Source organism: Microcebus murinus, chromosome 22, assembly GCF_040939455.1.
Source record: "Microcebus murinus isolate Inina chromosome 22, M.murinus_Inina_mat1.0, whole genome shotgun sequence".
Classification (NCBI taxonomy): Eukaryota; Metazoa; Chordata; class Mammalia; order Primates; family Cheirogaleidae; genus Microcebus; species Microcebus murinus.
This window is the reverse complement of record NC_134125.1, coordinates 16050387-16193001: the sequence shown is the minus strand read 5'-3', so window position 1 is coordinate 16193001 and position 142615 is coordinate 16050387. Positions and strand designations below refer to the sequence as shown.

The 142615-nt window shown below is 48.4% G+C and overlaps 4 protein-coding genes and 1 long non-coding RNA gene across 13 annotated transcripts; 2 read left to right on the top strand and 3 right to left on the bottom strand.

Annotated features, from left to right (window-relative positions):
- Positions 1-67556: 67556 nt before the first annotated feature.
- On the top strand, positions 67557-73184 carry FICD (FIC domain protein adenylyltransferase). Of its 8 annotated transcripts, XM_012756565.3 has the most exons (4): positions 67557-67670; positions 67825-68131; positions 69242-69596; positions 70590-73184. In XM_012756565.3, the coding sequence occupies exons 3-4, from the start codon at positions 69296-69298 to the stop codon at positions 71663-71665; spliced, it is 1377 nt and encodes a 458-aa protein (XP_012612019.2). In that variant the 5' UTR covers positions 67557-67670; positions 67825-68131; positions 69242-69295; the 3' UTR covers positions 71666-73184. The 8 variants fall into 8 exon arrangements, with proteins under 8 accessions (XP_012612019.2, XP_012612026.2, XP_012612024.2 ...); XM_012756572.2 differs by lacking the exon at positions 67825-68131 and having other exon boundaries at positions 67568-67670; XM_012756570.2 differs by lacking the exon at positions 67557-67670 and having other exon boundaries at positions 67677-67981.
- A 1591-nt stretch (positions 73185-74775) lies between these two features.
- On the bottom strand, positions 74776-107702 carry SART3 (spliceosome associated factor 3, U4/U6 recycling protein). Of its 2 annotated transcripts, none has more exons than XM_012756561.2 (19): positions 107366-107702; positions 101305-101431; positions 100008-100112; positions 96224-96408; positions 94992-95097; positions 93592-93716; positions 89455-89610; positions 88208-88346; positions 87640-87747; positions 86826-86903; positions 86641-86699; positions 85571-85680; positions 82632-82744; positions 81572-81648; positions 80849-81014; positions 78182-78627; positions 77509-77661; positions 76487-76677; positions 74776-75833 (listed from the first exon to the last, which is right to left on the bottom strand). In XM_012756561.2, exons 1-19 carry the CDS (start codon positions 107681-107683, stop codon positions 75659-75661), a joined length of 2937 nt encoding a protein of 978 aa, XP_012612015.1. In that variant the 5' UTR covers positions 107684-107702; the 3' UTR covers positions 74776-75658. The 2 variants fall into 2 exon arrangements, with proteins under 2 accessions (XP_012612015.1, XP_012612016.1); XM_012756562.3 differs by having other exon boundaries at positions 94992-95043.
- Positions 107703-109003: 1301 nt separating this feature from the next.
- LOC105866920 (iron-sulfur cluster assembly enzyme ISCU) lies at positions 109004-116507 on the top strand. The gene is made up of 5 exons (XM_012756575.2): positions 109004-109182; positions 111245-111358; positions 112260-112370; positions 114033-114111; positions 115970-116507. Exons 1-5 carry the CDS (start codon positions 109069-109071, stop codon positions 116053-116055), a joined length of 504 nt encoding a protein of 167 aa, XP_012612029.1. The 5' UTR covers positions 109004-109068; the 3' UTR covers positions 116056-116507.
- On the bottom strand, positions 112366-121007 carry LOC142863479 (uncharacterized). The gene is made up of 3 exons (XR_012914264.1): positions 120785-121007; positions 120003-120182; positions 112366-112789 (listed from the first exon to the last, which is right to left on the bottom strand). It is a non-coding gene; the product is annotated as an uncharacterized LOC142863479 (long non-coding RNA).
- A 10335-nt stretch (positions 121008-131342) lies between these two features.
- On the bottom strand, positions 131343-137177 carry TMEM119 (transmembrane protein 119). The gene is made up of 2 exons (XM_012756696.3): positions 137021-137177; positions 131343-133513 (listed from the first exon to the last, which is right to left on the bottom strand). Exon 2 carries the CDS (start codon positions 133496-133498, stop codon positions 132671-132673), a length of 828 nt encoding a protein of 275 aa, XP_012612150.1. The 5' UTR covers positions 133499-133513; positions 137021-137177; the 3' UTR covers positions 131343-132670.
- Between the last annotated feature and the right edge of the window lie 5438 nt (positions 137178-142615).

Below are 142615 nucleotides of genomic sequence, written 5' to 3'. Positions count from 1 at the left end.
CTACCCATTCACTTGTGCTCGGATTAGCCAGGAGTTTGATAATACAGTGACTGATGTTTCATGAGCTGGAAACAAGGCAGTGGGGGAGCTGAAAACGCTCTGCTTCCATCATCACAGAACTTTGAACTGATAGACTGTTACAATGACAGGGGACTTCACTGGCCAGCTCCCTGCCAAGTCACCATCCAGCCCCCCAGCAGGAAGTCCTCTGCCTCCCAGCAAATCTGCTTCAATGGGTTTTGACCAGCTCTGCCACTGACTAGTTGTGTAATATTGTACAGTTACTTAGCTCCTCTGTGTGTGTCTCTCTGAGCCTCAGTTTGTGTGTGTTATATCAGTGTGTGTTCTAAATGAGATGATACCCGTAAACTACTTTGCATATATACAGTCTACAATAAGTACCGAACTAAAGGCAATTACCATATCTTGCACAGAAACAAAATCTACCTAGTTCCAGAAACCCCGACGCAGACACATGCTTACTTTGTAGAACCAAAGGTCTTTGACAAGGAAAACACTTCTAGGTCTTTATGTTATGGAGATAACAAGGCCCAGAGAGCCTCAAGAATTAACCCAGAGCTGCACAGCAAACAGCAGCAGTGCACGGCTTGAGTTTCAGAGTCTCTTGCCTGCTGGCTGGTCTTTGAGCCACACCCCCAATGCTGTCTCCAGGGCCCAAAAGAAGAGTTGAAACCACCAAGATAGTCAACAGAGAAGAAAATTGCTTCTTGTGGCAGGAGAAAGCAAAAGGAGATTATTTGGTCTACTGCTCCCAGATCCCATCTTGAATGTGTCCATCACCCATCAGCTCGTTGGGTAATTGCCTACACAGTCACTGACTTACAGCTCAAATTAGACGCCATGGCCTACATTTGGGAAACGAAATAATTCGCTCTTCTGAATTTGGTGCTGGGATTCTGCATTTGTACGTCCAGCCCAGCATGGGATCCAGGACAAATAAAACTCTATTCCCTAGACAGGCTCAGATGAGGCATCCATTGTTATTAGCAACCCAATTAAAGCTGCCTAGAATCACAAGACATATAAAGGGGTGATGAGACACACCACAAATCTCCAGTTCGGAGAGAGGCACAAGCCAGGAAAGTAATATCAGTGAATGAGGACAGGCGGACACTGTGGTGAGCTGCAGGGGACATGCCCTGTCTAGAGGAGGAAGCCACCACTCGGCACCAGCCAGTGATTGTCACGTGGGAGTGTCGGCCCGGGTCTGCCAAGCCCAGGTCCATCACTTCCCACCTGCGTGACCTTGGTCAAGTCACTTAACCCCTCTGTCACTCACTTTTCTCATCCACAAAATGAAGATAATAATGATGGCTACCTCTTAGGGTTGTGAGAATTAAAAGAGTCGTACATGGAAGTGCTTGAGGCATCACCTATCCCATAGCAAGAACACAATAATTGTTAGCTATGACTAAGTCGATGGTTTTGAAACAAGGGATTCTTGGAGACAGTAATAGAGAGGCTGACTGCATGGGGCGGGACCAGGTAGACTAAAGAGTCTTTCTTTTCGGCTGAAAGGCTGGCATTCCAGAAGACTCTAGAAGAATCACACTGGGACCTTTCTGCTCATCTTATCTGACTCTTATGTTGTTGTTGTTGAACAATAAATACTTATTTAGGCCAATGGATAGTTACATTCATTGACTTACATAAAATATCACTTATTGAGGCCAGGCGCGGTGGCTCACGCCTGTAATCCTAGCACTCTGGGAGGCCGAGGCGGGAGGATCACTTGAGCTCAGGAGTTCAAGACAAGCCTGAGCAAGAGCGAGACACCGTCTCTACTAAAAAAATAGAAAGACTGGGAGGCCGAGGCGGGCGGATTGCTTAAGGTCGGGAGTTCAAAACCAGCCTGAGCGAGACCCCATCTCTACTAAAAACAGAAAGAAATTAATTAACCAACTAAAAATATATATACAAAAAACTAGCCGGGCATGGTGGCGCATGCCTGTAGTCCCAGCTACTGGGGAGGCTGAGGCAGGAGGATCGCTTGAGCCCAGGAGTTTGAGGTTGCTGTGAGCTAGGCTGACGCCACGGCACTCACTCTAGCTGGGGCAACAGAGTGAGACTCTGTCTCAAAAAAAAAAAATATATATATATATATTATATATATATTACTTATTGGAGTCCACTCTAATGATACTGATTGAGGATTTCCCCTCACTGGTCTTTTAGAGTCAAGCCTGAGCGTGTTCACTTTTGGCTGTGAACCGAGCTTATTGTTCCTCTTCCATCAGTTGGAAGCCCCTCTGCAGGTGAGAGCCAGGGAGAGGCCCTGGGCGCTCGTGTTCCCTGCACCTGCTTGAGCTCAGTCCCACACGTGCTACCTCCACTTCCCAACAAATCACCGCTGGGCACACCTGACCTTACGCTCTTAAGGGTCTGAGAGTGCCCAGCTCACAAAGAGGCCAGCAGCTTCTGATTTCATGGTCACTTACTAGCTGTCACGTGACCAGAGATGCCCAGCGGTGTCACCGGGTCCCAGCCGCAAGCCAGGAGCTGCTTTTCAAATGACGGGCAGTTGTGTGCTTTAGATGGTGTGCTAGTTTCCCTGAGCTGCTAGAACAAATGACCACAACCTGGGTGGCTTAAAGCAACAGAAATATATTCTTCACAGTCCTGGAGGCTAGAAGTCCAAAAATCAAGGTGTTAACAGGGTTAGTTACTTCTGTAGGCTTTAGGGGAGCCCTTCCTCTCTCCCTGCCTCTGCTGTTGCCGGCCACCCTTGGTGCTCCTTGGTTTGTAGATGCCTCACTCCAATCTCTGCCTCTGTCTTCACACGGTAGTCTCTCCCTGGGAGTGTGTAGGTGTGCCTCCAAATCTCCCTCTCCTTATAAAGACCCCAGTTGTTGCATTTAGGGGCCCACCCTAATTTAGTGTGACCTCATTTTAACTTGATTACATCTGCGAAGACACTATTTCCAAATAAGGTCATATTTATTGGTACCAGGAGTTAGGAGTTCAATATATCTCTTTGAGAGACACAGTTCAACCAACCAGAGATAGCATGGCTGTACTCCAAAATCCCAGCATCCTTCTCTACCCAAAACCCCTCCAGTTCCATGATCTCTGCCAAGTCATACGGCTGAAGCAGCAGGGCTGCTCGTATAGCAGCCTGGCCTGGCTCCAGCACCCTTTCCTGCTCCTGGCCCAGGTCAAAAACTAGCAGCCTTTCCCGTCATCCAATACATGTGTTGGAGAAAAGCCTTTTCAAGTGCAAAATATTCTGTCGTCAAAGCCCAAAAAGGCCGACCAAACGACATGCTCCGGGGTGGAAGAATTGGGATGAACTCGGAAGTTCTGATTAATAACCCCCGGGGAAAGTGGGGCGTTGGGCAAGGCCAGACGTGCAATGTCGGTGCTCTGCTCCCAGCATCCCTGAAGACTGGTCCTCCCCCGCTGCTACGGCCTCGAAGGTTCCGCAGGTGGGGTCGGAGGGAGCTACCGTGTTTCCCCGAAAATAAGACAGGGTCTTATATTCATTTTTCCTCAAGAAGACACCCTAGGGCTTATTTTCAAGGGACGTGTTGTTTTATCCTCAAAGCCTCAGCTTGCAGCACGCACAGGATGGCCGGGACCTGACAGGGGGAGCCAGCCTTGTTGGTGGGGCCACCTGCACCTTTCTGGTCACCTCTGGGGTAGCAGCTGTCACGATGGGGCAGATGAGAAGGGCTGCTCGTCTTCCTTACCGCTTTGTGATGAAATGCATGGGTTGTGCAGACGTGCCGCGTAGCCACGCCCGTCTCTAGGTCTTATTTTCGGGGTACGGCTTCTATTGCACAAATGCTTAGGAATCCCGCTAGGGCTTATCTTATGGGTAGGTCTTATTTTCGGGGAAACACGGTAGTCACCTGCCCCGCTGCAGGTGGCGCAGGGAGGAGAGCTGTGGGCTGGCCGTGCGCTCAAGGCACATCGCTGGAGCCTGGGGGGAAAGTCACCTTGGAGCCTCCCAACTTCCAGTGGGATCGTCACCCCCAGTTCAGGGCAGGAGGTGCAATCGAGTCGGGAGGAGGTGAGCATGAATCCTGGCGCTGGCTCATGCCAGCTGTGTGGCTGAGGCACGCCAGCACCTGGTTCAGTGGGAAATGATGCACATGTATGTATGTGTGTGTCGACACATATACACACAGGTCAATCAGCGGAAACTTGAATCTTGACGATTCTTAGAGGCAGGTTCTAGTAGTCCCTTTTGACTCTTCCATGATTCCAGGGGCCACAAGCCCACAAGGACATTAAAGACACCCTGTTTTTTTTTTTTTTCTTTCCTTTTGCCGCCTGCGATGTCTGAGATGGAAAAGCACACCAGCCCCTGCTTGGAGAACGCCCGCCTCCTTCCACCCAGCCGTCTGGCCCAGACCCCCGGTGCCAGCGTGGACACCGTCCCCCTGAGCTGGCGTGTTCTGACAATGTGCTGGTCATGGGACGCCACCGGCCGATCGGCAGGCAGATTGTTAGCCTCCTGCGTCCCCCGGCTTGGCTGGTCTCTGCCCAACACCTGACACGTGTCGGCTCCGGCTGGAAATTGGATCCAATCTGGAAAGTCACTCCATCACAGCGGGGGTCTGTGGGGAACAGCCGAACCACCCGCCCAGACTCCTGCTGGCTGTCCTTCCCTGGGGCTTCGAAGGGGTTCCGGCCACAGTGACGTGGGCTTCAGTCTCGAGGGGCTCGACCCGGGAGGGCAGACTCCAGGGCAGGGAAGGCAGAGCTGGAGGAAGGTGGCTGGGGTCCCAGTGCAACGGGTGTAGACCAGGTGCTCAGCCTGGTGTCGGACAAACCCAGGTGGGAATCCCAGCTCTGACACCACCCAAGGGATGACCTTGGACAAGCTCTTTCACCTTTGTAAGGCTCAGTTTATTCATCTATGAAATGGAAATAAATACCAGCACTCATTCAGAGGGTGGCTTTGAGTGTCCCACGAGAATGCGCGTTAACATGTTTGGCATGGTGCACGGCACGCGTGTAGACATTGTGCCATCGACACAGTCACTCTTACCCACATCACCACCACTTCGTGGACCGGCATATTTGTGATCCACCTGTCAGGGAATCAATCATTCCCAGGGGGCAGGCAGAGTGGAGTCAGGATCCACTCAAGCATGGCTGCAATCATGTTCTGCTATGATTCCATTCATTCATTCATTCAAGCCCACTCATGAGTGAATGCAATCAATGATCACACATCTATAATAGGCATATGTAATATGTGACACCACCACCTGTTGAAGACGTAATAGGTAGTGGACAAAGATAACTCTGACCCAGCGTGAGAAGTTCTCTGAACGTCAGTTTTGCTGTCTGTGAACAGGGCACGGAGATCTTGCATTGTCTTGTAGGCTCATTGTGCACATCTTACAGGATAACTAGCATTACACATGCATTGTCCCGTTTGTAGGTACAATTTTCATCCCCATTTCACAGGCAAGGAAACTGAGGCTCAGAGAGGTAGAATGGTTTTCCCGAGGTTGAATAGCTGGCGAGGGGAGGCGGGGAGAGTCAAACCCAGGCACTCTGGCTCCAGAGCCCATGCTGGCGACCACTCCAAGCTGAAACCAACCCTAAACAGGGGCCAATGCTCCCTTTTCCCCAATTTCCCCAGAATCCTTCCAGCCTGGCCTGCCTGTTTTGGTCGAGCCGGCAGCCAAGGAGACTCCGGTGGGTACCTGCTCCCAGAACTCTCTGAATGCAGCTCGTGTTTCCTGGTCTGAAAAGTCTGGAATCTCAGAAGTGCAGGTCTGGGTTTATTTTGCCCACTGAATTGGATGCATTAAACAGCTCTGGGAGTCCCAGAAGGCTCGGCCCCAAAGAGCTTCTGCCCCTTGCAGCCGAGATAGCGGGACCTCAACATCCCTTTGCATTTGGTGGTTCTCGCTTCTTCCTGATACAATTATCATCTCTGCTCATTTGGGCGCCCCAATCCCTGCTTCCTTCCCAGCCTGTGGTCTCAGAGGGTGCCGAAGGGGGGGCTCTGTTTAAAGGGCCAGGCACACAGGTGTGTACCACCCAGGTAAAGCTGAATGCCACAGCCCCCAGCGGGGACAGTACATCCCTGTGCTGTCCAGATCGCTGCTGGATCCCCAGAACCGCATGCAGGGCTTGGCTCCTGGGAGGCACCAGGGAGATGCATAACTGTTAAATGCATAAATAAACATCCCACTAGAAGAAGTAAGCAGTACCATTAATTATATTGCACGTGTTTTCCAGGTACCTGTGACACGCCAGGTGTTTCACATACAATGTCTGATTCAGTTATTTTTCCTCTTTACTGATAAGGACATTGAGGAGCACGGCTGTTCTTAATCCTGCCCCCATACAGAGAATTGGGGGCAAGGAGAGGAACCAGCCACTGAGAAAATCCTATCATGACACCAGCAACAGCTACCATTTGGGGGAGCAGGGGCCCTACGAATCATTCTACACACATGATCACCAACCCGCACCATCACCTGAAGAATAGATATTAGTATCCCCATTGTACGAATGAGGAAACGGAGAGCTGTGAGGTTTAAGTATTCGTAACTTGCTTGTGTGTGGCAGAGTCAGGATCCAAGCCAAGGTCAGCCCAAGTCCAAGGTCTGTGTGCTTAACCGTGATGCCACACCGCTTCTGCCCACCCTTCCTGGGGCCAGCGGGAACAGGAAGCGTGAAGGAACATCGCTCTGACCAGCTCGTGCAGGGCACCTAGGCCACTTTGAGGCAGAGGGTTGCAATCTGGGGTACCCAGCGTCACCAGAGAGAGGCTCAGCCTCTGCCCTGAAGCTCTGCAGCATTCGTCCTCTGTTCGCCCCGGACTCTGCAGGCCAAAGAGGGGGCACTGGCGGCCCATTCTGCAGGGACCTCACGAGGGGGCAGGTGGGGACCATGTGCGGAGGGGGAGCTGATAATCATCTCTGGAAACCTAAGTCTTACCTGAGGGAGAAAAATAAATAGTCTCCAACAAAGAAGTGGGAAAGGAAGACGAAGACACAATTGTTGTCCTTAACAACCGGGTCCGGGAAGTGCATCGTTGCCAGGGCAACAGCCAAGGAGGCAGGGGTACCAAACAGCGGCAATCACTGGCTGTACCACCTGTGTCGAGAATCACTTCTATAGCAGTGGGTGGAATCACGCACTCGGTTCATTTAATGGAAAGATGCTCGCAATATTCTAAGTGAGAATCATAGAAAGAAAAATGCTATGGACAGCTTATTAGTTAGGATTCATGGGGTAGTTTATTGGTTACCCTCCCAATACCATCCTGCCCCCTTCCTCCTTACTCATAGTGCTCCGATTTTGCTCTATTAAAAACATTCACGTCCTGTCTCATCGTATATTCAAAAAAAAAAAAAAAAACATTCACGGAGGATGAATTAATGTTTGTTTGAACTAATCATGGGTCGCCCATTCCCCTCCTCCAGTGACCAGTGGAGGAGTGGGCATGTAACGCATATCTGACCAGTGAGACACAGGTAAATCTGCTGAGAGCTTTTCAGAATAGAATCTTCCCACTGCCTCCAATTAAGAGAGTGGTACATGCAGAGAAAGTGCCTGTCCTGCTCTAGCTGTCTTCCCTTCCTGGCTTCAGACACTATCTTGTGAGGATGTGATTCTTGGAGCTGCCGCAGCCACCTTGTCACCATGAGGGGAGTCCTAGCCCACACACCAGGGAAGGCAGGCCAAAAAAAAAAAATAAGTATTAATAAATATTTATGCCTTTGGTGACATCGAACCATCCTAGAACTACCTTCCAGAACTACTTTCCACCAGGTGTCTTGGTAAATAAATAACTGTCTTTATGACTTAAAATCCTGTTGGTGTTTTTGTTTTTCTGCCACTAGCCACAGGACTGTTGGTTGCAAGTAACAGAAACCCTTCCAATCAGGTTGGTTCGGAAAAGGGAGGTTTGTCACAAGGACACTTGGAGAACCCAAGGGTGAGATGTGACTGAGTTGCAGGGTTCATCTCTGAAATGCTCTCTCCGCTGGTGTCCTGCTACTTCCTCACTGCAGACGCCCCCCTCGGCTCCCAAGGCTGCACCGTGGCTCGTGCCACCCCTTCCAGATTCTCACTGCTCCACTTCACACCTCAGCAAGATCGAGGCTGGGACCTCTTGGGCACCATTCCACGTCCCCAGTAGTAGGACCGATGGACTCAGTGTGGGTTGGGTGCTCATGCCGAACTTAATCAACTGCAACCAGGAGCGGGTTGTGGTGCCCAAGCATGGCCTCTAGGAGCACGCCAGGGCGAGGCACGGATGGGAGATGGCCAGTTCCTAACATGGGGAAGGGCTGCTCGCAGACAGAAAGTATCTGCTGCAAATTCTGGAAGGATGTATGCATCAAAATGTAACAGTGTTCACCTATGTATGGCTGGACTATAATATTTTTTCTGTGTGCTTATCTGTGCTCCTAGCTTCCCTTCAATAAGCATGTCTAAGGAATCAGCAAGACCTGGCCATGCCACTTCCTAGCCATGTGACTTCACCTTTGTGAACCTCTGTTTCCGCATCTCCCAAAATGATCATCCGCCTCTATATTTCATCAAATCGCAGGAAGGACTCAAGAGGATAAAACAGGTCCACAGCTTGACACGCGGTCAACTGACAGGTCCTCGGGGGATAAACTGTGCTTTTCTTATCTCTCTCCCGTTGAACTGCTAGCCTGTGGGGGGCGGGAGGGGGCAGGCTCCCATCTGTGCACCCCTATAATGTTTGCATCGGGTTGAACAGCGGCCCCTCACCAACATCCATGTCCACCCAGAACCGGTGACGATGACCTTATTTGGAAATAAGGTCTTTGCAGGTGTTACCAAGGTAAGATGAGGTCACACTGGATTAGAGTAAGGCTTAAACCCAGTGACTGGTGTCCTTGTAAAGAGAGGACATTTAGAGACACAGATGCACAGGGAAAATGGCCATGTGAAGGCAGAGACAGAAATCAGTTATGCTGCCACAAGACAAGGAACGCCCGGGGGCCACCAGGAGCCGCAAGATGCAAGGTAGGACTCGTCCTTGAGGGCTGTGGTCTGTCAACACCTTGAGTTTGTTCCTCCAGCCTCCAGAACTATGAGAAAATAAATCTCTGTTGTTTTAAGCCACGTAGCTTTGTGGTAATTTGTTAGAACAGCCCCAGGAATCTACTGCAGTGCTTAACACAGTACCTCGTACATGGTCCATTCTCAATAATTGTTTGGTGGGTGAGTGAGTGAGTGAGTGAATGTATGAATAAAATTGGAAATAGAGTCTGAGCGGGCTTAGCTAAATAGCTGTGCCAACCTCTTTTAGTTGGCACAATGTTCAATCATCTCTCCTAATTATTCGTTACTGTAATTCACTCATTCATCATTTCTCATTTATATTTACTGAGCTCCTGCTTTGGGCCAGATCCTAAACACTGGGTGGTAATCCCATTTTAACTACAGCAAGCATGTGGGGACTGATCTCTTTTGCCTGTCCCCACCGCCCCCCGCACCTGTGTTTTGATCGATGTCTCCCCAGAAGCCACCCGACCGTGCTCACGCAATGAAAGGAGAGAAGAAAATTTAATAAGATTCCAAATTGCCTTCCCTTGCATTCAAATTGCTTCATATATTATGTTCATGATAACTACTGTAGTTCCTATTTTTTTTCTCAAGCCCCTTCCCTTCCTTTCTAATACAAGTTCCTGCGTTAATGAATTCTAGATTTTCATTTAATAAATGTTGCGTGGGAAGCTTCATTATTTGCAACTTCATCAATCTAGAGCAGACACACAAATGCCCCTTTCCTAAGTACCTGGGATCAATAGAGCATGATTCTCACGTACGGGGACCCTACACGCTGCCACTAAGAAGAATTCAGTAATTGAAAAGACCTTATAAATCAATACAGCCAAATTGAAAACTCCAAGAGAACTCCACATCATTCACCGAGGTGCTTGTTAAGATTTCTCTTTACTTTTAGAGGGGAAAACAAAACAACACCAGGAGAAAGGTTGAAGAAGGGGGAGAAAGGAAACAGATATTTCTATTTAATCCTAATCACTCAGCAGAGACGGCGGAACTCCTACTTAGCATGTGGATTCAATTTAGCGTTGATTACTTGGCCTGATTAATATTTTTTTTTCTGTGTTTTTGCCTCTGTTCAAACATAAGGTCGCTCCACCCCAGACCACCCAGCCACAGTTTCTGAGTCTTTTTCCAGGAAGACATCTCGAGAAAGACGGGATTCCAATGTTTGCCATGAAGCCTGCCATACAGCAAGTGCTCAATAAATGTGGTGGATTTCAACTGAATTGCGTTGAACTGAGTGGCCACCATTCTAGAACCTTTGAAGAATGAGAATACAATACAGAACCCCTTCCCCCCTGTTCCCCTCTGCTGATTCTCCTTGCCCGACAATTAATTCTCTGCCATGGCTACAAAAGTTGAATACAATTTTTGTTGGGTTTCCAGAATGTAGTTGGAGTTGGTTGCACAACCACCATCCTCTTATTTGCTTCCCGGCTCGTAGTAATCAAATCAGGCTTAGAAACAGCCCACCCAACAGAGAGAAGAATAATCTGCCAGTTGATGGCAGCACATAGATGTTCAGATGTTTCAAAAATGCCTCAAACTCAACCAGTGCAAAACTGGACGGAGCGCATGCAACCCTGCTCCCAACCCCCTCATTCCACGTGCTTCCCTCCCTGCATGCTTCGCTCGGGGTCGGCACCCTGTCCCTCCATCAGGCTGACGCCACCTCTGCCTCCTTCTTCCTGCCTCCCCCTCTGCCCCTTTGCACAAATCCAGTCCCTAGCCGAGTCCCTGTCTCCACTCTTCTTAAACATCTCTGGATTCTACCTGCTCCTCTCCAGATCCATGGCCACCTCTCTACTGCGTGCCGTCTTTCTTGTATCACCACAATGACTTCCCGATTGATCTCCCCGCCTTGCTCTCGCCCCCCCCCCAGCCCAAGGGACCTTCCTAAGCTGCATATCTGACTGTGTCCTGTGCCTGTCTTAAGATCCTTCAATGGGCTTTCCATTGCTTTTGGATTAAGGACCAATTCTTTATAAAGCAGAAAGAGGTCTGGCCCCTGCCCATCTCTCCTTCCTCATGTTGTAGTCTACAGACAGCTCCTTCCTCCCTCTGAGCCTTTGCATGGGCTGTTCCCCCTGCCTGGAATGCTCTTCCTTCTGCCCTTCTACTTACTAGGTCCAGAAACCATCCTGGGGTGTCTGCCTCATGGTCCACTCTTTGGAGAGCCCTCCACTGACTCCACAGAGCTACGTCCAGTGAGTTTATTATATATTCTCAAAGATCCATGTGTCGTGGTTTTTTGTTTCCTTTTTTGTTGTTTGTTTTTTTGTTTTGTTTTGTTTTGTAACACTTATCACAAGTATAATTAAGGAATTTTTATGTAATTGCTTGCTTAAATAGGTTTTATCTGACTAGACTGTAAGCACAATCAGGCAGGGGCCCCTTTCGCTCCTGTTCGCCACCTTAAGAATTTAAGACTCGTAATAAATACTACATAAACACATAAATGAACTTGTTCCTGACAAGCTGGAAAGAGTGGTAGTTGTTTAAACGTATCTGTTATATATTGCTAAATGAACAAGCAGTGTGTGTATAGATGCATAGAAAAAGGCTGAATACTATACCGCAAAAGGCTGAAAAAAAATGAGCTTATCTCTCTGAAAAGTAGGATTGTGTGTTGTATGAATCAGGGTTCTCTAGAGAAACAGAACCAATGGGGGGACAGAGAGAGAGAGGTTTATTATAAGAAATTAGTTTGCATGATTAGGAATGTCCCAAGATCAGCAGTAAGCAAGCCAGAGACCCGGGAAAGAAGACGGTATGTCCCAGTCCAAGAACAGGAAAGAAAGATTTCCCTGCTCAAGTAGAAAGGCAGGAGCAGTTCCCTCTTACTGCTCAGCCCCCAAACTGACTGCGCGAGGCCCACGCACGTCAGGGAGGGAAATCTGTTGACCCAGCCTACGGGTTCAACGGTAAGGCTCGCCCGGAAACACCGCACAGACACGCCCAGGATAATGTCTGACCAAATATCTGGGCGCCCTGTGGCCCAGTCAAGCGGACACACAAAATCAACCATCACAAGGATCGTCTGAATATCCTTTGTGGCCGTTTCTCTTTCCTGGTTTTCCAACAATGGACATGTATTCCTTGTTTGGTAATAAAAATAATAGTCATTTTATTTCCTTAAAAAGTCTTCCTCTTCATCTGTCTAGTGATGTGTGACAATGTTGGCTGGTAAGCAGTCTGCCCTCGTCTACAAGACGAGGATAAACATTCCACAGGAAAAGCACTGACCTTCGGGGCCTTCAGTTTATTCAGATGCGAGGGGTCAAAATAACCGAGCTGCATATCAACATCCCACGTTCAGGTCCCAACTCCACCACTTACTCTTCCCTGAGCCTCGGTTTCCTCTTCTATACAATGGGATGATAGACTACCTCACCGGCGGTCTGTGTGAAATGAAGTAACACATGTCCAAATGCATCATTAGGCAGGACAGGGCTAGTCCCATGTCACCTTGAGGTGGGAGGCGGTATTTGTGATGTTTAGGAGGGAGCCAGACAACAGGAGTTGGGGTCCTAGCCCACGGCAGTCCCCAAGCCCCAGGCCGGGGCCTGGTACCAGTCTGTGGCCTGTTAGGAACCAGCACACATCACCACCTGAGCTCCACCTCCCACCCCACCAACTCCTTAAACCCCCACCCCACCACTTACCCCCCATTTGTGGAACGTTGTCTTCCATGAAACAGGTCCCTGGTGCCAAAAAGTTTGGGAACCGCTGCTAGCCCGGACACCTCCCAGCTATGTGGTCTTAATCAAAGCAGTTAAACTCTCTGAGCCTTGGTTTCCACATTTATAAAGAGGGATGACACTAGTCTGAACGAAAATAAAATCTTAAGCTCCCCAAGCTGATGAATGGGCCCCCTCTTGGCCAAAGGAACCAGAGAAAGACCCTAAAGCTGAGTTGCCAGCCCTGAGAAGGGAGGTCAGACATCCTTGTCATGCCCCTCTCCCTTCTTAGGGAGACCCTTTGTGAGTCACGAACAAGCCTAAGGCCACACAGGGCATGGCTTGCACCACACCTGCAGGTCCTCAGTTTACTTCACACATCGCTTGGGTCTGGGTATATCTCCAGTGGTTTGTCTCTGATTAGCAGACTTCCTTATCTTAAAACACTCCACGCCTTTAGACAAAACGTCATGTCTTTAACCAATTATCAATCAAACTCTTTAAACCTACCTATAACCTGCAGGAGGTAAGCTCCCTCCACCCCCCATCCCGCTTCCAGATGTCCCACCTTTTCAGGCCAAACCAATGTTCACCTTCCACGTATTGATGTATGACTACACATGTAATTCCCGTCTCCCTTAAAATGTATAAAACTGTAAGGCTGGTGGCCCCCTCCCTTCCTTAGATCAAAAAAGAGAAGGCTCATGAGACCAGACCCACCAAGGACAACTGCCCCGCTGAAAACTACTTCACCCTGATAAGAACGTTTTTGGCTCCTGGATTCCGCAAATACTGCCAGCCCCTCCTATTTCTCAACGACCACCAAAGGTCGCCCCAGCTCTTCCCGCCAAAAGTCCCTAGTCCACACCAAACAGTATAAAAGGCCTCCCCCCCTTCAAACAGGGCGATTTCTGGCCCCCCCCTCTCTTGGGGCCACAGAACATCGTCCGGGAGCACTAAATAAAGCCACATGGTTTGGCCCCACTCTTTCTCTCTCTCTTTTCTTTTCGCCACCACCGAAAAACCTTACCAAAACCACACTGTAACCCAAGCACAGCTAGTCCATTTGCTCAAGGCTTCCTGGGCGTGGCTCCAGGCCATGGTCCTCATACTTGGCTCAGAAGAAACCTCTTTAAACTATGTTACAGAGTTTGGGTTCTTTTCTGTCGATGCTAGTACCAACTTCACATCCTTAAATGAGTTGTGGGGGATTAAATGAGCTCATACATTCCAGGTCCTCAGTGCTGTGCCTGGCACGTCTGTATTTTGTATTATAATTATTATTTATCCCACTATGTCTCCACCCCCACTCCACCCTAACCCCCATCCCAAGACAGCTACACGCACAGCCCTAATGGTGACTTATACATCTTCCTTTGGCTTCTAATTGCAAAATCAGCATCAATTCAAGATGTCCTTGGGGTCCAGAGAAGCCCTTCCTGGCCCTCAACACTCTTTCCCCATTCTTTCTGCCAAGCCCACAGGCAGCCAGTCCCCCAGAGAAATCTCAAAAGTGAAAGGGCCAGAACACCACCACCTCCTAAGAGTGCTCAAAGGTATCCACCTAATTTCCTTTAATACAGAGCTGAAAGAAACACAGCTACTGGCTTGGAGCCATGGATTAGGTTATGCTAATGACGCCCTTGGAGAGCCCGCCCTGAGGCCTCATAGCAAGAAAGGAATTCAGGCAACCCTGGGCTCACTGGGAGAAGTAAGGAAGTGTGGTAGCTCAGAGTGGGAGGAAGCGGGATGGTGGGTGGATTCAAGAAAAAGGAAGTTGTTTGGGAGTTGAAAAAAATAAAGGAAATTCAAATGAAAGCAACAAAAGGATACCTTTTTGCCAATCAGATTAGCAAAACCAAACTGCTGGGAAATGCCCTTCCAAGACAAGGCCAATGACAAGGCACCCCCTGTTCCAAGGGGAATGCAAGACTCCCTCAAACGTCAAAGCTCGTGTAAACTTCTACCCTCCTGATGCCACTTCTAGGATCCACCTTTTCTACAGAGATGCGTGTGCACAAATATATATATATAGAAACGAGTGTGCACGAAACAAACACACAAAAAAAGGTAGAAACAATTAAATATCCATCAACAGGGGAGTGGATAATCTTCTGTTGGAATATTAAATCTCTTCTTTTAAAAATGAAGTTCTTATCTAAGTGGTTACAAAATGCCTTTAAGGTATCAAAAAAAAAAATGAAGTTCAGCTTGTATGCTTAAGATCTATTTCTAATATAAGTATTATTAAAAGGAAAAGAAGGCCAGGCACGGTGGCTCACGCCTGTAATCCTAACACCCTGGGAAGCCCAGGCGGGAGGATCGCTCAAGGTCAGGAGTTCGAAACCAGCCTGAGCAAGAGCGAGACCCCCGTCTCTACTAAAAATAGAAAGAAATTAATTGGCCAACTAAAAATATATAGAAAAAAATTAGCCGGGCATGGTGGCGCATGCCTGTAGTCCCAGCTACTTGGGAGGCTGAGGCAGAAGGATCGCTTGAGCCCAGGAGTTTGAGGTTGCTGTGAGCCAAGCGGACGCCACGTCACTCTAGCTGGGGGCAACAGAGTGAGACGCTGTCTCAAAAAAAAAAGGAAAAGAAATGCAAAACGACATATTGGTGCATATATGTCTATATGTGCAATTGCATAGAAAAACCTGCAAACATGCACTGTTAAAAAGCAGACACCTCTAGAGAGAGGAGAAGTAGGATTTGTACTTTGTATTCTATATCAATAAAAAAGAAATCTAAAAGAAGAAAATAAATTACTAAGCAATATGGTTTATCAATTTAAAAACCTCCCTTTTCCAATACCATCTTCCATCCCTGCCATACTTTTTGTTGTTGTCCCTGTTTTAGGCTACAGCAACCTAGTGCTCCCAGGAAGTCTCCATCCAAGTAATTAACCAGGCCTGACCCTGCTTAGCTTGTAGGGATCAGATGAGATCAGGTACATTTAGGATGCTATGGCCATAGATCCTGTCATTCTTAATAAGAAGGTAGATGTTGGTCCTGATTTTAACTACTCAGAAGGCTTTCAGACATGTGCCTTGCTTGGTCTTCTCTGACCATCCCCAAGCCTACATCAGCCCCTACATCAGCATCCAATCCATGGCTGTGCTCCCTGCCACAGGTTACCCCAGATACAGAGGAGGTCCAGGCAAAATTTGCACATTTTGCAGTCATAGTCTTGCATGATCTTTCACTTTTGTCTTTTTCTAAATCTTGATCTAAATTTCATTTCTTTCACTTTTGTCTTTTTCTAAATCTTGATTTAAGTTTTGTTTGCCTTGGCACATTTTCTCCTTTTCCAGATAATTTGCCATGGATATTGTACACTTTAAGACTTCCTTGGTTGCAAGTGAGAGAAACCAAATTAGCAAAAGATGGAATTCATTAAAAGCATTCAATAAATTTTGCTGTCACTGCTGCCCCTGTAGTTGCTAGTAAAGGCAGGACTTGGCTGGGTTTCAGGAACAGCTGGATCCAGGAATTTATACATCATCAGAAATTTCTTAATCTCCCTCTGTTGCTCATCTCTGCTTTTGTTTCAGTGGCGGCTCTTTGTAAGTTTCACTTGTAAGTGAAACCCAAGTCAAACCAGCTTTCGTGAAAAAAGTAGGGTAGGGGATATTTACTGGCTCACATAACTGAAAACTCCAGGGCTGACTTCAGGAACTTGCTCTATATAGGTGCTAAAACTATGTAAATTACATACTCACCCTGGAAGCTAGGATATGCAGTCAGTTCTATTCAACCCACATAAACTCAGAGTGGGAAAAAGGTCATTCCCGCAAAGATAAATCAGGGTGTTATCACCAAAAAAAGTAGAAAAGCAGGAAGAAACAACACCAGAGACCCTCCCTCTCTTTCTCTCTCTTTTTCTCTGAAAAATGGCTTCTTCAGGGTCTCTTATCTTTATGGTGGGAAATAGAGCTGCCAACACATTCCAAATCCACTTAGCCTTACTCTCTCAATTCCAAGCCCAAAACTCTCAGTGAGGGTCTTGTGCCCGTTATCTACTGCTCCGTGACAAATTATCCCAAAACCAAATGGCTTAAAACAACAACATGCATTCTCTCACATACTTTCTGTGGCTTGGGAATCCAGGGGCTGCTTAGCTGGGTGGTTACAGCTCAGTGTCTCTCGTGCCAGAAATCACCTGAAGGTTTGGCTGGGGCTGGGGAATCCATTTCCAAAATAAATCGCACGTGTGGCTGGCAAGTTGGTGCTGGGGACCGCGGATCCTCACCATGGGGGTCTCTCCGTAGGCTACCGGGGTGTCCTCACAACATGGCAGCTGGCTTCCCCTAAAGTGAGTGATCCGAGATAGAGAACATCTGGCAGACACTATCCTTTTTGTGACCAGCCTCAGAAATCACATTCTATCCATTGAAAGCAAGTCCCTAAGTCCCACCCACACTCAATGGGAGGGAGAGTTTCACTTTCTGAAGGGAGGGAGTATCAAAGAACTTGTAGATATATTATTAGACCACTACAAAACCGATTCGTCTTTCTTGGGTCAAGTTTTCACCCTTTAACCAATCAACTGTGAACAGAGGCAGGGCTACATTGTGACACGGCTGCTACCACTACAATCTGTGGATATGAGTAGAAAGAAATTTCCAGAAAGGAGGATGCACAACCAGGGAAGAAATGACTCTTTTCCTCCAGCTCCAGAAAGAAAAATCCCAGGGAAGAATTCTGATTGGCTCAGCTTGTGTCACGTGCCCCTCTCAAGAGGGGCTGTGGTCAGGGGCAGGATTTGTTGCTGAAATACGGAAGTAAAGAAGGAGTCTCAGGTGATCGCACAAGATAGTCCCTACTACGTGACTTTAGACATAACACTTAATCTTTTCATGTCTTAGTTTCAACATCTGCTAAATAGAGATTAGAGGCATAGAGTTTTCATAACTATTAAATTAGATAATATCTATAATATACCATGTTTAGCTACATAAATGACTGTTAAGATCCTGGCTGGGCACAGTGGCTCAGGCCTGTAATTCTAGCACTTTGGGAGGCCAAGGCAAGAAGATTGCTTGAGGCCAGGAGTTTGAGACCAGCCTGAGCAAAAGCAAGACCCCATCTCTACAAAAATAGAAAAATTAGCTGGGCATGGTAGTACCCACCTGTAGTTCCACCTATTCACAAGTCTGAGGCAGGAGGATTACTCAATCCCAGAAGTTTGAGTTTGCAGAGAGAGCTATAATGATGCCACTGCACTCTAGCTCAGCTGACAGAGTGAGAACCTATCTCAAAAAAAAAAAAAAAAAAAGATCCTTACTGTAATGACTCCATAGAACTCATGTAAAACTGGCATTTTAAAAAAGCAATTTACAATTGGAAAGTCTCATAGCCTACTCTTCATTTCTAATTCTCTTAATCCTTACTTCCTCATTGCTGTTGACTTCATACGCATGCAGGCTTTCCTCATGAGCACAAAACAGCTGCAGCAGTTCCAGCCTCATGTTTGAAACCCACATGATCTACAAACAAGAATGCCCTCTTCCCAGCTTCACAAAGAAGAGCCCTGACATTCACTTGGATTGGCTAACTTAGGTCACATGCTCGGCCCTGAACCAATCATTGTGTCCAGGGAAATGGCATATACTGGATTAGCTTGAGCCAGTCAAAATTGGCTAAGGGTAGAGTCAGTCTCCCAGGAACACAGAGACTATATGGGAAGGACAGAAAGAAAATCAGGTACTATAAGAAAAGAGGGTAAGACAGAAGGGGCACTATAGGCCAGGGTCGGAGGCAGACATTCTATTGGAACACGGTCACATTTATTGCCCATGGCTGCTTTTGTGCTACAACAGCAGGGCTGAACAATAACAAAAGAGACTATATGGCTTGCAAAGCTGAAAATATTTCCTATAGGGACCTTTCCAGAAAAAGTTTGCAGACCCCTATGTTTGCATGTAGGCAAACACAGAATTTCCACCGCATTCAAAAGATATTTTTCCCTCTCCTCTAGTCCTTTGCTGTTGAGAGACACTGTGACAAACCAGCAGAGCAGGCATCTGCGGGCAGAAGAATCCTCCCAGGGTCCATCAACTCCTGCACCATCACCAAGGAGTAAACACGAAGTCTGAGTTCACATCGGGCAGAGGATTGGTTTGCAAAGAGCCTTCACAGCTGCTGGAGTGTGCAGGCTCGGACTCCATTACCCATGGCGGACCCTCACCGCTCAAAGATCAATGCCGTGCAGCCAGGATGATGCTGGCAGGCCCAGGACCGTGGATCCCGACTTTTTCCTCTGTGATAAATGGGGAGCAATCTCCAGGAGCTCCAGCCTGGAAGACAGCCCTAGTTAAATTACTTTATCGCCCAGCGGAGAGCCACCGGCGTGGAGGAGGTGTACTCAGGCAGCATGCTAACTAGACTCGGCACGGCCACACAGGCCCCTCCCCAGAGCAAAGCATGCTCCCTCTCTCTTCCCACCAAAGAGCCGGAGAATTCCACCCTGGCATTGGCCTCGGGAAGCTGCCCTCCCTGCCACTCCCATGGCAAAGATCACTGGTCAGGTGCACATGTCCAATGTGGTCACTGTTTTCAAGCTTGTCCAGTGACAGAGAACTCATACATCATGGTGTCCTTGTGGTCACTTGAAATGCTCACATATCAAACTTAAAAGTGCAGCGGCTAAGGAGGCAGGCATTAGAGGTAAGCAGAACGGGTTCAAATCCCAGCTCTGCAACTTACCACTCACCATGGGCAAGTGTCTTAGTTCAGGACCCCTCAGAAACTTACTCTGAGATGGGGTTCAAGCGCACACAGTTGATTTAGAAGGTGACCTCAGGAAGCACCAACAGTGGAGCTGGGAAGAAAAGGAGCCAATAAAGGATGTGCATCAAGGAAGCCATCGCTGTGGGCAACCTGAGCTGAAGTCTGCTGGTCGGCGTCCAGGGTCACTCACCCAATCAGCAAGGAAACTGGGGCGTTAATGTCCCAACTTGCCTATGTCATTATTTGAGTGTTGATGCTGATGACACTGACTCCCCAGCACTTTTAGCCTGCTACGCATGGGGGCTCTGGTGGCCAGAGAGAGTCCTTAGGCCAAGAGCTACTGACGCTGGCAGGTGGAAGTCCAGCCCATGGATTCTGAAATGCTAAAACCCAAGCGGGTAAGGGTGGGTGCTTGGAGTGCCACCAACAACATATGCTACCACAAGCAACCTAATCCCTCTGAAACTCAGTCTCCTCATCCATAAAATGGAATAATAGCCAATATCATGGGGTTGCTTCGAGGGGTAAAGTCAACATTTTCAATTAAAATATTCAGCACAATGCCTAACACTAGTAAACATTTAATAAATAAACAGCTATATTTAAAGATGCAGTCTGCAAAATGAGATATGAAATACATGCCATGCTCATTTTTTAATCAACTCTGAGCCCTCTACTTATGGAGCTAGCAAGAAATTCTTTTTTTTTTTTTTTTTTTGAGACACAGTCTCACTTTGTTGCCCAGGCTAGAGTGAGTGCCATGGCATCAGCCTAGCTCACAGCAACCTCAAACTCCTGGGCTCAAGCGATCCTCCTGCCTCAGCCTCCCGAGTGGCTGGGACTACAGGCATGTGCCATCATGGCCGGCTAATTTTTTTCTGTATATATTATTTGGCCAATTAATTTCTTTCTATTTATAGTAGAGACGGGGTCTCACTCTTGCTCAGGCTGGTTTCGAACTCCTCGAGCAATCCGCCCGCCTCGGCCTCCCAGAGTGCTAGGATTACAGGTGTGAGCCACCGCGCCAGGCCACAAGAAATTCAGTGTCCCTATTTTGGGGTGGTTCCTTTCACCTCCCTAAGTTCACATGAGAATCCAGGAGGCTTAACACAGGGCTAGGAAAAAGAAGCTGGGCTCTGGGCTTTGGTGCCCCATGACCTTACCGGTGGGCTCATGGTCCAACTCTGCAGAGCCCCTCAGGCACGGCCACAGGATCTTTGTGGAGGCTAGGAACCCCAAATCCAGGCTCCAACTTCTTTCAGTGTACCCCAGCCATCCGGCATCACCCCATGCCCGATCATCAGCGGGAGTCCGGCCATCCCCCCAAGACCTCATGATGGAATGGATCGAGGCACCCGCAGAGCTCCCATCCCTCTGGCGCTGAGGAATCTTTCTCGCTGTTTCTGCCTCTTCCCAGAGTCTCAAAGTCACTCATCTCCCATCTTCTCTGTCGAGCCATAAGCCAGGGGTTGCAAACTAAAGGGAAAACAGAGTGGTCCAAGTTCCCCGAGACAGCAGAGTGCCCTGTTAGGACGGGGCTCTGCAGCCCCTGGCCTTCCAGCATCATCTAAGCTGCGGGTCGTGGATCTTTGAATGATGGCGTTCTGTGATCGTCAGTGATGGGCAGTGGAATCAGAGCCTGAGAGCTCCTCGGCAGCCCTGAGTGCTCTCATCAATTGTCACGATGTCCTAACATGACACAAAAGGAAAGAGTGAAGGAAACAAACATTTATTGAGCACCAATTGTAGCAGACACTGCATGTCCGCCTACCCAGCTCCCTTCTCTTTCCCTATCCTAACAGAGTGTAGTACAGAGGATTTGCAAATAACTCTCATCTATTCTGATTCTCTTCCTATAGCAAAACAAAACACAAATTAATTGTGTTGCAATGAATTATCCTGTCACATACAATTATGTGCTAAATCAACTATCATCTCATACCAAATTCTAATATAAGCTAGTAGCAAAAGCCAATGATCTAATGGGAAAAGGATGGAAGAAAAAGCCAAAACTGTAAGTTCTATTCATTCAGGGTTTAGTTGGGTTGTTTCTATGAATTAGAAGCAAGTTGGTTTCTGTAGAGAAGAGTGTTTGCTATACAGTAAGTGCTCAATATATGTGCAGCCCAGCAGAGCGGATATGCTATTCTAAAAACACATTCATGCTTTGAGAAACAGAGTTTGTGTTATTAAATATGAAATATCTGATTTCCTTAAGTACTAAGTTTGACAGTTGATGTCTCTGACATTTCACTTTGACACTTCTTGTTTTATTTTTATTGTGAAGGTGCATCCTCAGTCTTTCAAATGCATGTTGTGGCTTGTGGGTATCTTTCAGTTTGTTGGGGAACAATTTTTGTGAAACCATGCATAAGTCAAAAATCCGTGTTATTTTCGAATATGAGTTCTGTCATGGAACCAGTGCAGCGCAGACAGCTCGAAATATCAACAAAGTGTTTGGGAAGGATGTGGCTGATGAATGCACAGTACGTTAATGGTTTGAGAAGTTCTGTTCTGGTGATTTTAATCTTGAAAATGAGCCACGTGGGTGACCTGAGACCATCGTGGATAATGATGAGCTGAAAGCTGCCATAGAAGTGAATCCGTCTCAACCTATGTGTGAATTAGCAGCAAGCTTTGATATTATTTTCCAACAATATTGGACTCTTTGAAACAAATCAGCAAGGTAAAGAAGGTGGATAAATAGGTTCCGTGTGAATTAAATGAGCATCAGAAGAGAAATCACCTCAAAAGCTTGCCTTTCTTTCCTGTCATGTAAAGGTGAGCCACTTCTATACCATGTTGTTACATGGGATGAAAAATGGATTCTTTTTGACAATTGCAATTTGGATTGCAAAATGCAAAAATGGATTGCAAAATGGATTCTTTTTGACAATTGTGTTCGGCACAATGGGTGGATAAAGCTAATGGTGTCTGTTGGGTGGTCCGGCGCTGGGATTATCTACTACAGCTTCATGAAACCTGGTCAATCTATTCCAGCAGATGTCTACTGCAACCAACTGGACAAAATGGTGAGGATGCTTGCAATTAAGCAGCCAAGACTGGTCAGTAGAGACAGGCCAATCCTTTGCAAGACAACGCTCAACCACACGTCGCACAAACAACGCTGCTCCAACTACAGAGGCTGGGCTTGGAAACTCTCTGTCATCCACTGTATTCACCAGACCTTGCACCAAATGACTACCACTTCTTCCAGGCTTTGGGCCACTTCTTGCAAGGAAAAATATTCAATTCTCAACAAGCTGTGGAAAATGCCTTTCACTATTTCATTGCCACTCACTCTCCAGGCTTCTTCGCTGCTGGCCTAAACAAGCTACCACTAAGATGGCAAAACTGTGTTGACAGTTTAGGCACATACTTTGATTCATCGTATTGCTTCTCGTTTGTGATAAAATAAACTACACTTTTGACTCGAAATCGGACATTTCATATTTAATGACCTAATATGTCCCTGAGAATGGAGAGATGGCTGTCTTTTTTTTTTTTTTTTTTTTTTTTTTTTTTTGCAGAGAGCTGTTTGTGTGGAGAGATGTCTGCCTCCTTATCACAAAAAATAACTCCTTTTCTCAAGGGGATAGGAGGGTAACCTAGAAAATATAACCTTGCCTCGTGTCCATCAAAAGTATCGAATGCATAAATATTTGGCGCAGATTGTTTGCAGCTATTTGGGGCTTTCACGTTTCAAAGTGATTTTACCTCCGTTGTGATAGACTATGCAGGACTTGGCCGGTGTCAGAAACCCAACTCAAACTGACTTAAGCGCCTAGGACAGAATTCACTGGCTCGTATAACTTGAAAGTTCAGGCGTGGCTTGATCCAGATGCTCAAAAGACAGAACATCACCATTCAAAGATTTTTCTGTGATGGGTAATGGAGCCAGAGCCTGTGCTTCCAGGTGAGTCCTGCCTCCTGCTGTATCCCCAATGTCCACACCCACCTTGTATGGTCCCCTGTCACCTCGAACAGGCTGACCCTCGTAACCAACACAACGGCTATTGCACAAGTGACAGAGTGACTTCTGAGCCTGGGTCACAAAAGATATTGCAGCTTCCGTCTCTTGCCCTCTCTCGGATCACTCATTCTGAGGGAGCTTGGCCACCAGGGCGTCATAATGACACTCAAGCAACCTTATGGAGCTCTCCATCTGCCCAGAAACTGGATTCTGCCCCCACCTGCACAAACCTGACAGGTGTGTGAGAAAGTCACTTTGGAAAGGGACCCACCAGCCCCAGCCATGTCTGACCCACGTCTTGACCTCAGCCTCATAAGAGACCCCAAGCCAAAACCAACCAGCTTAGGACACTCCCTAATTCCTTACTCTCAAAAACCAAAGATCATCATTGCTGTTTTAAGCTGCTAGGCTCTGGAGTCATTTGTTCTTGGGCAGTAGTTATTCCACAGGGTGAGCCCAGGATCTACCTATTTGCAACCTCCCTGGGAAAGTTAGACACATACTCAAGTCTGAAAACCACTCCAGCCAAGGCTGTGCCTGCAGCTTCGTGTAGACAGTGACATTGATGCCCCCTAGGGATTGCAGATGCAAATTATAGTCCATGCCCAGGGTGGCCCACAATGCAGAGAGCAGACAGCTGGCAGCCACCTCACCTTTTCCCAAAGACAGCCAAGCATTTCATGCCATATTGAATGAAAAATCAGTTACCAGATGCAATCCATAATATAATTCTATTTTTGTTTTATACACAGTATTATTATATAATATAATCCCCTATGCCCCAGGCCTTAGCCTAGGATGTGTGTGAATATAGTCTTTATTTTTTAAATAAGTTCTTTTTACTCCCAAACTATTAAGGCACAAGCTCACAGCAGCCTAATTGCTTGGAATCGGCTTCAGTTGCTTCTTAGAGTTCCGCCAGGATGGCTCCCAAGTCCACCCCACACAGGGACGTACGTGGGCCCTCGCGAACAATTCCAGGGCCACCATGGCTATTGCATTATTTGGAGATAGCGCCCCCTGGAGTTGTGCCTTTTTGCTTTCTCATCTGCAAAATGAGGGTTATAATCATAACTCATGGGGTCACTGTTGGGATTGAGCAAGAGCGAATTCGAGCACAGCCCTTCCCCAGTGCCAGGTGCAGAATGAGGACTCAACAAATGTCACATATTATTTTAATTGCCATCGTCATTATTCCCATATACTCCACACACATAACCCGATCCACTGCCTTCCGTAGAAGCGGGCACAGTTACAGCGTTTTTCGGTGCATTTACATACAGATAGAGACATATTTTTGCACTGACTTTTTTTCTTGCATGAATAAGATCATTCTCTATGCATTGCTGCATCAGAGAAGTTTCCAGGTCAGCGTGTGTAGATCCGCCTCTATCTAGTGCAGACATGCCACAGTTTATCTAACAGTCCCCACTTGCTGGACACTCAGCTTATTTTCAGTTTCACACTGTTGCAAACAATGCTGAAAAGAACATCACTACAGCCCTCTTTGTTCATCACACTAGTGTTTCTTTAGATGAGATACCTAGAAATGGTATTTCTGAGCCAAAGGGTACTTGCATTTTTTTTTTTTTTTGCAAAAGAGAGCTTTATTTCTCATGAAGCGTTGCAGCCTGGAGGTGGCTATTCTGACAAGCTGGGAAGCAGAGCCTCTGGCCAGAAGCTGGAAACACATACTTTCTGGATTTGCATTTAAAATGTTGACAGCCCCTAAGCCCATGAGGTGCTGCTACAGATAACGGGATAAGATGAGACATATTTGATACCATGGATATTAATGTAGTAATAAAATGGTTGCTAAGACCCATCCTCCTCCAAGCTCTTTACTCAGAACCTCCTACCTAAGTAGCCCAGTTATGATACTACTTCCTGCATAAACACCCACCCTGCACTGAGGATGCTCGGGCCCGGGGGCGGGGGCGGGGGGGGGGTGTCTCCACTCCTCCAAGTTCCGCCGAGGCCCCTCTGGACCAAGAGAGACAGGGAATAAGACCTCCTGGAGAACCATGGAAACATCTACTCTCCAGGGGAAATTTCATCACCACCTACCATGAGCCTGTGGCCCAAACAAGACCTTTCCAAGCCTGCAGATTGGGTCTAGCCCATCACCATGGGCGGGAGGCAGTGCTGGAGACCAGGGTACTCCTTACCGAATGTGCCATTCTCCTCCAGCCTCAGGTCAAGGTCAAGCCTGCATATGCCTCCTCCACCATCTGGTCCTCAGCCTGCAACTCCAGCGAGCAAACTCGAGGATGAGAGCGCACACTCCACCTCCAAGAGCAAACAAGCACGGTTAGCTAAGCCTGGGGCGCCCTAACCCCAAGTCTGGAAACAGATTTTCCACCAGCCCTGCTGGGGCACGTTCTGCTAACACACACAGTTTGCTTTAGGTTCTCTTTAAAATACTCAGCAGCTCCATCTGTAGCTTCAGCATTTGAGGGTTCAGGGCCGCCCCAAGAACCGTGGGGAGATACTCTGCTTATTTCCTGCTCACCAAGCGCTCACGCCCAGAGTCAAGGCATGGCCCTGCTCAAAAGGAAAGAAAGCAGCAAACACATGTCATGTATGAAATGAGTTTTCCAAAGCTGTGGGGGGAAAAACTGGAAAGTGGACTGTACTCTAAGAATCCTATTAAATATGCATTTATATTTTTTCATTCATTCAGCAATATTTACTGAGCATCTTATAGATGCCAGACAGTCTGGGTGCTAAGGTGACAGGGGTGGATAAATCGAGCCGGGACACTACAGACAGTTCCCGACTTATGATAGCTCAACTCACTATTGTTTGACTTCACCTACCCAACAATATTGTCGACTTACAATGGGTTTGTCATGACCTCATCATAAATCAAGGAGCATCTGCGTAGAAAGAACATTCTAGAATGCATACCCGTAGAAAAAAAAGCCTAGAAAATATTTTTTTAAAGTGATAATGGTTACCCTTGAGGATTGGAATAATATAGGCCTTTATTGTTTTTTATGTTTTGTGTTGTTTGAGATTTTTTTCCACTTGGAAAACGATTACTGCACAGATGATTCCTTATAGTTATGGGAGTACCTTCACAGTATATTTCTGTATGAAAAGAATGAGCTCCAGAAGAATACGCAAAGCTTACTATTTCTTGTAACTATGTATTTACACTGTGTGTGCGTGTGTTGCTAGTGATAATTTTGACTAGAGGAGTGATAGCGGAATTCGTTATTCAATTTTCTTTGTGCCTTTCTGTGTTTTCCAAACGTGAGCACATGCCGCTTTTATAAAAAGAGGAAGAAATGTTTTAGCAACGGGCACTGCGAGCTAGCTCTAAATCACTGCATCCTTTGGTCTATCGGAATACCTGAAAATTCCCCATTAGAGTCACTCGTTTGGTGAAACTCCGTTGCATTCAGGGAGGCTCCTGCTGTCATACGGAAGTGGAATAGCTCACTGGTCTCTCGTCACCTGTGAAATAGAAATGCAAACAAGGGAATCTGAAAATGAACTGCCACTTGGCGAGCAGGGAGTCTGCCTGGCTCAGCAAGACACAGACAGGCAGGGAGGAGGACTGGGGGAGCCGAGAGTGGCGTGGAGTCCAGGGAGGGACTCTCACTCTGAAAGTGGGAAGGAGGGATCGATCCGGAGAGACTAGGCAAGAGGAGGGAGGAGGGAGACCCCATCCAAGCCCCCACCCACCCACCCACCTCTTCCCAAAACCCAGCACCCACTCTGGAGGTGAGGAGACCAAGAACAACCTGTTCACTAACCAGAGAGGGACAGCTATTGCCAAGAGGGTTTATCAGTAGTGATCTGCTCTGCGCAAGTCCTCAGAAGCTCCATCGAGGGTGACATCACCCTCCCCTGTCACAGCCATCAAGGCCGAACATCACGCGGCACCCAAAGGACTCTCGCGCCTGTCCCTCCCTGGTTGCAGCCAAGCGGGCAGGGGACGGCCACATGAGCAAACGCGACAACCACTCATCTCCAAGCTGTGAGCGAGGACACGCACCCCACCGAGACGGGCCGGGGCCGTGTTTAATGAGGGCACGGCTGGGTGGGGGGAGTGTTTTATCTCCGACCTCTGATGCTGAGTTATTCGTTAATGACCAACTGCCTCAAGGCTCCAACTGCTTTATTAAGGTTTTACAAACCGTCCAAGAAACAAGACATTGACCTAAACATTTCCCTCTTCCTCTTTCAATCATTCATCCAACCTTTTTAAAAAATCCTAACCAGGGGCCAGGGACCGGGGTTAGATACAAGATTCTCTTAGGCTTGAACATATCCGAGGCATTGGATTGCCTTAATTAGGGAAGTAACACATGCATTATAATATGTCAAACAAAAAGCTATAAAGAAAAAGTCGATAATCTCCCCACTCCATTCCCTAACTCCATCCCCCTGCACTTACTAGTGTGAACAGATTATGGCAGAATTCCTTTCTCTGTGTCTTTTTGTCCTTAAAAACAGGGAAGGGGGATTGTCCTATGATTCTATAGTTCGTCTCTTCCACTCCATTGTGTATTGAGGGTCCCTCATCAGGGTGACACGGAGATTGAGCTTGTTTTTTTCACAGCTGCATGCCGCTCCATGGTGTGGGTGTGCTATAACTTAGTCATCAAGCGACAGACGGATGGGCAGCTGGGATGTCTCCACATGTGAGCAGACTCATTAAACATCCTTGGACACACTCTTACTTTCAAGGATATCTAAAGAAAAGACTCCCCGGGTGGGACCACGGGGTCCCAAGCTGTAGACATCCGACAGTGACAGAGGGTCCAAGCCCCCTGCCCTCTCTTCATGAGGACGGAGTGTTGCCGGGGTGGTTGGGTGGTGTCACCCTTATTCACAAACGACAGGGCAGAAGGCAAGAGCCTCCAGGCCAGCTCTACTCAGAATGTATCTGCGTGTGTCACCCAAGGCTCTGTTTTGGTACCACGGGATGGAGGAGAAAAGGATGCTCAGAGCCACAGTGAGGGGACCGAGGGGAGGGAAGGGGAGGGAAATGCCCGCAGAGAGATGCACACTTTCTGCTACACCCCTAGCACGCACACCCTCTGTGCCTACTCCCCACGCTCCGAAACTTTACGACGCCTTAACTCCAGCGACACCCAGAACCTCCCTCTGCCACGACGCTATGATCACGTGCATTTCCCAGCGAAGCCGCCGGCGCCCGGTTGGGGGGACGTGACTTAGCTGGCATCACTTAACAAGTGGGTAGCAGGGAAAGGGCCCAGGTCCCCGACGTCGCTTCACTGCCATCAGGGAAGGCGTGAGTCTCCGCTGCGGCTCGTTCCACCTGCCCTCCCGGGAACCTGAGGAACAACCCATTCATCATCTCAGGAAGGTCACTATTAAAATAAACTTGGACCCCAATTGAGACAGACAAGTTCAGATCTGTCACCCTTACCCAAATCCAATGCAAGCTGTCAGCAAGTCCCGTTGGCTCTTCCTGCAGGGTACATGGGGAATCCGGCTCTCCTGGCCATGCTGGCACCCCCTGCCAAGGTGCCAGGACTTCTGCAGCCACCTCCTCCCTGCATTCCCAAGTCTCACCCCTGCACCCCACCCCCACAGGCTTTTGCACGTAGCAGCTGGAGTCCTCTTCATAAAATACAAAATGGACCCTGCAGCGGATGACTTCCGGCCCCATCTGACATAAAACCTCCCTTTCTTAGCCTCTCTCTCTTTCTGTCCCTGTAAAACTGAAAACTCCCAGTCCCCCCTGCCTTCCTCCCTGGCCTGAGGCCTTGCTGTCCCTTTTTCCCTGGAATTCTCAGCCTCCAGTCTCAACTCAGATGTCACCTGCTCAGAGAGGCCTTCCCTGAACCCAGCTAAAATACAGCCCGCCACACCCTGTCACTCCCTCTCTTTGAGAGAACTTAACATCATCGGAAATTACCTTGTTCACCTGTTTGTTTACTGACTGTCTTCCTAGACAATGCTACAAATACCACCAGGGCAGGGACCAGGCGTACTTCGTTAAAGCACCCAGAACATAATAGGTGCTCAATAAACGTCTGAAAAGAAGGTGGGGCAGGGAAGGGAGGAAGAGAGTGAGCGGGGAGCCCGGAGTGGGCTCCTCAAGGTAACCTCCATGGCCAAGGACCCAGACACCCCAGGAAGAGGTGACCACGAAGGCCAGCAGCCCAGCAGCCAGTGCCACCCTCCATGGACGCCACCTTAGTCAGTGATGTTTGTAGCTCAGCAAGAGCATGGGCCCCCAGTGAGTCCGGTCACGGCACATCCAAGGACTCCAATAAGGTGGGTAGGGGACCCGGCACCCATTTCTCTTTGAAGCTGCTCTGAACGCTTCTCCTTGAATTGGTCTGTGTCTCCTACCTGACTCTCATGGCATCGTGAGTCTGAGCAAAATAGCCAAGATGTATGGATCCCCGTCTGCCAGCGTGTGGCCCTGTACTAAAATGCTTTGCATGTCATATATCTATGACAGCCCCATGAAGAAAGTCCCATTCTCATCCCCATTTTACAGATGGGGAAACTGAGGCTCAGAGAGCTTCTATAACCTCACAGAGCCTCTCCGCGGCTAAGTTGAGATTCAGACCCAGGCAGGCTCAGTGCAGAGTAGATGCTGTTAATTAACCACAGCCCAGGAGACCTCCTGGCACCAGCAACTCCATAGGATGAGTGAAGGCACCAAGAAGTCTCTCATCTGGCTTCTGCCTTTATTTTCTGGACCCCAGGGCCTTAGGTGCTGGGTTTCACGGGTAGACACAGCTCAGGCTTAGCTGTCCACACAGAACTAGGGGGTGGGTCAGCCCCACTCTGCACCAGAAACCCCTTCCGCCTGCTCTACAAGGTACACAAGCCCAGGTCAAACCAACCATGGCCAAGTCCCCTCACACCCAGCTTTCTCTCTCCGTCAAGGAAGAAGCAATATTGACTCTGCGGGCTTCCTGCATGGTAAATGCACACCTGTCAGACAGGTTCTGCTGGTCTGGGAAGAAAAGAAACCACTCCAGCACCTAAATCTAACCAACCTGGGAGAGATGGCAGTGAGGATTGCTGCCGAGAGGTGGGGGCAGGGGCCAGGAGATATTTATGGGGCTCCAGATGGAAGGAAATGCAGGTGGTGGAGCCCATTCTGCTGCCGATCAGATTTGTGCACAACAGGCCTAGTTCATTGTCCCCTTGCACCTTCAGTGCTTCCTCCTAGCCTTGGGGAGATTAATCACACACACAGAGTATTGGTGTATCTTTGTGGGTGAGCCTGTGTGTGCTTGGATGTGTGTGCGCGTGAATTTGTGTGTCTTCGTGTGCCTCAGTGTGTTTGTGTTTCTGTCTTTGGCTACATCTTTCACATGGATGCTATCAGGACCCTTTTCAAACAGGCTTTGGGGAATTTACTTCAAGGTCCATTTCCTTCCCTGAGCATCACGATGCCTCAGTTTCCCTACCTGAATGTTGAGGCAACTTCTCCCCTGTTGATCACATGGCAAATCTTGGAGGTGGTCTTGGGCTATATTCAGGCATAAATAAAACTCTGTAATTGTGATATTCTAACAAAATGAGGTGGGTAGTCCCAAGCCGCTAAATGGTGAACACCCTCCTCCTTCCTTCTTACGAGTCAGTTCTTATTTAGAGCAAAGATATTTTTTTTACCGATGCAAAATATTTACACCAAGTTAGTTATTTTATACAATACTTATCCCCTCCACAGACTTGTAATAGCCACACTGTTTAAGTCTGTGAATAATGTTATCAAAATAATCTTAATCTTCGAAATCTTAAACATTGCAAATATTTATGTTTTACAATCCATCCCATAACAAAAGTTAACAAGCCAATCATAGAGCAAAGATTTTAAAATTCTGTGTCTGTGGTTATTTTTTTGCAAACTGCGCAGCCCTTCAACTCTCTCTTCTTCTGCTTTCCTGACCTGGAAGCTACACAAGAGATGGCAGCGTCACAAAAATCAAGCCAGCCTGAGTCCTTGAGTCATTGCATGGAAGACCACCACCCTGCAGGGTCAACGGACCCTCATGAGAATTTTTGTAGGAGAAATAAAACTTGGTCGTGTAAAGCCACAAAGATTTCTGGGTTTGCTTGTTACTGCAGCATTAGTGAGCTTATCCTGACTAATGCAAGATCTAAATCATCTTATACATCCCCAGTGGTGTTCACAACGACACTTTGGGATGCATCAGACTTGACTATTTCTAAGATCCTATTCAGCTCTGAAAATCGACAATCCTAGCCTCTTACGATCTCATGACCCTAATTTTTTGCCCAGATCACACTTCTGGAGTCTCTGCAAAGATAAAATCTGAACCTGACATTGCCACCCAACCCTCGGGGTAAAGATGCTATAGGTCCTCCCAGAATAGCAAAGCATGAAACTGAGGGGTTTTTGCTGTGACTGTGAAGTTTCTAGATTTATCACCCAGCCAATTGCATTTCATCCTGTGCTGGGCAACTGTTCCAAAATGAACCCAACCCAAACCCCTTTCTTCCATGAGCCTTTTTATAACCCGAATTCTCCCAATTAAGGAAACAACTTTGAAATTAACCAGAGCAGGGTCCCAGAAGTGCTCTTGGGCTTCAAGGAAGCCGGGTACCTTGAGGGGTTTATCCTGGCTCTTGCCCAGCTGGATTTGACACTCAAGTCCACTGGAGTGTCTGGCAACCTGGGTTCCAAGCCCAGCTCTGGAATTTTCTTGCAGCGAATACTGACAAATCACTTAGCCTCTCTGAGATTCATATTATTCATCTGTAAAACGTGGTTAAAAATAATATCCACCTCCTAGGGTTGTCCTGAGGATATACAGAGCATGAAACTAGTTCCCCAAGGTTATGTGAATAAGAGCAGCTCTTCATGTATGCAGAATGGGGGAAAGTACCTCCATTCAAACATTCTTTCCCTCCCTAACCTGGAAGTGTCAGCCCTTTTGCCACTGGGATCACCAGTTTGGGTTAGGCTACTGCCTCTAGAAGTGAACTTGACCTGAGAGAATGGCCCTTTGATTCACTGTTGCTCTCTAGCCAAGACTGGCTTCTCAGGGGTGCCGTTGTTACTAGGTATATGAGGTAAGGGGACAGAGGACCAGTTAGTTTTGATGAGGAGGCAGGGAACCATTGCTTAGCACTGCTAGAGAGGTCCCAGTCAAGCAATGAGGAGCCCCAGGCACTCTGGGATGAAAGTAAGGGATGAATCACTTCTCCCCTTGAGGGCTCAGTTTCTTCCTGTGCAAAATTCACAGGTTATATCAGGGGTCTAACACAGCTGCCTCAGATGTTAAAGTTTGGCAGCCCTGTGAGGTGCTGTCATTATTATTTCCAACATCATTATTATGTGCCTTTCTCCCCCATGAAAAGCCATTATAGAACCTTCCCCATCACCCCCATGCCTTCCCTTCCTGGAGCCTCGTGCTATGTGGATGGATAAATCAAAAACCAAGGCTCTCCAACTCCCAGAACCCTCCTGAAAGCATTATTTGTTTTCCAAGAGGGTGGCTTTTAATTCTGCTGTAGATGAGAGCCTGGCCTTTATTCTCCCTCTGCTGTCATGGAAACCAGCGTGCTGGCAACTTGGCGTGGAAACAAGAACATGGTTTTCTTATTCCACCAAGCAGAGGAAAGGCTGGAAGAACTTCAGGGCAGGAGGAGGAGACTTCACAGTCTATTTAATCTCCTTTGTGAAGGAGTAGCCAACCACCCTGAAGATGCCAGTAAGGAAACTTTTTGGAGAACCCTAGAACTCATTTCAGGACCATGGAAGGCTCACTGAAAAGTTACAGGTTGAGCCAAGAGGGGAAGGAAACCTCCAGTTAGTGGCTATACCATATCCTTGACGTCTATAGAAGGCAGAACATAAAAGGTGGAGACTAGGCTGTGTTTAAGAATCCCAGCAGCAAAAAGTGGAAATTTTCATTGTTCTTTAGTTTCCAGTTCCTCAAAGTATGTTCCAAGGGCCAGCATTAGAATCACCCAGAGCATCATTCCACATCATTCCGATGCGTGTTAAGGCTTGAGGCCAACTGATCTAGTGCCACACCCACATTTTTCAGGTGGGAAAATAGGCTAATAGAAGTGAAGTATATTCCTCAAATTCAAACAACACCTCTTCAATATTTCTCTGGGTCTCACCTCAAAACCCTATCCTGAGGACCTGTACTGGTGGCCACAAAGAGTCCATGAGATCATCTTTCTGAGAGTTATTTTCTATAAGGCAAATTCTCCAGGGAATGGAAAATTGTCTTACCACCAAATTCACACACAACGAACAAAAGTTCGCTGGAGAGTTAAGCCATTTTGTTGTGTCTGTGAGACCTAAAACACACAAATTCTCAATACACATTGGCTGAATTAACAAATCAATTCATGGACAAATGAATGAATGAACCAATGCTGCTTAACCACAGGCGGCGATCTCTCTTAATAGAGCTATTAATATAATAAAAACTTACATTCATTGAGCAAGTACCATATGCCTGATTATAGGGCTAAGAAATTGACGTTCATTGGCTTATTGAGTTTGCACAACAACTCAAAGTGATATTAATAGAAACTATTATCGTCCTCGATGCAAAGAAGAAGAAATGCAGTATGGAGAGGTTTAGCAATTTACCTAAAGGGCACGCAGCTAGTGTAGCACAGCTGAGATTCAAACTCAGGGGTATTAAATCCAAAAACTAAATTCTAAGCCACATTCTCCAGATACACCCAGGAAAGGAAAGGCAAGTGTCCAGGTGAATGGCCTCTGGGCACCAAGAAGAGGGTTAAACAAAAGGACACTCAGACCCTTGTGAGAACCCCCAGACTCTCTCCTTGGGGCCTAATGAAGAATGGTTAAATTCATTCATTCATTCATTCATTCACACATTCTACAAATTTTTGTTGGCCACCTAGTGTGTGCTTGGTCTTGTTCTAGATACCGAGGTGCTTGCTCTAGTTGAAGGAGGCAATCAATCAATAAACAATAAACTAATAAATACATATTATAATATTAGGTAGCAATGAATGCTTTGAAGAAGAACACAACAGGGCAAGAAGACAGAGAGTAAGAGGGGCGTGTTAGAAAGCAACAAAGAGGGCCACTGCCACACAGCAGCTGTGTCTGCAGGAACCCCAAACCACCAGCCAAAAAATAACGTGTCAGGCAGCCCACGGCTTGCCATCAAAACTTCCAAAACTTCTGAGAGATTTTCTCCATCTTATATTGTCTTACTTTGTCTTTTTGTGATGGACTTGGTGGTGGACAGGTAGGAATAGGACCTGGGGGGTTGGAGGCTATGACTGATGGTTCATTCCACGGCCCAGTCTGGAACTTTCTCCCGGGAAGACAGTGCTTCTGCCAACAAAGAGGACAGACAGAAATACCCCCTCAGGTCCCAGGAATAAAATCAGAGGCCTGTCCTAAGATACCTGTGCTACTTAGGACTCTCTGAATGCAGGTAACAGAAACCTTCCACAACGAACATTAGAAATGGAAGGGTACTTTATTATAAGGAAAGAGGTGTGTCCAGGAACCCCGGGTGGGTTTCATGCCAAGGCCTGGGACAGACCTGAGCAAGCAGACAGAAGGCCCCCAGGACTCCTGCTCCCTCTGTATGTCTGTCCCCTCAGCCTGTTCTCTCTGCACATGGGCTGCCCAGTTGATGTGACAGAAGATAGTGTAGCTACCCACAGCTCCTGAGTCTTGAGTTTTTGTTTAAAAGCATCCCTCTGACATTGGTCCTTCTTAGTCCCAGTCCCAAATTCCTGGGGAAGAGGCTCAAATCGGAGAGGTGTTTCCTGGTTAGCCAATTCACTATGGATAGGGAAAGTGGAACCTCATTGAACAAATGTGTCAACTGGGTACACATCCCAAGGACTCTGTGGACTCAGAGGGCCAGGGGAGCAGTCTTCAGGAACCAGGGAATTGATGTGAGCCATGCAAAATCCCATAAACCCGCCATGACAATGATATATCTTGGGCCCTAAAGATAGAAAAAGTGCATACTCCAAGTGCTGAGAAATTTGGCCAGGGAAGGACTTGGGGTCCCTCCTCCACAGAAGCCAGTGGTGGGAGTGGGAGAATCAAGCCAAACCCATGAACTTTAAAAGGTGTCTGGTGCCACTCAGTAGTCATTGAAATGGCCTCCATAGAGCTCTGAGGCAAAATTATAGATCATCATTTTAATTGAGTGAAATTGGCTATACATTAATATTCATGATTATTAGAGCAGCTAATTTTCCTCTTTATAGAAAGCGAGTGGGGGGATCGTTTCAGCTGCTACTTACTCTGCCTCCCATCAGTGTCTGCGGGGGAGGTGACAGAGAATAAAAGACATAGCACTTGGAATCAGCCATCAAGTTCTGAACGTTTGGATAATTATCAAGGATATTTTAATTGCTTTGACCTCTTAGAGGGTCTGGGGAGAAGCATCCTATGAATATTAAAAAACACATGCACCCACGAGCCTCTAGGACTGACTGGCCCCTTTGGCGAGATAAGGGCAGGTGACCTAAATGAGAGAAGTTCCCTGCTACCCACTCCGCTGGCCCATCCCCCACCAAGCATGACAATGACAACAACAACATAGTGGCCAGCAGAGCCCAGGCTGGAGGAGCCCAGGCTGCACCCACGTGAGGGTACAGCCAAGATGGGATTTGGGTGCGCAGGCAGGGTGGCCTACCAAGGCAGGGGTGGCAACTGGAGCAGGAGAATTGTTAAGTTGATAAAACAATTCAACGTATTGAGTATAAATGGATTTCTCACCATCAGAGAAAGGAATCACAAGCACTGAAATGGAAAAAGCCAAAATGAACTCTACAGTGACCAACTGGAATCAGAGCTGTGAGTGTGACTTTATGGTTTTCAATACAGATTAAAAATATAGACATAAATATGGACATAAACATGTATATGAGTACACACACACACACACACACACACACAGACCTTCCTTGGATTTGTTCCGGGGGGAGCCTAAAAGCAGTGATATCCCAATAGCAATAAATATACCTAACACCATGATCTTTGTTTCTAGATATTCTCCACTAAATTAAGTCAGGGCACTGTTGAGAAACTGTAGGTTCCAGGGCTGGCTTGGGGAAAGTACAAGAGGAGCCCAGAATATTGTGTGCCACAGAGCAAAGAAATGCTCAAAGTTAGGCTCATATCGAGGGACACAGAAGCCAGCTTGAAGGGGCTCTCGTTGGCCAAAAATGAGGCAATTTCAGCATTAAGATAAATGACAATAGTAGTAGATTATCACCCACTGAATAAAATAGCAAAGCATAAATTCCCACTGATATTAATCAATGAATGAATAAAGTGAATGTTTGATGATGAATGGGATATTTACATAGTTTGAAAGAAACTGTCCACAAAAATACTAACTACAAAGATGAAAAGAGCAATTTCACAGTGGAGAGAAGAAGCCCCACGTGAGCAGGCTCCTGCCACAATCAAGTGACCAAAGTGAGCCTTTCCAGTCATGGGACAAACCAAAATCACATGCCACCTGCCCGGATTCAACGAGAAGGACACAGCATCACTCAGGCGCTGTTCTTGCCAAGGATATGTGCCCTGAATCTAGCCACGGGGAGACATCAGACTCCCCCACACTGAGGGATATTCTACAAAATGATGGCCTGTCCCCTTCAAAAGTGCCCAGATCATGAAAGTCAAAGAAAAGACTGAGGAATATTCCAGACTCAAGGAGATTCAAGAGACAGGACAAATGAACACAACTTTGGGTCCTGAGCTGATTCCTTTTTACTACGAAGGACACTATTGGAACAAATGGTGAACCTTGAATGGGGCATGATGATTAGATGGGAGTGATGTTTCAGGGTTAATGTTCTGACCCTAATAGTTTTATTGTGATTGCCAAGAGTATGTCCTTGTTTTAAAGAAATAGACTCTGCTCCACTCAGGGGTGATCGGGCATCACTGTATCTCTTCAATAACAATGACAATAATAACACCCGCCAATTTCAGTGTCTACCCTGTGCTATGCGCTTTCCATAACTCCATTTCTACCTTACAAAATCATCCTAATTTATTCCAATTTTATAGATGAGAAAACTGAGGTTCCAAGAGGTTAAGCAGCATGTACAAGGTCATTACTTCTTCTTTTATTCTGCAAGTATTTATTTCATGTCTGGGGACTGTGCTAGGCACTGGGTATATAGATAGCAAGGAATAGAATAAGTACGCCCTTTCTTCATGAAGTTTATGGCCCAGGAGGGCTGATAGGCAAAACCCAGGAAAACAAACAAGGAAGTAGATCGTTCCAGGTGGTGGTGAGAGCCAGAAAGCTACAAACAAGAGGTTGTTCAGGAAGATGATGAGGATGAGCCAAGTCACATGAACCCTTACAGGCCTTAGTAGAATTTGCATTTTATTCTAATTCAATAGGAAATCATGGGCATGATATATATGCAGGGGAGTGGCATGATCTCATTTATATTTTAAAGGAACTCCCTTACTGCAGACAGGGGTTTGAGGGGCAATAAGAGAAAATGTGGGGTCCACCAAGCTAGTAAGTGGCAGAGTGAGTGTCCCCCTCCCCTGGGTCTGTCTGGCCTCACTCTCTGGCCACTTGCAGCAGGTTCCCTGGGCGCTTTCCCCATGCCCCCGCACTTACCCTGTCTGCTTGCCCAGGCAGGGCATCACTGCCTGGAATCAATGCTGCCTAGGCCACTAGGAGGGCATGGCTCAGTCCATGATTTTAAGGAGTTAGCATTATTAGAGTTATTTCTTCATTCAAGAAATATTTATGCCGGGCGCAGTGGCTCACGCCTGTAGTCCTAGCTCTCTGGGAGGCCGAGGCGTGCGGATTGCTCAAGTTCAGGAGTTCGAAACCAGCTTGAGCAAGAGTGAGACCCCGCCTCTACTATAAATAGAAAGAAATTAATTGGCCAACTAACATATATAGAAAAAATTAGCCGGGCATGGTGGCGCATGCCTGCAGTCCCAGCTACTCGGGAGGCTGAGGCAGGAGGATTGCTTGAGCCCAGGAGTTTGAGGTTGCTGTGAGCTAGGCTGACGCCACGGCACTCACTCTAGCCTGGGCAACAAAGCGAGACTCTGTCTCAAAAAAAAAAAAAAAAAAAAGAAAGAAATATTTAGCAAAATGAGCCCTTTCATAGTAGCCTCAGGGATTCCATGTTACAGAGAGATTAAGGGAGGTGGGGGGGTAGCTCTAAGATTAAATGAGATTTGGGTTTTAAACCCAGTTCTGCTGCTTAGTAGGAGACAGAAGTGAGAAGTATAGAGGCTCCTTAAACTAGAGCCAATAAAGATTCCCCCCTTTTCTCGGAATATCTTTTAAGTCACCCGAATAGTCTACACCAGCCTGTCCAACAGAACTCATTGTGATGATGGAGGTATTCCATACCTGTGCTGTCCAATATGGTACCCACTAGCCACATAGCCACATGGGGCTATTGAGGACTTAAAATGTGGCTGGTGCAACTGAGAGTGAATGTTTCATTTAATTTTAATATTTTTTTTTTTTTAGAGACAGGGTCTCACTCTGTTGCCAGGCTGCAGTGCAGTGGCATGATTATAGCTCACTACAGTCTTGAACTGCTAGACTCAAGCCATCCTCCAGTCTCAGCCTCCCAAAGTGCTGGGAATTCAGGCATGAGCCACCGTGCCTGGCCTTCATTTTTATTAATTTGAATGTGAATAGGTCCACGTAGCTAGTGGCTCCCACATCGGACAGCGCCAGTCTACAAAATGGGAAGAAAATGCTAGAGCTCCCGAATGGGCCCTTCATCCAGCTTCTGAGTTCTCCAGAGAAAGGCAGCCGGCAGAGTAGCAAACCACACCCCCCAAGCTGACCCAACCTTTGCCATGCAAGCTTTGTCACCTGGTCCCCAGGATCATTCTCGGGGCGTATCTCCTCTTCGTCCTGTCTAAACGGTGCTGTTTCTTTGCAAAGAAGCACAATCATTTTAATGAGAACATACACTGCTAAGGTGCATTCCTCTGTTTTTTCCCTCCTGACACAATTCTCTCTCTCTCTCTCTGTCCTAAGATTTTTCCCGGCTAACCCATTTTCTCAGCAGCTGTTCTAAAAAGCCATCTTCTGACTGAGCCGTGACTTACGCAAGGCAAGAGAGAGAGCTTGAAGCACAAAGCCAGAGGGATTCAGGTCTATTTTCTCACCTCCTTGGGGAGAGCCAGGTAACATAATCAAGCCAAAGCCTATTTCCCTAACGCCCGCTGTGAGGCCGGGGACAGCAGTTGCCGCATTGGGTTAGGACGGATGATATAGAAAGCGCCCTGGCAATGGCGGAAGCAGGCCTACGCCCCTCACTTCTCTCGTAGGAACTTTCTTTTGCCTTTAAAAGTGAAAGCAGAGGCCCAATTTCTTGAGCAAAGACCAGGGGAATTTATATTCTAATATGAGATTGTACGAGAAACTTTCAGCCCACTTTGTGGCCTGAAAGGTCTTTAAGTGGCGAGCGACAGGCACCTTTAGCATTGGTTTTTCTTACCCTTTTCCCTATGCCCAAGTCATGGCCTCTTAAGCTCCAAAATGTCACCGAATCCATTCCTTTCTTGTCACCTCCAATTCCACTACCCTGGCCCAAGCACCATACGCTCTCACTTGGAGTCACATGGCCTTCTCGAAGGTCTCCTGGCTCCCATTCCTGTCCCCAGCACCTCCCCCTCACACACCACCCAGAGCAAGGAACCGCGTCAGGCCGGACAGGCTAAATACGCTGCAGTAACAATCCATAAGGTAGTGACTTATGACAACCAGGTTTTATTTCTTTCTTGGGCTCTATTCAGCTGGGACATCTGCTCCACGCCCTCACTTGCAGGATTCAGCCACCACCTCCACCATTGGCGGCTGCCGTGGCCCAGCAGCAGAAGGAGAGAGTTCTGGAGCATCCTGCATGGGCATCGCAACTCCAGCCCGGAAGTGCCGGCCGCCATGTCTACTAGCAGCTCATTGGTCATGGCCAGTCACGTGACCCCGCCCAACACCAGGAAGACCGGAAGTGAAACTCTCTCGGGTGCCCTGAATGCAGAGACTATTGCCCTGGAAGGGATCTTAGGCATAACTTAGACATCATCACATTCAACCTGTTTGTTCCATAAGCAGGGAAACTGAGGCCCAGAGAGGAGAGGTGATTTATCCACAGTCACACAGCAGGTAAAGCAAACACAGAGCTTCTGCTCCAAACCCAGGGCTTCTTTCATCCGTCCATCGAATATTTATAAAGAGCCTACTGTGTGCAGAGCATGGCTGAGAAAGCAGAAATGCACAAGATCCACCTTGTCCTTGCTCACCAAGCTCACAGCCTGGCCAGGGAGACAGATAACTAAACAGGAGGTTCCAGCGCCATGACAAATGTGGGGTATACATGGCGCCGTGACCCTGCGCAGAACCTTCTCTGAGTGGTTCTCCAGTGAATTTGGTTTATCATAATCATGTCATCATCTTTGTCAACAAGGTGCCACATGGCCAAGTTATGGACATTCCCCAAAAGACACACAGGTTAAGGCAATGAGAAAGTCCACAGTCCAAAAGGTTTATTTTGAGGACACTCGAGCTCTCTGGTCTCTTAATAACCTAAGGAAGGAGATGGCCCCTAGAAACACCTCACCAGCCAGGCTTGGCAGGGCTGAGCCAGGTTTCCCTTGATTTATAAAAATGAAGAAATGAGATGTCTTGCATACCCTAATGTCATGGGGCAGATTCCAATTCACTTCCCAAGTTTAGGTGAGTCACTCTCTCTTCTGGGGCAGTGTCGGGATGGAGAGTCACATTGCATCCATCAGCATCCTCTGGCTGCTGGAATGGATTGGCAGGGGACATAGTAGGTGCTCATTAAGTACTTGTTGAATGAATAAGAACAGAACTAAAGGAAAAGCTGAAACTCATCTTACTCTGATGTGCTAGGACTCTAAGAATGAAAGTCATCAATACCCTTTGAGCTACTTTATAAGATCCCAGCCTGGCCCTGGAGGTAGACATCCATTGTCAGCATCTGTGTAGCACCCATTCTCCATTCCCCTGGTGCCAGGGCCTGATTCTCCTTGGGGAATCTCTACCTCCCTCTGATATTGTTTGGGTGGGGCTGGCCCTGTCCCCAGCTCCAAAGCAAGCACATGACCCAGGCCTGGCCAATCAGAGTGGTTCAGTGGTGAGCATGCGACTCAAGCTAAATCAATACAATTCAGCCACAGGACTTCTGCTGGACAACTGCAAAGAAGGCTCTGTATTTCTTCCAATGCTGCTAAGCTGGTAGGACAAAGGTGTGGCACTATGGTGGTCATCTTCACCACTGTGTGGGGAGAGGCTGCCTGAAAGCACAGGTCAACCTTGAGGGAAACAGAGATGAGAGACAAAGAAACTGAGTCACAATGCTATCTGATGGACACCTGGATTCAGCCATGCCTGAAGCCAGTGTCCTGGATTTTTCAGTCCCTTGAGCCAGAAAATTACCTTACTGCAGCCAGCTTGAACTGAGTTTCTAGGGTTGTCAACCAAAAGAATTCTGATTCACACGTTCTGGACTCTATCCCCAAAATAATGTTTGAAATTGGAGGAAAATCCCCTCTTGGACTCACACATATGGACAAGGACATCATTGGCTTCAATAAATTCTGGAATGTCAAAGCTGGAAGAGCCACCTCATTGTACAGAGGAAGAAACGGAGGCCATGAGAGTACCTGTCCCATGACTACACAATACAGTGGCCAAACCAGGATTTATAACCCATGCCACAGCTCCTTCCCTTACACACAGACAACAGAGACATCCTCATGTGTAACCTCACTTAAACATCCAACAGCATTCCCCAAACATGCCAGACCAAAATGACCATGCCACTCCCCATCACACCGCCTGGAATGCCATCATTAGAGACCCATTCCTTGCTGTCTTCTGTCTTCAAAATGTATCTAACAAATGCATAAACCCAGGGAAAGAATTGACAGTCTAAGCTTATTTGTAGAATTATATGGTGAGAGTGGTTATGAGTTATCATTGGGCAACTTTACAGATGGGGAAACTGAGGCTAGAAAAAGGAACATTACTGGTCTTTTCACTCTCACAGTGAGATTTGTCTCCAGGGGCCTCAAAGCAAAGCTCACATGCTGCTGTGGTCTGCATGGTCATGTCCCACCAAATTCATACCTTGAAATCCTCACCCTTAAGGCGATGGTATTAGGAGGTAGATGGTTGGTGGTGATTAGGTCATGCAGGAGGAGCCCTCAGGAATGTGACGAGTGCCCTTATATGCAAGGACTGAGAGAGACCCATCGCTCCTTCCACCATGTGAGGACATAGCTAGAAGGAGCCAGAAAACAGGCCCTCACCAAACACCAAACCTGCCAGCGCCTTGATCTTGGACTTCCCAGACTCCAGAACTGGGAGAAATAACTTTCTGCTGTTTATAAGCCACCCAGTTGATGGTATTTTGTTATAGCAGCCTGACTAAGACATGTGCCTTTGGGAAGAGGGAAGTGGGAAGAGCCCAGGGTCAAATGGTGTTCACTTCCCTAATTCCCCTGAACTCCAGTGGGTCAGCTGGGAGCACGAGAACCACAAATCTGACCAGAACAAAGGCGCTAGACCAAGCCCAGCTTCCTTTAAGAGTCAGAGGCTGGGTGCAATGGCTCATGCCTATTAATATAGCACTTTGGAAGGCCAAGAAGCGAGAATCGCGTGAGGCCATGAGTTCAAGACCAGCCTGGGCAACATAGTGAGAACTTGTCTATTAAAAAAATGAAAAAAAAAAAAAAAATTAGCTAGATGTAGTGGTCCATGCCTACAGTCCCAGCTACTCAAGAGGGTGAAGCAGGAGGATCGCTTGAGCCTAAGAGTTTGAAGCTGCAGTGAGCTGTGATCACGCTACTGCACTCTAGCCTTAGAAGAGAGAGAGAGAGAGAGAGAGAGAGAGAGAGAGAATAGTATAGAAAACCCAGAGAGCTCTGTCCACTTCTTCCCTGTGGTGAGCACGGAAGAGAACCTCATATTTTGCCCTTAAGATATGGGTGTTGACATCTCTTTACATTATTAGAGAAAATGCCCAGCCAAGAAATAAACCACCAGTTTTATTTACAGTATATTTCCCAGAACTCAGAGAAACATTGTGCTTTCTTGCGTAGGCCTGAGCCCAAAGCATAATTTATAATAATATATCAAACTTTATAGTACATAAAACTCTCCCTACCTTATAAAAACATACAAAGAATTGCTCACTCTTTACATAAATTACTTAAGAACATCCTGAGTTTACACATCATTCTGAAAGGTTTCCATTCTTGGGAAGAGCTGTTTCTACCAGTGGCAATCTTTGCAGTGGCTTAGGGAACATTTAAAATGGGAAACAGGAAAATTGCAACCAAGCAGTCTGTGGGAAAGAAAACCCACCCCAGATCTGCCTAGAGCGGAGGGTGCTTTTCTAACCATGAACCTAGTCATGTCCTTATTGAACTTCGGTCTTTCAAGGTGCATGATGGAACCAAGAGCAATATTGTGAACAGCCTAAGGGCAAGAATCATACCTCATTTCACTTGACATTGTGTCCCTGGCAAATTGAATGTTTTGCAGGTGTTCAGCAAGTATGGGTTGAAGGAGGAGGGAGAAGGGGAGAGAAAGAGTGAGGAGGGGAAAGGGAGAGAGTTTGCACAGAGTACAAATGTATCAGTTAGCTACTGCCATAATGATGCTGTGTAACAGATTACCCCCAAACTCACTTCCAGCTACTCTTTTTATTACCACTCACAAGACTACAGTCTGCCTGACGTCCTTCCAACCCCAGCTGTGTTCACCTCCATGTGTGGTGGTCAGCTGGGCTGTTGGCCTCCATTGGGTTATCTTGGCTCTCCCCAACCTACCTCTTTCTCATGCATGTGTCTTTCCTACTCCCCCAGCAGCCTGGTCTGGACAGGTTTTCTGGCATGTTCTCATGCTGACTACAGAGATCCAAGAAAACAAGTGGAAATATACAAACACTTTCTCCAGCCTCTGCTTGCATTATGTTTGCTAAATACCATTGGCCAGAGCAAGTCACATGGCCAAACCCAAAGCTACAATTGGTGGGGGGAGGGAAGGGAGTTGGGGACTAAGTTATAAGATAAAGGGTGTAGATATAAGGAGGAATTAACTGGGACTATTTATGCAACCAGCCACAGTAATAATTCCTGATTCCCACCAGCCCCATCATCCCAAACCCCATTCCACACTCAGTTATGTGAAGCTCATGGAAAAAGACTAGAAAACAAGAGTCTACTGACCCTGTTCTCCATATGGGAGAAGTGAGAGCCCAAAGTCAGACTCTTCAATTAGAGTCATGTTTATTTAAACCGGCAACCGCAAATCTTAATACCTACGGGGGATAGGTAGGTAATATTAATAAATTACCGAATCGGAGCAGGTGAGGAATGAAGGGCACGGGAAAGCACTTCCCCCCTCGCTCAGGGGCGGTAGCTGTGCAGCTCAGGGCAACAGGTGGCTCATAGGAACGCAGACCCAGGGCTGCCGGCTCGTCTAATTATTTCAAGAGAAGCTGGAAATAGGCATTTTTAAGTGAAATCCTATTTGAAAGTCAGCCACTAATTATTTTTTTAAAATGATAATTAAGCACAGTCCTGGTCTAAAAAAAAAAGAAAGAAAGAAGCACAGCCATGAGGTAGACCCAGTTTTTAGGGCCGAGTATGCCAGCTCTGATTTTAATCACTGCACTTGGAGAACCTGGGCTCTATTTTGAGTTTATTGATGTTGCTTCACCATGGGTGAGAGGAAATAAAGGCAGGAACTGTGAGTCTGTCTTGTCTGCTATACTGTTCCCAGCCCAGAACAGCGCCTGACATATAATATTGGTTGGAAGGAAAGAAAAGAAAGGAGGGAGGGGCAGGGAGAGAAACTAACATTTACGGAGCATTTATTTATGCATTGCTCTAGCATTTTTACATAGATGTTCTGGACTAAGTTGTGTCCCCATAAAATTTGTATGTTGAAACCCTAACCCCCAATGTGACTGCATTTGAAGTCGGGGCCTTCAAGGGGACAGTTAAGGCTAAACGTGGTCATTCAAAGTGAAGCCCTAATCTGAGAGGACCTCACAGAATCTCCATTTCTCCTACAACAAATTGATGTAAAAGCCCAGATCTTTCCCCTAAAGGGCAAGAAGGTCATTGTGAGGGTTGAATAAAATAAAGTCTAGTTGAAATGGAAAAAAAAAAAAAAGTTAAGCCATAAATCATCCAGAAGAAAATTCCAAAAAATATTTTTTAAATCATGAGGTGAGAATTTTGAAGCATAATATGAAGTCCAGAATTACAAAGGACAAATTTAAACTTCCATATAACAAAAATAAATGAAACATAATGCAAAATTAAAAGCCTAGAAGAAAATCTGCAACATATACGTCAGAGATTATTTTTTTAAAGAACCCTTCTAATCTATAAGGAAAATTACAAAAACCTAACAGAAAAAAAAATAATTGAGGAAAAGACGTAAACAGGTGATTTCAGAAGTCTAAAAATAATCTAATAATCAAAGATCTATAAATTAAAACTGTGAAGTGTTATTTTTCCCTCATTCACTTGTCAAAAAAAATTTTTTTAGGATTAATAACATTCAACATCAGGGAAGCCACGGAATGCAAATTCCTGCAGCAGCTTCCTTCGGAGGGGGATTTGGAAACAGCCATCAAACCAGCAAATGGGCACACCCTTCAATCCAGCAATGACACTTCAGGGAATTTATTCCCCAGAGTTATTTGCACAGCCTAAAACGTTTTAGGTACAAAAATGTTCATTGCAGCCCTGCTCACGACAGTGAAAATTAGTCCTTTTAATAGCTCACCTGGTAGAACAGAGAACTATAGCATAATAGTTCAAATTGGAAACTATTCTACTGAAAACAGTGGCTTTCCTGTGTGTTGTGGATTTAGGAACATAGTCTCGGGGAGGGGGGATGAGGGGACGAAGGGGGAGGAAGGAAGAGTCGATATCCAGTTGGCTACTGTCACCTGTAAGGGACTGTCCAATCTATGGGATCGTTAAAGGAGCTTGTGCAATGCATCTCAGAACCGTCCACCTGGAGGGAGAAGGGGAGATGTACGACCCCTCAGGTCCTGTCTCCCGGTGGTCAAGACCACCCTAGAGGCACTGGCTGCCTCAAACTTCAAGGTTGCAAGTGCAGAGGTTTCGAGCAGGTTCCTAGTGAAGTCCCGCATTGCAGCGTCAGCCACGCCCCACACAGGGGACACCTGTGCAGGGATTGACTGAAGCCTGCTGAGAACCGATGAGCACCACCAAGGCTAGAATGAGAATGCTGACCCAGTCACAGGCTGGAGCCACCTGGCCTTCTGTGCAGATTGGCTTTGAGGTAGGGACTGGCTATGCAATTCGTGGTTGGCCTTACCTCTCTCTGATGGCTTGTCAGCGAAGAAGCCACCTCCTATGGGCAAGGCCACCATCATGGAGGGCTGTAGATCATGCCTGCTGGTGGCTTCTCTCTGTAAAGTGCCAAGACCTCTCTCTCCTGTGCTGAGGTCCAGGGGGTCCCACTGGTGTGAGTGACTAGGATTACAGTTGTGCAAGTGTGTCACTCCTCTTTTTCCTCTCTCGTGAGTGGGCTTCCTGAATACCATCACCTCTTCCACCCAGTATTTTCTCATTTCCTTGGAGTACTGCAGAAGGCGATGTAGTCTTAGGTTTTTCCCCTTGGGATCCCCCTAAAACAAACATAAAAGCCTCCCGAGCTCTCTTAAGGCCTTTGTTCCCTGGGAGGGGACACTGTGGCCTTGGTCTTCCCAGTAAGCTCTTTCTTTGGGAACTACCATCCTCTATGCTATGTGCTTCCAGTGAAGCTGTCAATCACAGCTTCCATAGCAACAGTCATGGTCTATTAGAAAACCCCACCCCCAGGCCAGGCTGGTTCAGGGATAGTCATGTGACTCAAGCAGGACCAATCAGAATCCTTCCCTGGTAATCTTCTTCTGCTGGAGCTGGGGGGAGGGGGGACTGCATATTGTCTCTGGGGCCACACTGCTTGAACTTGAGTCTGCCAGCCACGTTTCTGCCACTCAAGAGAAACGTGAAAGAATAAAATCAAGACGCAAAGAGAGGGAGAGCCAAGAAGTGGAGAAAGAGTCCCAAGTACATTGCTTGACCTGTGGCTTCAGTTGTACCTGTCAACACCCTCATTCCGTTCCTTCTCGCATACACCAACCAATGAAACACTTCAGAAGCCTTAGCTCCTGAAAAATCTGAAACCAAAAGAGTTAAGCAGAATTAACAGATCAGGGGTGTGTGTAGGCAATGGAAAGGAGAGAAACAAGATTTCAGTGCCTCTTTAAAGACCCAGACAATATCTTTCTCTGATCTTCACAGACACATACATGGAGCTGGGTATGAAATCCTGCCTCCTTCGGCTCAGCCCTTTGATTCAGTCTTGAGGAGAAGCTCCCTCTGTGAAAATGAAATTTATGGTCTGATTTTTTTGGTACTCCCTTATAAGAGGGAGAAACAAATACGAATACGATATCACAGTGGATTCCCTAAGTATGCAAGTGAAACTGACATCTCAGATGAAACTCCTTTTCTTCTGGCTTCATGCTCTAATGCCATCTTAAGTGTTTCCCTGGCAGTGTATCTGCTGATTGTATGAATATTGTACTAGCTTGAAGGGTGGCTTTGATCAGATTTCAACAAAACTGGTAATTATGATAGCAGCTAATATTTACTGAATGTCTACTGTGTATCAAGAACTGTGCTAAGCGTCATCACATTTGTCACAGCCACACTCATGACAAGTACCATTATTATCCCAGCAGTGGCATTCTATGGGATTGTCTGCCCAGTGACGCCTTTTCCTAGGAATTACCCCTCCCCATGATCCTCATGTACAACAGGAGCAGACATGTTGCAGTGTGATCCCGCCCCTTGGCCACAGTTGATTGGTTCAGGGCTGATCACCTGATCCCAAACAGACCAATGATACCCTTCCCTGAGAATTTTGAATATGACACCATGTCAAACCAGACTCTCTCTGGATGGCTGATGTTACTTTTACATAAAAACCCAAAGCCACAACAGCTGGAGAGCAGAGGAAGCTCAGACTGCAGGGAAAAGGAAGCAAGAAATCAATGCCCAGAAGAAAGCAGTGGTGAGCAATGAAGAGACATTCCACAGGGCTCCTGTCTTGTCTCCAGTTGGTGGGATCTGGCTGTGTTCCTGCCCTTCCCCTAGATTGACTTTTCAATTCTTCTTTGGAGTCATAAGCTTTGTAATAAATTACCTCTGGTGGTGGTATTGTTTACTCCCATAAACTTGAGTTTCTGTCATTTAGGATAAAAAGAAAAAAAAAGTCCTAACAAATACAATTCCATTTTCCAAAAGAAGAAACTGAAGCTCATAGAAATTATATAAATTTCCCAAGGCTGCACAGTCAGAATTGGATTTTTAAATCTGGAATTTTTTTGGCTCTAGGGAACCTGCTCGCCACAATTTACTATCAGGAAAGTGGGGAAGTGGCTTGAATTATGCGTGTTCATTCGAAATCGATGCTCTGAATCCCAGAATCTACTCTTGAGCATTATAAACTTAAGAATTCTTCATCCTGAAGAGCTGATCATGACCCTAGAGGATGTTAAGAGTGGGAACCGTGTCAATAAGGATTTAGCCTCTACAGTGAGACTCATCAAAGAAGAGGCTCTGAAGCCCTTAGTATTTCACTAGATGGGTTACAGAGCAGGGACAGTTTTTGAGAGAAGCCTGGTGGGCTGACACTCAAGCCCTGCACGTGGATTTCACCCGAAAACCATCCCGTCTAACACGTGCTCAAGGCATAAAGATTCCAGAATCACCTATGATGCCACCCCTCCCAAGCCCTGTTGGTTCTAGCTCCAAAGTGGACCTCACTCTTTCAGTATTTCTCCATCTTTACTGCTGTGACTCGGGCCACCGTGATCTCTCAACCAGATTCTTCCAGAAGTTGTCACGGGCCCCTGTGCTGGCCATTTGCTTGTTGGTGCTCACATCCGCCTCCTACCCATCCCGGTCTTCTCCACATTGCAGATGACTGCATTTCCCAGGCTCCTTTGCCCTCTGACTTCTGAGCAAATTCAACCAGCGGGGGGCGCCAGCTGGAGGCTGGAGGGAGGGATGAAGGGAGAAACCCGGGCATTTCTGCCCCTCCACCTGCTTCAGGTGGAATCCCCGGGCAGCTTCCATGCTTCCTTGATGGTTCCACCTCCAAGATCCCAGCTCCAGCAGGGCGGCCCCAACCCCAGTTCTCCCTCCTGCCAGATGGCTCTAGCTCCTGGGTTCCGATAATACCCCTCCTCCCTTTGTCCATCCGGCCATAAATAAAAAGAAGTTTCTTGTTAATAATCATTTCTAGGTCACCTCATTGTCCCCTGTTTCAGCAGTCCCCAACCTTTTTTGGTACCAGGGACCAGTTTCATGGAAGACAATTTTTCCATGGACGAGGGAGTTGGGGGGTGATGATCTTGGATGATTCAAATGCATTTCATTTATCGTGCAGTCAAACCTCTCTGCTAATGACAATCTGTGTTTGCAGCTGCTCCCCAGTGCTAGCTCCACCACCTCAGCTCCACCTCACACCATTAGGCACTAGACGCTCGTAAGGAGGGTGCAGTAGATTCCTCGAATGCGCAGTTTACAGTAGGGTTTGCGCTCCCGTGCTGCCACTGCCACTGTTTGGACAGGAGGGGGGGTTTATGCGGTGATGTGAGCCGTGGGAAGCAGCTGTAAATACAGATGAAGCTTCGCTGGCATCTCTCACCTCCTGCTGTGTGCATCCCAGTTCCTACCAGGCCACAGACTGGTACCGGTCCGTGGCCCGGGATTGGGGACCACAGCCCTATCTGATTTCTCAGCTGTTCCAACATTTGCGTAGCCAATTCCCTGTATTAAGTACCCTCTGTTTGCAACACCTAGACCAGACCCTGATTGATATAATTCCCCCTCTGATCCGTTTTCTGCCTGACAACCAGAGTAACCTTTTAAAAACAGAAATTGAATCATGCTGCTCCTACTTAAAACCCTCCAATGGTTGCCCATCGACTTTATTTATTTATTTATTTATATGGTTTTTTTAAGACAGAGTCTCACTTTGTTGTCTGGGCTAGAGTGCCATGGCATCAGCCTAGTTCACAGCAACCTCAAACTCCTAGGCTCAAGCAATCCTCCTGCCTCAGCCTCCCAAGTAGCTGGGACTACAGGCACGCGCCACCATGCCCAGCTAATTATTTCTATATATTTTTAGTTGGCCAATTAATTTCTTTCTATTTTTAGTAGAGACGGGGGTCTCCCTCTTGCTCAGGCTGGTTTCGAACTCCTGACCTTGAGCGATCCTCCCGCCTCGGCCTCCCAGAGTGCTAGGATTACAGGCGTGAGCCACCACGTCTGGTCCCCATTGACTTTAGAATAAAATCTAAATTCCTCACCACAGTCTACAAAGTCCCACAAGACCTACCCCCAGCTGGCTCCCACTTCATCTCATGCCTCTCTCTCCATCACTGTGCCTGCTCTCCAGCACCTCTGGCCTTCAACCATCCCTCCAACGTGCCAAGTCCTTTTCCGCCCCAGGGCCTTTGCACATGCCATTCCATCTGCCTGGCAAGCTCTTTTTTCCCTGATCTCAACCTGGCTCCCTCACTCTTTTTCCTTCTTTAAGTGCCAGCGTAAATGTCCCTTCTTTGTAGAAGCCCTCCACTACCTCCACCTCCCACCAAGTCATCCAACATAAAGCCCATCCCCACTTTTTGTTCTCTCTCAGAGCACCCTGCTTCATTTCTACCATAGGACATCCCCCGAGTCTACTTATTAGGGTCTGCCAGCATCACTAGATTATAAACTCCTCAGGGCAGATGCATGTCACATTTGCAGTTGTATATCCGGTGTATTACCCAGAGAAACAGAGCCAATAGGATATATATGGATACAGAGAAGGAGATTGATTATGGGAACGGGCTCACATGACTTGGAGGCTGAGAAGTCCCAAGATCTGCCACCTGCAAGCTAGAGAACCAGGAAAACCAGTGGAGTAGTTCAGTACAAGTTCAAAGGCTTAAGAGCCGGAAGGGCTGCTGTAATTCCCAGCCCAAGTTGAAAGGCCTGAGAAACAAAGAGCCAGCCAGAGAGAGAGAGAGAGAGAGAGAGAGAGAGAGTGGGGTACAGTTGGTGAAAGTCCTAGAGTCCAAAGACCCAAGAGCCAGGAGCTCCAATGCCTGAGTGCGGGAGAAGACGATGTCCCAGCTCAAGAAGAGAGACAGAGAATTTGCCCTTCTTCCCTTTTGTTCTATCCGGGCCCTCAGGGATGGAAGGATGCCCACCCAGGGTGATGAGGGAGATGCCTGTATTCAGTCTACTGATTCAAATGCTAATCTTTCCCAGAAACACCCTCACAGACACACCCAGAAATAATGTCTTGTCAGCTATCTGGGCATCCTTTAGCCCAGTCAAGGTAATGCAGAAAATTGACCATCACAGCCAGCCCTGGGCCTGGCACGTACTGAATGAACAAATAAATCAGTAAGATCATCCAGTTCCCTGGTCATCAACAAGGACTCTTGCAGCCTGTGGGGATTGTCTTGGGCCGGGTCCTCCAGAAGCAGGCTCTACGACAAAAATGTGTGCAAAAGCGACTTATCAGGGCGTATTCCCATGACAAAGCAGTAGGCAACATCCCACAGGGAGCAGCAACCTTGGCTCCATCCCTCACCTTGCAGTTGACAAGGTCAAAGATGAGGGAGCTGGAGAGTTGACCCCTCTCGGTCATTGGCTGGGAGCTGCCCAATAAATTCCCAGCAAAGTGGGTCCTGGCAGTGTGAGGGCAGTGGGCCAGCAAGGGGACGCAGGGTGCTGTGGCTGAGGCAGGAGTACACACTGGGAGATGTGCATATAGACACAGCAAAGGGATATAGAAATACGAGGGGGGGGGCCTGGGGGTGTCTGCTGCAGAAGCATCTGGAAGTGAGCAGCGGTGTTTTCTGGTAGTCAGTAATCTGTGGTTGGGTTTGACAGATGATGCCCAAGGACCAAGGATGCTAAACATTGTACAACCCCCTTGCCTGGCCCCCACACACAATAAAAAATCTGTCCCACCTCAAATGTCAAAAGCGCCTCCATAGAGGAACACGTATCTGCTTCCTTTGTTAGACAGAGGAGGAAATGGAAGCCCAGAGAGGGAAAGTGACTTGCCTGGGGCAACACAGCGTGAAACTCCCAAAGCTGGGGCTAGAAGCCCGTCTCTTCTGGGCAGCCCTTGAGTCTTAATTCCTCTTGAGAGCTAACAGAGAGGATTCTAAGCCCCCAGGGCAAAGTCCCTTGTGGAATTCTAGGGGCTGGTGCCAACCCCCTCCCTTCCCTGGGCGAAGCGGGGAGAAATCAAACACTCTGAAACACGGGGGAGCCAGCCGCTCGTGCGGAAAGCAGATGTGCAAACAAAGATAAGGGAGACAAGAGTTTCCACCAGACAAATTCGCGCCCTGCTCAGTTTAGACATTAAAATGAACTAACTTAATTTCGTGCCATATGCAAATCCTCGCCAGCTGTCGGCTCTGTAATCACAGGAGACTTAATGTAATAACTAAGCAAGAACGCAAACGCAGCGAACGCAGGCTGGGGCAGGTCCGCCGGCGGCGGGTTTCACGTTCCTGGGAGCAGAGCAAGCGCGCAGCATTGACGGCGGACATCTGGAAGAAGCCACGTGCCCAGCCGCCTGCCATCTCCTTCGCAAAAAATGCCTGCGGTGACAATAAATAATGGCTAAGGACCGATCGGGCCGTTGCGTGTCCTGATCCTTCATGTACCCTGAATGTCGCCTCTAGGCTCTATGTCGGGAGTCAGCCCCGTCCAGCCTTCCGGATTGAGAGCTCAGAAGTGGCCAAAAGATGCCCCAGGTTCTCTGGGTTCAGGTCCCCTACCTGGCACCGAAGGGGCAGGAGATGGCTGCTGCCAGGGCGGTCGGGGCCTCTTCCCGCCAGAAGACCCCACGTTCCTCTGATCGCCCCAGCTAATAATTATAATAGCAAACATTTATCAATTGCTCACCGCGGGCCAGAAGCCAAGCACTGGCTTTCTGTGCATGATGCCAGTGTTTCCCCAAGCGTGCAGGATGATTTAAGGTCATGCATTCATTCATTCATTCCTTTAACAAGCATTTATTAATCACCCAGTGTGTACCAGGTACTCTTCCAGGCATACAGCAGCAAACAAAAATCTCTGACCTCACAAAGCTTCATTTCTGGTGGGACAAACATTTCTATGTATGTTAGGTTTAAAAAAAAAAAAATCTTTGTACCTAGGTTGCCACAAACATTATCGTGTTGGGATAACGTTTAAAAGTTGAAGTCTGGCCGGCGCGGTGGCTCACGCCTGTAATCCTGGCACTCTGGGAGGCCGAGGCGGGCGGATTGCTCAAGGTCAGGAGTTTGAAACCAGCCTGAGCAAGAGTGAGACCCCGTCTCTACTATAAGTAGAAAGAAAATAATTGGCCAACTAATATATATATATAGAAAAAATTAGCCGGGCATGGTGGCGCATGCCTATAATCCTAGCACTCTGGGAGGCCGAGGTGGGTGGATTGCTCAAGGTCAGGAGTTTGAAACCAGCCTGAGCAAGGTCTCTACTATAAGTAGAAAGAAATTAATTGGACAACTAATATATATATAGAAAAAATTAGCCGGGCATGGTGGCGCATGCCTGTAGTCCCAGCTACTCGGGAGGCTGAGGCAGGAGGATCGCTTGAGCCCAGGAGTTTGAGGTTGCTGTGAGCTAGGCTGATGCCACGGCACTCACTCTAGCCTGGGCAACAAAGCAAGACCCTTTGTCTCAAAAAAAAAAAAAAAAAAAAAAGCTGAAGCCTAACTCGGGTGGGGCAAAGGCAATATACATTACCTAAACATTTGTACCCCCGTAATATGCTCAAATAAAAAAAATTTCTTTTAAGTTGATTTAGAGAAAAATGTTAAGTAAATGATAACACAGGTGATTCACAGGTGGGCTACAAGGATGATGGGGTTTCTTCTCCCACACAACCCTGATATAGGCACTATCGTTAGTCCCATTTCACAGCTAGGGAAACTGAGGCTCAGAGAAGTGAAGTCAGTTCCCTGAAGTCACACAGTTTGGACATGGTAGAGTGCAGATTCGAACCCAGATCAGTCTTGAGAACCAGTGTTTAGCCATTAGGCTGAGCCCTGGCGACACATCAGGTGGCCCATTTCATTCTGACACTTGACTCCCTGCCACCAGCTACCCAAAATCACTGTGCACGTAGCATACGAGGAATGGCACTTTCCCCTTGCTCATGTTTCAGGGTTGAGGAAGATTTAGGGCAGCCTACTTTATTTATATCCTCCCTTAAGTTTGGGGGACAAGACCCCCCTCCCAGGGGACCCACTGGCACACCTGACTCGGGGGCCTGTGGAAATGACCAAGTTCCCACCGCAGGAAACACTCCCTGATAAATCTCCTGCTGCTCCCCCAGCCCCAGCGAGCCCCATCTCCAGTGCGACGTTTGTCACTGTCCCTGTGACCAGCATGCCAGCCTGCCAGGACCCCGGCCAGCAGTGCAACTCAGAACATTTTCACTCCCAACCCCAGGCCAGCCCGCTGCCCAGAACAGCAGTGATGTCCCCCATGTACTGCACGCCAAAAGCTCACTCACTCCTCCCATGACCCACGTGGTAACCACCACGATCGTTCCCACAGCTGAGGAAACGGAAGCAGGGAGCGCTAAGTAACTTGCCAAAGGCTACGCAACTGCTCAGCGGCAGAGCTAGGATTCCAATCCCAGCTAATCTGGCTCCAGAACCCAAGCTCTAAACCAGGGGCTGGCAAATTTGCTCTGTAGACAGCCTGATAATAAATATTTTAGGTTTTGTGCAACCACTCAATTCTGCCATTGCAAGCAAAAGCCGCTATAGGCAATATGTAAACAAATGAGCATGGCTGTGTGCCAATAAAACTTTATTTATAAAAAGAAAACAGGCGGTCAGCTGGGTTTAGCCCACAAGCCATAGTTTACCAACCCCTTCTTTAAACCATTGCACAGGGCTGCCTCTTATAATTTTCAAAGCACATACCTTCTACAGTCTTCCTGAGTCAAACCTGGGATTTGCACCATAGGAAAAAATGAACAATAAATATGAATACATTGGGCTTGAAGTCAGGAGGCAAAGCTTGTGGGACCCTAAAGAGATCATGAAACTTTTCATTCTCAGTTTTCCTTACTGTGAAATGTGAGCAATCCCCGCATGGTTCACATAGACAGGAAATACGGCCTGTGCCCACGGACCGTTAGGACAGTCACAAAGGCCAACACTCCAGACTCAACACTCTCTCACCTGCGTAACTAAATGCAGCCACATAGAGGGAAATTCTGAGCAACGAACTTTTCTGCAGTACCTTGAGGTGCAACGTGAGCAAAGCCAGCCGCAAACCAGCAGCTCCTCCTCGCCTGGGGCTTTCTCTCTAATGGCTCTCCAAGCTCACTTGGAGGAGTTCTGGGGTAAGGGGTGGACACCCCAAGAAGCACGCTAAGAACAGCGAGGGGTACCCACAGGGCGTGCTTTTATAAACGGAAGCTGTAAGGCGGCTCAATTAGACTATAATCAGCCCCGAAACAAGGTGAGCTCTTCAGACTGTTCCAGAATGTTCCATTGATGCTGGAAATTTCTGAGAGGTCCGTGCTGAGTGCAGGCTCCGTACTGAGGGCTGCGGACAGGAGCTGCCCTCATGCGCCCACGGGGTGCTGGGGAAGGAGACATTAGGTGTGGAGTTGGACACAAGAAGGATTGGGGCTGAGGCTAAGGGCGGGAAGTACTGACCACGCAGGGGACATCCTCGGCTGGGGTCTGGTGAGCTGAGAGTCAGTTCTGTTTCCTGCCATTTCCGGGGGGCCGGGGGCAGCGCCTGGCACATGGTGGAGTCTCAGTGGCCGTTGGTTAAAGGAGAGGACCCCATTGCAGGGCCTGTCACCATCCCCAAATGCTCTCTAAAGGCGCAACAGGAGCAGGCAGTTGGGTCAAGTTTCGGGAGGGTTTCTGGCCGCTTGGGCAGGAAGCCCAAACTGGAGGGACAGGGGACATGGAGTGAGAGGTGAGTCAGGGAGGGGCAGGCGGGAGGCTGGGCTGCCAGGGGGGCTGGTACATGCATTTAGGGGGACCCAGCCCTGGGGGAAGAGGGTGCTTGCTTTTCTTCTGGCCAGAGGGGAGACCGCTGAACTACCCTAGCATTAGAATACCGAACGGACGCCTCCCATTTTCTGAACCTCTCACCCCGGAAGCAGCCCACATCTTTTTTTTTTTTTATTTTTTTTATTTTTTCAAAGTGAGGTGACACAAGATCAAGAAAACGGGCTCCACATCTACTCGCCATCAAATTGGTGCTGGCTGATTAAAACTATGATGCTCAAATGGGGATAGTGCCCACTAGGGTTTGGGGGAGGGGGAGACACACATCTTAGGGTTGTGGTGAGCATAGTGGGGGAGAAGAGGGAATACATGCAGCCCACATCTTAATCCCAGATCCAGAAGTGCCAGGAACGATCTTAGAATTCCCAAGTCTCAGAGCTCTCTCCAAAGTCACGCTTGTCACCTCCCAACCCTTCCCCAAAGATGGTTGTCTGGCCCGGAACTGGAGACCCAGAGAAAGTTTGCAGGTCCTGGCTTCCTCCTCCTGCAGGGGTGAGCTGCGGGGGGCAGGGTGGGGTGGGGCAGTGGGATCCAAGGTCTTCGCTCTGGGCTCTGCAGACCCTTGCGGAGGCATGGGCTGGCTGCATGTCCCCCCAAATACAGCCCAGGTGCTCCCTGAAGCCTCTCTGAATCAGCACGTCTTGAACTCAGCACCTCTCGGGGACCTTCCAAACAGATTCCTCCGGGCAGAAGGGGGGGGGGCACGCATTGAGGACACCTTTTTGTACACCTCTGACTCCTGGAGAGCTATGGGGATGTGTCACATGCCCAGAATCCCAGATCCTGCCCCAGGGCCATGGAATCCCAGTGTCTGGGGGTCAAGGTCCAGGAGCCTGTGTCCTAAAAAACTTTTTATTTTGAAATAATTTAGACTTAAAAATTGAATATGCAAAGTTACCCTTGTCTCTTTCACCCCACGTCCCCTAATGTTAGTGGGGACATGCAGAACCATAGCACAGTTATTCAAACCAGTAAATTCACATTGATGAAATGTGACTAACCTACAGACATTCAGATTGCACTGGTCTTCCCACTACTTTTTTTGTTTTTTTTTTGTTTTGGTTTGGTTTGGTTTGGTTTGGTTTTTTTGGTCCATGATCCCACACTGCATGTAATTCTCCTACAGAACCATCAAAATTGGGAAATAAACAAATAAACATTGACACCCTTAGACCCCATTTAAGTTTCACCAATTTTCCCAATAAAGTCCTTTCTAGTAAAAGGATACAATTCAGAATCAACCATACATCTAGTTGTCATATTTCCTTAGTTTTCTCCAATATGTAATCCTCCCTCCCTCCCTCCCTCCCTCCCTCCCTCCCTTCCTTCCTTCCTTCCTTCCTTCCTTCCTTCCTTTCCTTTCCTTTCCTTTCCTTTCTTCCTTTCTCTCTTTTTCTTTCTTTCTTTTCTTTCTTTGACAGATCCTACTCTGTTGCCCAGGCTGGAGTGCAGTGATACAATCATAGCTCACTGCAGCCTCCAACTCCTGGGTTGGAAGGGGTCCTCCTGCCTCAGCCTCCCTTGTAGCTGAAGCTACGGGTGTGAACCACCATACCTGGCCAATTTTTAAATTTATTTTTTGTAGAGACGGGGTCTCGCTATGTTACTGAGCCTGGTCTTGAACTCCTAGCCTCAAGTGATCCTCCCACCTTGGCCTCCCAAAGTGCTGGTATTACAGGTGTGAGCTACCACATCCGGCTTCGTTGTCTTTTATGATCTTAATACTTTCGAAAAGTATTGGCCAGGCCGGGCACTACCAGTAGCTCATGCCTGTAATCCTAGCACTCTGGGAGGCCGAGGCGGGCAGATTGCTCAAGGTCAGGAGTTCAAAACCAGCCTGAGCAAGAGCGAGACCCCATCTCTACTGAAAATAGAAAGAAATTAATTGGCCAACTAATATATATATATATAGAAAAAAATTACCTGGGCATGGTGGCGCATGCCTGTAGTCCCAGCTACTCGGGAGGCTGAGGCAGGAGGATTGCTTGAGGCCAGGAGTTTGAGGTTGCTGTGAGCTAGGCTGGTGCCATGGTACTCACTCTAGCCTGGGCAACAAAGCAAGAGTCTGTCTCAAATAAAAAAAAGAAAAGTATTGGCTGATTAGCTTTTAGAATTCAATTCTACTCGAATTTGTCTGATGACTTTTTCTATTTAGGTTGAGTCGCCGCACACCCGACACCAGAGGCCAGGAGGCCACCAGCTGCCTTCCGTTGAGCTGTGTGCTCACCAAAATGAGTTGTTTCCTGCCAGACCTGTTTATGCCAGTTGCACTTGCTACTGTAATTACATTTAGTTAAGTAGTACGTAGTAGGATAAAATAGGAGGGAAAAAGAAAGTTGTTTCCATGAACACTAAGTGTTTTGGGGAAGCCCTACGAAAAACAAGCTTCAAAATAGAGATTGATAAAGAATTAGCTGTAGAGGTAAAAAAACAGGGAGGGGAGGAGGATTATAACAATCTAGAAAGGTTCTGTATTCTGCTTAGCAAGTGTCTTTAAATTCTCATCTCATTTAACATAAAATAAACCAAAAGAGGAAATTATCTGATGAGTACAGGAAAGACAATGTGAGACTGTAATCAATTAACCTGTTATTAATAAATAACTGAATCATAATATTGGAAAATTAATATACAGAATACAAATTAATATATAGAATAATAGTATGTATAAGTTAAAAGATAAAACATTCTAAGATATAGTAAATCTTCTGTTTCTGTATTTTTTTTTTTTTGGATACACGGTCTTGCTCTGTTGCCCAGGCTAGAGTGTTGTGGCATCAGCCTAGCTCACAGCAACCTCAAACTCCTGAGCTCAAGCAATCCTCCTGCCTCAGCTTCCCGTGCCCAGCTAATTTTTTCTATTTTTAGTTGTCCAGCTAATTTTTATATTTTTAGTAGAGATGGGGTCTCACTCTTGCTCAGGCTGGTCTCGAACTCCTGAGCTCAAGCAATCCTCCTGCCTCAGCCTCCCAGAGTGCTAAGATTACAGGAATTTTTTTTTTTTTTTTTGGAGACAGAGTCTCACTAAGTGGCTCCAGGTAGAGTGCAGTGGTGTCAGCCTAGCTCACTGCAACCTCAAACTCCTGGGCTCAAGTGATCCTCCCACCTCGGCCTCCCGGAGTGCTAGGATTACAGGTGCGAGCCACCTGCTTCTCCAACCTTTTCAGCTAACCCCTCAGTCAATGACACCAGTCCATGGGCAAATGACATCAGGCCAGTTTCTCAGTTACACACAAGAACACATGAAAAATGAGCACGAGGACTATTTTTCAGCCTTAAAAAGGAAGGAAATTCTCACAGATGCTGCGACATGGATGAAACTTGCAGACATTGTGCTAAGTGAAATATCCAGTCACAAAAGGGCAAACTCTTCCTGGTCCCACACGTCTCGAATGGTACTCAGAGCAGTTAAAATCATAGAAGCAGGAGAGTGGCGGTTGCCAGGGCCTGGGGGGGGGGGGGACGGGAAGTGGGTGTTTAATAGGGACAGAGTTTTAGTTTTACAAGATGAAAAGAGTTCTGGAGACGGATGGTTATGATGGTTGCACGACAATATGAATGCAATCGTATTTACCATCACTCAGTTGTACTATTCAAAATGGTTAAGATGGTAACTTTTATGTTATGTGTATTTTACCACAATAAAAGAAATTCAGGGGATAAAGGGTGCAGAGTGTTCAGCAGAATTTAAAATAACCCACAAAGCTCACCACCTTTCCTATGCCCCCATAGGAGGTAAAAGAGAAAGTCTTCCAAAGGTGAGGTTTTTGGTTTGGTTTGGTTTAACAACCGCATTTTTTGTTAAGACATCTCTCCCCTTTTCCTTCAAATCTTTTGTCGGGGATTGGATGAGTAACTTTAAAAATATAGAAAAGAGGCCAGGTACAGTGGCTCACACCTGTAATCCCAGCACTCTGGGAGGCCGAGGCAGGAGGATCTCTTGAGGCCAGGAGTTTGAGACCAGCCTGAGCAAGAGCAAGACCCTGTCTCTACTAAAAATAGAAAACTTAGCAGGACGTGGTGGCGCGTGCCTGTAGTCCCAGCTACTCAGGAGGCTGAGGCAGGAGGATCGCTTGAGCCCAGGAGTTTGAGGCTGTTGTGAGCTATGATGATGCCACTGTACTCTACCTGGGGCAACAGAGTGAGACTCTGTCTCAAAAAAAAAAAAAAAAAAGTGAGATTATTTCCATAGCCCATTGTTTATGGCTAAAAATTAGAAAAATGACCCAAGTGATAGCCTCAGCAAAGCATTCGCATAAAGTAAAAGAGAAGGGCGGCTTCTAAGTGAATCCCACAAAAAGAGCTGGGGGGTGGAAGGGTCTGGAGCGATGAGATGATCTTAACTCATGGGATGGCCCCTAGCGTGCTGCCTGACCCCAGGTAAGCATCTGCTGGTTGTGATTGTAAGTTTCCAAAAAAAGGAAGTCGCTGGAAGCATGTCCGCTCAACACCAGCATGACACTGAGTGGCCACGCTCCAAAGGGCCATTTTCCCAACCCGATCCCAGGGCAGCCAGGAAGACTCAAGAAGGACCAAGGAAGGGCAGGCCGGTGGCCTTGGAGGAATCTGCTCCCGTCCATCCACCTTGAGCCCGTGGGTCTTGCAGCTGCACCCCCAGCCCATGCATCATTTTCCAAAAGAGCAGAGGCACCTTTGTCAGAGAAACCATGAAGAATCTTAAGAGGGCAAGGGATAAAAATGCTACAGGAAGCCAGGCACAGAAGACCACCATATGGTTAATATATCATTCCACGTGTAGGAAACATCCCCAATAGAGAAATCTGCACCTACAGAAAGTAGATTGCAAGAGACTGAGAGAGGGTGTTGGAAGAGAAACAGGAAATGGCCACTAAAGGGTTTTTGGTTCTGAAATTGTGGTGATGGTTACACAACCCTGAGAACATACTAAAAAACCCCTAAATTGTATGCTTTAAGTGGGTGGGTTGTATGGCTTAAGAATTATATCTCAATAAAGCTGTCATTTAAAAAAAAAAAAAAAGTTGCTTTAGTTCTAAATGTATTTTTCCTGTTCCTCTAAGAATTCCAAAGCGCCACCATCTCTCTGATCAGGGCTGCTCTCATTTCTCAATAATTTTTAAAAGAGCATTTTCTCAACACCTGAAATAGACCCTTTGATGTCTGTCCAAAGCCCTCCTAGGAATTCTTATCTATTTAAAAGAGGGAATGAGCATTAAAAGCTTGGCTTTCTTGGCATGCAGAAGCACCCACATGTTAATTTCCACATCTCCACGTTACTATGGCAACAGAGAGCTTCCACCAAAAGCTTTTGGGGGTGCATGAAAATGGACTGCAATCTGGACCCCAGGAGGTCCACGGCTCCGCTCCGCCCAGCAGCCCCCGGGCCCCAGCTGCCTCGAGTCTGGTGAAGCAGAGAAATCGGAGAAGGGGGAGGATATGGGGACCTCTGGGTCCCCACCCCATCCCGGCCCAGTGGGCAACCCCAGTCACCGTCCCCCTGCAGAAGGAGGAGAGGGTTAGTCACATCTCTCAGAAGCTGTGATCTAAAACCGGATATTGAGCACCTGAATCGGTCTCCATGTCAACATGACCATATTTTTAAGCAGGAGTAGGCGGCCGGGTTCCCGGGTTTGTTAGAGCAGCAGGGCTAGAAAGCAGTCAGCGAATAGCTGGGGGAAAGGCTGGCGGCCACTGGGAGTCCACCGTCCTCACCGATGAGTCTCGCGCCTGCAGAAGCTCCTTGCTTGGAGGCCTCGGGAGAGTCAACCACAGGGGCCCCAGGAGGCCCGAGGTCCACGCCACCAGGCTGTCAGGTAGAATTCTTGGGACTGAGGAGGGAATGGGCCGTGGGTGTGGGACAGGCAGGCTCTAAAGTGGTCACTGATGATCCTCATGTCCCGGCGAGCCTTGTGTGGCCCCTCGCACACTGTACCAGGGTGGGTCTGTATCGTGGCCAACAGAATACAGCAGAGATGGTGACAGTGTGCCTTCCGAAGCTAGAGCATAGAAGACATCGCACTCTTGGATCATTCACACTGGGCGAAGCCAGCTGCCACGTGGCAAGGACACACAGAGAGGAACTGAAGCCCATGGCCATCAGCCATGGGAGCGTGCCACCTCGGGAATGCATCCTCCAGCCCCAGCCGAGCCTTCAGATGAACGCAGCCCCCCAAAACACCTGGACCCTGGACTGCAATGGCAAGCGAGACCACCAGCTGGAACCATCCAGATAAGCCGCTCCCGGATTCCTGACCCACTCAAAATATGTAAAGTAAAAAATGTTTATTGTCATTTGAGCCACTGGCTTATTTGTTACACAGCAATGGATAACAGACACAGGGTAGATATAGATATTCCTAGAACAGCCAGAAAATTTGTCTTGAGAAGAAAAGATGACTTTATTAAGGTTTTCTCTCTTTGCTCCTTCCCTTCCCCCAAAAGGTATTTTACATAAAAAGGGATGTGTTACCCTTAGATTTGTATCCTGGCTCTTCCTTATCTCCTATCAATCTTAGTTTCCCCTTCTCTAAAATTGAGGAGTTAAAATGCAATCTGCCACCTTTGAAATCCTAGGGTCTCACAGAGGTTAAAACCATAGTTTTGAGTCGGGGGGCTAGTTGTGAACCCTGGCTCTGCCACTTGCTTACGATATGATCTCAGGCTAATTACCTAATTTCTCTGAGCCTCAGTTTCACCTTCCATAAACTGTGTTTAATAATATCTACTTCACATTGTCACAAAAATTTACTAAAATAATACCTATAAATCACTTAGCACATAGTAAATGCTCAATAAATGCTAGTTAACACTACCAATAATGAGATAGCATGGTGGGCATGATTATTTTCACTTATGACTAAGATACTGGTGGATCAGAAAGGTTGGAAGACTTCATTAGTCTGGAGCAAGGCCCAGGTTTGGGCGATTTTTTTAAAAGCTCCCCAAGCAATTCTAAAAGAAACTCTGTCCTAGAGGAACTTCCCCACATGTGACCAAAAATCATACAAGAATCTCGAAGCAGTGCTGTTTGTATGAGGAAAGACTGGAAATAATCCAAATGCCCATCAGTGGGTAAGTGAAAGACAAACTGGAAATGGAATACTATACAGCAATGTAAAATTAATGAACCAGAACTATGGGTATCAACATGAATATAAATCTCTAAAATCTAATTCTGAGCCAGACAAAATGCAGAAGGACACATAGAGTATATACTATGTGTAAAAACATGCAGAACATCATTTAATGTTATTTAGGGATATATACATATGGATAAAAGCAAAAAAACATGCATGGGGACCAAAGCATCGAATTCAAGATGGCGGTGACCTCCAGGGAGGGAACGACATGTGACAGGGGGAGGTGGTCCATGGGCATTTTTCAGTGCTTTGGTAAAATGGTATTTCTTAAAGTGAGTGGCAGGCACACAAGTGCCCATTGTATTAATATCATCTATGCTTTTTGGATGTCCACAATATTGCATCATTTGAAAATAAATGTGCATAGGAAAATATCTAGTAGAATTGTGGATGGGTATTTTTTTCTTCTTGGTTTGTGTATGTATGTGTGTGTGTGTGTGCACCTTCTGTTAGATCTATAATGATCTAATCTTGCTTTTAAAAAATAAAGTAATTGGTTATTTAACAAGAAAAAGGCAGTTACACTTAATTTCCTGAAAGCAAGAAGTATCACTTCCTCAAATGATTTGCTCTGAAAACAACACTTATTTGTGTGTCTGAGTTCTCAAATATTGGTGAAAATCAATTTGATGCCCTTTGACATAAGAAATATCCAGAAGCCAGAGCATGAGCCTTCAGCCCAGGGACACTCACACGGGGTCCCCAAAACCCTGTCTCCTGAGGCTGCCTTGGAAACTCGGCCCCCCCCTACTGGGCATGTCTAATAAGCAGGATTAATCAGTATCAGGGAGGTGTGATGCTCTGAGCTTCCTGGTGCAGCAGCATAAAGTTAGAAGGAGAAAAAAAAAACCAAAACCAGACAGGTGGGGGCGGGGCGAAAGCAAGCTGAGAGTGAGGGAAGCGAGAAGAACAGTTATGGTGTGTTTTTAATGAAGTCGAGTCGTTCTGGAGGCAACCCAATGCAATATAACCTCAAGTTGGGGAGTTTTGTTTTTCCGTAAGCAATAGAATCCGACTCTGCCAGCAAGAAGCACTTGACTGCTGTTCCTTAAAGATGCAAAAGATTTGTTTTGTTTCGTTTTGTTTTGCATAATGGACACATTTCCCATGCAGCCACTATCCAAGTTCTTTGTCATGTGTCAAGGTAAGCTTTTAGAAAACTCCTCCATGGGCCACGGGGAGGCAATTTCCACCTAATGCAGAATGCTTACAGTGGAGAACGCCAACTTTTCAATATCGCTTCAGGGACCATATTTTGTGCATTCAACACAGCTGAATGCAGACAAAGTCAAGACAGAAAATTGAGTGTAATCTCCTGACAACGAGATCGAATGAGGGAAGCGATGCCTGGTGAATTACTGCCCCCTGGTGGCCACAAACAGTAGTGGGCGCATTTGCTGAGAGAGTCAATGCCTTAAAAATCTAGGCCCCACATTTCGTCTGAAAAATTGGAAAATGCGTCAATTTGGGGACTGCATCTCAGCGTAATGAATGTGGGTTAGAGCTGAGAAGCTGCTGCCCACCTTGGACGTGTGGTTTCAAAGCATGTGCTTTCAAATTTGCTACACTCCTCACCACTCCCTACTGTCTCATTCATGCCTAGGCAGTTTTACTCATTAGCAATTCCTGCATAGCTTCTGGATTTGCTACCCATGGCCTACGCGCATTAAAGGAGTTACACTTGTGTCCCAAAAAGGAGTGGAGAGAGGAAGGTGCCTTCAAAAGCAGGTGATTACATCACTTTATGCCTGGGTTAGACAGAAGTCCATAAGCCCCATGGCATCCAACTCAGTGGGAATAATTGACTTGCTCAAGGTCGTTCAGCTAGTAAGTGGGGGGCCTTGTATTTCAATGCATCTTTAGACCTTAGTGTTTAGACCAAAGCCTTAGCATCTTAGACCAAAGCCTGTTTCCTACAACACCAGCTGTCTCCCATAAGCATCCTCTCCTCTGGGGGAGGTTTTTATAATCACATTACTACTTGGGCCATCAGAAGCACGATTCAGAAGATTGAAAACAAGAAGCCACCAAAACAACCACCATCTTGATTTTGTTTCTTAAAAATGTCATGGCTCATCCTGGTTCAGGTGTTTCCTATTCAATTCAATAAATTCTTTCTTTCCTTTAAAGACAGGGTCTCCCTTGTTGCCCAGAGTGGAGTGCAGTGGTGCGATCATTGTTCACTGCAGCTTCCAACTCCTGGGCTCAAGTGATCCTCCTGCTGTAGCCCCTCAAGTAGCTGGGACTACTGGCACATGCCAACACACCCAGCTAAATTTTAATTTTTTTTGTAGAGATGGGGTCTCGCTATGTTGCCCAGGCTGGTCTCGAACTCTTGGCCTCAGAGGATCCTCCCACCTCAGTCTCCCAAAGTGCTGGGATGACAATCATGGGCCACCAAATCTGACCCAACAAAATTTCTTGAGCATCTATTCAGTGCCATACTTCATGCTGAGGGCTGGGAGCTGTACATGGGCGGCCAGTTACAACATATAAACACAGAGCCTAGCAGACTAGGGCCAAAGCTGCTTGCTCTCCCACCTTGCAATGTCCCCCACAGGGTCCTTCATGACAGCATGCCTCTGGTCATCAGCCCCAGCTCTGTCCTAGGCCTGGACAATTTGTTTTGTGCAATAGGTCAGAGGCTTCCCTAAATTGGAATCAGAATGAGACCTACATAAGGTGCCATGGGCTTTCTCCCCAGTGGTTGGAACAACCTGCATCTCTGACATTTTCTTCTATGGATAACAAATAAAGCAGCAATGACTTGGTGTCTTCTAGAAATAATTGCAACAGCTGATATTGAACAAGCGTGTGCTCTGTGCCAGACAGGAAGGATCTCACCTCACCCTAGGAAGAGGCACTGTCATCACATTATCCCCAGTTTACAGAAAAGCAAATAGGGGACCAGTGACATCAGTTCATTTGCTGAACGTAATTCAGTTTGCAGGAGGCAGAGCTGGGATTCGAACCCAGGGCTGCATGGCTCCAACCGTGACACCCACAACCACTGCCTGGTACTGCCTCTGAGGGGAGTAGGTGTCATGGAGAAGGTCAGATCTTGAAGCATCAAGCCTTCTGAAAATCCCCGACTTGAGGGCAAAAGCAAAGTAGGCTGTCCTCATTTCACTGGTGGGGAAACTGAGGCTCAGAGGAACTTGCCCAACGTCACCCCGAGAGTAAATGGCAAAGTCTGACTTGGAGCCTGGGGTCTCTCAGGGTCCAGAATCTGAGCTGCTAACACCCTCATGCCTAGCCTTTCTGGGGCACGCGTCTAAATGTTTGATTTCAGTATCTGTGGATTAAGAGGGAGGTTTCCGAGCTCTGCTTCAAGGACAAGAGCTGTATCTCTCTGGGGAGCCAAAGGAGCCAGCCAGGCCCTTCTCCGGGGGATGCAAATCAGAAAGGGAGGAAAGGAGGCAGAAAGGGGAGAAGGCTGCAAGCTCCATGGCACGGGGCGGAGGCTAAGACGGGCAGTGAAGACGAGAGTAACAGGCTGAAAGCCATCAACATCCTCATTTCACAAGGAACGAAACTGAAGCACACGAGAGTAGCCCGGAAACGAGGGGACCACGGGGAAGGACAGCACCTTCCGGCGGGCAGAACTTCGAGCTTCCGGCCAGCACCCAGCGCGCCTCAAGTCCGCACCGGCTCCTCCCGCCTGCGTCCAAGGCCCCGCCCCCTTCGTTGCTCATTGGTTGCTGCAGGCGAGACAACACAAGAGACGACCAATGGGAGTGGCCCACGGCGCGTCTTTCCCGGGGAAGCAGGCGCAGAGGCGGGAACCCGGAAATCCGAGAGGCGGAGAAGTGACGAAAGCCAATCCGCTGCGACGAGGGAGGCGGGACGTCCAATGGCGAGTCGCCAGGGGCGGGGCCAGGAGGCCGGCGGTGGTGGAGGTCCCGGGAGCCGGCGGCCTTGGAGTCGTGAGAGCGCGGGGAAGGCGGCGGGAGGTCCCGGCGGCCTCGCGCGGTGAGGAGGGGGCAAGCCGGAGGCGCTCGGAAGGAGCGAGCCGGGGAGGGTGCTGCGGAGCCGCGATCCCTGGGCGGGGCTCGGAAGGGGGCGGCTCCGCGAAGTGGCCTTAGGCAAGTCCCCGCGCCTCTCGGGCCTCCGTTTCCCCCTTTAGAGAATCGCGAGGTGACAGATTTGAGCCTCCCGGAACGCACTCCTTCCCCGCACACACCCCTGGCACCCACGAACTCCTCCTTGCCGCGACAGCCTCGTCCAGGAGCCCGCGCCCCGCGGAGCCCGCCCAGAACACCTGGACCCGCACAGCACGCCAGGTGCACCCCCATTCGAGCGCACGCCGGGCCGTTTCAGATGTTCTGCGGCAGCGAGCCGGGCTCCCCAATAAGACTGAACCCTGTGATCAGTCAGTCACTTCTGGGTCAGGAGCAGCCAGAGCAGGTGCACAGGCCCTGCTCAGGAACAAGGTAGTGGTTCAGACCTGGGGACTCCGGGCTCAGATGCACTGGGGTTTCATTCGTAATGGCGTCTGTTTAGCCTCCTGTGGGCCTTCTGGAATTTAACTTACCCTCTCTTTGCCTCGATTTCCCCTCTATAAAATAGAGCTAGGAGTAGCTCTTCCTTCATAGGGTGGCATGAGGGTTACATGAGATAATGTGTGGCTGGCACTCAGCTCAGCTCCCAGCACACCATAGTTGCCCAATAAATGCTTATTGTCAGCATAATGGTGCTTGCATACCTGGCCCCTCCACTCCCACTGCCACCCCAAGCGCATGCCTGTTGTCACTAAGGCCAAGTGGCCACCAGTCTGGCCCACAGCCTGTTCCTTTAAGGATGCTTGGACTGTTCAACCTCTTGGGGTCCCTTCTGGACAGGCCAGGAAAGGAAGGCCAGAGAGGGTAATAGCATTGGGGGCGTGTGGCTGAGTATCAGGGGGAGAGTAAGAAGTGGCCACCCACATGCCGGTAAGGCCACCCAACAGATGTGCTTACCCAAAAATGGGTTTCAGAACTGCTGTGGCTAATCTGGGTGTATGTTTGTTAGTCATTTGTGCCTTAAATACCTAGTGTTTGGGGTCAGGCCACAGAGATGCGTGGTGAAGGGGGGACGCTTCAGAGCTGTGCGGTTCCTGAGTTCAAGTCCTAAGGCTGTCACTTGCTCACTGGGGTACTTTGGGCAAAGGATGTCACCTTTCCAAGCCTCAGTTTCCTCTTCTGGAGAGTGAGGTGATGATAATCAGCTCCTCAAGTTGTGGTTGGAGACTGTAGGAGATAATATGTGTGAGGTGCTTAGTGCTTAGCATAGGACCTGGCATGTAGTAAGTGCTCAATAAATGCAGCGGTTGCGTGACTTTTCACAGTCACACTGCACTGTAGGTGGCACCAATCCTTCCAGGCTGGCCCCACCTCCAGTTAGATCCACTTCTTGCCCTGCCCCCACCTCATGCCACTCCCACCCCCATCTCTCTAGGGAATTGAAGGTGTGGGTCACTAGCCCCACCTCCCCAGCTGAAGTCACACTGTGTCCTGAATGTGTTCATTTCGCTGCCTCATCTCTGTGAACTCGGTTCCTCGCAGATCCTGCTCTCAGCAGACTGTGGACATGCCCAAGGGGCCCACCTCTGAGTCCAGATGACGCTCATGCCGATGGCTTCAGTGATGGCGGTGACTGAACCGAAATGGGTCTCGGTGGGGGGCCGCTTCCTGTGGGTGATGCTGCTGAGCATGGTGCTGGGGTCCCTGCTGGCCCTGCTGCTGCCGCTGGGTGCCGTGGAGGAGCAGTGTTTGGCTGTGCTCAAAGGCTTCTACCTGCTCAGGAGCAAACTGGACAGGGCACAGCACGCCGTCACCAAGTGCGCCAGCCCATCCACGGAGGTCAGCGTTACCTCTAGGGATGCTGCGCTGCTGCTGGTCAAGACCAAGGCCTCCCCAGGTGAGACACTCTCCTCCACACTCATTTGACAGGTATTTATAGAGGGTCTGCTGTGTCCTGTGTACAAGGCACGGGGGGATAGTGGTGAACCAGTGAGCCCTGAGCTCCCGGCCTAGACAAGCTGGCAGGTGACTGAGACAAGTGTGAGTCTGGTAACTGGGAAGTATAAAAGGCCATAGGAGCACACCAGGAGGGCTCCCTGGAGGAGGTGATGGCTAAGCTGAGACTTGATTGTAAGTAGGAGTGATCCAAGGAGAAGGGCTTGAGGGGAAGAGAGAGCCCAGGAGCATTCAAGGAACTCAAAGAAATTGAGTGTGGCTGACCCTCGGCTGGCCGAGATGGGACAGGGACAGGAGGGCTAGGGCAGGATGTCCTCCTTCACGGGAGAGTTCTCTGTGGTGGGGCTGACGGATGGTGAGCAGCAGCCCTGGCCTGTCCCCAGGAGCTGCCAGGAGCACCCATACTCCCAGTTACGACACCTATATGTGTTTCCAGACATCGCCAGATTTCCTGAGAGGCACAGTCAAACCACTGGGTTAAAAAAATGAAAAAACAGTCCTGGGATGGTAACACCCCCAGGGACTGGCAAGGGTGGGGGGCCGTTAACACCCCTAGGCATGCAGGGGCAGGGACCTGCATCCTGGAGATGTAGGGGGCTCACCCGTTGGGAGCTGGGCTAGAGGGGGGCAAATGCCTGGACTTCTCCACGTCCAGGCAGAAGGCAGGGGGCAGGGGAGCCGAGGTGGTGCCCCCCAGGGTGCGGAGAATGCCTTTGGGGACACTCAGACAGTGACCAGCATACCACCCACAATGCCTTAGGGAATGGAGAAGTACCAGGCACATTGAGCAAGTACAGCACGGCTGGAACAAGCCCCCCAAAGGCCAGGGACTCGGGCTGGTCATCACGGTTTCCCCTGGGAGGCTAGCATGGGTGACGGCTCCCCTGAGGCCACCCCCTGCCTCCCTGACAGTGCCTCTGTGGCTCTCTTCTAGCAGGTAAGTTGGAAGCCAGAGCAGCTCTGAACCAAGCCCTGGAGATGAAGCGCCAGGGCAAGCGGGAGAAAGCCCAGAAGCTCTTCCTGCACGCCCTCAAGATGGACCCGGACTTCGTCGACGCGCTCACCGAGTTCGGCATCTTCTCGGAAGAGGACAAGGACATCATCCAGGCGGATTACTTGTACACCAGAGCGCTGACCATCTCGCCCTACCACGAGAAGGCGCTGGTCAGCCGGGACCGGACGCTGCCGCTCGTGGAGGAGATCGACCAGAGGTATTTCAGCATCATCGACAGCAAAGTGAAGAAAGTCATGTCCATCCCCAAGGGGAACTCGGCGCTGCGCAGGGTCATGGAGGAGACCTACTACCATCACATCTACCACACGGTCGCCATCGAGGGCAACACCCTCACCCTGTCGGAAATCAGGCACATCCTGGAGACCCGCTACGCCGTGCCAGGGAAGAGCCTGGAGGAGCAGAACGAGGTGATCGGCATGCACGCGGCCATGAAGTACATCAACACCACCCTGGTGTCCCGCATCGGCTCGGTCACCATCAGCGACGTGCTGGAGATCCACAGGCGGGTGCTGGGCTACGTGGACCCGGTGGAAGCCGGCAGGTTCCGGACGACGCAGGTCCTGGTCGGGCACCACGTCCCTCCCCACCCGCAGGACGTGGAAAAACAGATGCAGGAGTTCGTGCAGTGGCTCAACTCCGAGGACGCCATGAACCTGCACCCGGTGGAGTTTGCAGCCTTGGCGCATTACAAACTCGTCTACATCCACCCTTTCATCGACGGCAACGGGAGGACGTCCCGCCTGCTCATGAACCTGATCTTGATGCAGGCCGGCTACCCGCCCATCACCATCCGCAAGGAGCAGAGATCCGAGTACTACCACGTGCTGGAAGCTGCCAACGAGGGCGACGTGCGGCCCTTCATTCGCTTCATTGCCAAGTGCACTGAGACCACCCTGGACACCCTGCTTTTTGCCACGACTGAGTACCCAGTGGCACTGCCAGAAGCCAAACCCAACCACTCTGGGTTCAAGGAGACGCTTCCCGTGAAGCCCTAACCCTGGGAATCCTCCCACTTGGTGACGAGGGCTGTCCTTGGGGGCGGGGCAGGAGGAGAGTCAAAGAAACTTAGCATTTCTAGAAACCTTTCCCAAAGCAAAAAGGAAACCTTAAACATTCTTTACCTCCCAATGTTTTTTGTTTTATTTAAAAGAGAAAAAAATACTAAATTATTAAGCCTTATCTCTAAGATAATTTATAAGTCAGGCAAGTTATTTATTTTCTTCTTTTCGCAGGCTAGTAAATGTCATTGTGGCATTCGCCGCATCTGTGCTGGTGGCCACAGTTCAGGTGGTGGTCCCAGCACGCTTTAGGGATGGCAGTGCTCCTGTGTGACTAGGACACGGGTTTTAGAGCAGAATTTGCACAAAGGTGGGTGAGAGAGGCCAGGCGCTGTGGGACAGGGCCCAGAGCCATAGGTATGACACCTCCGAGTCTTTCTCCGAGGGGTTCTGTCACTTTAACTGGGAAGTCAACACTCTTGCGGAGAACTGCATCCCTTTGCTCCTGTACAGAGAGATTAGTGTGGCGACTAACTTATACGGATAGAGCAAACTTTTGATATGGGAAAAGTGAATGTTGACATTTCTAGTTGGATACCTTCCTTACTTTCAGGAAGGCTCTTTGAGCCATAGCTAGTTTGCAAACTTTAGTGCCAGAGGCTATTTTTCCATATCGAGACTATTTTTTTAATTAACAGTGGGAGTGGCCAGCTTGGTTTTCTTTGGGTACTGATGTATCTCTTGCACTTTATTGGCAGCAACTCAGACATGTTTTTGTCTAAAAGTTCTCTGGGCTTGTCACCCAGCAACTGCATGGTACTGCAAGTCGGGTATGATGCAAGTGGGCAGGCTGCCCTCACCCCCACTGAGTTTCTGTAGGTAAATGTTAAAAGAACACCACATCTGGAAAAACACATGCCACATCAACACCAAATAAACATTTGTGATGATGAATTAGAGCACCAGCTTCTACTGAACCAAGTACATTTAACCACAGCCAGGATGTGTCCCTTTTGTCATGCAGTTTCATCTTACTGCCCAGATCCCCACTTCCTACAGCCATGGTAATGTCCAGCCTCCCCTCGGGGGAGGCAGAAGAGATTGCCTCGGAGTGGCCTTATTTTTCTAGCAACTTAGAAAATGATACATTATATGTGATATGGCCAAGCTGTCATCTTACCAAAGTAGAAAGAATCTTCCCCTTTCAATCATAAATGGCACACGTGCCAATTTGACTGCTGCTATTTAGTCAGAACAGCCCACAATCATTGGGTCCCCAACCCAGTGACAGAGCCTGTGATGTCTAACACTGTACTGCACTTCGTCACTGTTTGAATGGTGGTGAACACACAGTGTTGTCTCTTTGAGGATTCAGTTCCTGAGTCACAAGGTCACTCCTCTGATGTAATTGTTTATAGTTATTCAGGTGTATAAATAGCACAGAGTATTTTCTGAAAGGTTAAGAAAAATAAGTGAAATAATATATGAAATGGCTCCAAAGGTGTAATTCAAACCTTTGTAAAAAAAAAAAAAAAGGTTTTTTTCATACTTTCATGCTGCCAGAAGGTATTTCTTAACACCTTAACTCCTCTTGTCTTGGTTTTATAAGCACACCGAGAAATTCAGACAAAAGTACCTGCGTTGTACTTATACAGTGAGAGAATTTGCACTTTAGCTATATGTGAAGGGTATTATTTTAACAAATTACTGATTCTAATAAAGTATTTTATTACATAAGCATCTGAGACATTGCCGTCTTATTTGAAAGATGTTCCTGTTTGTCATAGGATGACGGGAGGGTTCTGAACTCCAGCCCAGTTCTTTAAACTGTTCTGGGAGAAAAACATCCACGATGGCAGTTTCAACAGGCAAACGAGACAGAACTAGTTGTATCAAAGTGCCGTCCTAGGCTGACAAGGATGAATTACTGATTTTTACTGAGACTCAAGTAACCGAAGAGGTCTTTCATGTTTCTATTTACCCTTGGTTCTGGATTTTCTCAGGAAAACACTCATGTTCCTAAAAATCCATTTCTAGAACAGTGAACACCGTGAACCAAAACTGGTTCAGACTGCTCAGGTCTGAAAAGGTTGACCGCTGTGACAAGCCTGTGCTGACATCCGGGAGTATGAGTTAGGTCAGAGTGTTGGCCAAAGGCAAGACAACCAGCAGCAGAAACTAAAGCCACGTTAGCCTGAAGCCAGGAAACTGTGGCTCTTCAAGTGTCGGGTCCCCGACCATTGGGGCTCCCTCTGAGCTCCCCAAGCCATGTCACCAACTAAACAGGCATCAGAGCGGCATGGCAGAGAACGCCACAGGGGGAACTCAAGTGTCATAGCTTAGGTTCTTCCTGCTGCTGATGGCCGCTGCTTGAATTTCAGAAGTAATGCCTACTAAAAGAGTTGGGAATTTTGTGTTAAAAAAAAAAAATGGAGAAAAATCTACATTTTAAAAGACTTAAGAGGCCTACCAACCTATGATAATTTACAGGGAGGAAAAGTGACATTTATTGAATAGGAAATTGGAAATCTGGATGGTTGATGACATTAAGGTATTATTGCTAATGTTTCTAGGGATGATGATAAAACTATGGCTTTTAAGTCCTCTTTTCGAGACACAAGCTACATTCCTGGATGAGCGCGACGCTGTCTGGGATATGCCTCCCTCAATGTCCCACAAGAGGGAGTTAGAGACAGCAGTGGAGGAAGGGCTGTGGGCTGAGGAATGCCGACTGCTCAGTGGTAGGCACAAAGGAGTTTATTTTACTCTTTTCTACTCTACGTTTTTATCAGTTTAAAATTTTCCAATTAAAAAAAGTTAAAAAAAAATGCACAAAAGCCTGATGCACAAAATCTCAAACTTACAACAGATAAATGAGGAGCTGACCCTCATGACATATAAAAGGATTCCCTTATGTCTTCCTCCAGTGTTTTTCATAAAGTAAGCTTCCCCTGCCGAACTGGCAACGCTGCTTTCAAAGCGATAAATGTTTGATAAGAGGAGAGGTAAAAAAAAGCTTAAAAGCTAGTGTCAAACTGCTGTAAACCAAAGTTTAAAACTGAAGACACATCACAGCTGAAATAATTTAAATCAAAGTGACAATGGAATTTGACTTACAAAAGCTCTATTTAGACATCTATTAGGTAAAGCAAAGTACACCCACTTCAAAATACATCCATATGTGAATGCACATCTGAGTACCATTTGTCAAGAAGTTTCTAAGAGAACTTCAGTTTAACAAACAAAGCTAAGTGGGGAGAACTGAAGTCTGACTCGACATGGCATTGGAACAAAACCCAAGGGCCGGAACTCAATGTTTAGACAAAGAACACAGGTCACTGGTCACTAGGCAAAGAAAATGGTCCGCAGCAGGTGGCACACAGGATTTCTATAGAAAACAAATGTCACAAACATTTCGCTTTTAGGAAAACAAAACAGCTCGACATGTCATTTACAAATACATAATATAAAAAATGCACAGCTCCTCTGAACAAAAATCCATCACATGTTTTTTATGAGATTTCTCCTCCCTCACCCCCTCCCCATAGGCCATTCTGGTGAACTACTGGCATCTCTGCCTTTCATCTTTTAAAATTAAAAGAGTGGTGGGCACATGTGCTGTGGAGGGTGTGGGAGAAGTGTCTTATAAAAAGGGGCCAGAGCTGGCCAAAAACGTTAGGACAAGTGGGTCTCAAACACCGCGTGTTCCGGTTTCACTTCTGCTCCTCATCCTTTAAGACACAAAAGTATCTTAGGACACTATGTCCTGGGCCCCCTGTAGTGATCATTTTCCTCTATTGCCCTCAATATGAGGGAGCACGAAAGCCTTTACTTGGAACACCCTTCCCCTTCCTGTCCAAACCAGAGGGAAGGTGGTGGTGGCGAGTGGGCGCCGCACCAGCCCGGCTGTCCCCAGCGCTCCGCTGTGTGGCGCGTGGTCTGCCGCGCCAGCATGAAGTAAGGCATCTCCTGTCTCTCCCAGAGTCCTGTTCACTTTCTCAGAAGCAACTTGGCAAAATCAGCGTTGGACATCTTGGGCACCTCGGTGGCCTGTGAGGTGGTGACTGCTGGGCTCGGGGCAGGGCCGTTCTCGGCCTGAGGAGTGGCGCTCGGGCGCTGCAGGGCGCGAGGCAGCAGAGACAGCTGGGTCCTCCCCTTCCCCCGCCTGGAAGACAAACACTGAGTGTCCCCCCAGGCAAGGACTCATGGCCCCTGACTTTCGTGAGAAAATAAGCCAGGGGTATTTCAAGTTACCCAAAGTTAAAAGATGAAAAATAAAAAGCAGTATGAGACAAGCCCTGTCCCCCTCCTCCTGGCTATTAAGTAAAAACCACTTCAACGAACTTTGCCTGGTTTAGGATTTTGGCAAGGACCAACCCTGTGCAGCAGTCACACTCAGGGTGGACAAAAACGCTGTCACCTCTGAGACGTCACCTAAGGACCAGGCGATCTTGCTGTGTCACCCCTACCAAGGGACAAGCACAGTTTGTACACGGATCACAGCTGAGGCTGGAAACCCCCAAGCATATGGTTGTCAGGTTTTGTTTTAAACATACAGATTCACCAGCAAGGAGAACTTTCAAATAGTCACTGCCTTAAAAAGAGTTTTACCTTCAATAAATGACAAGTGTAAACTGGCAGGCACCAGGCAGGGCCTCACCTCCCGGGCTTGTCCCCTGGGAACAGCAGGCCCTGGCTTTTCTGACGGAACTCACTGTCCTAACAGTAACTGGTTCACCCCTGGTTTGTCCCTCCGGGGGATGAACTGGCGCTGCTGGCCAGGACAAGGTCTGCACTGGGCTAACATGCGACACTTACGCTCCAAATATCTGCCGCGGCATCATGGGGCCACCTAGTGCTTTCCTCGCCTCTGGCTTCTCTGGAACTTTCCTCTGAGGGGGATTGCTGATGGCCACTTTGATGACGTTCTCTTTGATAGTCATGCCATCCATCTTCATCACGGCCTGCGACGCCTGGGACTCATTCTCGTACTCCACGTAGGCCAGGCCCTGAAAGGGCAAGATGTGGAGCCGGGTCAGACGCCGCAGCCCCAGGACGCGGCCCAGGGCAGGCAGCCTGCTGCAAGTCACTTCCCCACCGCGGCCATCCTGTCTACGGGTTACCTCCCCACCCTACCCGTTACTGATTTAACTGCAGATAACCTTTTCAGACTAGCAAACCTTATGCTTACTCCAGAACAAAAAAATAACTAACAGACCAGTATAAAGGTAGCAAACAATGAACTGGACAAGGACGAGCAGCCCAGGTGGCCCTGCTGCCCCTGTGCCTTCAGCCCGCCCTCATTCCACACTCTTCAGCTCCCCAGCAACTTGGCTAAGGGGAGGACAGTGGGCAGAGAGTGATCCAAATGCCACACTTGAATCGCGCTACTTAAAATGTGGTGCCAAAGGACTCAACGGGGAGACAGAGGAGGGGCAAGGAGGGAGGACATGAAAAGAGGGGGGCTGGAGGCTCCAGGGAAAGAAGGGTCTGGGACGAAGGGAGGAGGCTGGGAGAGGGCACCCCGCCAAGGCCTGAATGCCACTGGCCACAAGGCTGCCCCCAGGTCCCACAGCCCGGGGCCATACTCTGGTTCCTATGAATTTGTATTTATTAATTTTCCAAACACCTTATCCTTTTTTAGTACAATCAGCTGCAAATGGGTTAACATGGCTCCAAATATAAGTACAGCCAAGTATGCTCACCTTTCCATTGATTTATCATCTGCTTCTGAGCACAAGAACTAGGAACCCACTCCAGAGCTAAATGATCTCTAACAGATGGAGAAACGAGGCTTGCTGGAGCCTCGAAAGCTAGGCACCCTCTGCTCCCACACTGACCTTGGGTTTGCCGGCCCGGTTGGTGACCAGCCTGAGGTCCTTCACGGTGCCATGAGCCTTGCAGATTTCCTCTAGTTCCTCTTTAGTGCAGGAGAAAGGCAGGCCTGAGACGAACAGCTTGTGTTTCTCCAGGGCAGTGCTGTATCTGAACACCTACGGGAAGCAGGGAGAGGGAGGAAACCGTGATTCAAGACACCGGCCTGGTCCACAGCACGCCCCAGCCAGGCAGGCGGGGCCGAGCCCAGGCTCTGACACCTATCAACGGCACCACTTGGGGCAAGTCACGCAGCCTCTCCAGGCCTGCACTTCCCTGTGTGACATGGCAAGTGTGAGAGCAGCCACCTACAGAGTGTGCTGAGGGTTCGGTGATGTAATGTGTAAAACATTCAGCACAGTCCCTGCTCACTACTGAGCATTCAACTGGAAACAGCCATGAGTACAACTCCTGATTTTATCCTCGTTACTAACTTAACTAACTGACCTCAGAGTGACCAAGCCATGAGTCAGATCTCAGTCAACCAGCACAGGATCAGACCTTGACTCAAGTGGAAGTTTAGTTCCTAACAGAGTATAAAAATTCTGCATATACTGTAAATATTAGTGCTGTAGGAAAGGAGTGTTTGGTCTGTCTAAAACAATCCTTTGAAAGGCATTCTTTTTTCCATAAACATACCTTAAAATCAGGGTTTCTGCTCTTATCCACACAGGGGGAGACAAACATTGGCCTCCCTTCTACAGTCTTCCGGTCCAACTCCAGGGCTTGAAGGGCCGATTTCTCATCTTTGAACTCCACGTAGCAGTAGCCTCGGAAGTCCCCACGGTTGCTGAAGATGGGGCGGATCTCAGCCACCTCCCCGCAGGCCTCAAAGAGCGGCCTGAGCTTGGCGTCAGGCTCTCCCATGCTGTAGGGCAGGTTGCTGACAAACACCGTGATGCTGTCCTTACTGCTGTCGTGGGGCACCTTGGGCACGTCCCTCTTCAGGGTGGCCACCTTCTCCTTCTGCTTGGAAGGGGGGTCGACATCAAAGGACACGTGTCTCTCAGCAGGCCCTATCTCCACTTCCGTGGCTCCGGAGGGAGGGACGCTGTTCTCAACCCTTCTGCGTTTGGAAGGCTGCTCTACAGTTTCCAAAAGAAAAGCAGCAACAGTTAACTGTTTCTTCTTTTCCGTGAGCTTTAATGCAGGCCTGAAGGGAAAGTGCTCTTCCCACACAAGGAACGGCTCACCCGTCCCGGCTACATGCGGTACACACTCACTCCTCTTGCCTGAAACCGAGGGGCGGGCGCCACAACCCTGGGAAGTCTTGATGACTCTCCTGACCTGTCCCACAACTTTCTGGTCCCCAGTTACATTCAAGTAAGTGGGCTCGACCAAGCAGAAGTAACAACGTAAATCCCCACTGTCCACCCGTAATTAGACAACAGGATAGGGGTCTCAAAGCTCAGATGGCACATTCCAGGGCCCCCTCCTACAAAGCCCAGGTAAGAATGGGTGGGATGGGACCTGGGAGTCTTCGATGACACAAGCACCTAGGTGACTGACGTACGCACGCCATGGGCCGCACTTTGGGGAGCACTGCAAATGGTCTGTTTTCTACAGCACTAGCAGTATTCCTTCAAGAGAGCGTAACAACACTGCTCCAGCCCGTTCACACCGCTGCCCCAGAGGGCCAGCGCCGAGGCTCCACTGACGGCAGCCTCCTGCGCACGCATGCTCTGTCAGCTGCCCACTGCCTTCCCAAGGAGTCCAAGCCCACAAGCTGCTCCACTGCGTTTCAAGAGAGTCCCTGGGCTAGGCCTGCCTGGCCTACACCTCCAGCCTCCTTGACCCTCTGCCACGCATCTGAGCTCAAACGCCATGATGTGCTGCTCACAGAAATGCCTGTGCCTCATGCTCTGCCAACACTGGCACCTCGTGCAGCTTGCCCTCCCCTTCTGCCCACTCCCCCGGATGCCGCTCCACTTCCCCCGCCAAGTCCTTCTGGCAGGGAGCTGGGCCACAAGTGCCTTCTTTGGGCTCCAGCACAACTCACAGCTCCATCTCCCACCGTCCAGACTGGCAACAGCCACTGCAGTCACACATGTGCCTTATCCTGCTAATCTGGGAGCTCTGAGGGACAGTGAGCCACCCTGAGTCATTCAGCAAGGCCCAAACAAGGTGTGCAAGGAAGGTCAACTGAATGACAACTCCGTCACCGGTTGCTCTGGCTCACACACCTGTACTAGGGAAACGCAGAGACCTTGAATGTCTACAATTTTTTTTTTAAAGGCTGGTCAAGTGAAGAAGCAGTGGGAGTAGAGAAGGAACAACGGAATCTGTAACTGGTTGTGATCATAGAGACAATTCTTTGCCTGGACAGATTCGGCTGAAATAAATTAGACCAATTCCCACCTCTCCCTGAAACTACATGGGCAATGGAAACACTGGCTGGAAAATTCTGCCAAGTCAAAACCATAAGGCAGGCCAAGCGAAGCAGGTCCGCCCAGGGTGTACCAGAAAGTAATGAAGTGATCAGAGGATTAGGGGACAGGTCAAAGTGACACAAAAGCCTGTCTGATGGAACTCTTGCTAGCCAAACCTGGAAAGCAGAGCATCAACTTAATCATGGTAACAGACTATGACTTTGGAAGAAAATGGGAAACTATGAATCCATATAATATATATAAAAAGACAAGCCATTTGGAAGTTTGATGGGAAGGGCATTTATCTAGTCTCAAAGTACTAGATAAATACCCATCAAAATACTTCGTAATTTCAAAGGGGAAGAGAACTTACTTCACAGTGAAGAAGGCAGACACCTTAGTCATGTGACCAAAGTCACCATGACCACACAGAGAACAATGATGGGACTCAATGAGAAGGATATGGCATCACTTGTGTGCTGTTCCCTGCAAAGACAACTGACCTGAATCCAATCACAAAGGAGCATCAGGCACACCCACACTGAGGGACATTCTACAAAGTAACTGGCCTGTCCTCTTCAAAAGTGTCCAGGTCATAAGAGTCCAAAAAAAAAAGGACCAAGGAATGTTCCAGACTGAAGGAGATTCAAGAGATAGGGCAACTAAACACAACAGTCCTTGAACAGGCTCCTTCCCCCATAAAGGACAGTACTAGGACAGATGGCTGACCACGAATGGGGTCTACGGGTTGGATGACAGTGATGGGTCATGTTAACTCTGACTGGGACGGGTAGCCTGTAGTCACAGAGAAGGCACAAACCTTACCGTAATCCAAGGGTGACGGCAACTCACTCTCAAGCAGTTCATGGAAAAAGGTTTTGGAACTCCTCTGAAAGTCTGAGACATTTCAAACTGCAATTTCTAAAGAGCCCTTTACCTTCTTCATCGTCGCCCCACTCCTTATCGTCCTCATCCGCTTGGTGCTTATCTGCGCCTCTGGTCTTCCTCTTCTTTTTCAGCGCTTTCTTCTCGGCCCGGCTCCGCTTGCGCTGCTCAGCCTTTTCTTCTTCCTGCTGCACGAGGGCAGCTTCCTTCTCTGCAGCCTAGAAGCAGGATACATCATTACGTTCCCTAGACTGACTTGTGCAGAAAGGAGAGAGGGAGTGGGAAGCCACTGCCCAGATGAAAAGAAGGGACCAGGAGGACGGGGAGCACAGGCTCCCAACTTTCCACCACTGGGGCTCAGGATTCTGGATCTCAAGTCTACGGAATGTTAGCAATATCCCCACCATAGTCATTAACTGCCAAAAAGAAGGAAAAATAATCTATAAAACTGGGGCCCTGATTAAGTTGGGGGTACTCATGTTCCGCTAACTAGACTAAGTGAGGCTCCTTTTAATTCTTCTCCATCTATTCCAACCAATTTTAAAGCCAAAATTCCCTCACAATGTTAAAAAAGTATATTGGGGCTAAAGTTTTAGACCAATCTTTTTAGATGACGTAAGACAGGCTTAAATATTGAATTAAATATTTTGCAATTAATGTTGTGAGTAAAAGATGCTTATGAAAACCTAGAAGTTATTGACAAGAAATATCCATACAAACACAGCCAAGATAGGTACCAGAAGTTTCAAAGACTTTAAGTAAGTGTCACCATTACCTTCATTCTCTGCTCGTTAACACGAGCTAATCGAGTTTCCGTTTTCTGGACAGCTAGATCCCAATCTTCTAAAGTACCTTGATAGAGAAGCAAAACTTTCATTCTTTAGGTTTTTGAAAGATAGAACATAAAACTTTCTTCATTGCTGTGCACTTTCTGAAGAGAGCCCTCCCACCAGACAAGAACTGGAGAGCCAGCTCTTCACTTTCAGAAAATTTAATTCGCATAGGCTTTAAGTTTAGAATCCAAATCGTCTAAGTGTGTTTAAAATGTCTCTTCTCTTTCAGAAAAGACACTTGAAAACCAATATGATCTATTAAGGGCTCTCAATGGCAAAAATTATGAAAATATTCTACTACAAAGGTACAATACATTTATATTAAGACTGAAGAACTTCAAGAGCTACTCAAATGTTGAGATGTTTTTTTTTTCTTTTTTGTTGTTTGAATTGTTGAACCCCAGTTCTGTGGGATTCAAAGCCAAAATCCAGACTCATGCTCATGAATAAATTCATACTATTTTCCTATTGGAAATAGGAAAAACAGTTCTAGTTCTGCAACATAACATTGAAGGCTCTGCAATGTGACAAGGGATGCCTGCATGACCAAAGAACACGCTGAGCCATTGGCCTCTCTGAGCTCCTCTGCTGAGCAGACACTGCACTAGAGCAGTTGTTCTCAACTAGGGGGATCTTGCCGACCAAGGGACATTTGGTAACGTCTGCAGACATTTTTGGTTGTCACATTTAGCTGGGGCAGGGAGGGTTGCTACTAGCATTTAGTGGGTAAAGGCAAGGGATGCCACGAAACAACCTACAGCGCACAGCCCTCACCACAAAGAATTACGAGCACCCCTGTGCTATAGCTACATCAGAGTCCTCCCTAGTGGCTGGAAACTCTTGACAAGAGCTGTGGTGTGTGTTTTGATTGCACAGAGCACCACTTGAGGCGTGGTGGCCGTAAATGCACTCTGTCCTCACAGACTATAACCAGAAGCTGCTGCTTGAGGCCAAACAACGAATGGGTCAGACTCCACGCCAGAAGAGAGCCGAGGGTCCCACCTTCCGTCCTCTCCATGGTGAGCAACACTTCGCAGACGTGCTCCGGGTAGTCACTGGTGCACTGGACGGCCCGGTGCAGAGCCTTCCGGCAGTGCTGCGTGTCGCCATGTGCCCTAAGCAGAAAACAAACGGTTGCTGCAGGAGGACACAGAGTGGACGGCGTGCGAAGGGAGAGGCTGCCTTCTCGCAGGCAGCAGCTCTCTGAGGACTCCAGCTTCTGAGGAGACCCAAGTTTTCAGAACCATCCACAATGTTCTCTCCTTCTTTCACTAGAGTTCCTACAGTCACACACAAAGGCAGGCTTTCCCTTCCCCCTAGCCAGCTAGGTGCTTCTGGAAAATGCACCTAGGACCATGGTATGCAACCAGGTTTTCTGCCTTTACAGCTTTTGCATTGTAATATGTGGCCAGGGGAGGGAGGAGTGGTGCCCAACAACTCTGTGTACTTGATAAAGTCCCTCAAGAAATTCTATTATTCAATCCTACCCGAGGGGAGAATCACTAATCCAAGGGACTGCCCTATTTCATGCCTCGAGTCAGATCTTGATGTACCCACATGGAAAGATACTGTTAATCACAACAGGTATAAAACAATTCTATTAGTCGTAACAGTTATGAAACAGTAGATTCTCATTTCTATTTTTAAAACACTGAAAATATACATATTGTAAATATGTACTAGGATACTCAGAAAAAAATTCAGAGCACCTGTTCTCAAAGTATGATCCACATACCCCTGAAGGTCTCCAAGACCCTCTCCAGAGGTCTTGCAGAGTCAAAATTCCTTTTATAAGAATACCAAGGTATTATTATGTTCACTATGGTGACATTTGCACAATGGTGCAAAAGCAATGCTGGCCCTTAACACAAATCAAGACAGTACACATCTTTTTAATATTCTGTGTGATAAAAATGGGAAGTACTTCTTAAACCACTTCATAAAGCCCTTCTTCTCCATACTTAAGTACAATGGTTACTGCAAAGAAAAGCATGTATTATTTTGTGAGTTGCAAACTGATCTAGTCACTCTTCTCGTAGACAGCATTTTACTTAAAAGAACATCTGAGTGACAAACTATGGTTACTCAGACCTGAGTATCTGGCAGACATTTTCAAAAACTAAAAGAGTCTGTCACTTCAAGGAAATCCACTGACATTATTTGTTAGAAGTGATAAAATTCAAGCTTTCAAGTGAAAATTAGAATTTTGCAAAACTGGAATTTGCCACTGTGACTTTGACAGCTTCCTATTTAAAAGACTTTTCTACTAAGATAAGCGTGGATGCGAACAAATATGATTTTTTATACTGTAGAATAAAACACGTCAACATTTGGAAGAGCGACATGATTTAGTGAATCAGGATTTCCCAAATGAATAACTTGTGATGCCACAGAATTACGGCATCATGTAAAAGGTAAAAGGTCCATTCAAAGTGCAAAATAGACAAATGGATATTAATGTAACAGAATTGGAGAAATTCATTAATATGGTTTCAGATTCCACATTGCAACTAACCTTTAAGAAACTATCACTTGTTGAGTTTTGCTATAGTGTGAAAGAAGAATATCCACAATCAACTGAAAAGGCTATTAAAAAACATTCTTCTCTACCCTATCTGTGTAAAGCCAAATTATCTTTATATATTCTTCAATAAACAAAAATACATCATAATAGGCTGAATGCAGAAACAGATATGAGAATTCAGCTGTCTCCTCTAAGCCAGACTAACTAAAGATATTTGCAAAAGTAAAAAAACCATGCCACTTTTCTAAATTACTTTGAGGTTTGGAAAAACATAGTCATTTTTCAAAAAAATAAGTTATGTTAAGTTTAATAGATTTACTATTTTTTAAGTGTATTAATTAAAAAATACTTTCAAAATTTCTCAGTTTTATTTTCTAACATGGTAAATAGCAATAGATATAACTCACATAAACAAAAGCTCTTGGGGGTCCTTAAATTTTAAGAGTGCAAAGGGGTCCTGAGACCAAAAAAATTTGAGAACTTCTGATCTAGAATATTCAACCAGCCTGCATAGTGATCATCTCTGGAGGTGGGACTAAAAAAAATGACTAGCACATATATTTGTAAAAATTGTGACTTTAATTTGAACACACATTTAATACGGGAAAAACCAAAATATTCAAAAAAGAAAAAAGGCAATGTAGAAATATATTTATTCAATCTATAATGTTCACAATATATTGAATAGAAAAGCTGGTCATATTCTTTATATTTTCCCCATGTTAAAAATATTACGTGGGAGTATCTTATTTTGAACACACATTTAATATGGGAAAAACCAAAATATTCAAAAAAGAAAAAAGGCAATGTAGAAATATATTTATTCAATCTATAATGTTCACAATATATTGAATAGAAAAGCTGGTCATATTCTTTATATTTTCCCCATGTTAAAAATATTACGTGGGAGTATCTTATTTAATTTAAATAGTTCAAAAGTTTATAACATGTATGTTATCCGTGCATTTTTATTTAAAAAAACTTTAAGCATAGAAGAGTCTTGAAGAATATACCCCAAACCATAAACTAACAGTAGTTATGTATGGGTCAGTGATTGCAAGTAATATGAGGTTTTTTCTTTGCTTTTTAGTATTTTCTATTTTTCTGTTAATAGAAAAGCCAATATAATAAAAAATAAATACCTCCCCCCCAAAATCAAATAAACATTCATGTCCAAAACTCAAAACAAACAAAAAGAAATAAAAAGAAATGCATGGCTATAAGAGCCCCAGGCACCAAATATGTCTGGTCCTCTAGCCCTGCTCAATAAAAATACACTCACGAACAAAAAGAGCCAGAATGAAGGAAGACAGCCTTTTTCTAAGGAGCAAGCCCAAGCTGATAGGGGACAGCTAGGACTAAAGACAGGTGCACACCTGATAAGCCCACCTCGTTCCCCCACCCTCAAGTAAGTTACCTTTCCAGGTTGTAATACTCAAGCCACATGTTGGCATACTTGGCATTGCCTTTGGTCATGATGCTATCCCAGAGTTCCCGAGCTTTCTGCATATTATTGCACAGTCGAGCCTAAAATGCATTAGTAGACTCAGTTAGGAAAAGACCCAAACCATATGACATCGACACCTGTCTCAAAATATACTCCAAACAGCCTAACTAGCGGTGTCACATAAACCCACAGGCCTCCCTCCCGTGGTAACAGGGCCAGCCCAACCACTCCAGCCTTTCTGCAGTGCAAGCCTCGAACTGTCTGCCTTCCCCTCTTGAGAAGAGAGCCGGGAACCCATGGCACTCAACTACTGGATGGTCATTAGGGACTTTTCCCCCTCTCTCTCTCACCATGTTGTAATTTGATATTTTTTATTTTTATCAGACTTAACTACAAGTGTTTCATTTAAGAGGCAATATAGAAAAAGATTGATCTAGTATTAAATGGCACTTACAAACTTGGGCAAATTATGTAACTTCTCTGAGCCTCAGTTTCCTCATCTTTAAAATGGTTACAACACAAATATCCCACGAACAAAACTATCTGACAAATGTTAGTTTCTTTAACCTCACTTCCCCTCAGAGGACAAAACATGATTAGAATTTTACAATTCTACCAGCTGACCAAGGGCAGGTTCTGTGTCTTACTCATCTTGGTGTCCCCGGTGATTTGTCACTATCGTTTGTCTTCTACACTAGCTGACAGCACAGGGACTGAGTCTATCTTATGCCCCCAGCACCTAGTACGGTGCTGGCAAACAGTACACACCCATTACAATCTCACAAATGCAGCGATGAGGAGAGATGGAGAGAAATGAGTGAATAGCTGGCATTCAGACATTTGCTGCACAAGCTGGGAGCTAACAGTTTCACCAAGATATAAACGAACACACACCAGGCTAGGCAAATAGCATGAATCCTTGCAGAGTCCAGGCCATTACCTGGATTCTGATTCAATTTTAATTTATGTTTAATAGGACACTATTATACAAAGGTCCTTCAAAGGTGAATGAAACTGACAGATCTGTCCAAAACATTTACCTCAATCCTAGCCCAGTTCTGCATGATCATGCAGCTTGGATCACCACTCTCATTGAAACCTGCAAGAATGGAGTTAGTCAAAATTAGAGAGCAATTTAGAGACAAATAGCCTTTGACTGAAAACGGACATCGACCAAGAACAAGAAATACAACAGGGCAAAACAGCAGGTTAGAGCCATACTTACGCTCTTCTACCTCCTGTTTCAGATACTCCAAAGCACGAGTGAATGTGGCCCTCAACTCCTCCAGCTCTTTACTGGAGTCTGTTGGAAAGTGCAAAAAAAAAAAAAAAAAAAAAAAAAAACCACTTTTATGAAACCATGTAGAACACCTCTATTTTTAATCCTACACTGAAAGTGCCGGGAGACCCACTGTGTACCTGCCATCATGCAGGGGACACATAAATAGTACTGCCAGTTCCTGCCCTCATCACGTACTGGAGGAGAAAGAAACTGGAACTGAGTACAGTACAGACGGTACAATGACAAAGGTGAACACAGGGTACTGTGGGTGGGATCGCAGCAGACGGGGGTCCCCCCAGCTGGAGTGACACGGGCAGACAGTAGGGAGAACGGCTGAAGGCCACCTGCATGAGGTAGCAGCTGCCATGAGTGTGCAAGCACAAGTTAGGAGTGTTCCAGTTGCTTTGTGAGGAGGGGGGCCAGAGGATCTTGCAGAGTTCAAAGACTAAAAATAACAGAGGTCTTATTTCAAGAACGATTTTGGATATGTAAAAAGGCCAGAAGGGAGAAATGAGAAATAAAATAAAGATGCTGGCAGGAGCCAGCATAAAAACCAGAGGACCATTCTTCTCTTCCTTTACAATCCACAGCAGGAACTGTTAAAGACATAAACTGCTAACATTTCTGGGGCAAAAGTTACCAACAGCTGGTGGCCAACATGTGCCCAATCACAATGTATTTGAGAAACTGGGTCATCTCACTACAGGATGTGTTAAGGAAAGTTCAGTTCTGAGGTGCAATGCACGCACTTAAATACCTTGTTTGAAATCCACCCTTCTCCTCAGGTAATCAAGGTACGCCTGCCAAATCTCCACATAGTCAGTGGCCTGGATGAAGCCAGCATTCAAAGCTTTCTCAAACGTTACTGGAATTGGGGGAAAAAGTCAGGATCTGTTGCCAATTCAAAAATAAGCTGCCAAAAAGTTACCAAACTCTACTAGCTATAAGACAGTACATGACTTTTTAAAATAATAATATAAGCTAGAGAGGAATGTTCAAAAGAGAAGCTACTACACACTGCAAAGACTATGTTCTAGAAAGGACTCGTTCCACAAGCCACCCTGCAACAAGAGTTCCAAGTCAGGTAAGTTTGGAGAAAAGACTACAGCTTCTTAGAAAATCACAATGAATATTGGCATGTTAGAGAACTCTGAAAGCCAAAAATATAACCAGTTTATCTCCCTTTTAGAGCCCTTTTTGTCACTAATACTCCATATCCCAAAGAAAATCCTGGGAAATGCTGATTTAATGACTTCGCCATAGCTCTTTGTTCCTCACTTGGGGCCAAAAGCTTAGAAGTAGTCTTTCCACAGAAATATCCGCACCAGAAATCACTCGATGATCAACTCCGTGTCTCTCCATGGCCAAGAGGCACCGACTCCACAGGGCAACCGTCCAGGGGCAGTTTCTAACGGCGCGGTTATGAACAGATAAAACCAAATCCTTCACTTTCAGCTGCCTATCCTGTGAGAAAGAATGCCAGAGTTAGGAGACAAAATCATATTGTTAAGACTTTACCATCAACAAGACATTGCCAGCACAACTGACAAAAAGAAATTTCCTTAAAACTGTCTCTTGTGGCATGGTTTCTTCAAAACAGCAATCGCTGGGGGTAGGGAAGAAGAGAGAGGGAGAAGGGGAACTTACACATTAGAACAGCCTTAAGAGACATCAGCCAATGCTAACGGAGGGACCTCACTTGGCTCCTTTTATACGTAAATACAGGGTGAAATATTTTATATATATACACTGAAATATTTACCAATTAAATATGATTTCTGGATTTGCTTCAAAATAACACAGAAGGGGGAAGTAGGTAAGAATAAAGACAAAAGCAAGGCCGGGCGCGGTGGCTCACGCCTGTAATCCTAGCTCTCTGGGAGGCCGAGGCGGGTGGATTGCTCAAGGTCAGGCGTTCAAAACCAGCCTGAGCAAGAGCGAGACCCCGTCTCTACTATAAAATAGAAAGAAATTAATTGGCCAACTGATATGTATATAAAAAAATTAGCCGGGCATGGTGGCGCATGCCTGTAGTCCCAGCTACTTGGGAGGCTGAGGCAGGAGGATCTCTCGAGCCCAGGAGTTTGAGGTTGCTGTGAGCTAGGCTGACGCCACGGCACTCACTCTAGCCTGGACAACAAAGCGAGACTCTGTCTCAAAAAAAAATAAAAAATAAAAAATAAAGACAAAAGCAGACTAGAGCCCTAATTGTTCATTGTTGAAGCTGGGTGATGGGTACATGAGGTTTCATTTTACTACTGTAATGTGTCTTTTACATGTTTATATTTTTCCACAATGAAAATTAAAAGAAAAAAATCAATCTGTTATGAAGTTCACAATATAGTTAAGACAATAACGCAATTTTTTTCCAATTAGTAACCATTTTAAAATAACTTCAAATACTAAGAAAACTTCCTAAACAAGTTTGCAAAGAAGAAGAAAGGAAGACGAGAAAAAGTGAGAAAAAGCAGAGTACAGCAGCATGCAACCGACTCCTGGCACTCTCACCGATTTGCTTCAAATAGATTTATACACTGGTAAAAATAAAATGAAATTAGAACAGTTATCTTACTAGGTACTGACTGTAACGGATCCACAAGTCTGGAACAAGGCAGTTCTCGACCAGGGCACGCTCAAAGATCAGCTGAACGCGAGCGGGATCGCCCATTTTCATCTCAAAATCAATATATGCTTGGTATTCCGCCAGCCTGGGTGCCTCTGCTTGCAGCTGGAGCACAGGAAAAGTGCAGTGAAGTTGAATTTAGTTACTTGATACTATGTCAGGAGGCACAACACATCTTCAAATAAAACAAGTTTTGACAAGACTGGCTACAGCAACGTAAGAATCACCAAGTCTCACTTTCAGAGCTACTCCACAACAGAATCTATAATTTCCACAATGGGATCTAGAATTTGAGGAAAGAACGAGAGAGACTCTTTCCCATCTGACCCAAAGTGGCGCTTCATGGCAATAGTTACGTAGGCGCCATAAACCCGTTTCTAAATCCTTTCCCAGACCACAGGGAATTTAAATCGCCCATCCATGAGGAACTGAAGGAAAAAGCAAACACCTTTGCCAATGACCACTGCTAACCATCTTTCCAAAACAGAAGCCTCTTTCTTGGTCTACTGAGTGGAGTGAATGCAACCAAACTGGAGAAACTTGCAGGTTTCCCATTCCAAACACCAGTTCCTGTAAGAATGTAGGCACATGCAGAAGATGGAGGAGGCTGTGCTGAATATCTACTGATCCAAAGACACACTAATTCCTTTTAGACAAAAACCTCTTATTCAACTGCTTTTCTCTTTAGCCATGCTCTGCTTGAGATAACCATGACAAAATTGAGCTGAATGAGGCTTTGTGAAACACAAGTACGTACGTACAAAACGTTTACATGTGAAAAAGAAAGGGAGAGGGAGTGTGTACAGGTGAGCAAGAGATCACACATGCTCAGTATGTAGAAAGACAATGTTTTAGAGCCTCAATCTCCAGTAACAATGGCGAATTAGTTACCCAGACACACTGTGACATTGAAGACAACTAAAATGGCTAGCTTAAATATAAAAACCATCTCCTTAAAAATCATCAGCTCCAGCCTGAGCAAGAGCAAGATCCCGTCTCTACAAAGAAACAGCAAAATTAGCCAGGCATGGTGGCATGCACCTATACTTCCAGCTACTCAGGAGGCTGAGGCAGGAGGAGGATCACTTGAGCCCACAAGTTTGAGATTACAGTGAGCTATGATGATGCCACTGCACTCCAGCCCAGGTAACAGAGTGAGACCATGTCTCAAAAAAAAAAAAAAAAAAAGAAAGAAAAAGAAAAGAAAAGAAAAGAAAGAAAAGAAAAGAAAAGAAAAGAAAAGAAAAGAAAAGAAAAGAAAAGAAAAGAAAAGAAAAGAAAAGAAAAGAAAGAAAAGAAAAGAAAAGAAAAGAAAAGAAAAGAAAAGAAAAGAGAAAAAAATCAACAAACTGGCAAAAATAAACAAGAAATACTAATAAGGAAAAAACCTAAGTAAAGATGGGAAGCTAAGTGAAGGTTAAGCTTTTGCTGTCTTAACATACAGTAACATCTTCACAGCAGTCCTATGAAACAGGTCTCAGCACTATCCCCTCCTTACATTAAGGAAACTGAGGCACGGGGAGGTGAAGTAGTGGCCTGGAGTCAGAGAGCTGGCGAGGGGCAGAGCTGGAATGCAAACTTGAAGCAGCCTGACTCTGAGAGTCTGTGCTCTTACTATGCCAAGAAAGATTCCAGAAACAGAGTCAAGAAATCTAAAAAACCTCAAGCCATTAACATCTGGACCTACTGTAATGAAGTTGCAGGACATCAAACCAAACCAATCAGATCTTTTAAAAGCAGAGGGAAAAAAAATCACTTTGAAGGTGATTACCTTCAAAGGTAATCACTTGAAGGTGATTACCTTCAAAGAAGCAAGAGTTAAGCACCTGACTTCTCAACAGCAACGAGAGGCCAGAAGACAGAAATACTCAATTGCTGAGAGAACGTAACTGTTAGTCTAGAATTCTAAAGCCTAAGAAAATAATTTTCAAGAGGAGAGCAAAGATCTTTTGAGACTGAAAAAATCTGTTACCAGCAAATCTCCTATGCAAGGAGATGCCAAAGGGTGTACTTCAAGCAAAAGAAAAGTGATTCCAGATGAAAGACCTAGGATACAAGAAGGAATGAAGAACAAAGAAAGCAGGAAAGGCACATAGCAAATTTAAACTGTGACTGTATAATGCTCTATTAAAAATGATGCCCAGTGGGCCAAACAAAAAGATAACTAACAAAACAAAAGCAGCCGGGCATGGTAGTATGCACCTATAGTCCCAGCTACTCAGGAGGCTGAGGCGGGAGGATCACTTGAGCCCAGGAGTCAAGGCTGCAGTGAGTTATAGGGAGGCCACTGCACTCCAGCCTTGGCTACAAAGTGAGATCCTGTCTCCAAAACAAAACAAAACAAACAAAAAAAAAAAACACTTAAAAACTCATCTAAAAAATGTGTTGAAGACATTGGATACATTTATAAAATTATTATAAAGCTTTACAGAAGAACAAGATCTAAATAGCAGACACCTATACAGGTTGGAAGACAGAAGATGTAAATTCTTCCCCAAACTGGTCTACAGATTCAATGTAATCCCAATAAAAAACTCAACAGTTTAATAAAATAGAACTGAAAAGCTGATTCTAAATCTGATGGAAGCATTAAGGGGTAACAAAAGCCAAGACTCCCCTGAAGATGAACAAGGTAGACGGATTCATGCTATCCTAGATTAAAACATCTCGTCATTATGATAGTATAATATAAAGCGGTGGGACCGAATAGAGAACCCAAGAAGGATGACCCACACATAAATGGACACCTGATCTATGACAGAGGGGGCACTGCACAGATGTGGCACTGCACATCAGTGAGGGGAGGATGGAATTATCAAACTCAGTGCTAGAACAATTGGTTTTCCGTACAGAAAAATGAAGCTCGACCCAGCCTTATACCATACACAAAAAATCAATTCCAGGTGGGTGAAGACCTAAACATGAAATAAAAAAAACTATACAACTTTCAGAAGAAAATAGAGCTAAATATACTAAAGACCTCAGAATAGGGGAGATTCTTCAATAAGCACAACAAAAGCACAAACAATAAGTAAAAAATTTCAGACTTAACAGGATTTATCATTAAGAAGTGTCCACCAAAAGACAATATTTAAAAAAGTGAAAAGACAAGCAACAAACGGGGTGAAATCTGCCATACATATGACTGAAAATAAGGATTAAGACCAAGGACTTCCATAAATCGATTAGAAAAAAAGACAAATCAAAAGAAAAATGGGTTAAAGACTTTCAAAAAAAGAAAATACTAATGGCCAACACATAAGAAAAGCAGCTCAACTCCATCGGCAACCAGGAAAATACGGATTAAAACTACAATTTCAGACTCATCAGACTGGCTGCAGTACGTCAATATCCAAGAGCGGCATGAGCAATGAGGACGCTCAGATACTGCTGGCTCAAGTGCAAACTCATAACCTGCAAAACACTGTAGCATTACCCTATGCTCCAGCACTTTCTTCCCTAATATATATTCTAGATCAACTCTTTTCCATGTGTACCAGGAGATACGTACAAGAATGTTCAGGGCAACACTGCTCCTCCTAGCAGAAAAGGGAAGTGACCCAACTATCCATGTAACTATTTACATTGTGGTAATAACAGACAACTTTCTAGCAGTGAAAACAAAATACACTGTAACTGTACTTAGCAACATGAGGAAAACCCAAAACCATGTTGGATGAAAACATACAGCATGATTCCATTATATAAAAGGTCAAAAACAAGCAAAATTAAACAATATATTAATTAAGGATATGTTCATAGGTTGTAAAACTATAAAGAAAAGCAAGGGAATGATTATCACAAAAGTCAGGAAAGTGATTACCTCTCGGGAGAGGGAGGAGGAGGCAATCGGAGAGGGGCACATAGTAGGAGACTTCTAAGGTACTGGCAATGTTCTATTTCTTAACCTGGGTGGTGGGTACATGGATGTTCACTTTATTATTAGTATGTAAACTGTATGTAGACATTTATACACTCTATATATTTTACAATAAAACAAATTTTAAAGATACTGTTTAATTTGCAACTATCAATCAGGGAAATGTTTGTAGAGAGAAGATGAGTATAAAAGAAGCCAACACTCACCAGCGCTTCTTCATAGGGTTTGTATTTCTCCAACTGCTGCAGTGCTTTGTTATAGTTCTGAATTACAGACTCTGGTATTGGGTCTTCTGACCATTCCTCATACTCTGCAAACGTGGCCTCCATATCTATCGAAAGATGGATTCAGCCCCGTGGGTCTTGCCACTGGCTTTTACCAACTGGAACATACATTCAACTGTGCGACTCAGATACCACGAGCCCCTCCCACCTCTGTGGCCATGGCAGCCATCACTGATCATATTCTGCATTGTTCTGAGCCCAGGCTTGGCCTTAGAATCTCAAAAAACAATGTCCTAGGCAAACCTACCAGCTAATTAATCAGAGTCGACGACACCATCAGCAACACTTACCTGTTGCTTCCTACGTTCTAAAACTTCACATCCATTAACTCATCCAATCCTCGCCATCAGCAAGGTAGGCTCTAGTGAGATCCTCATTTTACAGTTGAAGAAACCGAAGCAGAGGGTTAAGTCACTTGTCTACAGTTTAATAGTAGAGCAAGGCTTTGAACCCAGGCAATCTGGTTCAAGTTCACACTCCAATCACTAGGCTAAGCTGTCTCACCTTGGTATGCGAGATGAAATCTACAGCCAGCTCAGTTCTAGCCTTTCTGCATGTCACCAAGGATTCAGTCGGAGACCCACTTTATAATTTGTGGAATCCAAATAAACCATGAAAAGCAGACCTAGGATCCAGTAAGGTCACCCAGAGGCTCTGAGTACGCACAATACATGACCATGCTTCAGGAACGAACAAGGCAGCAGTGCCAAACCCCTCCCATGCTCAGAAAACTGCCCCCAGTGCTCAGGCACACAGCTGCAGAGCCTGAAAGGCTTGGCCTGCCAAAATAAATTCGCCAAAAAGGAGAACTCCCAAACTGTAGGAAATACAGATATGAATACTTACAATCAACTGTACTTATGAACCAAACCACACCCACATGTGGCCCATGTAAAACTCCCCGTTATGGAAAAGGTTACTCCTGAAGAAAAAAATGCTTGTAATGGAACTCTCACTCAATAAAGTTTCCCCACAAAATACAGGGAGTCAGTTTCCCTGCTCCTTTCACAGACCCTTATCTCCACCTTTCCAACAGTGTCTGATGGCTGCAGAGAGATCTCACCAGAGGCGCGGAGCCTGGCTCCTAGTCCTGCCTCTGAATTGCTGAGCATCAACAGTTCAAGATCTGCTTTCACCAAGGACATCGCCCAGCAGGACGGCACCCAGCGACAATGAGGACACCAGCCCCACCTGGACAATGAGGACACCAGCCCCACCTGCCGCACACAATGCTGGGAAGGGTCTAGGCACACGACACACCCTAAATAAAGCATTTTAAAAACCCACCAAGGGCAGGCTACCGACGTGTCAGTTTCTCTTACCATAAAGTGGGATCGCCAACTGTCGCCGGAAGAGACTGTGGACTTTCTCAAGCTGTGAATCAAAGGTTTGTTCCCGGTCAAAAGGGGAAAGGAAGCCAGCTATGGGCTAAAGAAGCAAATCAGTAGTAAATGACAAACTTTGGTTCTTTCTACTTCAAAATATATCTCAACAAATTTTCAGTTCAAACTAAAAAAATGTCCATGGCCTCATGTATGAGGTATCAGGCCAAATGCTGAACGCAGTACAAAAATAAATGGTATCTCTGCCTCTAAATGTTTATGGCAAGGAGAGAAAAACAGGATATTCTTATTCTTATACTCTTACGTAACAAATGTATCCAAATTACTATACTGAGGCAGAATGTAAGTATCATAAAAATAAAATCTCATACGGATGAGAGTATCCCATGGCTTGCTTTACGTGGGTTTCTAGGGGTGAGTTGTTATTAAGGAAGGAGGAAATCAGGAAACACTCTTGGAGGAGCTGGCATCTAGGACGCATCTGCAGGCTCCCAGAGGTAGTGAGAGAAAGAAACTGACTCCTAATTGAAGGAATATAACCAGAAAAAGTACAGTGGCAAGAAAATGCAAGAGCGTTGGGGGACTGAGTCCATGCAGAGATCGTGCCTCATACTAGAGAGAGCCACCAATGCAAAGGTATTAACCCTGTTGCCTTATTCAGGGTAAGTTGAAGACACCACTGCAGATTTTTGAACAGGGGGGTAACCATAATGACTGGGGCCACTTTATTAACAACGATCTACCTATTAAAGGGCCCCACCATGTATCAGTAATAACTGTCCACATGTACACAAACATAAGGAAGAGGGAACACAGCTGTAAAGTTGTATAAATCATAGTCTAAAAAAATGCAATTATGATGAAGTCAAATTGCCCCTCATAGTTACAATTAGACATGATTCTTTTTTTGAGTGACATGGTTATTCTTGTACATTTATCTGGAACTATGTAACTAAAGCAGTAGTATTTTTAAATATCAGAAAAAAATCATAGAGTCATCTGCTTTTAATTAAAAAGAAATCATTCTTGCTATTTTCCACAAAGAATACTAATTTTATTTATTTTATTCACCATTCGCTAAGGGACTGGCAAAGACCATTTTGTTAACTATGTTGACTGTCATATCTTAACCATTTGTTTCAAAATAATACTTCCAAGGCAACTTATAAAGACAGCCCCTGCCCATGCGGAGGCAAGCATGGGCCACTCACCCGAGCAGCTTCCACGATCGCACTTTCAAACTCTCGGTAAGCCTCCCAGATGGCGAGTCCTTTGGTCATGTGCAAACCGACGGATGACAGGGCCCTCTCAAACACAGAGCGAACTTTCTCCAGGCCACCTTTCTGACCAATCCCACCAACTGAGTACTGGCCATACTCTAGCCAAATGTTAGGACCTACAGATGAGAAGTGTTCAATTAGTTTGGGATATAAAACACCTGAATATCAAAACTGATGTATAACAGAAGAAATGTGCCTACCAAAAAAGTATTCATTCATGTAAAAAAGTTATAGCATTGACAAATATCCCAATTTAGGTATACATTATATTAACACTGCAGCCTGAAAAGAAACTGTATATTAAACAACAGTCCTACCTACTAAGTATAATCAATGGGATTTTGCTGAATACACAGTATATGCCACATGGTAATGTGGAATAAGATCATGATTATAAAGTTTGCTAAAACTGAAGGACCCAGTAATGGATTTCAATGAAATAGTTATGCATCTGAGTCAACCTTCAGACAGAGTTCAAAGTCTACAACTTTTTAACTTTGGGATCTTGATTCATTTTTAAGCCTTCCAGCCAATGTGAAAGAATAAAATTAAAAGCACCAATTCTGTTACTAGAAATCTATATTTTAAATCTGGTTTTAATGATATTTAAACAAAAAAGACCCGGTTGCCTTATTTCACTTTTTTTAACCTTTTGTATATACTCACTCCCATGCCTTTAAGACCAGATTAATGACTTAAACTATTTATGAATGCAATAATTCTTACCATACACATTTTGCCTGCAAAGTCACTTTTCAGAGATCTGGAAATAATATCAGAGGCCTATACACTAACCTTTTAGTATAAAAATACTAAAAAAAAAAAAAAAAAAAAATCAGTAGCTAATTTGAAAATTCCTATTTGTTTCCCTGAGGCTTGCCTTTTCACTGGGGAAGCTATTCCAAATAACTTAGGCGAAGTTTGTTAGCTACTCTGTTTTCACTTACCAACACAGAAATGCCATATGTGAAATGAAAATGGAAATGAGCTAGCTGCTGGATCTGAGGCCCTTCCTGAGGGTAAGGGCAAGTTTACAGATGATTCATGACACAGCTCCTCCTCTAAAGAGAAGGTAATTTTCCAAGAGATTATATCATGGCTGCGCTCAAATACTTAAATAATCTACAGGGGGACAAATATCATGAATAGTTTTTTTTTTTAACAGACTTTACTTTTTAAAGTCATTTCAGTTCACAACAGAACTGAGCGGAAGGTACAGAGACTTTCCAGATACCCTCTGCCCCCACACATGCACAGCCTCCCTCCCCATTATCAACACCCCCGACGAAAGCAGGACATTTGTTACAACCGATGGACCTACACGGACACATCATCCTCACCCAGAGTCTATGGTGTACATCAGGATTCCCTCCTGGTGTTGCATGTCCTATTAGTCTGGACATGTGTCCACTATAACAGTATCAGACAGAGTGGTTTCGCTGCCCTAAATATCCTCTGTGCTCCACCTACTCATCCCTCTCCACCCCCCAACTCAGCAATCACTGATCTTTGCACTGTCTCCATTGTTTTGCCTTTTCCAGAATGTCACATAGTCAGAATCATATAGTATGTAGCCTTTTCAGACTGGCTTGATAGCTCATTTCTTTTTGGCACTAAGTAACACTCCACTGCTTGGATGTACCACAGTTCACCTACTGAAGGTCATCTTGGTTGCTTCCAAGTTTTGGCAATCATGAAGAAAGCTGATCTAAACATCCACGTGCAGGTTTTGTGTGGACTTAAGTTTTCAATTCTTCTGGGTAAATACCAAGGAGCATAAATGCTGAATCTCATGGTAAGAGTAGGTGTGGTCTTACAAGAAACCGCTAAGCTGTCTTCCAAAGCGGCCGCACCTTTTGCATTTCCACAAGTAATGCGTTTGTGATGCTCTACATCCTCACTGGCATCTGGCGTTGTCCATGTTCTGAATTCTGGCCATTCTGATAGGTGTGTAAAGATACCGCAATGTTGCTTTCATTTATATTTCCCTGATGTCATGTGATATGGAGCATCTTTTCATATGTTTATTTGCCAGTTGTGTAACTTCTTTGCTGAGGGGTCTGTTAAGGTCTTTGACCCATTTTTTAATTGGGTTGCTTGTTTTCTTATCACTGAGTTTTTTGGGGGTTTGGGGACAGGGGGTTTAAGATAGGGTCTCACTCTGTCGCCCAGGGCCACAGCTCCTCAAAGAAAGACAACTGGTGCTATTAACAATGACTTTGAGACAGCAAGAAAGGGATAACAGGATCATCAGAAAACACAGGAACATCATCCACTGCTAATGCTATCAGTAATTCCCAAAGAGGACTCATGGGCTACAGAGCAGAGGCACAGGTATAGCTTTTAGAAACACACTGGAAGACCAGGTACAGTGACTTGTGCCTATAATCCCAGCAACTCAGGAGGCTGAGGCTGGAGGATTGCTTGAGGTCAAGAGTTCAAAACCAGCCTGGGCAACCTAGCAAGACCCCCCAGCGCTTTAAAAAAAAATTAGTATAATTTTTTATTTGTACAACACTTATTGTTTTCATTATTCAGATTATAAACAGTAAAAAACTGTAAATTTTTCTTGCCTGGTAAGGTTATACAAAAAATTCTCTACCTCAAGTCAGTCTAAGTATCAGTGCTTCCTGCAAAGGGAAATGCCCACCGTCAGAATAATCAGAAACAGGGAAGAAGATGTATAATTTAAAAGGTGAAAATTTTTCAAATGCTTTTAAATAACATTTTGTCCACAGCATTGTCTGATGTGATCCTCAATACGTGTAGAAAAAATATTTAAAACAATTATACTATAAACAGGGGAGGGTAAAGTATCTTAAAATGTCAACACGTTTTGGTGACGGAGACCTCAGTGAAGACAGAGCAGTTCTGGATCTGGATTGCAGCAGTGGTTACGCAAATCTACACATGTGATAACCCGTCACAGAACCATACACACACATTTTACCGAAGTTGACTTTCTGATGTTTATTTTGTACTATAAGACGATGGGGGAAACTGGGTGATGTAAGTACACAGGACTCCTCTTTACTATTTTTGCAACTTCCTGTAAATCTATAATTATTTCAAAATTAAAAAATCTTTCTTTTAATGCTTTATATTTTTTAAAAAAAGGATTCCGTCTGTCTCACACCTGTAATCCTAGCACTCTGGGAGGCCGAGGCAGGAGGATCACTTGAACTCAGGGGTTCAAAAGCAGCCTGAGGAAGAGCAAGACCCATCTCTGCTAAAAATAGAAAAATTAACCAGGTGTGTTGGGTGCGCACCTATAGTCCCAGCTACTCAGGAGGCTGAGGCAGGAGGATTGCTTGAGCCCAGGAGTTTGAGGTTGTAGTGAGCTATCTGTGAGACCACTGCACTATATCCAGGGTAACACAACGAGACTGTCTCAAAAAAAAAAAAAAATGTTGTTAAAACCCTCTACAAACCTATTCAATGTGTAAAAGGTAACCTTTAATTACCTGGAAATACCAAATAAGTTCTCCTTGCCAGATAAATGCTGGGTGTAATCATTCCCTTACTGTAAGTATTTCTTCTACTTTTATTTTAAAACCAAGTATCTTCAATTAAAGACCAAAAACAAGGATAAAAATTACTGAACTTAAACCTCTCTAACTGTAAGACTAACATTCTCTTTTCTGGGTAGCAACATCTCACAATACAATCCACAACAGCAGACACAGATCTAGACGACGCGGCCACAGGAACTTACAAATGTAATCCTTCACAGCTTTCTCGAAGAGGCTGTACACGTGCTCCCTGTCCAGGCCGTCCTGGGCCATGCTGATCTCGTCGTGCAGCCACTCCAGCCAGAGCTCTGCAAGACAACAGCACTTCCCCATCACCACCTCCCTCACACCACTGAGAGACACCAACATGCAAACATGTTATCCACTTTACACAACCTGGCATAGTTCCCAGAAACTCAATTCTTAATACATGGACCAGGCAACACAGGAGGTTTTAATGTCACTAAAATCATAATATCCTATACCTGTTGGGAATTTTATATTTTGTGAAGTACTTGCACACATGTATTTTCTCATTCAGTCTTTATCACAGCCTATAAGGTAGGTGATAGTATCATTAATAACAATGACATCTATCTAAGAATTTACAACATGCCACATGCATTAATGTTGTAAGCAGAATAGCTCATCCTCTTCTGTCATGCACTGCAAGACAGAAACAACTGTTATCTTCGTTTTACCGTTAGGAAAACCAAGTCTCAGAATGTTTACATAATTTACTTAGGATTACACAGCTAGTTAGAGGTCTAGCCAGGAATGAAACTGGGCAATCTGATTTCAGCACCTTCGACCAGCAGTTATACATGGCAGGAGGGAGAGGGGGACAGAGCTGGACCTAGGACAAGGGTTTCCAATTCCTGCCCAAAAGATCTCTTACAAACCTTCCTGAAGATTTAATTAGAAAGTTGCTCAGTGCAATCATGTTTCTAATAAGCAAATAAATAGAAATAACCTAAATGTAATAAACAATAGACTCCACTAAACAATAGTTTTGTCGAATAATTAACATATGAAACATTCACATTTATAAAAGCTTAATTATAATATATTTACAACTTTCTGGTTCTGAGAGAATGGGTTAAATGTATAAATACTGCAAAGGGAAATAGAGAATGGGAGTAAAGTTTAATTACATAAAAAATTTTTGTTATAATCTTACAATAAAAAAAAATCAGGATTCAAAATGTGAATCAGTGTTGTATAAGCACAACTACATTTTGCAAAAAACTACAAAATAACAAACTAAAACTAGCTGACTTTGAATGATGGGCTTTGTTCTTTCCACTATGTTATACACTCCAAATTTTCTATAAGGAGGAGCACATCCCACTTTCAGCATTGAAAAAAAACGTACATACGCACCTAGAGGTGAGGAATAAAATTTTAAAAATTAATTACTTTTAAAAAATTTTTTAAAAGAAAAAAATATACACTCCTCAATTCTGTGCTTCGAAAAGCAGCGTGACTGCTGAACCTTACCTTCAGTCAAGGGAAAGATCTCGCTCATCTTCTGGCGGGCCATCCTCACCTTGGTGAGCTCCCCTTCCAGCCGCAGCAGCCGGATCAGGTCCACGTGGCAGTTGTAGTCATAGATGTTGATAGACAGCTAAAAGGAAAAGAAACACACGTGGAACTTTAAAATGCCATCATCAGCTGCAAAGAAAATTAATGTGCTATCTGTGAGAACCACTGAAATGGCAAATGTAACATTTAGCCTCAAAAAGAGAAAGACAAAACAATGGAAGAGGCTTTTATAATACACACAAAGCTATCTCAAATCTGTTACAATTCCTCTTGGAAGATACTATTTCTTGATGAAATAATGGAGACTTTGTAGTGAAACTAACAAAAAATATGTGGTCACAGCAAGTTATTAACTCTCCTAAGCTTCCATTTCCTCATCTGTAAAATGGGGATACTACTAGTTTCTAGCTCACAAGGGTCTCGTAAGGACTTAAAAAGGTAATTTCAAAACATCCTTTAGCATGTCAGGTGCATTGTAAGAGCTCCTTTATTTTACTAAATAAAAAAATGAAAATGCTTATTGGAGAAACAATAGCAACGATTTGATATATGTTGAACCTAAGTGACAGGTACATAAAGGCTTATTTTACATTTGAAAATTTTCAAACTGAAAGTTAAAACAAAATATTTTTTAAGAAAAGCTATCATACATCTGAGACAAAGGAAAACTAAACAGAATGTCACTAGCAGACCTACCCTTGACGAATAGCTAAAGGAAGTTCTGCAAACAGAAAAGATAAAGAAGGAAGCTGGAGCATCAGAAAGCAAGAATAGCAGGAAGAGCAGAAACACAGGTAAGTACTGCAGACAATCCTCTCCCCAAGAGTTTTCTAAATCACATGAGATGATGAAACAAACATTTTAAGAACACCTGATACCCAAGACAATGATATTTAAAAGTGGGGATGGAAATGGGACTGAAATGGAAGATTTCACACTTCGCTCAAATGGTAAAATACTGATACCACTTCAGTCATATCTGTATATTTTAATATCCAAAGCAAGCACTAAGAAAAATATTCAAAGCAATACACTAAAAATCACTGTAAATAAATCAAGATGGAATTCTAAAAAATGTTCAAATAACACACAGGAAGGCAAGAAAAGAGAAGCAGGAGAAACAAGCAGCAAATAATAAAATGGCAGGTTTTAGAGCTAATATATCAGTAATTACCTTAAATGTAAATCATCTATACATACTAATTAAAAAGCAGAAAATGGTAGAGAGTAGATAAAAATACAACCGAACTACATGCTGATTATAAACTCGCTTCAAATTCGAAGACATAAGTAAGTTGGCTAAAAGTAAAAGGACAGAAAAAGATATACCATGCAAACATGAATTTAAAAGACGACAAAGTGGAGATACTAATATCATGTAAAGTAGATTGAATTTGACCAGAATACTGAATTGAGCAAGGTCAAAGAATACAATAGAAAAAAAAAAAAGAATACAATAGAAACCTACAAAAAACAATGGACATATGGGAAACAAATTTATAAACAAAATACCATTTATAATCACTCCAAAAAAAAAAAAAAAAATGAAATACTTAGGTATAAACTTAAAACAAGTAGAGAATCTATATGTTGAAAAATCACAAAATGCTGAGAAAAGAAATCAAAAAGCTAAAAAATGGAGAGACATTATGTGTTCATGGATTAAAAGATGCCCAAGTTGACTTATAAGTTTAATGAAATCCTAGCAAAATCCCAACAAGGTTTTTTACAAACATAGACAAGCTTACTCTAAAAGATATATGGGATGGCACAGGCCCTAGAATAGCTAAAAATGATGTTGAAAAAGAATAAGATGGGGAAGAATCACTCTATCTGATGCTAAGACATACTATGTAGCTACAATGACCAAGACAGTGTGAATTTAGCAGAAAGACACATATATCAAGGAAAGAGACTAGAACCCAGTAACAGACCCACACAAATATGCCCAAATAATTTTTGAAAAAGATGCCAAAATGGCTCTGTGAGGTGTAATCCTAGCACTCTGGGAGGCTGAGGTGGAGCAATTGCTTGAGCTCAGTAGTTTAAGGCCAGCCTGAGCGACACCCCCATCTCTACTGAAAACAGAAACATTAGCCAGGCATTGTGACACATGCCTATAGCCCCAGCTACTCAGGAGGCTGAGGGAAGAAGGAGTTTTGAGGTTTAGCCCAGGAGGTTGCAGTGAGCTATGATGACGCCACTGCATTCTGCCCACGATGACAGAGCAAGACTCTGTCTCAAAAAAATAAAATAAAACAAGATGCAAAAGCAACACAATGGAGGAAAAGGGGGCCTTTTCCTCAACAAATGATGCTGCAGCAATTGGATAGCCACAGGCAAAAACAAAAATTAACCTCAACCTAAATCTCACATCTTATATAAAAATTAACTCAAAGTGGATCATAGACTTAAATGTAAAATGTGAATCTAGAACTGTAAAACGTTAAAAAAAAACACACAGGAGAAAATTTAGGGTAACAGGAAGGATCGTTATGGTGACAGAACTGATCTGTATTTTGACTGCAACAATGTCAATATCCAAGTTGTGATATCATACTATAATTTTGCAAAATGTTATCATTGAAAGAAACTAGGTGAATAAAAGGTACACATGATGTCTCTGCATTATTTCTTACAAGTGCATGGAAATCTACAATTATCTCAAAATAAAAAGGTTAATTTTTTTAAAAAGTTTTCATACAAGTTGGGATATAGGCTTACCTTGTCTGTACACCAAGACTTCATTAGTACCTACCCTTCCAGCATGTCACATTTTAGCAATAAATATTTCCCTCTCCTGAGATAAAAGATTACCTATACTACATTCAAATTATACTCCACCATCTGACAATGTACTCTACTAATCCAGGTACTAGTTATTTCATTAAAATACAGAAAGATAGCTAATGAATTTGATTACTTGAACTTTAGGATAAAAATTTAACAATTAGCTAGCTGTGAACCTTTAAATGGAGGATGGGAAGAGCAACCATTTGCAGAACACAAATATAAAAGATTATAGGGTGCTGTTCAAGTAATTAGATTTTAAACAAGAACCCATTATCTTTCTCTATTAATCATGAAAGTAAAAGCCTCCCATGGCTTCCCAGTATTCCTGGGAGAGGCTGGTAGTAAGGAAACAGCTGGTGCAATCAGGAGAAAGCAAGGAAGGGAGAACAGGGCAGGCCTTTACTTAGCACCTACTGTGTGCCAAACTGTGCCAGGAACTTTATGCACAATGTGTCACTTAAGTCCCCCAAGAGCCCTGAGAGGCAGGTACTATTACAGTCTTCATTTTACCAATGGGGCACTCTGGGCTCCAAGAGCTGAAATAACTTGCACAGGGTCTTTCCATTACTGAGCGGGAGGCTTGGATTCTCACGTGTGTACAAAGCCATAGCCTTTGTACCGCACCATGCTGCACTGACAAATCTGCCTAAAATACTGCAAGGTGCCACTTTCAGTGCACAAATCACAGAAAATCTTTTGCTTTTCTTATACAGATAGATACCACAGCAAATCAGCAGCTTTCACAAAATACATTCGGGGATGCGGACAAGGGCTCACAAATATGGCAAGGCAGAGTTGCTCACAGGCAATTGGGAAGTTACTCAGCATTATGCTCCACCATCAGAGCAAGTTACAGCAAGAACAAGAGGCTATGAGGATTAGGATGAGGCGGGAGGAAGGTTTGGAAAAATTGGAAAAGTCCATTTCTAGATCCCAGGACAAAGAGGATAAGACCAAAGGCCTTTCAATTCACCATCATGTGCCAGGTCCCATCTGATGTGGTCACCTTCTGATCTCCATCCTGCCCTCTGTGAACTGTGGTGGGACAGGCAACTGCAGAGCACTAGGAGCCTCCTCCCTAGTAAGTATACTCTCAAGGACTTAACCTCTCTGGTCCCAAGCCTTTCCTTCCCCCACCTCACATATAAGGCTGTCAAAAGGCCAAGGGCTAGCAGTGTGAAGAAATGATATCAACAAGGGCAGGGACACAGTCAGCCTGGTACCCCATGTCACACTGTATTTGCTGAATTAGCTTCAGCACACTTATTTATAAAAAGTAGAAACGGTAACCACTTGCCTCTCCCAACTGGCTCCTTTGACGATCAGATGTTATGACAAGTGGGATACACTATACCAATGGATGCTATCACTATTATGCAACTTAACAAAAATATCAGGGCCAGAGGGAGCAGTATAAGGAAACTGACATCCAGCAAGGTTAAGTGAGTAACCCAAGTTAGCAATTTCACATCACTTAGTGACTTCATAGCCAGTGAGACATTTGGTCCACAGGCAACCTTTAAGAGTTCAAATCCTACCAAGGATGACTTTAAGTAAATCATTTCATCATTTGTTCTGAGCCTCTGTTTCTTCATCTGTAAAATGAGAATGTGCTTAATCTTTCCCGTTTGCCCCTCATCAAAGTCCACTCCACTCCCTCTGCCTGTCCCGTGTTCCCCAGTGTAAACCACATTTATGAGTTTCGTGGCCCCTGGGCTACCAGATGGGTTTCCCCAGCAGGGGGCACCACCAGAAGTTGGGAGGAAGCTTCCAGGAGAGGGAGGTCAGGGTATTTCTTTCCCTCCCAACCTCTGACAGGACACTGGGCTGGAAGCCCTTGAACACACTTCTACAGCTCTGATGCCCTCTCCACACAGCTACCGTGTTTCTCTGAAAATAAGACAGGGTCTTATCATTATTTTTCCTCAAGAAGACATCCTAGGGCTTATTTTCAGGGGGTGTGTTATTTTTTTTTTAGTACGGTACAATGATCTACATTTACTCAAATATAATTAAGTTGTCGTCTTCTGGAACATCATCATAACTCTCCAAACCCCAAATTCCATCCTGAATTTTTTGCGACTCTATTTCCTTTAGGACCATTGGCCCTAATCTCTCATGTCTAGCAATAGTGCTCTCATGGGGCAGATGAAAAGGACTCATCTTCTTTACCAAAGGCATGGGCCGTGCAGATATGCTGCGTAGCCACACCCATCACTAGGTCTTATTTTCAGGGTAGGACTTATATTACGCAAATGCTTAGAAAACCTGTTAGGGCTTATTTTATGGGTAGGTCTTATTCTCAGGGAACGCGGTAATCAGGCAACCAGTCACTCCCTTCACCACTTTAGGCCTAAAGATGGACACAAGGTTCTGTTGTTACTAAATGTTGGATACTAAACCTTCACTCCTGATTTCCCTGCTCACGCCTTTATAAACACGGTTATCCTTTCACTGATGTTTTCTCAAACTGTCCTAATTTAAATGGGCCACCTATTTCCTGCTGGGACTCTGAATTAAACGGCACATACCACCAACTCATAAAGTTACAGATTACAGCTCGCATTACTTCTCAGTGCCAGGCACTAGGTATAATTACCGTTATGACAATTATATGACGCAGAAATTGTTGCTCCCACTCTACAGATGAGAAAGCCAAGGCTCGGAGAAGTAAAGAAATTCGCCCAAACACACAGGGATGGAACAGCTAGAACTGGGGCTTTAACCTCCGGATGCCAAAACCTCTACCTTTCCATTTCTATTACCAGCGTCACGGTAAATATTTTTCCTACTAGACCAGATTTCATCATTGTCGTCATACCTACAAGAAAGTAACACTCTGCTACGAAGAAGACTGTATTTCTACTGTGGACATAGTTTAACTGTGTGGTTAAGAGTGAGATTCTGGAGTCGGTTCAAAGTACAAGGCCTGACTCGCCACTTGTAGAACTGTTACCTTGAACAAGAGACTTTTCTCCACGAGCCTCAGTTTCCCCCGTAAAATAAAGGTAACACTACTTCCTTCACAGGGTCGTGGCAAGGACTCAATAGGATAACGTTTGCAAAGCACCTCACATGCGGAAAGCGCTCAAATCAAAGGAGGTACGGTGATTAATAGCGGGTTTGCGGCCTCGGCGGCTTTATCGCCAATGAGGACCGGGAAGGCGGGCCGGGACCTGGGGACCCAAGGGAAGGAGCCCGCTGCCCCCCGCCCCTGGCCCACCTGTTCCTCCAGCCTCTCGATCTCTATCTGGTTCTTCTCCTCCTCTTCGTCGTACTCCCACTCGTACTCCCCGGGGGAGCTCTCGCCGGAGGATGCCATGCCGTACTCCTCATCATCCCCATCACTCTCGCTCACGCCTTCCTCCTGCGGATCCCACTCTGGCCCTATGGTCTTGTACGTCGCAGCAGTCACAGCCCGCGATAGCACCTTCCTCCTCGTCCTAGCCGCCTTAACTTCATCCTCCTCTCCCTCAGCCTTGGGCGCAGCCTTGGACTCAGCCTCCGGTTCTGAAACCGAGGTTGCGGCCGCCGTCGCCATCTTGCGCTTCCAGGGACTCTTGGGTCTTCCCGCGGCCGCCGAAGACCCGGCTGAAGTAGAGCTGCCCGCGGCGCGCGCCTGATCAAAACCCGGCTTTCTTGCCTCCAAAAGGGATATTGGGAGCCTCGGATGACAGGAAAAATCTTGAAATACACACAATTCATATTACTTTTATATCCTTGTAGAAACTCCCGTCAGAGAAAAAACTCATTTACTTGGCATGTGTACCGTCACAACTTCGGACAGATGTTGGGTCTTTGGACAGGAAATGGAGGCCATAGAGGAAGTCATGGAGTGAGCGTGATGTCTGTAGCAAGGGTTTGGCGCCATCTTGAGAAGGTAAGGTGAGTCAGAACAAATGTCTTACTTAACGCCTAGTGTGACTTGGCGCGTGGTTCAGTCTCCCCTGCAACTGCGCCCCAAACGCAGAGGAAAAACCCCACGTCCTCTGAGAAGGATAGACTGCGCCATTCAGGTGAAAAATCCATTTCCCTGAGAGATTCCTCCCCTTTATGTAACCCCTGATACCTAGTATGCCTTAAATGCACGTGTGGATTTTCTGGTTTTATAAGGTACCTTGCAAACCAGTAGTAAAAACATTACATTAGTAAGCATTTCTTTAGAAACTCTTAATTGCTAGGCATTGTAACATAAATTGTGAGTTTGCTGCTTTATAGATAGACATATACATTATTTTTCAATCAAACATTTTTGAGGTAGGGAAGTCTTGGTGTGTTTCTCCACTTATTGTCTTTCTCCCTCATTAGCAAGCTTAATGGGGCAGGAATTATGTCTGTTTTGCTGTCCGTTGGATCCCCAGAGTCTAGTATAGCACCTTCATACACAGTAGGTACTCAGCATATACTTGGTCCGTGCATGAAAGAATAGTCCTTGAATTAGTACAAAAGGAGAGATCCAGGCTAGGCGTGCCGATTTTATTTGCTAGGGTCACACAACCAGGAAGGAGCAGAACCAGGATTCTAACCCAGCATGACCCAAGTTCGAATCCCAACTGAACCTAACTCTCTGAGCAACCTCGGAGAAGTCAGCTAAACCGCTCTGAACCTCAACTTCCCTAAGCTGCAAAACAGAGCTAGGACTGGTGGCTCCCAGCGCCACATTCCAGCGGTGGGCTTCGCGAACGCCAGCCCGGCCCCGCACTCCGGGAGGCTGAGGTCCTCGCCCACCCAGGCTCCAGCTCTGCAGACGAGCCCTCCAGCGACCTCAGACCCTCCCGCTCTCCGCCCCGTCCACCCGCCCCCGAGAGGCGGGGCCGAGGCGCGGGCACGTGCTCGGAGCAGGAGAGCGCAAGCGCGAAGTCGCAGTGACGTCAGAGGCGCGTCCCACCTCTGCGCTCCGGCACGGCGCAGTTGCAAGCCGGCAAGATGGCTGCGGCTGGATCAGGCCGTCTGAGGCGGGCGGCTTCGGCCCTATTGCTGCGGAGCCCGCGCCTGCCGGCCCGGGAGCTGTCAGCTCCGGCTCGGCTCTACCACAAGAAGGTAGGGTCGGATGGGGGGTTGCGCAGACCGCCTCGAGGACGCAGGCGTCCTGGCGGAGGCCCAAACTGGGAGGGACGGCCGTGGGGTTCGGGGCGGCCCTGGACGGAGGGGCCGCCCCCTCCTACGTCTGTCTCGACTCACTTTCCCTTGCTGCTCAGTGACACTAACCGCAGTTGATATACCAATAACAGCTACCGCCGATGGGGCGGCGACTTCCAGTGGGCCCCGCCGCGACTTTGTGCGTCTCTTCGTTATACTTGCCAACAGCCCAGGAAGGAATATCCTGTTATGACTTGCCTGCCATTCTAAGTCCAGGGACACACACACGCTGTGGCGCGGGCTGCGGCTTCGGCCACGCCACTGCCCTGGCTAAGGGCTCTTGAGCAAGTCACTGCCCCTCACGGAACCTGTTTCCCCAGGTGTAACACAGGTGGGGGCGGAGGGGTCCTCAGGAGTCTTCTGCAGGATAATGTGTGGCGACCTCGACGTGGTTCCTAGCACATAGGCCCCACGTGTGGACACCATTTATGGTGCTGTTATTGTTTGGGGGCGCATAGCCTCCGAGGGGACTAGGCACATAACCAACAAGTGTAATGTTTTGGTTTTTTGGCAGGGGAGAGAGATGCGTAGTTTGCAGCCCCTTGCCTTCCAGTGGGTAGAGTCCCCTAGTCTTGAGACTCTTACTGGGGAAACTACTAAAGAATGCCGTATATCAACGTGGTGCAGAAAGTCCAGATTAGATATTATCTGGTGGGTCCTTGGAGTCAAAATACATCCGCGGCCGGGCGCGGTGGCTCACGCCTGTAATCCTAGCACTCTGGGAGGCCGAGGCGGGCGGATTGCTCATGGTCAGGAGTTCGAAAGCAGCCTGAGCAAGAGCGAGACCCCGTCTCTACTAAAAATAGAAATTAATTGGCCAACTAACATATATATAGAAACAATTAGCCGGGCATGGTGGAGCATGCCTGTAGTCCCAGCTACTCGGGAGGCTGAGGCAGCAGGATTGCTTGAGCCCAGGAGTTTGAGGTTGCTGTGAGCTAGGCTGATGCCACGGCACGCACTCTAGCCTGGGCAACAAAGCGAGACTCAAAAAAAAAAAAAAAAAAAAAATCCATACTCGGATATCCGTGTGGAGAGGACTGGAAAATTGGGGTACCTACTGGCAAACAAACCGCAAGGTCCTTAAAGCCTTGTGTTTACCAGTTCGAGTTGATGTTTATTCTGTTCTAGCTTCTGCACTTTTGCCGAGGTCTTTACTCCTCCCCCACCCTGGCTTGTGTTTTGTTGATGGTGTGCGCTGAAGGAACTTGGGCTAGCAGCCATGCAATCACCAGGGTGCGCTGCTGCACCAGGTTGATGGCCAGGCCATGAGATGCAGTCATGACATTGCTTTTATCTTATTTTTTTATTTTTTTTGAGACAGTCTGACTCTGTTGCCCAGGCTAGAGTGCCGTGGTGTCAGCCTAGCTCACAGCAACCTCAAACTCCTGGCCTCAAGCAATCCTCCTGCCTCAGCTTCCCAAGTAGCTGGGACTACAGGCATGTGCCACTATGCCTGGCTAATTTATTTTATTTATATATATATTTTAGTTGTCCAGCGAATTTTTTTTTTTTTTTTTTTTGTAGAGACGGGGTCTCGCTCTTGCTCAGGCTGGTCTCAAACTCCTGAGTTCAAACAGTCCTCCCGCAGTGCTAGGGTCACAGGCTTGAGCCACCATGCCCCGCCTGCTTTTATCTTAAAAGACATGTAAATGTACGCCTGCCATAGCAGTCACCTTGAAGCTTCTCAGAAAGCCTTCCACTCCTGGGCCATAGTATGTTTAGATTTTTTTTTTTTAACTTTTATTACAAATCTGTGAAAGTAGCTGGAGAAAGAGATAAAAAGTGTTTAGGCCACAAATGGTTCTGATTGACATGAGTGGAGGCCTTTCTACCCAGATGAAATCTAGTATTTAGTGATTGCCTGCTAGATCAGGTTGCTGACTTGGAGGACCTAACCATTAAGTCAGGAAGACCAATACCGACAAAGCGATCATTATTTCTCTTAACCCTCTCATTTCAGGTGGTTGATCATTATGAAAATCCTAGAAATGTGGGATCCCTTGACAAGACATCTAAAAACGTTGGAACTGGACTGGTGGGGGCTCCAGCATGTGGTGATGTAATGAAATTACAGGTACCAGCTGGTTTTCAACTTTAATGGTAATAACAATCCCTTTGCTTACACAGTGCTTTATAGTTTACAAAGCATTTGCACATACAGCATTTCATTTGGTCTCCATCTTTATTCCTGTGAGTGGGATGAGTTGATATTATAAATGATTAGCAGGTCCTCAATCTTGGTTCTCTACCTAGTATACTATGACCTTTTCGGAAATAGGAAACTAATCTCATTTTTCAACTCACTGTATCAGCTTAAGTCCCAACTTCAGCCAAGTAAAAGTTTTTGTGAATTTTACTGATCAAAGGAAAACCCCAAAGGGCTAGCAATCTCCAGTGAGACAAATGCAATAAATCAAACCCGTCCCCAAATTGGAAGCAACATGAAGGTCATATCTTGTGCTTTGGATAAACTATAGCTGTGTCCACAATGTTTCTTCATAGTGGGTAGGCAGTTTGCCAGAGGTCTTCATTCCTCCTATCTTGAAAAACAGAAACAAGCAGGAGGGAACTATTAAGTGCAATTTGGTGCCCAAGAAAAAAGTACTAACCAGAGACCTTTATTGCAGACTTCCCTAGTGTTTAAAAAGGCAGATTGCCTCAGCAGCTAGCTGGGAGCAGACTTCCTCAAACAGGACTTCATAGTTAACATGCAGGCTAAGGTTACAAAACAAAACTGGAGTGGAAGGGCATCTTTTCCATCTGATCTTTACCGTCTAGGCCTGTAGAGTTGTTCCACGTTTCACTTTTCATTAGCGAGCTCTTTGAAACGAAGCAAAGTCCGTAATTAATGCCATAATTTACAACGTAGAAAGCAAGCTCAAAGCCCTTGGGGAAGGCCTCAGTACACTTCCATGATTTCCAGGTTCCGGGAGGGTGGCTCCAGGAATCACTGCTTAACTCTTGTTCTTTTCTAGATCCAAGTGGACGAAAAAGGGAAGATTGTGGATGCCAGGTTTAAAACATTCGGCTGCGGCTCCGCAATCGCCTCCAGCTCATTAGCCACTGAGTGGGTGAAAGGGAAAACGGTAAGGATGCTTGAAAATATGACCGAATGAAATCACATTCTCCAAACCTTGCTCCCGAAGGGTGTAGTGAGTCAAAAAAAAATTCTAAATTTTTTAAATTTCTCATACCCATATGTTGATTAAAATTCTTCTCCAAATAGGGAATCATGGATCATTCTGCTAGGTGTTGAGTTTTTTTGTTGATCATCTTTATCTGTTAGGTTCGGTAGTGTTTTGTTAATGACAGAATAAAGATCCTCACCTATCCCTCTAACAAAATAGAATTGAAAAGAAGCCTCTGGCTTTCTCTGTGGGTGGTGATCTTGTGATTTCTCGGGGTAGGGGTGTTTTATAGAGCTGTTGCCTTCTTGCTTATGTCCTCCCATCATGTTTCAGGACGGATTCCAGGTGGCTTACAAAGATCGGTAACATAAACTAGCCTGTGTTGAAAGACAGATTAAAGAATCAGAAACACAGCAAGGGTGGAGGAAAATCAACAGACAAATCAGAGCAATGATCTGGGTAGATAGTCAGCAGGCCTGAGGGTGGGGATAAGAAAGGGCTGAAACGTCTTTTCTATCCTTTTCTGTATCAAAGCCTCTTTCCCCAGCAGCTGCAGAGATCGAAGTTCCCAAACCCAGGAGCTGGAGTTTTAAGATCTAGTTGCCATTAGAACCTCTCAGAAAAGCCAACCTGCAGGGCACTCATCTTTGTAGCTCCAGGGGACCCAGTTCAGGAAGCTGAGTCATGGAGGAGCATGCCTGGGAAGCTGGCCAGCTCTACAGTAAAGCCGTTTGCCAGGCCACGTGCCACCTGTCTCCTGTGGCTCAGGGCCTTCTGGCTGGCAAGCTCCTGTGAGCCAAGGAAGCACAGACCTAACCTGTTCTGGCAGGAGGTGGCTCCAAAGTGATTTGTCAGGAACTGTCCCCAGGGAAAGGGGGAAATGAGACAAGGCACCTACGTTCCCAGGATCTGGATTTTAGGGACTGTGAGTTGTGATCAGAAAATGGGGAAAGGGGCCTTTCTTTAACCTTGAGGTCTCCCATCTCAGCTTCCAGGAGCAGAACTTGAATCTTAATCAAGTGGGGTTAGTGGAGTTTGGAGGAAGGTCAGAGCCGGGGAGGCTGGCTGTTGGGGAAACCTGGCTTTCCTCAAGGCAGTGGCGCTCTGTTCCCCGTAGGCAAGGACCCACCTGCCCCCTGTTGTCCCCTATGGCTCTCTACCAGGTGCCAGGCCGCCTCTTCGGTGAGTGGAGGAGGCTCTCCTTTACCCAGAGGATGAATCTGAGAGAGCAGTCAGCCCGACATCTGCCTGTGCCACCGACCTCCCTGATGCCATTCAGCACTTCTAGTCGAAAGGATTTAGAGAAGCTGATAGTCACAAAATCAGCAGAATTAACGACCTTTTTCTTTAAAGAGACTTCTGTTGGCCTCAGGCAGATCCCTAACAGACTTCTCAGGTTCTGCACCACGCAGTGCGGGTGTGTCTGCTTCACACTTGAGAATCCCAGCTGCAGCTCTGACACCAGCTGGGAGTCCTGCCAGACCCCAGCCCTTTGAGTTACTAAATAGAAGTCATCCCCCATCACCTCTGAGGGCCTCTTTGGCCTTCCTTTTATTTAATTGTCCGGCCCGCAAGTGAAGGCTTTGCTAAAGTTGCTCATCTGTCCCTAATGCCTCTCAGGTGGAGGAAGCCTTGACCATCAAAAACACAGACATCGCCAAGGAACTCTGCCTGCCTCCCGTGAAACTGCACTGCTCCAGTAAGTCTCTGCTCTCCACCATGCCAGCCACGTCACTCAGCAGTAATGGCAACTTGGTATTTGTGACAGAGTCCTTTTAGGTCAGGGATTCCTTCTTTATAACCCTCAGAGGCTTAGAAGCCCGTGGTCTCACATGCATCTCTAAGAGAGTCATGCCAGGAGGTGGTGTGTGCCAGGCGTCATACTGAGCACTTGATGGGCATAATTTGCAACCCTCAGAAGCAGCCTTGAGTCCACAGGTGTCGTTACTCCCCTCTTACAGATTAGGGAGCTGGGGCTTGGGGTTAAGGCACCCAGGCCACATGGCTAATAAGTGGAAGAACCAGAGTTTAAGCCCCAGTCTTTGATTCCAGAATCCGTGCTGTCTCCAGCAGAGGAGAAAACAGCTTTCTCTATAATCTCGTTTGCTGTGTATTTCATCACTTCCTGTCCAGATGCTGCTTCCGTCGGGGTCTGCCTCTGTCTATATGGAATGACTAAGCCCTGTTGTGCAATATCTACACTGTCCTGAGAGAAAGCCCGGGTGCCTTAAGACTTACGCTTGGCTTTCCAGTTTTGTCTCTGTATTAAATCTAATGTTTTTTTCCATCCTCACTAAACTTTGTCAGGGAAAGAGAGAATGAGAAACAGTAGCCTTAACATATTGATGGAGGTTTACTGACCAAATTAGTTACAAATCAGCAGAGCGTCAGGCCTCCTGCCAGGGTAATCCGCACAGAAGAGCCGGTGCTGGGTTGGGGACACACTAAGGCAATCTTCAGGAAGCCCAGTAAGACCTGAGTTCTTTCCACTTGAGCTGGAATTTTAAGTACCCATGAAGAAAGGTCATAGCTTGTAAACATTTTCACGTGATTTCAGAAAAACCCCAGCCTTTTTATGAGGCCTTTATAGGTACTGAAACCTTTAGCTGATGTTCTCTGCTGTTCTCTTGCTTTCTGCTGACATTCTAGATCTCTCGATTTTTATTTTTCTCCATAGCCTCAGTTTTGTTTTTTGAGACAGAGTCTCCCTTTGTTGCCCAGGCTAGAGTGAGTGCTATGGCGTCAGCCTAGCTCACAGCAACCTCAATCTCCTGGGCTTAATGGATCCTCCTGCTTCAGCCTCCTGAGTAGCTGGGACTACAGGCATGCGCCACCATGCCCGGCTAATTTTTTCTATATATATATATATATATATATATATATATATTAGTTGGCCAGTTAATTTCTTTCTATTTTTAGTAGAGATGGGGTCTCACTCTTGCTCAGGCTGTTTCAAACTCCTGACCTTGAGCAATCCACCCGCCTCAGCCTCCCAGAGTGCTAGGATTACAGGCGTGAGCCACCGCGCCCGGCCTTAGCCTCAGTTTTAATATCAACTCCTAAACAAAAGTTTTCAAGCTTGGAATCCCTAGAGACTGGTGTGGCAGACGCCATCCCGTGAGCAGACTGACGTGACCTAAGCTGTGCCAGCTGCGTAGCCGGCGTCTCTACCACACTGATCCCAGACTTCATGGCGGCAGTCGAGAACTGACATTTGTTGTATCCCTACTGTGTGTCAGACATTTCCTGCGTAAGTCCCCACTCCATCCCAGCAAGACAAGCACAATAATTATCCCGGTTCTACAGAACAGAAAGTAGATTCCAGAAGGCTAGGGAACTAGCTTAGCATCACAGATATATTTAAACCCTAGTCTGTCTCCAAACTAACCCTGGGGAGTAGCTCAGGAGGCAGCTGCAGACGGGCCCGGCTTGCTCCTCTCCCCACCCCCCTCACTCGGTTACCCTGTGAAGCCCCCCCAGCTCTGAACAACTAGAGTCCGAAGACCATTTCTTTACTGTCTAGAAACTTACACTCTCTTTCCTTCCCCTACTCCTAGTGCTGGCTGAAGATGCAATCAAGGCCGCCCTGGCTGACTACAAGCTGAAACAGGAACCCAAGAAAGGAGAGGCAGAGAAGAAATGAGCCCTCGCAAAGCCTTCACGTCATGTCAGCTGTTTGCCCACCTGCCGCGCAGTCACCTTAGACGTTCAGAAGCCCCTGCCACTACATAAAAGAGCTTTGAGATACGCACAAGGTTTGCTCTTCACATTGTGTCTCTAATGAGAGCAAAATACACAGTTTAATTGTTCTGAATCCTGCGATTTCTTTCAGCCCACATTTATCGCCTTAACCCAGTTTATGGATATTTTGAATTGTGTATGTGGCCGCAGGACTGAAATCAATAACGAAGTCTCAAGTTTTGATAGCCTGTGAAGTGCATAAATATCTTAATTTTACCTGAATTGATTTTGGGGAAATTACCAGTAGAATGCCTTGGTGTGATTCTTTGACAGAACCAGTTATTGTACATAAAACAGATGTGCTTATATATATTATAATAAATAAAAATATAAGACGATGATTTTCTCTAATAAGCCTTGTCTCTCGATGCCTCACTCCAAAGTGCCGAAAGCCCCGTGCGTTCCCTAAGCCTGGACTGTGGTGACACATGGTTTTCCCAGCAAACTGGATCATAAAGGTCATGTACAGACTTTTTTTTTTTTTTTTTTAACAAAGCCAAATATACACAGTGATTTGTGAAAAGGCATGGTCGTCATTTTTTCTTGCTCTTTGGGAGATAACAGATTGACAACGCAAAGTAAGCCTTGAAGATTCTTTTTGTAATTTCACTGGTTTGTGAAATCTTGAAATCTGGGAAACTCTGGCTTAGGTGACACCCTAAAGCTATGGCACAGATACATAAAGAGCACCTAGGGAATGAGTTTAAAAATGCAGATTTCTAGGCCCACGCTTCTTTAGTCTGGACAGGTGGTTCCAATGCCCCTGGCTTGAGAACCTCCTAGGTTTTGTGAGATGGCAAATGAGCCAAGCCATAGGGTAGAAACCTGTCAATCCTCTGCTCTGCACCAGTATGATAAGTGGTTCATTCTGAAATGTCCATACACGTTCAGTGCACCGAAAGTTGTTTAAAAACACTCACCCCGGGCTCAGGCATGAATAGCATTCTAGTCGCTGTCCGTCCTACCCAGATCTCTCCCTATTCTGAACTATCTACAGTCACACAAATCTCGGAGGCCTGATTTTCTAGTGAAAATGATATTGAGCGAAGCATGGTGGCTCACACCTGTAATCCCTGCAACTCGGGAGGATCACTTGAGCCCAGGGCTGCAGTGAGCTACAATAGCACCACTGTATTCCAGCCCGGATGACAGAGCAAGACCCTGTCTCTTAAAAAAAAAAAATACTGAAATATCGACTACCATAGTCTCCAATCTCCTTCCACTTCAAATGTAAGATGTGTTTGTCTTTCTGATTTTGTTGCTGTTGTTCAGGCATAGGCTGGTTGCCTCTCCTTAAATATATCTCCTTTGTTTAAAAAAGAAATACTCTGGGTTCTGGCAGAGGGCACAGAACTTCAAAAGCCATTCCCTCCATAGTCTGTGGAGGCAGCCACAGACCAGGGCCTTCATAAGAATCTCAAATTAGAACCTGGCGGGACCATGTAAAATTGTTCCGTGCCACATGTTCTGCTATGTAATTCAGTCCCTCTAGGCTGTGCCTGTCTCCCTTTGTTACATGTGGCAACACCACAATTCCCCACTACTTTTTGTGATTCTTTTATTTTCTTTTTCTGAGACAGAGTCCCACTCTGTCGCCAGGCTAGAGTGTCGTGGCGTCAGCCTCGCTCACAGCAACCTCAAACTCCTGGCTGGGCTCAAGCAATCCTGCCTCAGCCTCCCGAGCAGCTGGGACTACAGGCATGTGCCACCACGCCCAGCTAATTTTTTCTACATATATTTTTAGTTGTCCAGCTAATTTCTTTCTGTATTTAGTAGAGACGGGGTCTTGCTCTTGCTCAGGCTGGTTTTGAACTCCTGACCTCAAGCGATCTTCCTACCTTGGCCTCCCGGAGTGCTAGGATTACAGGCGTGAGCACCGCGCCAGCCTGTGATTTTTTTTTTTAAATGAAACATTTGTGTCCCAGTTAACATTTTCTGAGAATTGAAACGGAATTCTGCACATCAGAAGCAGTTCATAAACAGCCCGAGCAATATTACCAGAATAGCCCAAACCTCAAGACATGCTTATGCTGCTACTATAAAAAATGAATATTTTTAAAATTCTCATTAAAGACACGCCTTTTCCCAGACAAATCTAGTCTTAGCCACACAAGGGCATCGTGTGCCCTTCAACGAACTCGTCACTCATCGTGGTTTTTGCCTCTTAACAAACCCTTGCATGGGAAGTATTGACAGCTAGTTTAAATCGGTTTATCGAACCCGATAAACCAGGCTGGGCCTTTAATCCTGTTAATTCTCATGACAGCCCTCCAAGGTGGGCATTATTTCAGACAAGGACACTGGCTCAAGAGGGCTTGAGCAGAACGATCAAAGCCCTGGGGGCTCAGGTTCTGATCCCAGCTCTGCCTTGATCTCTCCTCGTGACCTTCGGCAAGTACTTAACCTCTCTGAGCCTTGGTTTCCTTTTCTGAAAGATCAGGAGAACACCAGCTCCTAAATCATAGGGTTGTTGTGAGGATTAAATAAATAATCCCAGGCATGTAGTAAGTGCTCAATAAATGTTAGCTATCATCCATCCCCTTCATCACCATGACCACCATCACCATCGTGGTCACTGTCATAATTGTCATCACCACCATCTTCATTATCATCACCATCCTCATCACTATCATTGTCATCACCACCATCATCATCATCACCACCATCGTTATTAGAGGTTGGATTCCAAGCCACCCCCGAGACAGAAATCAGCATGCCGGGTGTTTATCTGGGGGTATTCCTGGGATCAGCACCTGGAAAAGGGGGTTAAGAAAGGACCAGGCAGCGAGGGGAGAGAAAGGCAGCAGTGTGGCCCCAAGAAAGGTCTCAGTCAACCCCATGGGAAGCTCTAAATCAGGTGGCCCCTCTGCGCTGTCCTGTCCCGGGGCCTCTTATATCACTTATAGTCTACAAAGTTTGTCACGCTATTGGGTTCAGGATTTCATCTTCTCACTTTTTTTCCAAATGAGATTTTCATTTTACAAGAAGAGAAGCTAAGGGCCATGCTTATCACCGAGGAATAAATCGCTGGAATTCCAGGCATCCATTGGGCTCACTGTCTGGGGGCCAAGCAGTTTGTGGGAGTGGCTCGCACTGTCCCATTGGCCCTTCGGCACCAGAATCTTGCTCACTTTCCCACAACAGCTGGGCCCCTGGGGACCATCTCCCATCACGGGGGGCGCTCATCTACTCCAAACCCCAAAGGCTCCGGACAAGGCGATCTTGTCCCCTGCCAAAGCCCGCTTGGGCAGCCACCAAGGATCTGCGTCCCCTCTTGGCCCTTCCCACCCTTTCTTCTTGAGAGCTGACATAGAGGCGGGTCCTTTCTGGCTGAGCTAACTAGCCCGCGGCCAGCCAGTGCAGGGCCTCTCTGATTTGTCCTCCTCATTGGGACAACCTGAGAGGGCTTGTTTGCAGGACTCAGTGAGATTACATGGACAAAGTGCCCAGCCCAGTTGGGTGCACAGTAGGTGCTTACTAAATGCGCATTTGTCCACGGGACAGGGCAAGGAGTCAGGAGGGTGGCCGGCCCCTGCCTGACACTGAGCAACAGCTCCCCATGGAACCTCTCTGGCCCCCGAGGCCTGACCTGACCCAGACTTGCCCACCTCTGGCCTCACTGAGTCCCCTCCTGTCCCACCAGCTTCCCTGCTGTCCCCAGCGCAATCCCACCTCAGGGCCTTTGCGCTTGCTGGTCCCCCACTGCCTAGAGCCATCTTCCCCTGAGCCTTGCAGAGCTGCCTCCTCCCTTCAGGCCTCACCTAAATGTCATCTCCCCAGACAGGATCCCCCGACCACCCTGGCTACATAGAGACACACGCCTCGTCACCGCCTCACCACATTGTGCACCTGCTTTGCAGCACGCATCACTCTGGGTATATCTTGCTCAAGGGGAGACGTGTCTGAAGAGTCACTGTGAAATCTCGGGTGCCTGGAACAGTTACCAAATGCACCAACAACGCAGGAGGCGCTCCCGGAAGTCCCTGCCTTGCTATGAGTCCTCACTCTCACTCAGGGGGCTGGAGAAAACTCCAAGACAAAAAAAATAAAATCTTAGGTGCTACAGTAATAGGGTATTGGGGAGGTGGGAGGGGGGCGGGTATATACATACATAATGAGTGAGATGTGCACCATCTGGGGGATGGTCATGATGGAGACTCAGACTTTTGGGGGGAGGGGGGGAAATGGGCATTTATTGAAACCTTAAAATCTGTACCCCCATAATATGCCAAAATAAAAAAAAAAATTAAAAAAAAAATAAAATAAAATAAAATCCATTCCTAACTCCCTGGGCAAATCTTTCTCCCTGTCCCCATTTGCAGCTTCTCTGCAAAACGAAGGGACTGGATATGATGAGCCCACACTCCCTTCCAGCGCAAACAAAAAGATTCCACAGACTTGGATAAGTTCTCATCTCAGCCAGTAAACCAGCTCCCGCCAGCACATGATTCATCTCTGCCGAGTCTGCCTAGCAACCGGCCTTCTCCCCGCACCCCAAACCAACTCCCTCCCCAAGAAGGGTTCCTCCCCCACCACACTCCCGCCGCCCAGCCCCCAGTGTCCTGCGGAGGAATGCAAAGGCTTCGAGATCCCCTCTCCTCGCCTGTCTGCCAGCAGCATTTTAACCCAACCTCAGAACGTCTCCGGCGCTGTCTGGAACAACCGTGCCCCTCCTGGGATTAGTACAGGAAACAGCAGCAGAAGTCAGGCGGGCGAAAGTGCTGACCCAGCACGGGGAGATCATTTCTACCCTGATGCCTCGCCCTCCTCTGCTGCCCGGCTCCTCCTCGGGCAGGGTCTGCATTTTAGGCAGGGAGCAAGAAGAGACACAGGGAATGTGCAAGGAGGGATGGGAGAGCCCATGCTCGCTCAGATAGCTTGGGGATGTTTTAATCCAGTTTCCCACAGTGAGTGGCGAGGGGGGGGCCTGCGGGGGGACACTATCATCATTTTAGTAGAGACTAGAAAGCATTTGATAAACTTCAATGCCCATGTGTGGCCGGGCGCGGTGGCTCACTCCTGTAATCCTAGCACTCTGGGAGGCCGAGGTGGGGTGGATTGCTCGAGGTCAGGAGTTCGAAACCAGCCTGAGCAAGAGCGAGACCTCGTCTCTACTATAAATACAAAGAAATTAATTGGCCAACTAGTATATATATAGAAAAAATTAGCCAGGCATGGTGGCGCATGCCTGTAGTCCCAGCTACTCGGGAGGCTGAGGCAGGAGGATCGCTTGAGCCCAGGAATCTTAGGTTGCTGTGAGCTAGGCTGATGCCACAGCACTCACTCTAGCCTGGGAAACAAAGCGAGACTCTGTCTCAAAAAAAAACACAAAAAAAAAAAACACAATGCCCATGAGCTACTCAAAGCAGACAGAGAAAGAAATGTCCTTAACTTGGGAAAGGATATCTAGCAGAACACGACAGCAAACATCTTACCCACTGGCCAAACTTTGGAGGCATTCCCATTAAGATCGGGGACAAGGCCGGGTGCGGTGGCTCATGCCTATAATCCTAGCACTCCGGGAGGCCAAGGTGGAAGGATCCTTTGAGCTCAGGAGTTCAAGACAAGCCTGAGCAAGAGCAAGACCCCGTCCCTACTAAAAATAGAAAGAAATTAGCTGGACAACTAAAAATATATAGAAAAAATCAGCCTGGCATGGTGGCGCATGCCTGTATTCCCAGCTACTTGGGAGGCTGAGGCAGGAGGATCACCTGAGCCCAGGAGTTTGAGGTTGCTGTGAGCTAGGCTGATGCCACAGCACTCTAGCCCAGGCAACAGAGTGAGACTATCTCAAACAAACAAACATAAAAGATCGGGGACAAGGCAAGGAGATTAACAACTGCTGCCTTGGTGACCACTACCACCACCATCGCCACCACTGCTAGCACGCCATGTTGAATCAGACGTTCCAGCGATTGCAGTAAGACACACGTGCACACAAAACAAGTGAAGAGCACAGAAAGGAGACGAGGGAACAATCCTTTCTGGAGGCTTCTGTCATCTACCTAGAGACCATTCTTGAATGAGCGCTGGACAGAGTCAGGTGACCTGGGCTAGACACTGGCCTTGGCCATGACCTTTCTGGGCAACCTGGGGTCTCAGTTTCTCCATCCAGAGCCTGAACGACGGGACTAGACCAATCATTTGCAAACTATGCTTCGCTAAGCCTTAGGGGCCCCAAGGGAAAAGGGGTTTGCAAACACCTTTGTGCAAACAGGTGGCCCTGGCTATCCTGTCCCCTTCAATGATACAGCGCCATTTGCATTGGGCTTTTACTAGGATTCCTGGAAAGAGTTTCTCTGAACAAGAGATTCTGTTTCGCAAAAAGGTGAAATCACTGGACATACGACCAATGCCAGCATAGACGACAGACAGAAACAGGTGCTTCATGGAAGAGGAGTTCCAGAAGGGAAAGACCTCCATACCACCAGTCATCAGAGAATGAGAACTACAACAGTAATGGAATACCCCCTCTCACCAAGACTGGCAGTGTTGGCAAGGATATAGGGAAACCTGCACACTCTTCTACCAGGATGGGATTGGAAATTGGATTTTGGAAGAGTCATTGGGCAGCCCCTCTGAAAGCATTACGCATGCACTCTCCAACCCGGCAAACCTGCCAGGAGAACTTAGCTGGCAGGAATGCTCCAAACGTCTGCATGCGTAGGACGTCTCCACATGTGTGGGGATGGCGTGGGACCCTGTGAGACCCTCTAACTCTGCCATCCGTGATCTCCCTCCCTGAGCACACCCAGGGCCTGTTCCGGCTGCCACGCCTGCCCCCCGAGGACGCCCTGAGCTGGCTCTACTCTAGGAACAGCCAAAGCCCAGGTAAGTGGAAGTCTGAGCTCACACCTGACTTTCACGTGTGAGTCTCCCGTCCACGCGTGGGGGCTGCCTTCCGGAGCTCCGAGCTCTTTTCCCTCGTGTAAGGCAGTCCACAAACCACAGGGAGGCTGAGCTCCCAGGCCAGAGGTGGGATCTGAACACCCCCCCCCCCCATTCTCTAGCTGTGTGATCTTGGATGCGTCACCTCACCTCTCTGGCAACAATTCGCTAGGCAGGGATGGTTTCCTCATCAGCAAAACGAACCTGATCGAACCAACTTCGTAGTGATTTTTCACATGAAATCATTTAGGCGAACAGCAAATTATGAAATATTTATCTCCCAGCCCATCTGCTCAAAGCCGGGCAGTGCAAAAGATCAGATGTGGGCCGGGCGCAGCGGCTCACGCCTATAATCCCAGCACTTTGGGAGGCCGAGACAGGAGGATCACCTAAGCCCAGGAGTTCAAGGCTGCAGTGAGTTTAGGCTCAAGACACTGCACTCCAGCCTGGGTGACAGAACAAGACCCTGTCTCAGAAAAATAAATAAATACATGAAAAATCAGAATCAGATCTGGACAAAGACAAGATGTTCTTAAGAGAGGTCATGGGAAGAATTCAAGCGTGTTTCCAATGAGTTCCCTGATGGCCGGCCCAGTCTGTCCAGCCAGAACCCTGCTGTAGGCCAAGCTGTGGGGAAATCAGCCTTTGGGCTCAGCCTGCTTGACTTAAGTTAGACAGCAGAAAGAACTTCCTGAGAATGAGGGCTTGCTGGGTCATGGAGAGAGGACCAAAGGAGCTAGGAGATTCCTCCTAAGGGTCTCTTGAAACGGGGGCTGGGGAGTGGTCTCTCTGGGTGGGATTAAAGGGGGAAACATCCTGCAGCCCTTTGCCCAGGCGTTGACAATAATGCTGCACCTGGGAAAACGGGGTGTGGGGACCCCTTAGCTCCAACATGAGCCTCACCCCTCCCTTTGTTGCAAATGCAGCTAAGGCCGGGAACAGCCAGCACAGCCAGGGAGGGGGCAGAACCGGCCCCCCACCTTGGGGCTCCCAACCCAAGGCCAGGGCCTGCCCGGGGACCCCCAGCTCCGCATTCACCTCTCTGAAGGGCCCCAGTGTGGTGCACGGGGACTCCGGACCCCGGGGGCCCTCAGCATCTCCGCACACGCGGCAACTCGGGCAGGAAGGAGCACCGTGGGCACTGGAGTCCCACACACCTGGCTTGGTCATTCACCTGCCACGTGCCCTCGTGCAGGCCACTGCAGGACGCTCTATGGGACGGGGAGAAACAGCAGCATGCCCGGGCGTCGCGCGGGCTGCCAGGATGCGGCGCGTTCCACCGCGTGGGCACCTCTCCGGACTGGATGTGCGCATGCGCTGACTGTGAACAGCCCCGGGCGCCTGCGCTCAATGCGCTTGTTGCTAATTGCTGCCCTTCCTCCCTGCAGTCCACGGGGGACGCAGCACAGGCACCTGTACAGACACCTGCAGCCTCCACCTGAGCTAGGGGACCACGCGGAAGTTTGGACACATTGGCCTTGAGCCCCCTCCCCCAATGCATTCATTCGTGCATGCATGGGACTGCGGCCAGGCTGTAGCAGGGGTTAGAGCACTCGCTATGGCTTCCAACAGCCCCAGGTGGTTCAAAGTTCAGCTCAGGCGCTTTCTGGCTGTGGGACCTTGGGCAAGTCGCTTCACCTGTCTGAGCTTCTGCATCTCCCTCTGTAGAAGATGGATAATATCAATGCCTTCCGGCCGGGTGCAATGGCTCACACCTGTAATCCTAGCACTCTGAGAGACCAAGGTGGGCAGATCGTTTGAGCTAAGGAGTTCAGACCAGCCTGAGCAAGAGCGAGACCCCGTGTCTACTAAAAATAGAAAGAAATTAATTGGCCAACTAAAAATATATAGAAAAAATTAGCCGGGCATGGTGGCACATGCCTGTAGTCCCAACTACTCGGGAGGCTGAGGCAGGAGGATCGCCTGAGCTCAGGAGTTTGAGGTTGCTGTGAGCTAGGCTGATGCCATGACACTCTAGCCCAGGCAATAGAGTGAAACTCTGTCTCAAAAAAAAAAAATAAATAATAATAATAATAATAATAATATCAATGCCTCCCTCCACTTTGGGAGGACCCAATGTGTAGAAAGTGCTCAGCCCCAATCTTAATGGTGGGATTTGAACACTGAGGAAGGACAGAGGTGGGAGATTTGGGGGCCAAGGGGGTTTCCTGGAGCCCCTCATTTCACAGCCCCCCAGGGCAGGTGTACTGGAGGTGTCCAATGTCGTGCTCCCCCCAATGCCATGCTTCCCCTCCACTCCTCGTTCAAGGGCCAGCCTTGAGGGGGGCTTGGCACTCCCCTCTCAGAGTCCACTGAGCACCTGCTGGGTGCCCCGCTCCACTCTGGGCTCCGACAAGCTGGGCTCCGAGGAGCCACCCAAGCCCAGAGCTCGGAGCCGCCTGCAGCAGCGGCTCCTGGGAGCCTCCTGAGGGCAGGCGCAGCGAGGACAGTCAGAAGAACTGGCCGAGATGTAGCCCCGACTCCATCGCGCCCCGCACGTGGAATCTGAACCCTGAGATTTGAGCCCAAGTCTCTTGGGACGTGAGGCAGACACCTCGTGATCTTCCCTCCCTCTGTGCCTGGGGGGCGCTCCCGCCCAGAGCCGGTGCTGACAAGTTTGTATGGATGGGAACGCGACAGAGAGGAGGAGGTGTCCCACGTCTCCTGGTAGTTACCCCAGCTGGGTCCCCCCCCCCCGCCCCCACCCACGCCTCCCCCCAGAAATAGCCCCGGCACCTGCCCCAGAGGGGCCCAAGCCCTGGCTCCCCCACCCGTGTCTCCAGGACGTCTCCAGCCACTCTGGCCCAGACGACATCTAAGCCCTGGTTGTGGTCGCCACACCCCAGAGGGAGTCAGGAAACAGCTGAGGCATGACCCTTGACCCCCACCGGGTACTGGGATTGAATGGCCCTCACGAGACCAGGGGTGACATGAGCCTATCTCTCTTCTCTAGCCACGCCATCCACCCTCCCTGGGGGTCACGTGCGTCCCGGCGGCTACCCCCACTCTGGTCCCACCGACACTTCCAGGGCCCCCTGCCCTGCCCCCTAGGGAAAGATGTTGAGACTGCAAAGTTCCAAGAGTCTAAGCATCACTGATCTTAGGATCCTGAAGGCCCTAAGCTGGAAAGAAGAGGTGACTCTAGAACAGGCAGACATTTGGAGACAGAGGTCTCCCCCTTTTGTCTCATTCAGCACTGAACTTCCCAGCTTATAGCCAAACAGCAGCTGTAAACATTCACTGATACTACCAATGGCATTGTTGGAAAAAAAATAAAGAAAAAAATAATAATAATAAAGAAAAAAAAACATTCATTGAGCTTGTTCAAGCACTTTCAGTAAATGAACTCAACTCCCACCAACTCTAATAGGCATAACAATAATGGTAGGGACCACCATCATTCCCATTTCACAGATGAAGAAACTCAGGCCCAGAGAGGTTGTGTGATTTGCCCAAGGTCACACAGCAGGGAGGCGCTACAGCTGGGATTCCAACCCAGGTCACCCGAAGCCTGTGCCCCTGACCACCATGCTGCGCTGTCCTGCACGTAAAGGGCATTCTCGTTTCTTAGCCTGGCGGGATTCTGGGGTGGGGGAAGGCTGCGCGAGGGCTGTGGCCCCAATGTCGCCGGCCCCGCCCCTTGCTCTCTCCAGCCCTCCACGCCTGTGCAATTCCGGTCCCTCCTCTTCCCGTTCCAGCCCCACCAGTTGCGTCTGGCACCCCGAACCCTAAGGGAGAAGTCACCCCCAGGCCTGGACCCACCAGCCTCCCAGGGCAGGCCCAGGTGTCTCTGCAGGGCCCCAGTGAGCGGCGGACACCCCGGGGGCCTCTGGCCTCAGTGTCCCTGGCAAGAGCAGAGTCACAAGCTGGGCTATTTTTGACTTCGCAGCTGCCACCGCAAACCTTGGACCCCCCTGGGGCGGGGAAGCAGCTGCGGGGAAGCCCCCAGCGCGGGAGCCAGCCGCAACCCTCCCTGCTATTTCAGGGCAGCCGGAGGAATCCTGAAATTGAAACCTCCTGGCAAAAATGGCAACCCCCTGTCGCACTCTAGACAGGCCGGATCTTTCCCCAGAAAGAGATGGGGAGCAGAGCTGGACACGGCACAGGACTGTCCCGCTCAGCACGGCCCAGCCGGTGTCTGGTCCTCACGCGGCCAAGTGTAAAAGGAAGGGCTGGGCTACATCCGGAACCCCCACACTCCCACGCCCGGCAGAGGCACCTGCAGCGCTATTAATAAAACAGCGCGCAGTGACTCCGGTCCCTCTGCTCTTGGAAGCTTCCCTAAAGTCACTTTCAGCTCAAACATTCCCGTTGTTTAAGGCTCAACTGCTGGCTGTGTGACCTCGCACAGATCGATCAACCTCTCTGAGTCTCCGTTATTCTCCTCTGTACAACAGGGAGAAATAAGGACCATCTCATGAAGAAGGCGGTGAAGAAGAAATCACAGGACATCGGTAGCTCCGTAGCAGCTTCGCCGGTCACAGCGCCAAACTGGGAACAGCCCAGATGTCCACCTCGCGATGAATGATAAAAAAAATTGGGGCGCGCCCATGCAGTGGAATGCCACTCAGAGATAAAAAAAAAAAGGAGGGAAATGTCGATAACCTACAGTCATATGATTAAATCTCAGAATATTCATGAAAGAAGCCAGACCCAAAAATAAGAGTACACACTGTATGATTCCATCTATAGAAAATTCCAGAAAAGTAAAAAGGAATCCTAGTGACAGAAAGCAAATCAATATTTGCCTGGGGGAGTTGGGGGTGGGAGGAGGATGGAGAGGAGGATTAAGAAGAGGGTACAAAGGGTACAAAGAAACTTCTGGAGATGACGGATATGTTCATTATCTTGATTGTGGTGGTGGTTTTAGAAGTAAATACATATGTCGAAAATCATCAAATTGCACACTTTTAAATATGTGCATTTGATCGTGAGTCGGTTAAACCTTGGTAAAACTATAAAAAATAATAATGGGAAAGCCCCAGACACGTGCATAACTGTCAATTTATTAATAGTTGCATCTGGGTGGTTCTTGGATGAATTTTCCTCCCCTAGAATCCAGACTCAGGTCTGCTTTGCTAACGGTGTGTCCCCGATACCTGGCACATAGTAGGTGCTCACTAAATAATGGTGGTTGGACAACAGAGAGGCCCTGGCCCTGTTACTTTCTCCTGGGCCACCTCAGAACCCAGAGGGTTAATTCATCCCACCCGGGGCCTCTACGAATGAGAACCAGGACAGACAGACCTGACCCACAGACAACACCCCAGGGCAGAGTGGAAACAAAGAAGTGGCATCCACAACAAAACGCAGTGGGTGCAAGACACATGTCCCCACCCTGCCCACCGTCAGTAGAGGGGCTCGGCCTTTGTGACATAATATGTTTTAAAATGAGCCAGGAGGCCGGGTGCGGTGGCTCACGCCTGTAGTCCTAGCACTCTGGGAGGCCGAGGCGGGTGGATTGCTCGAGGTCAGGAGTTCGAAACCAGCCTGAGCAAGAGTGAGACCCCCATCTCTACTATAAATAGAAAGAAATTAATTGGCCAACTAATATATATAGAAAAAATTAGCGGGGCATGGTGGCGCATGCCTGTAGTCCCAGCTACTCGGGAGGCTGAGGCAGGAGGATCGCTTGAGCCCAGGAGTTTGAGGTTGCTGTGAGCTAGGCTGATGCCACGGCACTCACTCTAGCCTGGACAACAAAGTGAGACCCTGTCTCAAAAAAATAAAATAAAATAAAATAAAATAAAATAAAATAAAATAAAATAAAATAAAATAAAAAATAAAATGAGCCAGGAAGTCAGCACAGAAGAGTCCTATCTGAGGGGCCAGACAGACCTGGGTTCAAATCCCAGCCGTGCTGGGCTGTGTGACCCCAGGCAAGTCACTGCACCCCTCTGAGCCTCAGTTTCCTCATTTGTAAAATGAGAGCGGTGACACTGCTCATTGTGTGGTGGCGGTTAAATGTGGTCACGGATGCACCAACACACACACCTTCCTTCGGCCTTACACACTGCATGTGCACACACACGACACCTACTGTATACCAGGCACCATGCCGAGTGCTGGCGGTGGCAGTGGCCTCAGGCCACCGTCCTTGAGCACTTTGTACGCCTTGGCAGTGACAGGTGCCCAGAAGTACCCTCAGAGACTCTGACGTCACTGGGCCAGGTGGGACCAGGAACGGCCTTTTGGAAAGTTCTCGGGCCGTCCCGACGCGCAGTGTGGGGACTCTGCCATTCCCTCTTCCACACCTGGCAACGGAGGCCAAGAGAGGTGAGGCGACTGCCCAAGGCCACACGGCTAAGAACGGACGGAGCTGGGGCGGAACCCAGACAGTCTGACCCCAGGACCCAAACCGCCCCAAACAGCGCGAGAGGGTGGAAGGCCGTGTGCCCGGCGGAGACGAGCTCTCGCCCTGGACGCGGCGCCATGCCAGCACACGCCCAGTCCCCGGGCTGATCTGAGCGGGCCAGGGAATGGGGAAGGAGCCCCACTTCCCTCCGGTGGCTCCTTCACACCCACCGTCCCCGCCACAGGTGACCAGAATCCCCCATTTCTGCCCTGAGCTGGGGCTGCCCTCCCGCCCGCTTTGCAGGGACAGCAGGCCTGGCCCCGGGACAGACCTCGGGCTGGGGGCAGCCACGCAGCTTTACCAGCCCTGGGACAGTGGGGGCCTGTTCAGGCCCTGGCAGGCTCCTGGGCCCCTGGGAACAGTGGAGTCCTCGCCCCCGGCCTCAAACCCAGTTTTTGTCCCCCAGCCTGGCCCACACCCCCCACCCCAGCCCTCACCCCCTCTGTGACTCCCTGCTGGCGCCCGGCCAAATGCGTGCCCATAAAACGCCCCTTCTGGGTCACCCCGTCGTAGATGTGAGAGTAGACTGGAGGGGCTCTACGCAGGACTGGAGCCTGCGGTCCCCTTCCCACGGGATTCATTTGTTCATTCATTCATTCATTCATTCATTCACTCTTCATACCTCTCTGGGCCTCAGTTTCCTGATGGGTGGCAGGAAATAATAACGGTGCCCACCTTGTAGAGGTGTGAGTCTCAGCGAGTTGACGATGTCATCGACTCAGGCCCAGCCCAGAACGGGTGAGTCAATTGTAAGCTGCTGTCACCACGGGGCCCAGGGCACTGTGCAAGGAGGCTGGGTGGGGGCGACTGGGGAGACCCCCAGGAGAAGGGGACATCTAGGCCCAAAGCTAAAGGGTGAGGGGGAGTTAGCAAGGCGGCAGGCACTGAGGGGTTGGGAGGGGTGGAAAGGTGTCGCTGGCACAGGGAACAGCAGCTGTAAAAGCTCAGAGGTGAGGGAAGGGTTGACTCCTGCAATGGTGCTCAGGCCACCCCCCTAATCCACCCCCGGCAGTCTTGGGAGACACAGGCTATGGCTAAAGCCACACGCCATGTCCTCCAGAGGACCCTGTTGAGCACAGGCGGGGGGAGGGGCTGATGCCCAGGAAGCTGCAGATCAGGAAACTCGACCCTGTCTGCTCCCCCAAAGGTCCCCAGCGCCTGCTTGTGTCTTACGGGGTTTTTGCGTGTCACGGGGAAGCATAAGGCACTTGCTAGCCATGAGGCAGTACCTAAGACCCCACAGGAACTCGGCAAGAGACAGCGCAGCTGCGACACCCGAAAGGCCGGACGACGTGGGCAGAGCCACGAAGCGCATGGGCCTTCAGACCCGACTCTCCGGACGCCCCTGGCAGGCCTTGCCAGGCAGGGAGGGCCCTTCCCCACCGAGCAGGACAGAGGCCATTGTGTGCCGTGAAACCCAAACCCCGGCCCCCTCCGGGTGGGGGTGGGGCCGGCCGCCCTGCCCGCACACGCTCGGCCCGGCCACATCTGGACTCCAGCTGGCAGCTCCGGGGCCCAGGGCGGAGGGGGAGAAGTGGCCGCAGGGACTTGCCATCAAAGGCAAGGAGGAGCCTGGTGGGTCAGGACACGAAGGCGGAGCCCTCCAAACCCGAATCCCGGCCCGGGGTGCGGGCAGCATGGCGCTGGTGGCGAGACCCACGCCAGCCTCGCAGGGGGCGGGCAGCCGGGAGCCACGCCACTGCCGCGCCTCCCCACCGCCACGGTCGGTCGCAGAGCCCCGCGTGGCACCTCGGTCCGTGTGGCCTCGAGTCCAGAGCCGGTGCTCAGCCTCTGGGGGCGCCGGCACCCGCCCCATTCCGGTGAAGCACCTCCCTTCCCGGCACCCACTGCCCCTCAGCCTCCAGGGCCTGGCCGATGTGTCCCCCCCACCCCCCAGTTGTCCCCACTCCCTGGAACAGCCCTCCAGAAAACCAGTGAGACGCAGGCCAGGATAAAGGTTTATTGTACCGGGGGGTTACACCTCAGCTCCTGGAGAGCTGCGCAGAGCTGGGGGAGCCCCCGATGGAGGGACAGAGGAGAGACCCCCCCAGAGCCTCCCCAAAGCAGGACGGAGCCCAGGCTCCCTGTCACGAAGCGAGGACCGCGGACACAGGCTGCCAGACAACGTGCGTGGGCGTCAGAAACCCTCCCCCGGCCCCTGGGACTCCCCCCCAGTGGAAGTCCCCTCAAACGCCGCCCCAGCCTCCCGCCCCCACCCCAGCCACGGTAGCGACATGAGACATTCACCCCAAGACCAGGTTGCTTGGGCTGGGGGGGCGCCTGAGCGGGGCTGAACCCCCACCCCCACCCCCTAACCCTGGGCCCACCACAAACACGGGAGCGCCTCTGGGAAAATTCAGGGCAGTGTTTTCCAGAGTGCGTGCTACAGGACTTCACCCGTAGCTATAAGAAAACAAAAATAATAATAAGGGCTTCAAGGTTAAAAGATGTTTGAGACAAGCTAGGCAAAACCACATTCAACAGCAGCCTCTCCTGCGGGACTTGTCAGAGCCCTGCAGTGCTCTAAGGAAAGGTGGCGGGGCGTGCAGGGGAGGTGGCTAGAGAAGCAGCGTCTCCTGGACGAATTTGACCTTGACATGTTGCTTCTTTGGAGCGCCCCAGGGAACCCGGTTTGGGAAACACTCGTTTAGGGACCTGTCATCTCGTAGGTAGGGACCCCCCCACGGAAGCGTCCTAGTGAATCAGGCGGAGGCTCTGAGCAGGGGCAGAGTGACGCTAACGTATGCAGGCTTGGGAGGACACAAAGGGTGGGATCACTGGCAGTTCCAAAACACTGCTTCCGGCCAGCCCAGGCCGCCTTCGCCCTGCCAGCCCGGGCACCCCAGGGCCCTCGCCAACCGCGCCCAGGACTCCTGCCCGCCTGTTTGTCTTTGCTGCCTGGACAGAAAAGCAGCGACGTCTGCTGTCTCACGAGGGACCTGTGACGTATGACTCCCGATCGGCGAGGCTAATTTCCCGGGCCATTTTGTCGTGGTTCTAACAAGGATGTGTCCTTCCTCCTCCTCCTCCTCCTCCTCCTCCTGGGGTGTGTGCTGCAGGATGTGGCCCCTTGGGGCCACAGAGGCGGCCGTCCCGGAGCCCCGTGGCCCTGGGACCAGCATCTCTGCTGTCGGCGGACTCGGGACACGCTGGGGTTGGCACCGGGCGGCCAAGGAGGGGGCGTCAGGAGGCAGGCGGGACTGAAGGCCTTTTCACGCGCAGGGAGGCGACCGCCTGGGGTCTGACAGTCAGGGCCCGTAGCCCGAGAGGCCCGTTAGACACTGGGGGGCACGCTGCCGCAGGCGCAGGGGCTTTCGGGGGGCCCCGCTGGTCCCTGGGCTTCCTGGGCTACCGAGAGGGACCCTTCCGGCCCCCCTTGGCCCTCGCCAGCTGCCTGGGCCTCCTCGGCGCCCCCTGAGCACGGCTCCTGCAGCCTCTCTGGCTCCTGCGCTGGGCCCCCTCGCTCCCCCGGGGCGTCCCGGTCCGCCCCTTGGCCGCCCTCCGCCACCCTAGCTCCGTCCCCACCGCCGGGGGCCGCCCTGGCCGGAGACTTGAGGTTCTGGGTGGCGGCCAGGATGTCGGCCTGGAGCTGCTGGGAGGAGTCCAGGGCCTCCTCGGGCCGGCCGGCGGGGGCCCTGTCGGGGACCTCGCTGAAGGCCCGGGGGCCCCCGGCCCGGTCACTCTGGTCCACGTACTTCTTCTTGGGGAAGGAGGACGGGTAATAGGCCGAGGCCTTGTGCCTCTGGCGGGTGACGAGTGCGGCGCAGACGATGAACATCAGCAGGAAGGCCAGCGAGCCCACCACGGCGATGAGCATGACGTACTGGCGGAAGAAGTCCACGATCCCGTCCAGGAGGTTGGTGGGGGGCGAGGGGCCCGCCCGCAGCGTGGGCTGGGGGCCCAGAGTCGTGGGGCGGAGGGCCGGGCTCCAAGGTGGCGGGAGGCTGGGCGAGGAGGCCGACGGGCCCTCGGCCTCCCCGCTGCCTGCCACCTCCTCCAGGAAGGCGGCCTGCAGGGGCGCGGAGCGGGCGGCTGCCGCGGGCACAGGCCGCAGGAGCAGCAGCAGAGCCAGGAGGACGCTGGGGGCTGCCGCGGAGACCATGTCGCCCCCCGGGACCTGCAGGGACACGAAAGGGGAGGGAAGTCAGGGACTCCAGCAGCTCGGGACTCGGAAACGGGGCTCGCCAGGCCCCGAGGAGGAGCCGGGAGAGTGGAACAAGCAGCAAGTCCCTTCCCTGCTGGGGCCTGAGCCCCTGTCCCCACCGCACAAGGGACCCCCTTCGGATGCAGGGCACACACCTGTCCCCCACCCCCACTACCCTCTGAGGCCCTGGAGGGCAGGGGCTGAGTCTTACGTATCTCTGCATCCTCGAGGTTTTTTGCGCCATGTCGAGTATACTGTAAGCGCTCAATAAATGCATCTTGACTGACTTGGCTGAATTAATTGCTCACACTTTCCCCGCTCACCAGGTACCAGCTCCTATGCTAAGTTTCTCACAGGGGATTTCTCACTGCCTCCAGAGGTCTGCCTGGAGGGGAGGTGCTACAATCATGCCCATTCTCCGGGTGAGAACGCTGAGGCCGAGGGAGGCCAAGTGACTCGCCAGGGAAGAGCCGGGCTTTGGATCCAGGCATGGAGGGCGGGACGATGGCAAGGCTGAGTGAGAAACTGAGCGAGTGACCAAGAGGAGCCCGGGGACAGTCCCCCGTCCACCCAGGGACTCTCTGCAGGGTCCCCCAGCCTGTCTTCGGCCCTGTCCCCCCCAGGGCCTTGTCCCCGTGCGCTGGTTGACTGCAGAGGCTGCACATCCCAGCAGCTCAGGCAGGGGCTTTCTCAAACCTCCCCCAGCCCCGGCTCTGCCTCCTTCTCCGGAAGATTCCTACGTCTGGAGGCCTCCAGGTCTCCGAGCCGGGCAGGGCCCCCGATGCCAGGGGCGTGCCGGGTGCACCCCAACATGCCGCCTTCACCTCCGGGTGACAGCAGGGCTGGCAGGGCCCCCAGGAAAGCCCTGTGCCCGAGACAAAGCTGGCGCGGCCGCCCGCCCGCCCCACCCCCACTCGATGGGAACCAGATGAGCCCGCACCCCCCACCACGCCCCTGGCAGGCGCTCCCGGCATGAACCCCCAGACCCCGTCTGGCCCAGACAGCCCGGCTGATTCATAAATTCCTGCTGGCCCGAGTTTACAGAGGGACTCAGTTTCTAAAACATTAACTGTCCCCGCCGGGGTGAGTGGGGCCGGGCACATGGACACACCCAGGGACAGCTCTCTGTGCCCCCTGAGCACTCCTCCCCGGCCCAGCGGGGGACCCAGGTCCCTGCAGTGGGCCGGGGCTAGAAGCTTCAAGACAGGAAAGCCCTGGGAGCCCTGAAGCCTGAGGGGACTGAGAGGGGGGAGACAAAGGCCCAGAGAGGGCGAGGGGCAGGCCTAAGGCCACACAGCAAGCCTGTGGGCTGAAGTCAAGGTTCCCAACGCCCTGGTGCAGGTCACGCCTCGGCAGAGCAGACGACACTATCTACTTCACGGGACTCAGGGGATGAGGTGGGTCCAGGCGGGGGCCATTTAGTGGCCTGCTCCAAGCAGCCTGAGGCTTCCCAGTGTCGTGCTGTTAATTGGAATTAATTGTACCGGCACGAATCTGGACAGACTGGCTCAGATGGCAAAAACCGAAACAATAATTCCAGAACATGGAAAGAGGCAGAGCTACTCAAGAGTCCGTGTCAAATGAGCCGGTCACTCCTTGCTTTTCGCCTGCACCTGCTGGGCTGTGGGGTCTTGGTCCTGCCAGTCACAAGCCCAGCCCGGGGAGACCTGTCATGGTGACAGCCGAAATGGGTCACTGCAGAGGGCAGCTAAGGCCGTGGGTGGCCGAAGACCTGCTCAAGTCCTGAGAGGCTGGGGTTCGAATCCTGGCTCCACCGGGTGTAGCCCTGAGGTCTGACGACCCTGGCCTTCACTTTCCCCATCTGCGAACTGGGGGCATGGGACTGGGGTGGCCACAGGTCGCACCTCTTGGAGCTGTTGGGATTGCAGGAGCCAACTTTTAGTGACCGCCTGGCATGAAGCAGCCACACACCCGGGCAACGTGGGGGTCAAGAGTGGCCGAATGCCGCCCCCCGCAGAGGTCCAGGGTCAGCCAGCACGCTCCCGCCCTCGGCCGACAGACGCTTGTCCTCGCCTGGTGCCCACGTTTGCTCATGAGACCATGATCACAAGGCCCGATCCCCACCCCGGGGAAGGTCAACTGTCTCCCCCTGTCGGGAGGACCCTTCTCAGCTCTGGCCACTGAGGATCGCAGGACCGGACACACACGCACGTACACACACACACACACGCACACGCATGTATGCATGAAGTCAGCGGTAGAGGGCAAGGGGTGGCACACAAACTGTCACTGGCTCCTTAAGGCTGAGACCCTGACTCTGAGTCCCCTGCACCCCACCCCCACCCCGGCCTCTGAGAAAGGGGGGCACAGGACACAGCCCCACCTGGAGCCAGCAGGGCCTCGCAAGAGATGGCTGTGTGGCCCCGGACGAGTCCCCTGCCCCCTCTGGGCCTCAGTTTCCCAACTGTAGAATGGAAGAACTGTCCTTCTATACGAAATGATCATTCTGCCTGCCAGCTGCCCCCGCCTCCTGGGTCTGGACTTTTTCAGGGACTCAGAATCGCACAAGCCCTTAGGAGCTGGGGTCCCCTCTCGTGTCACCCAAGAAGGAACTCAGGCCCAGCAAGTGGGGGCTGAGTCCCGGCCTCTCTTGGAGTCCCCAGAAGGAGGTCACTTCCCTGTGTACTAGGGCCGGGCACGTCACCTCTGTGAGCTCCGGTCCCCACATCTGCATAGTGGGGAGAAGGGCCACCTCCCTGACCACCGCTAGGACGAGGCGCAGCGGTGCGGGGCACACGGGAGGGATCCATCAGTGGGCGCCGCGTGACTGCCCGGGACTCCCTGCTGCTGCGACTCCTTCGCACTCGGGGCTTGTGGTCCTCAAACTCGGCGAGTGCCCTACTGCGTGCACGTGTGCAAACCACCCCTAAGGCCTGGGGACCCCAAGCCCTCAGGCCGAGGGGCCAGATGGCTGCCCCACCCCCACCCAGAGACTGGTGGCCTGTGGGGGAGGGGCGGCCCACGGAAACCTGGCTCCAATTAGTGGCCTTGGGCGGGGGAGGGGGCTCTCTGGCTGGAGCATGCACCCCCACCCCGGGGCCAGCCGAGGACAGGGTCGGGGCCTGGAGGTCTGGATGGGGAAGGGGCTCTGGAAGGCACAAAGTCTACACACGCACACGCACACAGCAGCATGGACACACTGCACAGGGACACACACGCCACAGACACAGCAGCAGGGACACACAATACCCAGACGCACAGCACAGGCACACGGACTCACAACACCTACACACTCGGGAGAGCTCACCCGGCACACAGAACGGACACACTGGAACACACGGACACGCAGCACAGGCACGTATGCAGGCCCGCGACACACACGCATTCCATCACACGCGTGCACACGACATCAAACACACACGCAGAGACAGCCTGCAAAGTGCTCCGACGGTCCCCTGCCCCAACCCCAGGACGGCCCCAGGGGCTCAGGACAGAGGAGGAGGGGACCCCAGGACTCACCCGGTCCTCCCCGCACAGGCCGGGGTGCTCCCGCCAGGTGGGGGAGCGCTGGGGCGTCTGAGAGGCCGCGGGCCGGTGCCGGGCTGGTCTGGGCTGGCGCCTGCCGCCCTCCCTCCTCCCGGCCCTCCTCCTTCCTCCTCGGCTGGGCTGCGGGGCCAGCTTGATTTCATTAAGAGGGTTTGGGGTGGGGACAGGGGGAGGGGAGGGGCTGCCGGGCCACACGCAGTCCCACCCTCGCTCCCGCTCCCGCTCCGAGGAGACCAGCTGCGGCACTTCCTCCCTGACCTCGGGTCCCCAGGGCAGCCAGAGACAGACAGACAGACAGACAGACAGACAGACAGGGCTGTCCCGCAGCGCGCCCCCAGACAGCGGGCTGGGTCCTGCCCGCACCCCCACTTTCCAAAAGGGATGAGCTCAGGGAGGTCCGGAGGCTTCTGGAAGCGAGAAGGAAAATTCCTCGTCCTCGTGTGACTCAGGCTTTCCAGGCCCAGCGAGCAGTGTGGGAGCCGGGCGTGTTTTAGGGAGGCGCGTGGAGGCCCAAGGCCCAGACGAGAGGCCCAGTTCTGGCCCTAGCCAGACCCTTCACCCCTCTAGGCCTCAGTTTCCCCATTTGTAGGGGTGGGCAGGAAGCATTCTGGGCTACGTCTGGCTCTGACATTTTGGGACCTGAGGCCCCCCCAATGCTGCAGATGGAGTAGCTCGAGCAGGAGTTGAACCCATTCCACAGAGGGGAAGAGTGAGGAAGGGGGAGTTCCAGTGGTTCAGGCGGGGCCCGAGGCGAGTCGTGGCAGGCCCTGGAACCGGGACGTCCAGCGGACCTGAGGAATCCAGCAGCCCCTTGCATTCATTCATTCATGCATGCACTCATTCATTGATTCAGCAAATGCTCAACCAACACCCCTAGTGTGCCAGGCGCTGGGCCAGGCAGGTTCCTTGCGGAGGTGACTTCCAGGGAGGAGGGCACGTGGGTGGATTGCTCTTTCACAAAACAGAGAGGGGTCGGTGGCCAGAGAGAGTCCAGACCGAGGGCTTGGGGAACCCAGGACATAGACGGACCCGCTGACAAGAGAGAGCAGGGACATAGCCAGGGCCAGGACGCGCCTGACCACGCGCAGCCTGGACAGGAGCAGGCCCTGGAAACGCGCCCCGGGTGGAAGGACAGTGCGGGTGAGGGCGTGGTGGCTGGGACCGCCACGCACAGGCAGGGTGCTAGAATTACCCCGGGCTGGGGCACGGGCTAGGAGCAGGTGACAAGGGCAGGGGAAGCCGGCAGGAGCCGGGCTAACGTCTCAGGACTCAGAACGTTCCTTACCCATCCAGGCGGCAGTAGGGAGCCAGTGAGGGTTTGGGACAGGGGGAGCGAGTGAAGGAACAGCCCGTACCCTCCCCACAGGAATCGGGACTCTAGATTGTTGTCATTCCTTGCAATGGCCCCAGAAGCCCCCTGCTCGCCTCCCAAAAGGGTGACAGTCATTTGTTTGTAGACGAAAATCAGAGGCTTTCTCGTCTTCTCTTGAGATCACCCCAAACCCCGCCTCCCCGAGGGGACAGGGGACCGTCCTCCTGTGGGCACGCACACTCACGCACACACATGCCCCCACTGCAAGTGGCCACCCACAGACGTGTCATGCAGCTGCACCCACTTATAGATGTCCTGGGGGTGTCCCAGCCCTACCTGACCTGAGACCAGACACGGGGTGGGCAGGACCACTGCCGGGGGAGGATCCTGAGCCCCACAGTCTGGGGACGCTGGGAGGGTGATGGCCACGGCATCACTACCCCAAACAGGGCCTGCCCCCAGCGCAGGTGGGCCCAGACGCCCCAGCCTGAGGGGCCCCTCTGAGTCCCCTTCCCCCGGCCCTCCCTCCCCGGCAGAGCAGCCCCCGCCAGGAGCCATGAGCCCAGGGGCAGGCAGACCTGGGTTCAAATCCTGCCTTCACCACGGCCTGCCACACATGGGGCCTCAGCTGTCACACGGGGACCAGTGAGCGTGACAGTGCCCGGCAACGCAAAATGCACCGGCTGAAGCCCGAGGGGTTGGTTTCGAGCAGCTGCTGTAACGGGCGACCTCAAGCTTAGGGGCAGAAAACAGCACACGTCTATGGTCTTGCAGTTCGTTCCCGTGGTCGGGAGCCTGACACGAGCCTCCCTGGGCTGACGACCAAGGTGCCAGTGGGACTCGTGTTCACTCTGGAGTGTTCAGGGGACGAATCTCGTTTCTTTGCCTTTTCAAGCTTCAAGCTTCTAGAATCTTCTAGAAGCTGCCGGCATTCCTCGGTTCATAGGCACCCTTCTCCAGCCTCACAGCCAGCAGTAGTGGGCCGAGTGTTTTCATTTACTTATTCTTTTCTTTCTTTTTTCTTTTTTTTTTTTTAGAGACAGAGTCTTGCTCTGTCACCCAGGCTGGAGTGCCGTGGCATCAGCCTAGCTCACTGCAGCCTCGAACTCCTGAGCTCAGGTGATCCTCCTGCCTCAGCCTCCTGAGTAGCTGGGACTACAGGTGTGCACCTCCACACCTGTCTAATTTTTTTGTTGTTCTTGCAGAGACGGGGTCCCACTGTGTTGCTCAGGCTGGTCTCCAACTCCTGACCTCAAGTGATCCTCCCGCCCCAGCCTCCCACGGTGCTGGGATTCCAGGCGTGAGCCACTGAGCCTGGCCGAGTCCTTCTGTGCTGCCATTTCTCTGGGTATCTCTGCCACTTTTAAGGATCCTTGTGATGACATTATCTGGCCCACCCAGAATATCTGGGATAATCTCCCCATCTGAGACCCAGTTTAACCACATCTGCAGGTCCCTTTGGCCACGTAAGGTGACATAGTCACAGGTGCCGACATCAAGCTGTGGACATCCTGAGATGAGGGGCGTTAGTTATTCTGCTCCTGTGCCAGCGTTGCATGTTGTTATTATTTGCTCCCAGTAGAGCCGGAATCCCATAGCCCTGGGTTTTCCTCCCCCGTGAGCCGGCACTGCGCCCCAGACACAGCGATGCCACACGTGTTTGCGGGACTGAGTGAGTGAAGCCCACTTGACAGATGAGGACACTGAGGTGCGTGGGGTGGGGAGACCTGCCCAGGGAGTCACAGCCCTTTTGTCCTGCAGCAGCCCCCGTGCCAAAACATCTGGAAATGGGCGGGGCACAGTGGCTCACACCGGTAATCCCAGCTCTTTGGGAGGCTAAGGCGGGAGGATCGCTCGAGGCCAGGAGTTCGAGACCACCCTGAGCAAGAGTGAGACACCCCCCCCCCATCTCTACAAAAAATTTAAAACATTGGCCGGGCACGGTGGCTCACGGCTGTAATCCTAGCACTATGGGAGGCCGAGGCGGGTGGATTGCTTGAAGTCGGGAGTTCGAAACCAGCCTGAGCAAGAGCGAGACCCCATCTCTACTAAAAACGTAAAAGAAATTAAAAATATATAGAAAAAATTAGCCGGGCATGGTGGCGCACGCCTGTAGTCCCAGCTAATTGGGAGGCTGAGGCAGGAGGATCACTTGAACCCAGGAGTTTGAGGTTGCTGTGAGCTAGGCTGATGCCACGGCACTCTAGCCTGGGCAACAGAGTGAAACTCTGTCTAAAAAAAAAAAAAAAGAGTATAATGCTCTGACGTTCAAAATGTCCTTCATTTTACAAATAGTTCTCTTTTTATGTCAACACATTTTTTTCTAAATTTTATGGACATATAATAGTTGCACATATTTCTCTAGGCCTTGCTTGCCCAGGGTCAAGGCCCGGGAGACAGTGATGAACAGAGGCGCAGAGTTTGCAGAGTAGCAAGAACACCTGCAGTAAGCAAGTAAACCAACAAATAAATATCTAACTGCAAACTGGACTAACAGTTGGGAGGGGGCAGTTCAGGGGCCACATGCCTCATAATCTGGTCCCAGGCCTCATAGGGCCCTCTGAGAGGAGGTGACAGTACAGCTGCTCTTGAAGGTGAGGAGGAGGCATCTAGAAAGGCCAGGATGCAAGCGGGCGCCCGGCAAGGAGAACAGCACGTGCAAAGGCCCTGAGGTAGACGGGAACACGGCACTTTCAGGGCAGCTCCTCAAGATTATTGTCATGCAAGAGTCGAGGAGCCAGTTCTGCAGGGACAAGGAACTTGGTCTGTTTTGTGCACTGCCGTAACTGCGGCAGCCGGGACAGGGCCTGGAACATAGCAGGTGCTTAATCAATGCTATTGATTGTGTGATGGCCACTATTGCATTTCCAGGTTTTGACCAGCTGACCCCGAGGGTGCACTCCAGCTGTCCCTCCTCCAGCCCGAGCGACTCACACTCCACGATCCCCAGCTCTGGGACCTGCTGTGGGGCCCGGCCAGGACGCTCCTGGAGGCCTGCGCCATGGTGGTTCCCAGGGACGAGGCGGGGGCCGGTGGCACGATTTGGAACCTGTAATTTCAGAGGCACAGAGCAGTGGCCGGGCCCTCTGCCCAGCCTAGGAACGGTTGGGAGACCTCGCCCGGCACCTACCGTGCAATTAGCAGCCCGGCCCCCGCCCTGCTGTGCAGCCGTGGCCACCCCCACCTGGGGACTCCGCCAGGGTCCTCCGCATTGGAGCCCGGGGCGGCTGCCCTGCCCACCACAGCCCCCAGCTACAACCTCTCCCGGGCCCAGGGCCACTTCTAATGACACAGCCCCCGAGGCCACCGGGGCCTGCCCTCTGGGCAAAAATAGCCCAGGACTCTGATGTGGCAGGGGAGGCCTGGGCTGCGGCCGCATTACAGAATCGGGCTGGCCTTCAGAGGGACACCCGTGGAGTGGCCTCCTGCCTGGCAGCCCCAAGGAGGCAGAGTGGCCTTGCCCCGGCAGGCCCGAGCTCTGAGTGTGCAGTGAAACCTCCCTGGGCCTCAGTTTCTCCATCTGTAAACTGGACGCGTTCACTTAGCCCCCAGCTGTTCACCGAGCACCCACCTGAGCCAGGCACCCTGCGGGCACAGAGAGATGGCAGTGAGGGAGGCAGACGCGGCCTCACCTCTGCTCGGGCTACTCCCCCTGCCCGGGGCACTGTCCTCCCTTGCCTGACCGTCCCCTACATATGGCGGCTCAGTTACCACCACCTCCAGGAAGCCCTCCCAGAACCCCAGCCTCCAGGGAGGGAGTTCAGCAACCTCCTCTGTGTCCCTGCACCCGGTGGCTCCTGGCTGGGAGCCCTGAGCAGGTGGGGCTGTCATGTCCCGATCACACGCGTCTTCCACCGCGACCTTCTCAGGCCGGAACCGGAGCCTCGTCCACACCGCATGGCCAGCACCCACGCCCGAAACCCAGCAGCTGCTCCATGAATGCCACCCACTGGCCGACTGACTCCAGGCCAACCCGCTCACGTTATAGATGGGGAAACTGAGGCCTGGGGAGGGGACGAGTCCATGTAAGCAATATTTCCTGGGTCCCTGCTCTGCTGCCACTCCTGTGGGGAACAAGAAAGACCCGGCCCTGCCACAGGGACCTCTCGGCGGGCCAGACAGACAAGAAACGAGTCAGCCTGCAAACAGGGACGATGACCCAACTCTGCAAAATGCTGTCAAAGAAATGAAGAGCATGAGGAGCCGGAGTCGCTTGGCAGGGGGAGGGCAGATGCCTGGGCAGCTGTTTTGCAATT

What these genes read in the sequence shown, in the direction of transcription:
- SART3 (XM_012756561.2), bottom strand. Translation starts at nt 107,683, where the DNA reads ATGGCGACGGCGGCCGCAACCTCGGTTTCAGAACCGGAGGCTGAGTCC. An exon ending in TCCGTTACAGTCAGTACCTA is followed by an intron (nt 88,347 to 89,454) that starts GTAAGATAACTG and finishes TCTTTCTCACAG; the next exon opens with GATAGGCAGCTGAAAGTGAA. An exon ending in AAGGGTGGATTTCAAACAAG is followed by an intron (nt 86,904 to 87,639) that starts GTATTTAAGTGC and finishes ACTTTCCAACAG; the next exon opens with ACTCCAGTAAAGAGCTGGAG.
- FICD (XM_012756565.3), top strand. Translation starts at nt 69,296, where the DNA reads ATGACGCTCATGCCGATGGCTTCAGTGATGGCGGTGACTGAACCGAAA. An exon ending in CAAGACCAAGGCCTCCCCAG is followed by an intron (nt 69,597 to 70,589) that starts GTGAGACACTCT and finishes GCTCTCTTCTAG; the next exon opens with CAGGTAAGTTGGAAGCCAGA.
- LOC105866920 (XM_012756575.2), top strand. Translation starts at nt 109,069, where the DNA reads ATGGCTGCGGCTGGATCAGGCCGTCTGAGGCGGGCGGCTTCGGCCCTA. An exon ending in GTGATGTAATGAAATTACAG is followed by an intron (nt 111,359 to 112,259) that starts GTACCAGCTGGT and finishes GTTCTTTTCTAG; the next exon opens with ATCCAAGTGGACGAAAAAGG. An exon ending in CGTGAAACTGCACTGCTCCA is followed by an intron (nt 114,112 to 115,969) that starts GTAAGTCTCTGC and finishes CCCTACTCCTAG; the next exon opens with TGCTGGCTGAAGATGCAATC.
- TMEM119 (XM_012756696.3), bottom strand. Translation starts at nt 133,498, where the DNA reads ATGGTCTCCGCGGCAGCCCCCAGCGTCCTCCTGGCTCTGCTGCTGCTC.